The sequence below is a fragment of the Silurus meridionalis genome, chromosome 28, assembly GCF_014805685.1.
Source record: "Silurus meridionalis isolate SWU-2019-XX chromosome 28, ASM1480568v1, whole genome shotgun sequence".
NCBI classification, from domain to species: Eukaryota; Metazoa; Chordata; class Actinopteri; order Siluriformes; family Siluridae; genus Silurus; species Silurus meridionalis.
In genome coordinates this window covers 8,741,660-8,885,838 of record NC_060911.1, presented here as the reverse complement: position 1 = coordinate 8,885,838, position 144,179 = coordinate 8,741,660, and the positions used below count along the sequence as shown (strand labels likewise).

At 38.2% G+C, this 144,179-nt stretch overlaps 1 protein-coding gene, 2 long non-coding RNA genes and 1 other non-coding gene across 37 annotated transcripts in view; 2 read left to right on the top strand and 2 right to left on the bottom strand.

The window, feature by feature from the left end:
* The first annotated feature begins 30,475 nt into the window (after window positions 1-30,475).
* LOC124381093 lies at window positions 30,476-35,484 on the top strand. Its single transcript, XR_006924790.1, has 3 exons — window positions 30,476-30,635; window positions 31,280-31,344; window positions 35,257-35,484. It is a non-coding gene; the product is annotated as an uncharacterized LOC124381093 (long non-coding RNA).
* Window positions 35,485-36,121: 637 nt separating this feature from the next.
* On the bottom strand, window positions 36,122-106,371 carry LOC124381094. The gene is made up of 4 exons (XR_006924791.1): window positions 106,049-106,371; window positions 39,222-39,322; window positions 37,424-37,517; window positions 36,122-36,393 (listed from the first exon to the last, which is right to left on the bottom strand). It is a non-coding gene; the product is annotated as an uncharacterized LOC124381094 (long non-coding RNA).
* Window positions 45,374-45,445, top strand: trnae-cuc. Its single transcript has one exon. It is a non-coding gene; the product is annotated as a tRNA-Glu (tRNA).
* Window positions 106,372-111,689: 5,318 nt separating the features above from the next.
* LOC124381468 (receptor-type tyrosine-protein phosphatase delta-like) overlaps window positions 111,690-144,179 on the bottom strand; it is a 434,510-nt gene continuing 402,020 nt past the window's right edge. For all 34 annotated transcript variants that reach the window (XM_046843111.1, XM_046843117.1, XM_046843118.1 and 31 more), the window contains 11 exons: window positions 143,294-143,417; window positions 134,938-135,113; window positions 132,687-132,806; window positions 131,237-131,391; window positions 124,934-125,219; window positions 122,894-123,072; window positions 122,452-122,578; window positions 121,752-121,877; window positions 119,410-119,564; window positions 117,912-118,047; window positions 111,690-115,109 (listed from right to left, as the gene is read on the bottom strand). In XM_046843111.1, the coding sequence (XP_046699067.1) occupies window positions 115,041-115,109; window positions 117,912-118,047; window positions 119,410-119,564; window positions 121,752-121,877; window positions 122,452-122,578; window positions 122,894-123,072; window positions 124,934-125,219; window positions 131,237-131,391; window positions 132,687-132,806; window positions 134,938-135,113; window positions 143,294-143,417 (1,653 nt within the window). In that variant the 3' untranslated portion in view covers window positions 111,690-115,040. The remainder of the gene's footprint in view (window positions 115,110-117,911; window positions 118,048-119,409; window positions 119,565-121,751; window positions 121,878-122,451; window positions 122,579-122,893; window positions 123,073-124,933; window positions 125,220-131,236; window positions 131,392-132,686; window positions 132,807-134,937; window positions 135,114-143,293; window positions 143,418-144,179) is intronic.

Sequence of the window (144,179 nt, the reverse complement as noted above, 5' to 3'; positions counted from 1 at the left end):
TATGGCATTCCATTAAACTCAGCTTTATGATCAAGTGAGACAAAACTTTGTACTGGTTGTATTCTATTGTTGAATTACAGAGAGCATTTTAATAAATGGCATTCTCACATGATACATCAGCTATTCTCCATCTCCTAAGAAAGCTCTGGGGTGAGTCTTTCAGTGGCATGAAAAATTATTATGACCAGCCTTGGAGGACATTTATAAAACATGTTGCTTGCTACCAACATCACTTATGACCCTACTTGTCTCTGCCATCGCCCATTTGCCCTTCTGCTGTCCAGCAGGTGCCACATGGCTGTTTATGCACCGCACCTCCAGATTGAGAAACAGATTTTCCCCCAGGGCCACTGCTCAGCTGAATTAGGTCTCCAACAGCCCCACATAACTGCTAGCTATGCTACACACACACCTTATACTTATTGTCATTATGCACTAAGGAATACTGGCAATAATAGGCTGTGTCACAGTGGACAATGTACCATAATGATGCTCGTCCAATTATCACACATATTCTAATGTATATCAACATATAGGTGTCAGTATAGCAGTAAAACCCAACATACAAGCCTTTTACTCGTTAGCCATTATCTCTGTCTACGTGTCAGCCCCACTCTACCTCATCCATCAGTGGAAATTGCCTATCATTATCAGATATTAGTGGGACGGTGGATCATTCGGAGAACATCAATGACCATGATGTCCAAAAATAACTAAAAGAATGATTTGTTTTATATTGTATGCTGTATAGTGTTCTATGGTGTCAGACAGAACTTTATTTTTAGTAATTATTCACATTTTATCAGTTTACCTCCAGAGACACTGAAACAAAAACATGCCAACATATGTTTGCAAAAATTTTATACTACTCCAGAACTTTTACAATTACTTAACCTCAGCATCATCACTCGAACTTGGGGTCATCTCTGTGGAGCTTTCAGAAAAAAACATGCTTATTTTATACACTATTTAATATTACACTGTAGAGGTAAAGGTAAACAGTATGATGCATATCAGTAGTGCAAATGGCAATATTGAAATAAATAAGAATTGTGGTGTACTAGGTTAATGATCAGTAAGGCATTCAACTATCAATATACAAAAAATATTATAAATAAATAAATAAACTCACTCATTCACTCAACTAATGTCCATATTTGTACGATCGCACCTAGATTCATGGTTTCCAGTTGCTCATTCCATTTTTAGCCATTCCTGGCTGTAGAGAAGGCACATCCGAAAATCTGCTTTGAAATTCTTCTTATAAAATTGTATTTACAATATAATCCAAGATAAATTCTTAACTATTTGACCATGGGACAAACAGTGGATTTCTGACAGACTACTACCTCTTTATTGTTGCTGTATTTGAGTATTAATGCAATTACAGTCCATTTTGAAATACAAGAGCATGTGCAGTGCCAGGACCAGAGGTCAAACATTTTGACTAAAAACATGGTGGTGAATACAGATTCTGGACAAATTCAATCAGCTTTGTCAGGGAAAAAGAAGTTCCGCATCTAACATCATTTGCCAATTAATTTCTGGAGGGCAATGTGGCCAACGCAGTGGGATCTCCACCAAAAGCAAAAGACCACTGGGTGACTCCAAATGGACTTACCCAATGAGCCCACACTAACCTCAGGCGAAAGTCATTTACTCCCACCATTATTCTCCCATCTTATTTATTTGAAGTGATGCTTCCATTTCTTCCACTTTTGCATTCGTCTCTGAGAGAATTGCCGAGGCAATCGGTTTCCCCAACCGCTGGGCCCCATATTGTTCGAAATTACGCTTTCAATTTGCTGTGGTGCCTCGACACAGCAGGAGCCTCCTCACTCTTTCCTTTATGGCGGACAGACGAGACAATTGAAAACACAATAAATTCAGGCAAATGGTGCTCACCCACGGGCCGGCATCATCATTTCTAATGCAGAGAGAGTTGACGGTTTATTTGTGCGATGCAGCATTTTCAAAGAATCTAGTCAGAACACAATTACACTACCAGCTGTAAGAAAAATACCCCACCCAATCTCTAACCTTCTTATGTCTAATGTTCTTACTTAAAATATGAACTAGAATTGTCCATTGTCTAATCTATTTAGATGTGAGATAACATTGGAATGTCATGTGGCCACCAGCATGTTACCTACCTACAATGAGATAATATATAAAGGTCACATTAAGGTCTGACACAATACAGTTGCTTAAGCTTACTTGCCTATTTTTTCTGTCTGATCATTTACATATTCACTGATACTTCCATCTTTTAATCTATTTAAACTTTTGGCCATCTAACCAACTTTCAGTCCTTTTTATTGTCTATCTATTTTTCATCTATTCACCTTTCCATCTGATTGTCTGATCATCTATTCAAATTACTAGTTACCATTTGTCTGTCTAGCCTTCAATCAGCCAGTCTTTCAGTATATCCGATAATGTAAGTAAACATAAAAATCAATATTAGTCTATATGAGTGTCCGTCTATTCTGTTTGGGTTTTCTGCTTGACAGGGTTTCCAATGATCCAACGTTATTTTGTGCTAAGATTTATAATGAGCTTATTTTACAGTTTGTACAGAATCTGTCCTATACAGCATGACCACACCTTAGTAGATCGAGAGTACATTTGTGTTGTCCACTTCTATGGTCATGTTTACTGCTCCTCTTTCTGTCCATCTCTCTCTCCTCCTCTTTCGGTCCTGTTGTTGAAACCACTCAGTAGTTTATGTATTGCTCTATCTGATGCTGTTCGGCTTGCTTCACTGATCCCATCATCGCCCGGGTTCCTTTCCTTCAGCCCCCGCCCTAATGAGAAACTGATAAAATTAAATCGCAAGCTTCACTGCTCTCCACAACAGGTGTTGCATCTTTCCATGCTCACTCCCTCTATGTGTCACTCGCTCAAATCACTGGAGGTGAGGAGAGTGAGAAACGGCTTCTATGACATTAATGCTTTCTGTCTGCCAGCTACAGAGCAGAAGAAATGTGACACGCTCAGAGTACAGGACTCGTCTGAAAGCAAAATAAAAATGAATAACGGGTGACTGCCCTGAGAGTGTCTAACTGCTCAGCACCAATATCTGACTTAATTAACTGTTTGTTTAGTGGCACATGTACCCCAAAGGCATGTTATCATATTAAGATTATGGAGATAATATAAGTACAAGCAGAAATCTAAGATGTTCCACTTTAGAGCAATGCAGAAAGTCTAAATACAGAAGAGACAAATGCACTAATGGTGCATAAATGGTTGTATTAATAGAAATAAGTGCATTATATGAGGTACTAAAAGTGGCAGGCCGTACATGGTATTTGGTACATGGGCCTTCAGTGGGGACTTACCCGACTTAATTCAACTCTTATTACCACCACTATCACGTTACAGTTATAGAAACCATCAATACTATACAAAAACGCAATATAAAAGCGCATGGCATTACAGAGAGCGAGGCATTTCGCATATGGTGGCTGAATACCACTTTTTACTAAAGCAAGCTTCAAACCTCTACACTACAACCGCAACTGTGCACCTACATCATCTAGAGCAGTTCAGCATCAATATTTGTCTAATAACATGACAAAAACATAGTAAATAAAATACAACCTTCTCACCAGAGATGCAGACTCATAATTTGCACCACTCCTCAGAGGCTGTAAGTATGTCCGAGACCAAATTAATTTCTTTTCCTCCGTCAGCCATTGTGGGCGTAAAAAGGCTAACTCGGATGTATTAATGTGTGCAGCTCGCTACACACGTGTTTTGCCAATCAAACTTGGCTGTAACAGTTTCGCTCTGACCAACCAATCAGAGGACGGAAAAATGCTGATGCTATTCTCTGAGGCGAATTTGAAATCTGATTGGTTAAAGAAACAGACCCATTGCTAATATAGTCTAAGGTACAACGGCCAGCACTACTGATTATGAAGGCCCTGGACAGATTAGATTGACATGGCAGCACATAGAGGCTGATCTTCTACATACATGTAGTGGAAGCAGTGCAGCCAAGAGAAAAGCTATGAAATGAAGAGAATAAACTGTTGGGAATAAATTTGAATTTAGGTTGTAAATGTAGGTCAGTGCTTCTGACAGTGTTTAGGCCAGCAGAGAAGGCCTTGCTGGCCCTGACGGCCCACCACTGGTTACTAAACCACCAGGCTGAGCTAAACTCCTACTAGAACAGGACATTCACACAGAAAATGATCAAAAATGTGATAATTTTAAACCCCCCAACTATTATAAGCATGATTCATAACAAAATAATAATAAAAAAACAATTCTTAATTAAAGATTGTCTTTGGACTCTTTCAAGATAAAACACTTGGGGACAGTGCTGTTATTGGAAAATCATTAGCAGCAGGGTTGTGATATGGCCTTAAATAAAGCATTGTTACTGTTAAAGATCCATATTTGTCTTTACATATCAACATTCTTTATTACTCTTTCTTTATAAACTACAAACAAAATATATATATATATATATTCATAATGCCTCTACCACAAAAGAAAAAAAAAAAAAAAAAAACGGGACGAAGCACAAAAAATATTAAGATTAAGTTTTGGACTATCACTGGTCAGGAAATCAAACTAAGAATTAGACAGAAATGAAAAATGAAAAAAGAGATAGAACCCTCCAACCATCAATCCTGGTTCCATTTATGACTTTGTTATCAGACCTTTGATGGACTGCATCACATGCGGCAAATAATGACAAATCTTACTTTTAAATAAATAAGTAAATAAACATCCCAGAACACATTTTTGCTGACAGTTATTTTTACGTTAATTAATTCCTAATCATGATGTTACCTTTATGTACACTATAAAAGTAAATATCCCTGTATTTAGCTTTATCTAAATCAGTTCACTGCAGCAAAATCAAACAAGCAAATGGTGGCACAGGAGCTGTCTGGAGTGCATTTGTTTAAATCTTGTTAAAATCTTAAAAAAAAAACAATTTGCTGTTAAAACCAATAAAATCTTAATATTTGCAATCTTTTGGCTCAGGAGTGTTCAGGTGATGTAAGAAGATGTATAAGAACTAGTGCATTAATATAAATCAGTTGTCTTTCAGCTAAGAAAAACTGTGCAATCAAGAACAAGAAGGTGTAGGTCACTGGTGAAGTCAATTTCCTTCTTAACAAAAGATCCTAAGTTTAAATTCCACCACCAGCAATCTACCACTCCTGGGTCCTTCTGCATGGCCCTTAACCCTTAGCTGCCCAGTTGTATAAATAAGATATCTGTAAGTCACTTTCAATGAGGGCATGTGCAAAATGCCAAATTTTCAATCATATATAATACGCCTATGCATATTTGTAAGAAAGCATGAATAAATATTGAATTTTATTTCAACCATGAAAAAAAATCAGACATCAAAGATCTGCAACATTATCGTGAAAAAGACTCCACTGATGCATAACATGCATAATAAAGTAAAAATGTGAAAATCTAACAGACAGCGACTATTAAATGTTCACCGCTTTTCAGTGTTTTCTCAATTCCAGCAGAGAAACCACTAACTGTGTCTCCCGCTGTTCGTGAACTAGTTAGTTCCGTCTTCAGGACGTGGAAATGTTGGATAAATACACATAAATGTATATGACGAGGCACTCAAAGTACACAGCTTTCAGCTGTGTGGTTTGTCGGTTGGAAAAACTGAAAAGAGACGGTTCTATTTTTTTGTCTCCGTCATGAAGTGAAGTCTGTTTATTGTAGCAGGTCAGACAAACAGTGTGAATCAAAGCAAACTGGCAATTGAAAGTCAATGGCACACAGCGGGACTGTCTCAGACACCATACAAACTGTTCATACTGGCACAGCTTCACAGCTTCTAAATGTTAGGTTTTTTAGGTGACCTCATTACCTATATTAGTATTTTATAACAATAATATTATAACCCTGTGACTTGCCAATTGCAACTTTTGAAATAGGCACTTATCAAGTAGGTGATTAAATGTAACTTATGCCTCTCATCTTTCTGAATGCAAAATAATTTTCAAACGTAGTTTCCCCCTTTCTTGGAATTTATCAGATTTGTCTGAATAGCAAACAATATAAACACATTCTTTCTGTCCAGTATTTTTATTGCAAACTTGATTGATTTTTCAAAGTCCAAATGAATTACTGGACAGCAAATGTATGTAAAAAAGAAATGAAAAATCAAAGGTGTTGATTGCATACGCATTTACCTATATCTCTTAATAAATCTGTTTATTGTCTCTCTGACTATCTAGCTATCTATCTGTTCATGCATCTATCCATCTATGTTTCTGTCTTTATGTATAATCCTGTATCCATCTATCTATATATCCATCAATCCTTCCTTCTGCCTGTCTATCAGTCATATAATTGTATAACTATTCCTGTGAATGATTTCCAATCTATTGGGTGGTATAACCATTTAAGTATCCATCTATCTATTCATATACCCATCTATCTCTATTTAACCATCTTTCCATCTACCTGTCTGTCTGAACATCTAACACCTAACTGTAAATCTATGTCTCTATCTATCTCTCTGTCTAACCTTGCATTTGTCCATCTATCTATATGATGGACTAGATCAGGGGTGTCAAAATCTGGCCCCTGGTGTAATTATAATTTGCCTGTGAGATCATATCAAATGTGTATTAGAGCTGGCCTGCCAGTATATAGCGCATTCACCGCTAATACTACAAATCCCAGAATTTCTTGTTAGTGCGTTTGTGCGTCAGTCGTATTCTGCGTATTCAGCGCAGAGTTTACCCGGCGATTTGTCGACTTTGAAGCCCATAAATGCAGATTTGAAATGCTCAGTAATCCGTTTGTGGTTGATGTGGAAAGCGCACCAACCAACCTCCAAATGGGGATGATTGAACTCCAGTGTAGTGACACGCTCAAGTCAAAGTACGACTCTGTGTGCTGCACAGTTTCCATGTTTCCTTCCCGACACACTGCACAACTCCGTGCCCAAGTTGCTCAAATGTTCTCTAACGTTCGGCAGCACATATCTATGTGAGCAACTGTTCTCTTTGATAAAGCCAGACATTGACGCACTTGCATCTAAGAAGAGATGCCAGGTATCTGGCTTGAACCAATCAGAGTAAATCAGAGTGTAGAAACTGAGCTTGAATGAATGTTGTCTTTATGCACTTTTTCTACTCCAAGGCATGGACTGTTAATAGTTGAAAGATTGCATTTTTAATTGAAGGAACTTATTATTCTTTTTGGTTGTTTTGTTGTTGGCCTGTGAAAAAAATATTTCATTAAAAAGGAACTCGAAAGGCTAAAGATAGAGAGAGACATAATAAGAAACGAATACCGCTGATGTGTGTTTTATTTCAAATTTAATTTCTCATGTGTTTATAATATTAAGCTTTGGTTGTTCCACATTTAATGTTTACGCAAAACTTAAGTTTGTTTCCATATAAAAAGGTTTAACGTTACATATCTGGAGAAAAGGCAAAACATGCACAATTGCAGTAAATTTTTCAAAAAATATTGAGTTTGGCCCGCGACTTTGTCCCAGTTTTTAATTTTGGCTCACTGTGAATTTGACAAACTTGGACTAGACCATCCGTGTTGCAAACTGTATACTCTTCCATGTACTAGTCTGATCATGTATATTTATGAATGTTTAATTCAATTCAATTAATTTTTATTTGTTTAGCGCTTTTGACAATAGACATTGTTTCAAAACAGCTAATACACAGATAATGTGGAAAGAAAGAATTCATATTTTATAAGAATTGTTCTTTATAAGTGTAAGTTTGTGACAGGACGTTGTAAAGTTGGGGACTCCGGCAAGAGCAGAGAATCTTGTTTTACACAGTCTAAAAGTCCTTCTGGTGCCTGTTGGCAAACTTCAATTGGGCCTCCATGGGTTTTGCACTGAGGAGAGGCTTCCTTCATTTTATGCTAATAAGCATAAATAGCCCAGATCAGTGGAGGGCTGCAGTGATAATTGTCCTTCTGGAACTTTGTCCTATCTCCACACAGGTTCAACAAAGCTCAGTCAGAGTGCCCATCAGGTTATTGCTCACCGTTCTTTACTAATGCCCTCCTCCCCTGGTTGCTCAGTTTTGCTGGGAGAGCAGCCTTTGAAAGAGTCCTGGTTGTGCCACAGTGCAGCAGAAATTTGTTTGTAGCCTTTCCAATATCTGTTCCTTGCAACAATCCTGTCTCTGAACTCTGCAGGCAATTCCTTTGACCTTATGGCTTGGTGTTTGCTCTGATATGCAATGTCAACTGTAAGGCCTTGTTTAGAAACGTGTGTGTTTTTCCAAATCAAACTGTTCAACAGGTGGACTCCAGTCAAGGTGTAGAAACATCTCATCATTGATCAAGAGAAACGGGAGACACCTAAACTCATTTTCAAGTGTTGTAAAGGGTTAAGTCAAATAAAGTTTATTTCTATAGCACTTTTCACAACAGACATTGTCTCAAAGCAGCTTTACAGAATTTAAGAGTTAAGGTAAATGGTGTGCATTTATCCCTGATAAGCAACCATGGTGACTGTGGCAAGGAAAAACCTTAGATATTATGAGGAAGAAACCTTGAGAGGAACCAGAATCAAAAGGGGATATCAAGAGCGTGATTATAAATCTATAAAAACGAAACAGAACACTGGAGAGTGAGAACCAACATGAGCACTGGACTGTAAGATTATGAGTAATGATCTTTCTACAGTCTTTTACAGTCATTGTGACTTATAATTGTCATTGTGGTTATAAAACTAGGAGCTACTGAGCAACTCATAAAATAGCTCAACGTTTGAAATCATCACAGATCCAACACCAGCTTCTCCTTGCCAAAACCTTTCAACACTTAAAGAGGTCCAATGTCAAAACTCCAATTGGAACTGGTACGTCTCTAGATGGTTCAATATTTTTGCGGGGTCAGCATCTACTTCTTTAAAGGTCCACAATCTTCATAAGGTGGGACGTGACTGGGGCTGGTGCAACCTCAGGATGCCTCGGGATGGGTAGAGAGAGAGAAGCAGTAGAGAGGAATTAGTGTAGCTGCTGTTCATGATATTAGCAGCACAAGTTGATAATGTGATGTGATCAGATGTAATGGAGCACAAGGTTATGATGTGATGAGTGTTATGTGTAGGCTTTGCTAAAAAGATAAGATTTTAATCTGCTCTTGAAGAGTGTGTCTGAGCCACAAACACTGTCAGAAAGACTATTCCAAAGTTTAGTTGCTAAATGTGAAAATGCTTTACCACCTTTAGTGGTCTTTGCTATTCTAGGAACTACTAGAAGCCCAGAGTTTTGAGATCTCAGGGAGCGTGACAGATTGTAGCATGTTAGAAGACTGGAGAGATAATTGGGAGCTAAACCATTTAGTGTTTTGTAAGTAAGTAGCAGTAGTTTGTAGTCGAAATTTAACAGGTAGCCAGTGTAGGGACAATAAGATTGGGATTATATGAAGGGTCTGAATACTTATGTACAGGTGATATTTCATGTTTTTTTAATAAAAAAAAAATTACAGACATTTCTAGAATTCTGTTTTCACATTGTCATTATGGGGTACTAAGTGTAGATTAATGAAAAAGAAAATCCATCTGAATGATTGTAGTAAGGCTGCAACATAAATTCGAAAATGAAAGGGGGTCTGAATACATTACATTCATTTGAATGATGATTTTACTCAAAGTTAGGCAGAATCCTCAAGAACAAGTATAGTCTAGTGTCCAAAAATTGTAGAAGGAAAATTTAAGATTTAACTTGGAGTAAGAGAGAGAGAGAGAGAGAGAGAGAGAGAGAGTGAGAGAGAATTCAGTGTGATGCTCACTCTACCATTTAAACCTTAAATGCTGAGTTTCCCATTTCCCCCTGATATATCTTTCTTCTAGCAGAACAAAGCACTCCACTGCACAGCACTCGTGCTTCTTTCTCAATCTATTCGTTTTTTGCCTGTTGGAGTCATTCCACAAGCTCGTTTAAAGCCTAACATAAAAGTAAAGCTTTTTACGATACAACCCCCCATCTAGCCGGCATTCACTTCTCGTTTTGTTCATTTTGATCATATCATCAGTCCTCCTCTCACTTCTGTGGCATTATCGCTCGCCGTATTTATTATGATAACAGCAATTACGATAAATCATGTGCGTGTAGCAGGAAAGTCTGTAAACAAGAGTGCTTCCCCGCTCTGGATTTGATTTTCTGCAGAGACAGAAATGCCTTTTAATGGCCTCGCTCGTTGTTAATGATATGCCGGTGCGTCTTCAACACACCATTGCGCAGATATTGAAGCCATTCGTTTCAGAAATAGGGTGCAGGCATGAAGATTACTTTATCCAAACGGTGTTCTCGTCTGACGGGCTTTTCTGTCCTAATGCATCGGCCCGTAATGCTGCATTGTGTCAATGCAGTTTGTTTTGATGCCATTTTTTTGGTTGGTTGTTTCATGAATGCACTTGTGTTTATTCAAGTTTGATTTCATTAAATAGTCAAGGACATTATTTCCCTGTTCTCTGCCAGCTGCTATGGATCTCAGGAGTCGTGACATGGCATGCTAACCAGATTAGTTAGAAAAAAAAAACCTGGTGTATTAGCTGCTTCTTCTTTTTAAAAGGAGAAGACAGATGCACCAGAATTAGCCCATTTAATATTTTAACAGATGGCCACTTCTTGTTTATTTCCTGGTTTCTTGACCTTATTAAATTGTAGTTCTTGGTTCAAATGAATTAAAATGAGTTTTGTAAGAAAGGTTTTAAATATTAACCCCGTCTCCTTATTCTATTCTTTGTAACTTGTCGTAAGTTAAAGTCAAGTCAAGTCAAGAGGCTTTTATTGTCATTTCTACTATACACAGTGGTACACAGTACACAGTAAAAACGAGACAACGTTCCTTCGGAACCCTGGTGCTACACTAAACAACAACATAAAGCTACAACACAACACAAGCTACATAAAGTGCATCGAATGCAACCTGGTGCAAACAGTGCAGACAAAAAACAGTACAGACAGACAACACAAGACAAGACACAAAACCAAGATAGCGCCGACCAGTAAACCTACTGTATACTTGGTTATACAGTACTGTGAACCGTAAAAACTATACCTGGGAGTGAATATAAGAACACAATGTGGTGCAAAAATACAGCAGCAGTCAAGATGTGCAGAAGACAGCATGTAAACAGTGTAGTATAATATAACAAAGTCGAAGGTGCAAAAAAAGCATGTAAACAATATAGTAGACGAAGGTGCAAAAGACAGCAGTTAACCAGTGTAGTACAGTGGATTGAGATGAGTGTGTATTTTTTAGATAAAAATAATTGCTGATTCCAAATTCAGTTCTGATCTATTGTGTAACACTGCTTCTATGATTGCAATTGTGCCCAGGTGTATTCTATATATTCTGCATTAGTTTGTTGAAAATCTAAATGAGCAAATGCAGTCACTTGCACAGCCTCTGTCTAAGTGCTAAGTCCAAGTGCTTGGACAGTATATCAATTTTATCATAGTTACATTTTCTTCACAGGAGAGTGCATCAAATTAATATTATTTTAATTAGTGTTTGCATTACACACATTTGCCATTTCATGAAAATTATATAGTGCCTATTAGCCGCATTAAATTATGCACAGATTTAACTGTCGGTGCACAAAATAAGAATTAAATGTTCAGTCATCTATGACTCTAAATATCAGAAACATCCCCTAGTTGGTTAATCTACTGTACAATTAAATAATAGAATTTGCTGTATTTTCAGCAAACAATATGTTTGCTGAATAGCAGTATGTCCCTGAATTAAGAACATTTAAATTGAGAACTTTCACAGAAGTGAAGAAATCACTGAAGTAGGTCATGTGTTTGCTGGACATCGTCACATCTGTGCACCCTACGCTGAAAGCAGTTGTACAGTAGTACAGTGCTAAATCAACGCTCAGGACATCAGAAATCAAGCAGAAAAGCAGCAGTGATGTGAAGGGGACTGCTAAGAAGCCCAAAACAATAAAGCATGAAAACAAAAAAACTAATAATTGACAGATTGGACTGTGGTAGACTCTGCTTGTTCTAATATCATGGCACAATTTTAAAGAACAAGGACAAACCTGCTGGGCCAATTAGGTCAGCAATAATATTGAGTTATCGATAAAATCAAGAATAAATATATATTTACAGCATTTTTTTGTGTGTTTTTATTAAACATAAGAATGTATATTTATGCCATGTATCAACCTTACTTTCTTTGACTTATGAACAAAACATACTTACAATTGTGCTCCCAGAAATGAATATGTCCAATATCACTGTATTAGACATCTACTCTATGTTGATTTCATTCCTGATTGATTGCATTGAAGAAAGTTAATCGCATTTTCTATTTCATAATTTTTTAAAATTAAAGGCATGTTTAAAGCCGATGGTCTAGAACTTGATCTTGAGAACCTCTCTTCAGGAAAATCTGTCAACCCCAGAAATATAAACAATTCACCTATACAATATTAATAATATGAATGAAGGGTGCAGAGAATGTGCCTTGGGTAACCTGACTCTAAATACTAGTTTATTTCCACATGACGTGGAGACGTGGAGCAACATGACTGACAGGCAAAAAAACAACAACTGACCAACCAATCAGAGGACAGAAAAATGCTGACGCTATTCTGAGCCAGCTAGCTGGCCCTGTGAGGTGAATATGAAATCAGATTGGTTAAAGAAACAGACCCGTTGTTAATGTTCACAATGGTCAAAAAGCCAGCAGTACTGACTTTGCAGGCCCTGGGCAGATTAAATTGACATAGCAGCACATAGAGGCTAAAATCTTTAATACTTTATTTTATTTATTTTTACATTACATTACTCTTTTTATTCTTATCTTTATATTGTATTTCTTTTCATGTTTACAAGTCGGACAGTCAAAAAAGCATTTCACTATATGTTATACTCTTTTTAAATGTGTGTGACAAATAAAATTAGAATTAGAATTTTTCTTTTCAACCTACAGAACCAGGAGACTTTGGAAAGTCCAATTACACCATAAGCAGATACTTTAATGACACATGGTGATATTAGCAGTTTGAGTATAGATTTATACACTAAATTAGCTGTTATAGAACTAATTAACATATCCCAAACCGCTGAATTTCTTCAGCAACAAAACCCTTTGATGCCTTTAACGCTAAAGATAAAGATTTATGATGTTGATTCAGTCCTTTCATTCCTCTCACTTGCTTCTGTCTCCCACCTTGGCATTACTCCTCCTCTGTAGTCCTATTGATCTCCTTGAGTGAGACCAATAAAGGTTAATGTTGCGGATATTGATTTAAATGAACACTTACTTAAGATCGTGAAGGCTTGGCTTACCATCTCACACACGGACATGTACACACGCCTGGGGATAAAATCGTTCTGTACTAGCTGATAAAAGCAGTCACACTGAATACTAAAGTTTCTTTAAATTTGCCCCAGGTTTACCGTTTAATCCTTCCACTAGACTGCAGATGGGAAGATTTGCTTCTTATAGATGAAGACAGCTGGAGAATGATTTTCTCTCTAATACAACACGTTTAGGAAATCCTTCTCATTTTAACAGTGGCTATAAAATTTCATGAAATTTTACATTTAAGTCAAAAACCTTTACCTAATTTTGGTACGTATTACATTTTGACTAATTATTATACCATTAGCTCAACTGTTTATCGCTTTTTACAACATTAGAACACTTAAAGCAAACTTGAAACCGAAAGGCTTGAAACCGTTTAAATTATATTGCAATTCCACTTAAGCAATATAGCTGGCTATATCTATGAAACAGTTTACAAGTACAGTACCCGATACTAGTCACATGATTTCTATAATTAGTATTATTAGTAATAGTAAGTGCACAGAACAGACTTGAGAGCAAGACCAATACCAAACATGGCATCTTTCATGCTAATTCAGCTACTCGAAGCCGTGTTTGAGAGAAAAAAACAAGAAAAGGAGAAGAGGATGAGCTGGATGAGTGGCTATTTGGCAGCAGGATGCCTTAGTGTTTGCCAACCCTGCCAGCGGCCTGTGACAGAAGGAGTTCATTTCACTTTCCTTAGCCCCTCTTCCAGCAGCCAGTGGCATAGATGCGAGCAGCGAGAGATAATTACTGTGCCCTGCGGCAAAGACTGACAGAAAAAGAGATGCTGACATTTGCCTTTCGATACATTTGTAGCTAAATCTCAATAATCTCATGCCATAAAAGTCCTAAAAGGCCAATTGTTTGCTATCATTAACACAATGACATTGTTAAATATTAATGTTTCCTGGCCAAGATCTGTTACGTCTCACAATGCATCGTTGGTAAAGCAAGATGAAGCTAGGGACCACAGAGAAGATCCATCTGGAGGTGCTAGAGTTTAGACAGACTTGCATGGGCAGAACATTCAGGACAGATCATGCTAAAATGTTAATCTCAGCATCAAGAATACCTCATGAATTAAAGTAGAAAAAAATATCACTATAAATAAGCCTTTTATGCAGCATGCTTTAACACCAAACACTAAAAACAGCTAAACGGTCCACTGACTAGCTGTCAGGAGTACAGATACAAACTATGTTTCCATCAGCCACTGCACACCGCTGAACTTTGTCACGTGATAATTTACATACTAGTTTTTCATGCACTGATAATTTGCACTTGTTTCATAATGTTTGTCTTGTATGTTTGAACTTGCATCTATCCTGATTCCTTCCTCAATATTACATGAAACTAGCCATCTTGTAAATGTTAACCTGCTAGCTCTCTGGCTATGTGCTTTGGTAACTTTTGAAAACTCCTGACCATGATGTCAGGAATCACATACAGTACAAAGAGAGTGATGATTATTCAGAGCGAAAAGGATCTGTTCACCTTTAAGAAGACCTTGTGTTTTATCTAGCTAGCTAAGCCAAAGCTAGCTGTAGCAAAAGTTATGCATTACAAAGCAGGCATATGATTTCCTGGTTGTAAAGGTAGCCAAAATTAGCTTACAGTGAATATGATCATTATTCAATTCAATTCATTTTTTATTTGTATAGCACTTTTAACAATGAACATTATTACAGTCTAACTATACTTAAGCCAGTCAGAGCATTAGTGAAGATAAACAATGCCCATCCCATTACTCACATTATTAAGTGGGCTACTACCTAGCTACATAAAGAGACTCTGTTTTTTTAGCATTATATTTTTATTAAGATATACATATACAAGCCGGAAGCAAAGTAAAAACGTTTCTCTAATAAATATTAGCATCTTTGATACTTTCCTTAATGCTGCTGATGGTAATTGATGAACTGGGAAAACAACAAACAAAAACTTTGGTGGCACAGCCCATTAGGGTCATGGGTTTTGTCCCAAACCACACACTAATTAGCATTAATATTACTAATAATATTAAAAGCAATATACTGTCAAATACCAACAACCACCAATGCCTGCCGACATTGCCGCTGTGGACTACACCTCCTACAACATGCAGCAATGTTAGTCACTGGTTACTTGAAGACACCTATGCTCAGTTACACACATGATAAACAATTGAAATTGCTAATTTCTTCCCCTAGTGTGCTTGACATTCCCGAGCTTTAATTTACTGGAATGTTATATTGTTCTGAACTGTTTGTGTCCAGGTTTGTTGATCTCCTCAACATTGGCGGTTTCTTGACTTGTTTGGATTTGTCTACTTTCAATTTAATAAATGCTGTTTAGTTGCATTTGCATTTGAATGTACTGCAACAACCTGACAGAGAGGGTTCGGATGTGGGCATGCTGTATATTTGTCTAACTAAAGAAATTTAAATAAAAGATAAAAAATAAAAAATAAGACAAAAAACAAGGCAAACCAAGGTTTTGCACTAAACTGATGCTTTGTCTACACTTACCTGAATACATTTGAAAATGGCGTTTTGGTCTAAAAAAATGTATTTTCACACTTTTGTTTTCAATTGTTTCCCAAACGTTTAATGTCTGAAAATGCATAAGTCCCTGTACTGCGCATTAGCAAAACATAAAACACTTTCACCTGAGTTATTTCCGTCTGGAGTTTATTTACTTTCCAGCTCTATGAACGTAATGGCAATGACAAAAAAATGTGTTATTGTTTTTTCTAAAGCCTCCGTTTTCACAGTCCAATCTGCAACACAAAAACAGCATTTTCAAGTTTATCCAATTTGGAGAGCGTTTTCAAATAGCTTCATTTTCGTTGACTGAAAACACCATCTCAGTGTGGACAAAAGTCCAAAATGCAGAGAAAAATATGCGTTTTTCGAAAGAAAAGGTAGTAGTGTGAACATGGCCTTAAAGAGTAAAGAGGATGACCCTGCAGGAAGGCTACACATACACACAAACACAATGCAATTTTGGTTGCAGCTTTAAATATTTAAGCACCTCTGTTGTGCCCTTCTACGATCTGTGTGAGTGTGTGTGTTTGTGTGTGTGTGTACATGTGTGTGCGCATGTATTTGTCCAGCTGCTTAACAAAATCTTCTTGAATGGTTTAGAATAGGGCTCATAACATCACATAATTTCTTTTTTTTTTTTTTTACATTTTCCTCCAGTCTCACATCCTTCCCCATCTGTCTTCTCTCCCTTGCCACACACATACAAGTGCATTCACAGACGTAGACAATTTCATGTCTATACGATTCTCTACATACATCACATTTCATGTCTGTTTGTTTTGCACATGCTAGTAAGCGCACGTGCTACGTTTCATATCAGTTTGGAGTTTTTCTCGCCTCAGCTGTTTTCATGTCTCACTGCCCTTCATGTGTATGTGTGTGCTTTTGTGTGTGCTATGCAACATCACTCATCTGTTGCCTGCATTGTCATAGAGATTTATTAAAGGATGAATGTATTGATGGATTCTCAGAATCCGAGCTTATTGGTTAAAATGCTTTCTCTTTTTTTCTGTCTTTAATGCCAAGTTGCTTCTCCATCATACTGTCTGTATCCGAAGAAAGAAAAGAGACAGGGACCAAAAAAGAAGAATCTATGTGCTAAATAACCAATCCATATGGATGCACAAAACAGATTAAAATGTGAATCTGTATTCTAGTCTGGCTTTGCTGCATTTCAACAAACACTTCTAACTCAGTGCTAGTGAATTCTCCAGTTTGACCTATTAAAAAGACAAAAAAAAACACCAAATAAAGTAATATGAAAACTTGGTTATTAAACAAAAAAAATAATATGTTTGAGCAGATTATGGACATTTATGAAAGGAGTCTTCAGCATCATTCCTTTGTAACAGTCAGTCGGCTTTCTGCCACTGGAAAATCTTAAGGACTTTGTATTTTACTTTGTGACTATTTTGTAATATTAGGTCTTTTTCACATTGATATATCATGAGTTTGGTGAGGAAAATCCTATATAATATATAACTATATAATATCTATATCTATAGTTATATATTATATATCTATAGTTATATAATATATAACTATAGATATAGATATTATATATGTTATATAACTAAACGTAAGTGGGAAGTACTGTACTGCACTTTTTACTGTACTGTATTTTTTTGGTATCAGTACTTTACTTTACACTATTTATTTTTCAGACAACTTTTTATTTTTACATATTACATTTCTTACACAAATATTTGTACTTTCCTCTACTTACATTTTACTTTTTGCTCGTTACTTTAGTTTGAATTACTTTTTACTTAAGTATGTCAGAGCACAAACTTCTTTACTTTGACATGAGTGAAAAGTGTAGTCAGTATTTCAACTTTTACAAGAGTCTTTAAAAACCTAAGTATCTGTACTTCTACTTGAGTGGAGGATGTGTGTACTTTTGCCACCTCTGACTATAAATGAAGAAAAAGTTTGATTATGCCCTTTTCTTAGTAATATAATATAATATAATATAATATAATATAATATAATATAATATAATATAATATAACATAAATCGCAGATGCAAAATGTTGTATTAGAAGACCAAAAGAATCTCTGCAATGTGTGGTAATAGAAAATAATTGTTGTTATAATAACAATAACTCCATTTCATGTCAGACTACATCACACCATCCTGTTTTTTCATAATATTTCTACTTTGCAAACTAAGTGTTTTATTCCCAGAGGTGGTGTCAGGGTTTTTTTGGAGTCAGTGGTTAATGAGCATCAGGTGCCGGTACTTCGTATGATAGAGATAGACTATGAGTGTGTGTCGAGGGACATGGTAGGCTGTTCCCTGACAGGTGGAAAGTAACTTCAAATAAACAGTACATTTTATTAAACTTCAAATGAACTTTTACTTGAGTAGATTTTCAGACCAGTAACTTTACTTGTACTTGTGAAATTTCATTGAAGTAACAGTACTATAAGTATGAAGTAAAATATTTTATTACTCTTTCCATCTCTGTTTATTCCACACATATAACCTATGAACTTAACTTTTTAAACTTGAATTGCATATGTTATTAACTTCTATTTATTGTTAATTAAAAAAGAAACTGGATGATGAACATACATTTTTTCTTCAAAAATGCTTTTCTCCAAATCATACAAATTTTATCAAATGATGAATTCTTATATTCTGCAATGTTACATTCTTTATATTTCTGTAATTAGTTGGTCATTGTTTAGTCATATACAAAAAATAACTTAAAAATATATATTTTTTTAGGAGGCCAAAAATGTTGCAACCTTTTCTAAGAAATAATTATTTTATTTGCATTTCCTGTTTTTAATTCACATTTTCTAATAATACTTTTTAAAATACGCTTAAAATAAGATCGTTCTTCAGCAAGATCTGGGGATGCTATATTATTCATCATTACTTCCAGAATGAAGAGGTCAAAGTAATCAGATGGATGTGTTCACCATCAAACATGTTATTACTGCAGAAGCATGTGCTGTGACCGACTGTTTCGGGGTGGATGAGCAAAATGGCTGCCGGGAGGAGCAGACTTGCATGCAGCTGTCCTTATGGGTTCTTTAGCATGTTCAAAATGTAATATTCAATATTCCTAATCTTGTGAATCTTGCTCTGCCCAGAACTGAAGAACAGATGGAGCGAGATCAGATAAAGTGTCTAAACATGTTCTTAATTCACATCATTGAATCACCGAAAAGTAACTATCACTGTAACCATAATAGACAGTCAGAGGGACAAGTCTCCTCCCAATAATTAGATATGGCCAAATCCCCCCAAAAACCCCCCCAAAATTTATACTATTAAAGCTGCTCTGCTTTCTGTCTAACAGCACTCTATGCAATAGAGCTCACAGAGAAGCTGTGCAACTGCTAGCTAAATTGTACTATTTGTTAAACATTTTACAATAGAAACCTAAAAAAATAAATAAATTTAAAATAAATAAAAGCAACACTGACCATAATATATAAAGATGCAAACATTTACACACATTTAATGCAATGCAATGTGTTCATAATGCGATGTGATTAGACAAAAGGTAACTGGGCCATTTTCAGCTAATAAAGCATCAGATGAATTCACACAATCACACATGGATAGATGGATGGATGGACGGACGGAAGGACGGACGGATGGATGGACGGATGGATGAACGTGGTTACTTGCGTTCTTATTTTTGTCCTGCAAACATTTCATTAAAAAACACAGTGTTTTTCAGTTGGTGTTGTGAATGGCAGCCTTTATTTACATAATTTTCTTTTTATTAAAAGAATTAATCGCAACAAATTTCTCTTTGATTTTTTTTTACAATAAACCCTCAAGTGTCTACAACCATTTTATTTCAATATGAACTAATTAGGGCTGTGGTAACATAGCTAATTTACATCTCCATCAATGAATTTAAATTTAGGGTAGTGCTAGCATCTCCTTACACAAACCCTAAAGTTGTTTAGCTTGCTAGTGATAACCCACTTTAATTACTCTGCTTTATTGGTGAAGTAAACATCAGTAAATGTAACATTATTTGTAAAAGCAGTTAGCTACAGTAGCCACTAAAAACCCACTGTGGGTACATTGTTAGCTAAGTACACATCAGTGTAACTTATGGGTAATTTGTTATTACTAAAGCTGTACTCCTGCCATGTTAGCTAAAGGCAAGCATGGATCGTATCTCTGTAATATACTCCAGTCTTAGACAGAGACTTAAATATGGTAAAAGTATTGTTTACAAAATATTATATTAATTAATGGATTGTTTTAGATCTTATAGATGATAATATCCGTCTTTTTTTACAATTTTATTTCAACCATCTGTTGTTTTTTTTTGCAGTTCCTCATTGGGGTCTTACATTAGCTGGCTAGCATTGACTCATGTGTTAATAAAGCATCTTAAGACTAAGAGATACATTTACAGCAGGAAGCTGCTTGGACTTAAAGCAATGTACATCTCATATAGGGTAGAGGAGTGTTTCTGTTTTTACAAGGTCACAATATAGATGGTTTGGTTGTTTTCAGTGTAGCTACACAATCAGTTGTATGAGAAAAAGAGTTTGTTGGAAGCAGAGGAGGAGGAGTTTACAATGCTAATGGATTCAATTATGTCATTATTTGCCTCAGTATGATGCGACAAATCATGCCTTTTGAAAAAGAAGTAGATGTTGCTTCCCCCCCCCAGTACGTAAATAGCAACATTTCTCTCTTTTCAGTCGTACGAGGTAATGTTTTGCAGCAATCAAAGCCCATAATACAGATTTACCAAGTCTGTCACGTCTGTGTTAAAAATTCATGCTTGTATTGCTGCTGCGACAAACGTTTGTTGTGTAGCGCACTTTGTGAATGGTCCCTAAGGGCAGAGTGAGCCGCTGACTCGTGAATTTATGCCGCTGCGTAAATAGGCTGACATTTCATGCCAGCCGGCTTCAGAACACACCCCGACTTTGGCGTGGTGCTGAATTTAAGAGGTGCTTAGCCATCTGTAGAAGCCATTGTTTTGTAGCCTCTCTCTGTGTGTGCTTTGCTCTGTGTGTGTTCTCTCATTTCTCTTTTTTTTACAGCGAAATTAAAAGTAAAAGTGTTTAGTTTTTTCGATTACCAGATTACTGATCACATAAAACGTTAGACAGAATTAACAAATTATCATGATCAATGGCATTGTAGCATCTGAATAGTGTGTCACATTCATAGCATAGCATGTCATCAAATAACAATATAAATTTTTTTTGGTGCAGTTAGTTGCATTTGGCAATAGCAGATAAAGATACCTTTTGAAAGAATAAATAGACAGAAATTTTATAATACATGAGAGTAGGCGGCAAGTGCGGAAACCGGAGTGCAACACAACGAAGGTTTTAATAAAATGCAGAAAGCAAAGGGAAGAAACGGTAAACTAAACGGAACACCCGGGTTCAGCTAAACCTGGTAAATACTATGAACAGCGAGTTCGTAGAACTTAAAAAGTCCAGCAGTAGAACGGACGGTGAGCTAGTTGGAGAACTGAGGTTATATAGGGTGGAGGCTGATAAGTGCCAGGTGCAGATGGTTAGTAGGATGGAGAGCTACTTGGAGTGATATGCCATAGCCCTCCCAGTCCACCAGGTATTCCAGGCCCCTGCCCCGACGATGGAAATCCACCACCTCCCACACCGAGTAGACCGAGGGCTGGTCTAGCACCTCCGGCAGAGGGGGCCCTGCTGCCACATCGGGGTGTTGAGTGGTTAATGGGTGTATGGCTTGAGGAGAGACACGTGGAACGTGGGGTGAATTAGATACCGAAATCTATCGGGGGCTCAGCTTCCGGCAACAGAGCCACAGGCGGAGATCTCTGGTGGACAACCAGACCAAGTCCCCGGGCCTGTAAGATGGGGCCTCCAACCTCCATGCGTCCGCATCTCGCCGGGTCTCCCTCAAGGCCATGCGCAGGTGGGTGTGTGCGGCCTCCCATATACTGACACTACTGGAACCAGTGGTCGACCGCGGGCACGTGGGAAGGCTCATCGGACAAAGGAAACAGCGGGGGTTGAAACCCTAGCACACATTGGAAAGGCGTGAGTCCAGTGGTGTCCCAGCACAATGAGTTCTGCGCGTACTCTGCCCAGGGCAGAAACCGGCTCCACTCTACCTGGTAACCAGATGACAGATTGACTGAGACTACCAGTAGTTAGAAGAACGCCTTCCAGACAAGTGAGGTGAACTGGGAGCCATGGTCAGACACTATCTCTTCTGGGAGACCGAAGTTGCGGAAGACATGCTGGAGGAGGGCTTCTGCGGTTTCCAGGGCCGTGGGGAGGCCTCGAAGAGGGACAAAGCGGCAGGCCTTGGAGAACCGGTCCACGACCACCAGAACACAGGTATAGCCTTCTGACCGTGGTAAGTCCGTTACCAAGTTGCTTCCTATACCACGGTCGTTGGGGAGTAGACAGAGGCACGAGTTTGCCCACGGGTAAGTGCCGGAAGGCTCACTTACTGTTTTGCTCATCCCTGGCCACCAGTATCGTGTCCGAGCCAGGTGCAGGGTCTGCCTACTGCCCGGGTGTCCTGAGCCGGGGATTTTGTGTATTGCTCTTAGTAAGGTTTGTCGACATTCCAGGGGAATGAAGTACAGTCGTCCGGACAACCAGGGGGCATGGGCTCTCTCCGCGTGACCGGGCGGATCTCCTTGTCCAGCTCCCATACAACAGGGCTTTAAGGATGGGCACCGGCTCGGCGAGTTCCTCTGAACCATAGACATGCGAGAGAGTGCATCGGCCTTCCCATTTTTCGACCCTGGCTGGTAGGTGATACTGAAGCGGAAACAGGTAAAGAAAAGAGCCCATCGTACTTTCCGGGGGTTCAGCCCCTTGGCTTCACAGAGATACTGAAGGTTTTTGAGATCCGTGATGATGGTAAATGGATGCATGGCCCCCTCCAGCCAATGTCTCCACTCCAACGAAGCCAGCTTAATGGCCAGGAGCTCTCGGTTACCGATGTCGTAATTTTGTTCCTCTGAGGATAACTTTTTTGGAAAAATAGGTGCAGAAGTAGAGTCGAGATGGATTCCCCGACTGCTGGGAGAAAGTGACCCCTTAGCCTGTCCCACAAATGGGAGCTGGGGATCCGGATGGTGGAGGAGAGGAGCAACACAGAACCTTTTACGCAGCTCCTCGAATGCTTTCTGCGCCTCTGGGTTCCAGGCAAATACTTTGGCTTTCCCTCTGAGGAAGGATGTGAGTGGCGCGGTAACCTGGCTAAAACCCCCAATGATCCGGCGATAGAAGTTGGCAAATTCCAGAAACCTTTGGAGTTCCTTTATTGAGGTGGGAACCGGCCAGTTTCGTACTGCCGTCACCTTCCTCTCGTCCATCCTGATACCTGCTGCGCTGATGTTGTAGCCTAGGAATTGTACCTCCAAGCAGTGGAACTCGCACTTGGGGAGGTTGAGGTACAGCCGGTGGTCCCGCAGCAGGTTGAGGACCCGGATCACGTGGTCAATGTTCTTGCAGTGTCCGCGAATAGATCAGGATGTCATCTATGTAAACGATCATGAACTGGTGGAGGAAGGGACAGAAAACCTTGTTCATACAGCATGACCCGGTACTCATAGTGTCCGGAGGGGGCAATGAATGCCGTCTTCCACTCGTCCCCCTGGCGTATGCGCACTAGGTTGTACGCGCTCCTGAGATCCAGCTTTGTGAAGATGGGGGCCTCTCGTAAGTCCTCCAGGGCGGCCGGGACCAGTGGGAGAGGAAACGGAAGCGGTGAGATGCATGGCCGTAATCCTCCATCCCTCTTCTCCACAAAAAAGAAACTGGAAGCCGCCGGAGAAGAAGATGGGGGGAACCCACTCAATGATGTCACACGGGTCCCAGGAGCATTTGGGGGAGTGCTTGGCGAGCCAGGGACGACCCAGGATCACGTCCACTGTGGAGTCCTCCAGTACGAAAAGCTGTATTTCCTCACGGTGTAGCACCCCGACCTGGAGGATTATGGGTGGAGTGCAGTACTTGATCCTGCCTTTTCCCAATGGTTATCCCTGGATGGTCTGGACAGCCATTCAATTCAATTCAATTAATTTTTATTTGTATAGCTTTTAACAATGAACATTGTCTCAAAGCAGCTTTACACAGATAATGTGGTGATTAAACGTAAATATGTTCTTTGTAAGTATGTTTGTCCCTGATGAGCAACTGTGGCAAGGAAAAACTCCCCGAGATGGCATAAGGAAGAAACCTTGAGAGGAACCAGACTCAAGATGGAACCCATCCTCATCTGGGTTGCACCAAATGTCCATTTGAAGCAGATATACAATGTTGCGGGTTACAGTGATGACGATCAGAAACAAACTGCACTCCCGAGTCAGTGCAGCAGACCACCGACACCAACTACAGTCCAATCCATCCTCAAAGCACCCGTTCTACTCCGGAATTACATGGAACCACCCAAGGTGTTGATGAAATACCGTCCCAAGCTGCACAGAAGTGTGAAGATCCACGGAGGGGAGAGGGGCAGGAACAGTGGTCACTGGAACCTCAGGAGCATGTTTAACTCGACCGAGAGAGAGAGAGAGAGAGAGAGAGAGAGAGAGAGAGAGAGACGGGAAGAGAAGGATATGGATTATTAAGTGTCCCTATTGGTGTATGAAAGTTAATGTCACTGTGCAGTTTGGACTCCGGCAAGACTCGCTATGGCAGCATAACTAAAAGGGAGAACCAGAAGGTAACACAGACATGAGGGATCTCTGGGATAAGAGACGACCCACCACACCACCGTCAACAAACCCGAGTGAACGTGTGAATGTGAGGGGACGACAGCATACAAATATACCAGTTCACCAAACACTCTATATCCATGCTCCCACCAGATCTGAGCCTTTACCTAAGAAAAACCTAATGATAAAAGGCTTGACTAAATAAATAAGTTTTCAACCTCGACTTGAACACTGAGACTGTGTCCGAGTCCCGAACACTGGTTGGAAGCCATCTCCTGAGTCCCCCTCTCCCGGCATAGCTGGAGGCGGTCTAAGCATGTTGTAGCCAGAGTCGACTAGGGTGATGGCCGAAAAAGAGAGAACAGGGGTTATTAGGGAAATGGTGAGCGTGGACAGGTGTGAGATGTCGCAGAGGTGCTCACCGTCCGGCGAGGAGGTCGAGCAGGACATTGGGCCTCGCAATGTCCCATCTCTCTACAGTACAAGCATGCTCTGGCCACCCACCGGCGTTCTCTTTCTTCGCTGTGATCCAAGCTGCATCGGTTCGGGTTCTGGAGCTGACGACACCGCCAAGGCTTGGGCTGGTTTGTCCTCCGAAAACCTGCAAGCGGTGAGGTGCTGTGGCTTGGGTAGTCCGACTTGGTTTTCCAGCTTAAACTGTAGAACAGACGGTGAGCTAGTTGGAGAACTGAGGTTATAACGGGTGGAGGCTGATGAGTGCCAGGTGCAGATGGTCAGAAGGATGAAGAGGTACTTGGTCTGATAGGTGGGTTTGGTGAAGGTATGGTTGGTGGATCCCTGAAAATATGCTTAGTGCAGTGGAAAGGTCATAAAATTATTAGCTAGCTTAGAGAGCAACTAACGGTTGTAGTGCAGTGTAATGTTATGTAATATAATAACCTTTTTAAGAGTGCAAATATATAGGTTTTTATCCTGTTTTGTGGTAGCAATTTAGTGACAAAATGTTTAATCTAAGTTTTTCTGCTCTGTCAACAGCAAAGTCATCTACGGTCAACCCGATCAACATTTCAGCCACTGTTTGTAGTGCAGCAAGGGGTGGATTGGGGACAGACAGGCTGACACTAACATTTTCACTTATGTTTATGCTATTTGGCAGACACCGTTATCCAGAGTGACTTTCATTAATCTTATTTATACCCCAAAGCAGCTGACTGTTATTGGACTTGATCAAATGCTAAAGTGTTTTAAGTTGCTGGTTAAGTTGCTCATGACCTTCCAATCAAGAGTCCACTATCTTAAACATTAACCTACCCCCCACCACTGCCACTTATAGTTACAGCTTCAATGTTGATGGACTGTTTTGACCTGGTCCAATCACCATACAAACATATTCGCTTGCTTGATCTATAACACTGATACAGTTTGTACAGTGTTATAAACCAGTAAAAATACAGTCCAAATTTCAGTTAGCTGGCCAAACATGAAAGTGGAAGTTGAGTGAATAATGCTTTGGACTTTGAAACAGAATGTCATACATTCAAGTTCCAGCACCACCAAGCTACCACTCCTGGGCCCTTGAGCAAGAGGCTTTACCATTTACCCTCAACTGCTGTTGTAAGTTGCTCTGGATTAGGGGTGTCTGCCAGAATGCTGTAAATGTAAGGTTTCCATGTTTTATTTTCCTGGGCTGTGGCTCAAATTCACAAAGGATAAAATGACATAATTCTAACTCTACACTTACAATGCAAAGTGAATGCAGCAGAAGTACAAAGCTACAGGCCAAATGCAAAGCTTTATTTGGAAAAAGTCTGCCTGGAGTACGTTATTAACGTTTTCTTTTTCTTGTTGTTAAACATACCTGTCTTATTTCTACTAGACCCAAAAAAATAACTTTCTAGACACAAAATTAGACATATTTTGTCCAAGTTTTTTCAGACCTTGTTATCAGAAGCTACCTAACTTAAGTTAAAAAATGGTGCCGTAATCTAGGTAACATAGTCACTTTATTAAAAGTTAAGGTAAATTCTTGTAGCATTGGATAAAGAATTGCTGGCTGATGTTTTGTCCTTAGCAAAAACTAAGAAGTATTTCGCCATTTCATTGATTTGGAAAATTCACTTTCAATTCTGGATGGACTAGCTGAGGTAAGGTAAGGTATTTTTTTTAGTTTGAGGGCAATATAAGGACAACTGCTTCCAGCATTCTAGAGAAATATTTTGAAGAAATGTCATTCGCACATTTTCCTTTGATACAACAAACCAATATGTGGGGTTCACCAGACAAATTCTATAAAAGTGAAAAAAGCTGCTATAAATATGTTTTCATTTCCTTTTTAAATATGATACAATCTTAAACTATGACATAATGGGAGCATATATGTGTGCTATAAAAAATTTACCACTGCTAATCTGAGTTAATACAGATTTAATGCAGTTCTCCATTTCTCACATATAGAAAAGATGGATTACCTCATTACTGCTGCAGAGCATGGACACCCCTGCACACACACCACTTTCTGAAAAGAGGCTCCTCTAAACATTAGGGAAGAATATTCTTAAACTACCTCAGATCAATAAAATAAACATTTCACAGTGTTTATTTGCTTCAGGGTTACACCTCACAGCTATTTGTCCCCTTAAGCGTAGACAATACCGGTCAAAACAACTGTGGTCATATTTTTGTAATATGTTTTTTTAATATAATTAGTAATATAAAATGTCACATTACATTGATCTAATTTAGCAACTTTACATGCTTTAAGCTCTGCCCCACCTATGTCATGCTAAACAGCTGCTATGTGTCCATTTCTTTTATAAACCATATATGAATAAATAAATATTTTGAAATATGTTTAAATATATATATATATATATATATATATATATATATATATATATATATATATATATATATATATATATATATATCATTACCAAATTAGTTGTCATTAGTTTAAAGAAAACTTAATAAATGTATAAATTAAAATTATATTTATTGATTCATTTTTTAAATGAAATAGAGAACCATAGAATTTGTGATGATTATTGGATATGTTTGATTTTTATATATTTTTGAAACTCATAGTACAGTTTAATGGCATTTATTTTATTATGATCATCATTGTTATCATTATTAGTATTATTATTATTGTTGTTGTTTTTGTTGTTGATTTTGTAGTAAAAAAAAATCTCTTCTGAGAGTGTACCATTTTTTGGGAAGAAATACAAAAATATTTATTACCATTTTAGCAATCAACTAATTAAAAATGATATCCTTTTCATCTGTAGTCTTTATTTAAATGCAAAAAGATTAGCAGATTAATTCATTTTATTGTATTTGAGGTAAAAGAACAGTATATTTTTTTCTACTATATATTTCTAGTTTATAAAAAAATAAATTAAAAAAAGTGCTAATTATAGAGAAGTTAATGAAAACCGGACAAAAAAACTGCCACAGCAAATTAAAATTTCTTAACTGAATCTTACGAATAGTGTGCCTTTTTTCACGAGTTGATATGAATTGGTAAGTGTGAGTCTTTTCTTTTCTTTTTTCTGGAAATGTCATTACACAAAACATTTTATCACCAAATCTGGCAGGAAACCGGCTTCAGGCAGTCACGTCGGCAAACATTTTAAACACAATTTCATTCTGGCACTTGAATAATGCACATGAAGTCAATAAAAAAAGCTGGGGAGAGAGCAAGCAAGAGTAAGTGAGAGAATGAGAACGAGAAAGAGAGAGGATGCTGATGAGCTCCAAGTACAAACAAGCTATTCTTCTGCCCAAACTCTGAAACTCCACCTTTGGCAATAAAACTAATGAAGCATCGCATGCATTAATTATTCAGACTCTGTGTCTCTGCAGGACACACACTTTGGTGTTCGAAACGAAACACTTCAGGGTAAGTCAGAGGTCCACTTTGGGTTTGTTTGGGTCCACTTCATTTTCCTTTTATAACTTTTGCATTAAATCAAGTTTTGCTTCACAGTTTTCTGCATTTAATGATAATTGGTGCCACTTCCATAGCACTGAATGACAAATTACTGCTTAATTAACAGCATGAAATCTAACCATAAATCTAATTTGGGTATAATTTGTCGGAACTCAGAACCCACATCGACAAATTGCAATTAGATCGAAATCTGCAGGTGACTGATTGTAAGCTCTTTCCTGACCAGGAGATTGTGAGATCAAATCCCGGGGTTACTAGAAAGCCAGAATCCTTAACCTTATCTCAGTTTATGCTTTGTCAAAAGGTAAACGAATAAAATACACCAATTAATTACATTCTGGAGTGAGTTTATGAGTCTATAAAGTTTCTGTTCCATCAGGGAGGTGTTTATAGCCTTGGTGACCTGCTAAGTCATTAACTGCTGTCTCGAAGACCCAAGTTAAAATGGCTTTGATAGTTCAGACACCCAGCCTCAGTTTAGTTCCCAGGACATGGAATTAAATTGTAGAGTAATTCATTTACTGCATGAAAGCCAGAATTAGTCTAATCTTGTTGTGTGTTGTTTATCAAGTCCTAGAGGATATTTGCACTAAACTAGAGGTTTATAGCAACATCCTACTTTAACACACCCGGTTTGTCTCATAAATAGCTGTTTGATCGGGATGTTTCATTGAAAAACATGCATTCCATAAACTCTTAATTATCTTTCTTTATAAAGTATATTACTTAGGAACTTAGAAACTATAATAAATTATGTATAATGAAAGTACAGTCAGACCCCGACCTAGACCACCCGACTTACGATATTTTAGAGATTCGATGGTCGCCTCCGATGGGGAAAAATTATATATATATATATATATATATATATATATATATATATATATATATATATATATATATATATATGCCCGGTTCGATCCCTGGTCAGGGAACCAACCCCAGCCATTAGGGTTGCACAAGCCTTAGTGCCGGTCCCAAGCCCGGATAAATGAGGAGGGTTGCGTTAGGAAGGGCATCCAGCGTAAAAACGTGCCAAATCAGACATGTGGATGGTCCACTGTGGCGACCCCTAATGGGAGAAGCCAAAAGAAAGTTATATATATATATATATATATATATATATATATATATATATATATATATATATATATATATGCGATAAGCGGAAGCGGAAGGAAAACTCGTTTTTTGCTACTCTCTCTATCACTACTGTACACTACGTATCCCTAAACTTTTAATTTTTTACTTTTTCTTCTTTGCTTATTTAAATTTTCGTCACAATCTTCGCTTTCTGGCTTCGCTCAATTTTTTGCTCGCGTAACAAAGCATAACAAAGAAAAACTCGTAGGTTAAGGTACCACTGTATATATATAATTTTTTATTTACTTTATTTGTACTATGTAAATTTTTTTTTATGTATTTACAGTGCCTCTTTGTGTCGGAAATGCATCATAGAGTAGTCACTCTTCTCAACATACGGCCTAATGGACTTACGACCAGTTTTTCGGCCCTATCTATCTAATAGGGTGGTTTCCAAAGTTTGTTTTGGACACCTGACTATCACATGTACCACTCCAGATTCAGTTCCACTTTGCTGTTATAATAAGCCCCAATTGTCTTGGAAGGCTTTCGGTCAGGTTTTGGACCCTGCCTGTATGGCTAAGTGCTCATTCAAACAGAGGAGCATTAGTGAGATTAGGCACTGATGTTGAGTGAGGAGGTCTGGGGTGCAGTCAGGGTTTCAATAAAGCTGTGTGCTGGACACTCAGGCTCTTCTACTTTAACTTTCGCAAACCATATACTGTAGCGCTTGAGTTCACTCTGTGCATTGTGGTATTGTCATGCTGGAACCGTTTTGGACCTCATATTGTAGTAGTAGTAGTAGTAGTAATAATAATAATAATAATAATAATAATAATAATAATAATAATAATAAAAAATTAATGTTTAACAGTTAAATAATTAATTATTTTTTAATACATTAAAATTTGTTTTAACATTCCCGGGAGTGGGAAAAAAAACTGAACCCGCCATTTCCGGTCAGTGGCGGAAGCAGGAAGTTGTGCAAACAACATGGGGAATGGAGACAACAACAAGGCGGCGGTTTCTTTACCCAAACACTCCTACTGGTTCGACTTTTGGGCTTTTCTGTTGTTCGACATAGTCTTTTTTCTCTTCGTGTATTTTGGAATTCCTTAAAGGGTAAGAAATGGCTGGTGAATAAAACGTTACACGACTAACCAGGGGTCATTTTGATATGATAGCTAGCTGCGTGGGCTCTGTCACGTACACACGGACGCTGGCAAAAGTTCATTATTTATTTCGATGTCCACTTTACTGTAGGAAATAGAACCGAGTTTGGACCTGACTTTCTTTACAGTTTGGTTTAACGTAAATATTTTAGCGTAATTAACTATTTATTTAGTTTTGTAATTAACTTGAGAGCTTCACACATAGATGACGTACTTACATTCTGCTCAACTGCGGTATACGTACTTAGTATAGTATTTTAGTATTAGTATTAAATACGCACATTTTAATGTTTTTTGAATGGGAACGCAGATTTTTTAGACCAATCATTAGATTTGTGTTACATTGCACAACAAAGTCCTCGACTGTCATACAGAAATAATAACATTGTCAAACGAGCACAGTAATATAAAGCTGTGATCTATTGCTTTATATATATATATATATATATATATATATATATATATATATATATATATATATATAAGTTGTTTAATTGCCTATCCAATATCACAGCACACTGTCTACAAAGCCACTTGAATATCAAATAATGTCACTTTTATGTAATACTTACATGTATACCTCTGTTATTGCAGTTTGCAGAAATCTGAGTGTTATGGAAGGAGCGTAGATTATGTCTCACCTGCATAAATAACGACAGGTAAGCACTTACAGCATGCACTGCTCACGGGTGTGTTCACGAAAATACACTTTATGGACAAAAGGATTGTAGACACCTGACCGTAAGATTCATATGTACTTTTTAGACATACCGTTTCACATTTAGTTCCCATTTACTGCTGTTATACCTGTATTCTTCTGGACAGATGTTCCACTAGATTTTAAAGTGCGATTGTTGAAATTCATTCAGTCACAAGGACGTAAAATAAAGTCAGGTGTTGATGTACGGTCAGGAGACCTTGGTTTGCATTCAGAGTTTCAATTGATACCAAAGGTGTTCAATTACATTGAGGTCAGGTGTTACAATTTTGGCTCTCCTAGTTCAAGTCGAAGAAAAAATTGAATGCTACTGCATCCAAAGACATTCCATACACTTGTGTTTCTCCAACCTTGTGGTAACAGTTTGGGAAAGAACACATGGGTGGAAAATTCAGGTTTCCCGAATACTTTTGTCCATATACCGCATGCCATGCAGTTCGAAACAGGCGTTGATGAGACATGATATTTGCTGTACTGCTGAAAAGTTGTTACGGCATCACAGTCGGTTTTAAGTGTCTTTACATGTTCTTTTATTATTACTATTATATATATGTATATTTTTATACATATAAAAACATGGAAAATGTATTATCCTTCCACGAAAAAGAAAAACCCTCACTACTTCTACTTTACTAAAGTAACTTGAAATGGACAAAATTGATTGTTGTCCATCGATGTTCATTCCTTATTTAATTAATTCTGTTTTGCTTTTTGGTTCAAAAGAATGGTTTAAATAATAAAACATAAATGGCATGGACAAAAGTGATTTGGCCCGTAACCCGATGAACACCACATTAAATTAGTTTTAGACATATTAGTTTTTAGACAAATCAAGTCAAAATGCAGGAATCTGGGAAGGGTTATAAGGCCGTTTCCAAACAATTTAAAGTCCATCATTCTACAGTAAAGATGATTGTTCATAAATAGAAAACATTCAGGACAGTTGCTAATCTTCTTAGGCATGGATGTCTCAGCAAATTTAGCCCAAGACTGTGCAATGCTCAGAGAAATTGCAAAAAAAAAAAAAAAAAAAAAATCACAATAGTTACATTTCGCACTCTGAAGGCTTCAATTACTTGAGAAATGTTAAAGTTCATGACAGTACAATTATAAAATGAGTAAACAAGTATGGTTTGTTTGGGGAAAAAATTGCAAGTAGAAAGCAGCTTCTCTCTGAAATAATTTAGCATCATGGCTAAGGTTTGCAAAGATGCATCTAAAGAAAATGTCCTTTCTACAGATGAGACCATGTTTGGCCAATATGCACAGTGCCATGTTTGGCAAAAACACACAGCATTCGAGCTGTGCACAAAACCTCATACCAACTGTCAAGCATAGTGGTGGAAGGGTGATGGTTTGGACTTGTTTTGCAGCCATAGGACATTGGCAACTTGCAGTCATTGAGTCGATAATAAACTCCTCTGTATACGGAAGCGTTTTAGAGTCAGATGTGAGGCCACCTGTCCAACAGTTAAAGCTGGGCTGAAATTAAGAGCGCTGTACATTAACATATGCCTGCAAACCTCAATGAACTAAAGCAACGGTGTAAAGACGAGTGAACCAAAATCCCTCCACAGTGATGAGAGACTGATGGGCATAGAGAACACCATTACTTCACGTTCCTGCTAAAGGCGGTTATTGAGTGTATAGGCGGTCATAAGGTGTACGTGGTTTTTCACGCACATTTTCTTCATTTTGGCTTTATTATTTTAAAAAAAGATGACAGTTGAATATGTTGTGGTGTTAATCTAAAGCTGTTTTTACCTAATTCTAAAACCTGATAAGGACCAGATGATTTTTTTATGATGTTCAGATTTAATTTTGGTAATTTATCTCTTTTGTTGCACAACCCATAGAGGCAATTATTGGAAACAGGTGATATCTGTAGGTGTCAGTGAGACTTCTACACCTGTCAACCGCTAGTCTGCCCCAGTGTTCATGAGCACACTTCTCTAGCTGTCTCCAGGCTTCATCATTTTCTTTAGTCTAGTGTTTTGTTTTACATGTTCTTGGGTGCTTTTAGCTCTATGATTTGGGTCATTGTCCAATTGGAGGACTACAACTGAGATGGAGCTTTCTGACATTGGGTAGTCTTGAGATTTCATTGTGCCCTGTAGAGATCCAAGGCTCCCCATGAGAGAGAAAGCAAAGCAGCCACAAAACATAATCAAGCCAACTCCATGTTTCACAGTAGGTCTTGCCACTTATTCTTTGAAAGCTTCATTTCTGCATCTCTGAACATACAGTGGCTATACCTTGCCACAAAGCACCAGTTTTGTCTTATCTGCCTGAAGGACATTCTCCCAGAATCATTGATGATTGTCAGTGTTCAGTGACATTGATGTACCTTGGAATTCAGCTTGTGTCTGTTTGGATATATTTCTTGGCTCTTTGTCCACAATTCTCACCAGCCTTCTCTTCAGTTTGGTGTTGATTTTTCTTTTATGGCCCTATCCAAGAAGGTTGGCTACAGACCTTGAAAAACTGATATTGATATTGATATTGCAACTGTAGTCACAGGAACATCCTCCTTGGATGACACGTGTCTCTTATTTTCTTGCTGACTACTGAAATAGGCTGAATGACTGATAGGTTTGTGCGATATTAAAGATATTAGATCTAAAAAGGTTAGTTTTAGAACTAATAAAAGCATCACTATAATCCAATTATTCATAGGGGTACCAAGAAATAAATGTAAAATAGTTTAATCAAAAAGTGGAACCTTAGTTTTTATTAAATATGGAATGAACATGGGACTGCAGTTACTTTTGCCTATTTCAGAGAAAATCATGATCGATTTATTTTATTTATTTTATTTATTTATTTATTTTTTTTTTTTTTTTGGAGGAAAACAAACATATTTGTCCACATCTATATATACACTTTAGTGCAGAGAGACTGCTGTCTTAATTCCTAAAAAAAATATTTTTTTCTTTTTACACAGTCACACTTTAGTCATTTAGAAGTATATGCTTATAACTTTGACACTGTTTAGGTTCTGGGAAAATTTTAAACTGTAATATCAAGCTCAATATAAATTAAGTGCTTGAAATACAAGCACACTGAATACTGTTTGTTTTTATTACATTTTTAATAAGGCTGTCAATCAATTAAAATATTAATTTACGATCAATTGCATGATTGTCAATAATATATAAATATATATAATAATCGCACATTATCTGTTCTAAATGTACCTTTAATACTTTAAGTTTTTAATACTTTAATCAACATGGGCATGGACAAATATGGATGCTTTATGCTATGTAACAAATGTATGTTAATTATTAGTGAAACCAAACGCAACATAGAGCATTAAGATACAATGTTGTAAATCTTTTAAAGTAATTATGGTGTTTAAAATTATGTAACTCATCAGGATACCAAATGGATCTTTTGCTATGTTTCCACACGGACAGTTTTAATTACTGGCTATGTGCATCATGGTGGATTTTGGTGCATCAGTAAAATAATTGTTTATTGATAAACACAAAAAAAATGTTTTATTTTTTATTTATTATATCCAAGAAAAGAAAGAACATCTTGAATTAGTGTCACTTTGAAGGTTTTAATTTAGCTTCATTTTTTTTTTCTTATTAATAAAAATGTGCACTGCATTAAACATACTTTATTAAAATTACCGCAGTTAAAATGAATTTTTATCAACATGGTGTTTTTGACAGCCCAAATTTTTTCATGTATATGTTGTTGCCTATTTTGTGTGTGTTTTTTTTTTTTTCTCCATGTACAGGAAAGAAAATAACTCCCAGCTTTCCTTCTACAGGAACTTTATTTCAGAGACCTGTTTGATTTAAACTCATTCTGATCATTTCCCTCTCATGTTCTTCTGCAGATTCTGAAGGCTGTATCCTGCATTTGTGGCTTCAGCAGCTCTCCTCCCCACCTGAAAGTGCATCACCATGTCCAACACAGTACACAATAACACAACATTCCATCACAGGCCTCAATGCATTATTCAGGATCCTAATTAAAAGAAAATAAAATTAATTAGTTTTATATAAATAATTACGTGGGGAAAAATGTAAGTCTTTCAATAAACAACTTTTTGTTAACATTTTAAGTTTCACACCTTATGGATTCAGTGTTTTTTATAATATGCAAGTTCACCTTTTCTGGGGCGGTGCTTAACAATATGACTCTCATTGGCTGGTGAGATTTGAAATGACAGTTTTTTGACCATAAGTACACATTTCATTGGAAAGAATTTTGGAGAGCATTCCAGATGCAGTTTACAGCAGTAATGACTCATATGAAACCCAAGCCACAAAAACAGTTACAACCTAATACACTAAGTAAAGAAGTATTTAAGTAATTTTTACTATAAGTACAAACAATATAACTGAACATAGAACCACAACCAAAACTCTCTTCATGAACCGGTTTTGACACAAGCCCTTAAAGTAGACAAAGAGAAGCAAATGAGAAAAATATCCCTGGTCATTCATGTGGAAAAAAATCCAATTGAATATATCTGCAAAAGTATGAGCCTCTAGGATTAGCAATTAATTTGAAGGGCATTATGTCTGTTCAGACAAGAGGAGGACAATCAGGGGTGAGAGTTCTATCAAAGTCTGATCTTCACAACACATGAGCAAACAAGATTTCAGACAAGCTCAGAAAAAGTTGAGTTAGCTTATAAAGATTACAAACTATTTCACATCTCGTAGGCTACACAAGATGTATATAGGTCCTGCCTAAAAGTTTATACACCAACCAGGCATAATAAATTATGACAGGTAAAGTAAATAACCTCTTTATCATGGCACCTATTAGTGGGTGGATTTATTAGGCAGCAAATTAACATTTTGTCCTCAAAGTTGACGTGTCAAAAGCAGGGGAAATGGGTGAGCGTAAGGATTTGAGGGAGTTTGATGAGGGCCAAACTGTGACGACTGGGTCAGAGCATCTCCAACACTGCAGCTCTTGTGGGATGTTCCTGGTCTCCAGTGGTCAGTATCTATCAAAATTGCTCCAAGGAAGGAAAAGTGGTGAACTGACGACAGGGTCAATCAAATCAAATCAGGGTCATGTCATAATGTTATGGCTGAGTGGTATACATACATATACAGTGTCTCACAAAAGTAAATACACCCCTCAATTTTTCAGCAACCATTTTAGTATATTTTCTCATGGGCAATACTATAGAAATGAAACATTTTAGAGCAGTGGTCCCCGACCTTTTTTGCGCAGACCGGTTTAATGTCGGACAATATTTTGGATACAATACAATATTTTTATACATGGACCGGCCTTTAAGGTGTGGCGGATAACTACAACAAAATAAAATGATACGCCCGGCATAAAAACTGGTATTTTCTAAATATAATAATAAACATGAAACCACTGTTGTTTTTCGTTCATTTTGCTCGCTTGTGGGTTTCAATTTAGCGGTAATGTATTATGTGTTAGCGGCCGGAGCAGCCCCTTTAAGAAGGTTACGGATGGAGGTAAGACATGTGACCGAGGCATCATGACATGCATCAAGAGTGAGTCATAGACAGATGTGGCGGAAAGAATCTGGTAATTTTCCAAAATAAAACCGCTCAAAATCAGATAATAAATAAAATGGTAATAATGTAAGTTATGTATTCTTTCTGTGCGACTCATGGATGCTGGTGCTGGTCCGGGTGTTGAGGACCCCTGTTTTAGAGTACACTTTGGACAAACCTTTGACATGTTCAATTAGGCTCTACTCACATTTTTTGGCAGTTATTTAGACAATTATGTCTGTATTATTTTTTTTTAGAACAGTAAATGTGTACACGCTGCACATTGAGTAAAATATGTCCAAGTTTCAATTCTATAGTATTGTCCCTTGAGAAGATTATACTAAAATGGTTGCTGAAATGTGAGGGGTGTACTCACTTTTGAGATCATATATATATATATATATATATATATATATATATATATATATATATATATATATATATATATATATGTAGAGACTAAGAATCACTTATGCTAAAGTGGAGTGCAATGGAGTGATGCTCACTTACTGTAGTCACCTGCCAACAATGTAGTCCAGCTGTTTACAAGGCACTCACAAGGAACTCCAACATTTCAGCAAATCAGAATGGAGTATTCAGATAACTAATAATATAATGAATAATAATCAACCCTGTACATGTTTTAAAGCAAGAACAAAGTTGCAGTTTAAACTGGTGTATAAAAGCCCTCCCCCCTTTTTTTTATTACACACACAAAAAAAGAAAAACAAGACAGACATATATATTGCCTGCAATTACATCCTAGCCATTTACCTTTTACCCAAGATATCTACTGCACAGGTAAAAGTGAACTAAAGTGGCTGTTGTTGTGACCTATCTTCTCGTCTGGAGTCGATTTCCTTCTCAGTAGCCGCGAGTAGTCTGAACCTGAACGACTGCCAGACATTTGGTGGAGACAAATGGGTCATAGAGATCAGAATGTGGAAGTATAGAGCAAAGCTCTGTTCCATCATGGTGTGTGCCAACAAAAGAAAAAAGCCCTCTCTTTGCTAAAAGTAAGCACTTTAGATTCCCTTTCAGGACTTAAAGGTTCAACAGGTGCGTTTTTCTTTTCTTTTTTTTTTTTTTTTTTTTGAAGTAGCTGATCAACGTTTTTTCCTCAGGCATCCTGTGGGCGATGTGGAGAAAGAAACGAGAGAGTTTTCCATTTGCGTATATAAAACGCGTGCCGATGCTCAGTGGACACACAGGAAGGCCTTTTTTTGTGCCCTTCTCTTTGACGCTTATGCCAAGTAAGCAGCAACCATCATCGAAGCCATGTTTATTCATGGCTCCCTTCTGACACTCTGATCAGAGCCCAGGTTCCTACACACTGGCTCTTTGGAAGTCTGGGGATTTGAAAGTTCCAGCTTTTTTGTCACTACTTCAGAATCCTGCACTCTTACAGAGCGAGCACTTTTTTAAATTGTGGGAAGAACAGCACAATGTAATAGCTTCTAAAGTGCAAAAAAAATAGTAGTTCACAAAATAGTTCACAAACTAAAGCAGGAAATATGTACCAGAATGGTGCGAATGATGCAGTGGTAAACACAATTACTAACACACTTTGTACAATTTAAAGTTGTGTATCTCCAATGTGTGGCAACTGTTTGGGGAACATCATTGCTTCATGAAGCTGCTTCGCTTTCCCTTTCTCCTGTCTGCCCCCCATCTTTTATGATTTCTATCTGCACTTTTTTCTTTCTTGTTTTCTTTTTTTTTGTCCATCCACATCTTTTAGTTACATTACATTTCATTATTTAATTCTGATTCCTTTTGATGACTTTTCTTTAATTTGACCCTTTCATTTCTCTCTCACACATACAAAATGTAGATAGATAGATAGATAGATAGATAGATAGATAGATAGATAGATAGATAGATAGATAGATAGATAGATAGATAGATAGACAGAAAGACAGACAGACATATATGGTAAGAGAGAGAGAGATTTTGGTTCTTTTTTCATGCCACTTTAAAAGTCTGTCTTTCTTTTTTTTCCCCAATTTAAAAGCATATTATGGCTATTTATTACCATCTTTCCTTTTTTTCTTTTTTTTTTTCTTTCATTACATTTTACTTTCTCATTTTTCTCCTGTTTGTTTTCATTTCTTATGCTGTTTCTTATCTATATTTCCTGTTTCTTTTTTCAGTTTTCCCTCATCATCTTTTCTTATTCTTTCTTTCCTATCTTTGTTCTTGTTGTTTTGTTTCTTCCTCACTCCTGTTCTACTACCCCCCCCCCTTCTTATTCCACATCTGTTATCCTTTCTTTCATTCCATCTTTTTACTTAATATAAATACTTACAGTGGAGATGTGGAGTGAAACTGGGTGAATGTTTCACCGGCACTGGTTTTCTTCTCATGTTCAAGCATCAGGACTCTGATGGTCCATCATGCACTGTATTCCTGGAATTTTGAGAGCAGAAATGAAGGATAAACGTGTGCAAAAAAGTCAGCAGCAGGAATACTTCATTTATTCATTTGACTCATGTTTCTATTCAGAGCAGTGATGCAGAACCCAGTCCAAGCACAAAGTGACCCGACATTAACCCGCTTCGTTCTCGGCGCTAGCGCCGCTCTAATGAGATCCGACACGTTTCACCTCATGAGTGTGAGAAATCCCAGACTCTCAGTTGAAACCAGATTGACGTCAAACGGCCTGACTCATAGTCACCTGCGAGGATCAGCGCCACTCGCAAGGCTCTGGAGTTTACAGCGTGTTCCACTATAACCATTAAAACCAGCGCAGGTCGTTTTAGGAGATTTACGTCTGTTAGGATTCGGAGATGAAAGAGTTAGAGACCATGTTTTTGTGTTCGCTCCTGCCATGAGAAGTAGACGTTATGGAGCGCTCAGCCAGGCAATGAGCTGTTCACTGCTGTGTTTTCTTTCCACCCTGCGTGTGAGCGAGCGCTTTTCTAAAGCACTCGCATCTGGCACGAGAGGAAAAAAAAATCTAGTAGAATAAAGATGGAGTGTGAACTGTTATGACCTTAGATATGACCTCTGTCACATTCTTCCTTATTTTTTCTGGGTTTTGGTATTTTTTACCATTTTCTTTGTTTAGTTTTTTCTTTCAATACTTTCTTTCTGTCTCATTTTTTCCATATTTCTTTTTTCAAACATTTTGCTTTAATTGAAACCACCATTCCTTCTTTGCCATCAAGCACCCTTCCTTCCATCCGCAAATTCCTTCCACACGTTACACAACATTATTTCTTTAAAACTGAAATCAAAACCAGGTCCTGACCTTTAACGGTCACTTTTCATACTCTCTGCTGCACTCCTCATGAGCCAACACTTGATCTTGGGTGTTAGTCTGCAGTTGTAATCTCTCTGAGCTCAGCCTTCAAACACGGCCTGATAACAGGCCAGATAAATCTGTAAACTCCCCCGTGTGGCCTCGGGCCGTTGCTCCATTTGACTCCGTAAACCTCCTCTCCTCCTCTCCTCTCCCTCCGAAAGTCTCACCGCGGGACAACATTAGTGCGCAGCATGTCGATACTGTGTTTTAGTCCAGACAGTAATTAAGAAGAATTGGGAACGAGCATCCATGGGTCAAAAAGGAGCCCAGTCCCCCTCAGGTAGAGCTCTCATGTCGTTCTGTTTAAATCTATACGACCTTTAGGAAAAAATCTAATAAAACATGTGATCAAATTCTAGAAGTGATTTAGTCTTCTTTTTACTAAAAACACAAACCATTTAGCAATTAGTCAAAATTACTTATATCAATTCGCATTACATTCATAAACTCTTAGCTTGTTTACACTTACTATTAAATTTAATGTGTTTATTATTTAATACCTACTATAAGTTATGAAGCCGCTTTACTGACTGAATTACTGCAAGTGACTGGATTTTAAAAATTGACTGAAAATTAAAATGACAAATATTGCTAATACATTATTATTAACTCCTTAAGTTTTAACAATTACTCATTTTCTTTCTCTTCCTACACTCCCTTTTTTCCTTCCACACTCCCCAAACATGGTTTTATCCCTTTTTATTTTTCAAATTTAAATTTTTGTCCCTGTCCTTTTTTTTTTTTTTTTTTATCAATTATCTAATTACTATTTAGTTCTTCTGTTTTTTTCCCTGAGGCACCCACATATTATTCCTTCCTTATTTCCTTTCTTCCTTCCCTTCATGCATCCCTGTATTCCTTCCTCCCTCCCTTCATTCACCCTTTCCTTCCTTTCTTTCTCTCCTTCTTCTGTCTTTCATTCAACCCATCCTTCATTCCTCTCTTTCCTTCTTCAGTCCTCAATAAATTACTTGCTCCCTTCCTTTTTGCTCTCTTTCATTCCTTCCTTGATTCACCTAGTTATTCCTTCTTTCCTCCCTTTATTCATTCCTCAATTCATTTCTTCTCCCCTTCTACTCTTTCTTTGTTCCTTCTTTATTGCTCAATAAGCAGCAGCTACTTCTAAAACAATTAATTACATGAAATTCATTTTGATAAATGTTGTAACAAGTAACAAAAAAAAAAGATTAATCCAGGCTACGTAAATATGTGGGCTTTGTCAAATTAATCTAGATGGATCAAAAAAACTGTATTTATAAAAAAATAAAAAAATAAAAATCTATGTACACCACCATTTTATTATAAATTTTTTCCCCAAAAAAATTGCGTGTCCACTTTGAAACTTCTTAAAACACCTCCGTACTGTGCATGCCGGCAGACGTGAGAAGACTTACCCTGCGTCATTTCAAGTGCTATAAATATACGAATTAACACTAATCTTTAACAACAAACTGGAAAGCAGGATAGCAGTAGAACATTGTCCATCATCATGCTGCCACTGCTGCCTCTGGCTTGCGGCTTAGGGACAAACTAATAGTGAACGATGTATTCATTTAAAATGTATATTGTTAAAAGTACTATGCAAATAACACATTTCAAGTTGAATGAGTCACATGACTAAAATATTTATAGAACTGAACCTCATTGACTTTGAATATATGCATTTTTAAATGTATTCTCGTTAATGTGGATCTAGCCGGTGTAGCAAGATGAAGCACAAAAACATTACATTAGTATTTGATTGCACATTCCAACCGAAGCCATTCACACAAAAGCCCCAAAATCTCTACTGACTGGTGAAAATCATCCACATTAGTTCAGTAGCTAGCTTCACATTACCTTTAGATCATCTCATTATAGTCATAAAGCTTAGGAAGCTAATTATAAACACACAAAATACTGACAATGGAAAATAATCACGTCTATACGCTGAATACTGATGACACTATAGAAGATCGTGTCCATACTGTACAAAAGTGTCTTTCCACAAGCCATTTGACTCTTCAATATAAAAGTTACTGGACTGACATATACACACACACTGACATGAACACTTTGATTAAAACATTTTGCTCTCTAACCACCAATGTTTTTTACAGTATATGTTTTTATATGGACAATTTTTTTTGACTAACAGAACACTCAAATGGCTATTTAAAGGCAGAAGAAATGGATCAAATAGCAAAAAAAGGTAAAACCCATAAATGACACATAGACTAATGTCTTGTTAATGAGCCTGAAGTTGTATTTTCAGAACACCAGGTTTATAAATATCATATGGAAATGAGGGTGGGGGTGGGGGTGGGGGGTTATGTGCATATTTGTGCATCTTCTCATATATATTTCCCCTTCTGTTAAATCCAGGCTGTTTCGCACCAGGTGGGCGCATTCAGCGGCGTCTATGCAGTCATTTCCGTCGCTCTCTTTCCTCACGACTCCTAAGTGTCTCCTCCTAGACTCGCTTTTCTTTTATTGCTAATCAACACTTAACATATTGAAAGATCGGTGCGTCATATCCTGTTCTTGTGTATCTGAGGATATAAGGCAAGAGAAAAAAAAAAAGCAACGTCCCGCCACCGGCACAGCGTATCATTTAGTCTCATTCGAAGCCGAAACAAATCTATTGAGAGTTTGCTCGTTCTGCAATTCGAGAAAGCCCTACCTTTAGTCATGCAGCTGCGTAAATACAGTTTAAAAGCTGATCCGCAGAGCTTAAATTGAAAATAAATACTTCGAACAAGAACTCTGTTGAGGAGCATCAGTCATCAAGACGGAGTGCAGGATTTCAGGATTCAAAGAGACATTTATTTTAGTCAGATTGAATCGTGTTGCAGGGCTTTTGACTGCTTAGATATAACACGCAGTTAATATCTTGCTGTATTAGCATGAGGTAAAGCAGGCTAAAGTATGGTAGAAAAATGCCTGTGATATCAAGCAGGTTAAAGTGCAACGCTAACACGCTCCAAATCAGCATTTCGAAACCACCAACCTCAACATGTCCTCAACGCTCACTGCGCAAATCTATCTAATCGGTTATACTACAGTATGTGTGGGCCAATTTAGTTGATTCTTCCTGCTGATCATTGGCTCTGATTAATGAAAAATTCAGATAGAGCAATTTATTAAATTTTACATTGCCTGAGGTTGTGGTTTACCAGACAAAATGACCAAACCTCAGGCTTCTGTTTTTTTTTTTACAGGGCAAAAATGTTGGTATTTTGCAATGATATGACCTTAAACAATGCCTCTGAATCTGATACATCATACCACAACATTTTGGCATATGACTATCAGATACCACGGATTTTGCTTATAATACAATATGAATCCAAATTATAAGACAATTTCGAATATGAAACAAACTTCGAATATATAATTTCACTTCACACTTGGTTGCTGAAGTATACCACTGATTTTGGTTCGGTTTGGTTCAATTTTGTAATTGACAAATACCATTTAATTTAGCTGTAATTGTACAGTCACTAAGAAATACCACAGATTCTGCTATAATATGGTAAGATCTAAATATGCAATATATAAATGCAACATAAATGTAAAATCTTTAAAGTTGAATTGATAACTGTGTTGAAAACTTTTGAACTCTCAAGTCTCTCTCTCTCACTCCCCGTCTCTCTCTCTATGTAATTTAAACTTGTGGTTTCCTGATGATAGATTGAAGGCTTTTACGAATGCAGTCAACTGACAGCAGCATTCCACACTTCTCCTGTACCAGTTATTCCATTGTCATTAATATTTCATCTCTCATTTTCTGCATGTTGCATCACATATCATTGCATGGCTCCTCATCAGAACAGCAGTGTAGAACACATTTCGGGCTTTACAAATTCAAATCTGCCCCAGTATCAGGCTCTGGCAGACCTAAGAATACTATTACAGTAGTACAAAATGGGCTTCAAGCCGTTCTTTAACGTTAGGATGGCAAGATGGAATATAATAAATGGAAATGTTTGAATTTGTTTAATTAGTAAGTTCTCCCCCCGCTCCCCCTCACACTTCATCTTGCTCGGAGAAAGATGTGATCTTGCATGTTGACAGACTGTGAAGCCTCTATCTCATTTTTTCTTTTTTTTTGTGAGAACTTCATTTCATTTTGTGCTTGAGATAAGGCGTTTAATTTCAAAGATTACTTTTTATGATGGAAAGTGAGAGAGTGTGTGAGAGAGAGGGAGAGAGAGAGAGAGAGAGAGAGCGCATACAGAAGAGAAAGGATCATTTACTTTGCTGAGCTTTCCTTTTTTTTCTTTTTCTGCCCCCCAGCCAGAGTCTGCTCCAAAAGAAGTGCACAATTAATTGACAATGCTGAAAAAAAAGATCTTGCTGCTAACTTATCTGAAGCATAATGTGTACAGAGATTGCATAAACATACGAGTTTGTTATTATATGTTACCAGAGATGGCAAAAGTACACACATCCTTAACTTAAGTAGAAGTACAGATACTCATGTACTCAAACATGCTGGTAAAATGTGAAGTACTGACAATACTCTTTCACTCAAGCTAAAGAAGTATGGGCTCGGACATTTATTTAAGTAACAAGTACCCATTACTACTACCTGTTTTAGTGTCATGCTGGTAACTGGACCTAACATAAAACACAAGCAGAGAGATGATGATGATGATCAGGTGATCAGGAATGTCTCTGCTCTCAGTCATGTTTACATCACGGACTCCCTCTGTCACATCCACATTGTTGCCTTCTGCCTTGCTTGTTGTTAGCTTTATAAACTAGCCTAAATCTGTGGTGTGTGAGAGCCAGGAATTGATACACCAGTGGTAGGTTGAAAAAGCTGCACAATGACAAGAAAGTGTATGTTTCTTTTCTTAAATGAGAAGGAAAAAATATTGATCATGTCACCAAATACATTCAAACTAAAGTAATAATACTGGTTTGAACATGTAAGAAGTAGAAGTTACATATATTTGTGTTAACAAAAGTAATGAGTAAAAGTAAAAAAGTTGTCGAAAAAAGAAATAGTGAAGTAAAATACTGATAAAATCTATTTAAGTACAATAACAGAGTATTTGTACTTCATACTTCCCATCCCTGTATGTTGCTACAATTCATATAAACACTGATTCAATTATGAATCTTACTTTAAATTTTTACTATTATGCTAAAGCATAGCTTGGAGTTCCCTGGTGGTCTAGTGGTTAGGATGCGGCGCTCTCACCGCTGCGGCCCGGGTTCGATCCCCGGTCAGGGAACCAACCCCAGCCATTAGGGTTGCACAAGCCTTAGTGCCGGTCACACGCCCGGATAAATGGGGAGGGTTAGGAAGGGCATCCAGCTTAAAAACATGTGTCAAATCAAACATGCGGATGATCCGCTGTGGCGACCCCTAATGGGAGAAGCCGAAAGAATGCTAAAGCATAGCTTACTAGTCACTGGCAAACAGGTTAAAACACAATGTAGCATAATCATTAAACAAGACAAGCCATCTAGTAAACTACAGGCTACATTAGGATTAAACACTAATTAATTAGTAGTAGATGTAATAGTAAAGATAGTAGTGGTTGTACAAGTAGTAGTAGCTGTATTCAAATTAGTTGTTGTAATAGTAATAATAGCAGTGGTGAACAAAGTACACAAACCATCTACTTGAGTAAAAGTAGATACACTAGATAAAATATGACTGCAGAAAAAGTGCTCCCTTTAAACTTTTACTTGAGTAAAAGAACAAAAAGCATTTGCCTCCGAATGTACTTAAGTATCCAAGTACTTTGATTTATCATGGCTATAATGTTCCTATTATCATTTTTCTTACAAAATGCTTTGCATAATCAACTCAGTTTATTTGAAACTCTTACTTTTAGCACACCTATTAATAGAATGATGAGTCAAACACATTGATATCTATTAAAATTATCATAAGCCCAAAACTTTCTTTTCAACTACTTTGCGCAAATAATAATAAGTCCACGTGCATTGTGGCAAGTTAGAGTCAGAAGTTTCTTCCATCCATTATTTCTCTCGAAATGTTCTGCGTGCTTTTGAACCGACGCTGAAATGCATTCTGCGGGTAAATAGATACCACCGGGCAGCAATCAAAACAAATTGCTTTGCAAAATGTAGTTGATTAAAAGGTAATATACTTGAAATGTAGTGAAGGTAAAGTAAAAGTCTCCCCAAATGGAAATCTTTCACTCAAGTAAAGATACACAAAGAAGCTACTTAAGCTACTTAATGTACAGTAACCACTTACATTTACTTCATTACTGTCCAACACTGTATAACAGTAGTGGATTTACAGGTAGTAGTAGTTGTAACAAAATAAATAGTAGTAATAGTAGTCATGGTAAGGTAGGTTGCTGGTGGTCTAGTGGATAGGATACGGCGCTCTCACCGCTGCGGCCCGGGTTCGATCCCCGTTCAGGGAACAACCCCAGCCACTCTTAGTGCCGGTCCCAAGCCCGGATAAATGGGGAGGGTTGCGTTAGGAAGGGCATCCAGCGTAAAAACATGTGCCAAATCAAACATGCGGCTGATCCGCTGTGGCAACGCCTAATGGAAGAAGCCGAAAGAAAGTTTAATAGTAGTCATGGTAGTAGTGATATAAATAAAAGTAGTAGTAACAAATATAGCAGTAGTGAAAGTAGTATAAATAGTAGCAGTACATTTACTGTTACAATGTACAGTTACAAAAACTGTTGTAGTATTAATGGTAGTAGGAAGAGGAACAGGTATATAGTACTTTTTTTTTTTTCCAGTACATATTTATTGTTCAACTATTCCATTTTGTTCCCTAACAGCATTATTGAAAAAGTCCTAACATGTCTAGGCCAAATGATTAGCTAGTATAACTGGAAAGTTAGTAAATACGTTTTGGGATGTCCAGCCTTTTAATCAATCTTAAGTTTCTGATCAGATGGCAGTCTGATGTTTGCTCTGCAAAATGTATGGACATTTGGCTATAGGCAGACAGCTCATCACATTACATTATTGCTGCTATCGTAATAGTCTGGTGTCTACACTTTTCAAAATACAATAAATAATAAACTGATACTCCCATGATGCTTAAACACAACTGCTGGAGATCAAAGAATTTCAGATTACCACATAAAACTAACTGCGAGCTTGTAAACGTTTTCGGCTAATGCAAGAAATCACGAAACCGCAATCATGTACGCTGAACTTGAGACCGACTGAATGGCCTTCCTTTCTCTTGGAGGGTTACCATGGAAACCAAACAGCTTTTTTCCTCCACTGACTCGATGTCGAACCATAAGTCACATTTAACCATAATTGCAGTTTGTGGTAGTGTGTCGTTCAGCGGCCAGTGTGTGTGTGTGTGTGTGTGTGTGTGTGTGTGTGTGTGTGTGAGAATGTGCAGTGTGTTTCCGTTCAGAATCAAGCCATGCTGCGAGAGTCATCATGGAAAATCAGCAGTGGGGGCCTGAATCCTGTTGCTGAAAGGAGAAAGAAGAAAATTGTTGTGAAATTGAGCGTGATGCCTAATTGAGGCCTTTCGGGCTGTAATTGAAAGAGTTGTGTTTGTGCGTTTCGGCCGATTCATGGAGACTATAAACAAACAAGGGTCAGATGAAGTGTGTTGTTTCACAGGCAAAGACTAAAAATCTGTTATTATTAAGACATACAGTATCCTGAGGTATTTAGCATATGGAATTAAGGTATTCAGCATATTCAGTGTGGTGTATGTAGGAGTTTTCATTACAGCTGAATTCCTGATTCTGTTTAACGACAAGGGGGTTGCCAGATGTGTGAATTCCAACCCAAATGTATAATGTTTATTATTATTACAAAATTTGAGGCAAAACTAGTCATGCATACATTCATTAGTTTTTGGATTTCTTTTTTTTGTAATTACAAAGCTGATTTCACTGTAGCCAGGAGGGTTTGGGCGATATCAAATCTCCCTAATTAAGACTTTACTTGCTTTAGACAGTTAAAAACAAATGTTTCAAGGAGGTTCATGAATATTGCACATTCTCAGCGAGCATGCTTTAACTAGGGAAACACACTTGTACTTTGAAAAGCAATAATGGTGAAGAAGAATAATAATAATTGAAGCAGAAACAAAATTACGCTAGCTGATTGATTGTTTAATTAACACACAATGCCAGTTCTGTCATTTTCTTAACTGTAGTGTAGTGTGCTGAATATATGCTGTTCATCCATTATCTCTTAGCATGTTGCTAGTAAAACTTCTTGTCTAACTTCTGACTAGCCACTATGTTGTTTGCTAGCTAGCTCCAGTGTGGTCTAATTTGCACTTAAGTCCCTTTATATACCATCTCCCAGATCTTGTACTAGAATGATTGTATTTAATATGTAATCACTTAACCTTACTAATACCTACTTGGCTATAATTATGTAGTTGGAAAATAGCTCGGTCTGTCACTAAACATGACCAACATCATTTCAATCCCTTTCAGGTGATGTTTACTGACTATAACTTTCTCTAGGAGTTTCGCTGTGATCCTTAAAATGATTCAAAATCATTAGGATCAGAAATTAACACAGAGGATTAGAGAGAGCCAATCAGATTGCAGTCAGTTCAAGATTCTGAAGCTGGTGGCCAGAAATGTATGAAAGCTTTAAGGCAATCTGATACCGATTCATGCCGAATGAACAGGAATATTCGGTGTTCCAGCTTTCTGGTTAATTGTACTCAATGTCTTACTGCAGTAAACACTAAACACATACTGCAGTGAGCTTCATACCAGAAATCTTGCGCACACACAATTAAGCCAATGTGATTCTACACAATACTTACTTGACTTTACCGTCATTCTCTCACTCTGTGACTATTGATATGTGTGTGTGTGTGTGTGTGTGTGTGTGTGTGTGTGTGTGTGTGTGTATACAAGGACAGCCTGCGGTGTGATTGAGATATTCCAACGTAAGAGACAATTTTAGCCTGAAGAGTTCTCCCCGGGTGCCGTCACTGACGCTCATTCTGCCGATTATAAGAGAAAGACAGAAAATGGCATTCACGTACATGCTCGGAGGGACAGAATATTAAATCATACTGAGCATCAGAGAGTGAAATGTAGACACAGCAATGACTCTGTTGAATGAAATCTCTTATAAAATGACAAAAATGTATACTTTTCTAATATACTCTACCTGGACCTGCTCATTTTATTCTTCATATTCATTTATTTCATTATACATATCCATTACATTTCTGTAATATAGTCAAGGTTTCTTGGGCTTATCATGCAATAAAGGGAAAATTAGATCTGCCCCAACTGTTACAAAGCACGTGTCGTTAGGATTCTTCGTAGCGCATCTGGAATTTTTTATTTCTTATGATGAAAAAATGAAAGATGTACACAGATCTATCTGCAAGGGATGTATACAGATCTAACCTTTAAATGATTTTGGCAAAATGTTAGCTATGCTATTGTAATGCATTAGCTAGAGGCCACACTGTACCTGTACTGTATCAGCACCTCAGTATTTTTAGACTTGTCAGTTGTTTTGGGTCGTATGATTTTGACCAGGTTACTTCTTAATGCTTTATTTTGTTCATACAGTGCTATTTGCAGTGGCTGAAAAACATATGCATACTATACATCCAAGACAAACATTGTGTACCTTTTTTTCTAGTTGATTTACTTATAAAATTGAATGTAGAGTATGCAAAGGCTGTGCATTGTACAATGATTTGATCGAATGAAAATGGCGACTAAAAAATGCGGAAATGGATTGCCTATGAATCTTAGATCACAGAATTTGTAACTTTTTGCCATTTAAAACCCGATTCACACAGAAGCATATGCTTGAGTGTTAATCAGAGACAGTGACAGCAAAGCGAAGACATTGTGTGCTTCTTCTGCTGTACAGTATGGAAATATGTATAATATACAGGATGTAAAATGCCTTATTGTAAATGAAAATGTTTTAACTAACCATCTTCAATCTTCCAAACCTGCACTTTATTTTAGATTCACTCATGTTGTCCCGATAAGGTCAACAAATACCACTCTTAAGATTTCCACTCAAACATATACACTAACTTATGAGATGTCACCATGGCCGGAGAGCCTGCTGAATTACTGAGCTTATTCAGTAAAGTTTATGCTGTTTAAAATAGCATTGAAAAAAATATATATACATAATTACTTCACTGAATAGCTATTCACTAACAGTATATTCACATATTCAAATTCGGCAGGAGGCGTATCACTCACTCATATCTCGTCCATCAGATAGTTACACGAATAATTGTCTACTATTAGACTTCATATGCATTTTTCCTGCTCCCAGAATTCAGTGCCTGCTGATGGAATCTGTACAGAGTCAAATCTTTTGGTTTGTTATGTGTAGTACAGTAATGTGTTCACTGCAAATACAAGAGGATGCTGCATTGTTAGCCGATTTTTGTTATTTAAAAGTGGAATAGTACTTTTATTTTTTATTTTTTTAGACAAATCCACATTGTTAAAACACTATTATGTTTTATTTGTTTATATATATATATATATATATATATATATATATATATATATATATATATATATATATATATATGCCTGTCTTTACACATTTGCAATGTTTTATACTAAAAAACGTGTTCTTGCTAGATCATTCACAAAGATGTTTCTCAGTATGGTGGGATCCATGGCTGCTGGTTTAGCTGATGCTAAGTATAAAAGCAGTGTAATTTCAGTCATATAGTGTCTTTTCTTAGGAACCTACAAGCATATAAGGAATAATTAACTATGCGGAAATATATAAATTATTTATGTGGGTTTGTAAAAACAATATAAATGCCACACATTTACTTTTTAAACATATATAAAACTTTACAGCCATATGCTAGTTAATTCAGTTACAATGATGAAGTTAATCAGTATGGTGGAAACCACTGAGTCAGTACTTAATGCTAGTAACAGTTTATTATATATACAGTACAGACCAAAAGTTTGGACACACCTTCTCATTTAAAGAGTTTTCTTTATTTTCATGACTATGAAAATTGTAGATTTACACTGAAGGCATCAAAACTATGAATTAACACATGTGGAATTATATACATAACAAAAAAGTGTGAAACAACTGAAAAATGTCATATTCTAGGTTCTTCAAAGTAGCCACCTTTTGCTTTGATTACTGCTTTGCACACTCTTGGCATTCTCTTGATGAGCTTCAAGAGGTAGTCACCTGAAATGGTCTTCCAACAGTCTTGAAGGAGTTCCCCGAGAGATGCTTGGCACTTGTTGGCCCTTTTGCCTTCACTCTGCGGTCCAGCTCACCCCTAAACCATCTCGATTGGGTTCAGGTCCGGTGACTGTGGAGGCCAGGTCATCTGGCGCAGCACCCCATCACTCTCCTTCTTGGTCAAATAGCCCTTGATGCCTTCAGTGTGACTCTACAATTTTCATAGTCATGAAAATGAAGAAAACTCTTTGAATGAGAAGGTGTGTCCAAACTTTTGGTCTGTACTGTATATATATATATATAATATACAGGAAAAAAGATAACTCACTTTTTATCCAGGTGCTGGCCTAACCAGTCACAACAGCAATGTTGCACAATAGCAATATGGTGGAACCTACTGAAGTTAAATTAGCATTGAATGCTATGTGTAATTTTAAAATAATTTTAGTTCTAAACAGTATATAGTCTTTTTCTTAGTGTCAGTCAACATATTTATGAAAATAAAAAGGATATTCCTCCTAGGTTTACCTTGTTTTTTTTTTTACAATATAGACAATTTGATATTGTTTATATACAATAGCAACCAGATGCTAGCAACATTAGGCAAAATCATTAGTCCCTGTAATTACCTAGCTTTGATATTTAATGTTTTTCAGTCATGTTTTCACATCGAAGCGAATTTCAGCTTTTTTTAAATTTTCAGGGGTTTTTTTGTAAGATAAACAATTGTGGGTTTTTTTAATTATAGCTATTATCAGGGTCGTGCAAGTTGCGCAATTCGGTAATCCGAATTCTGTTTTTATAAAGGCATACATATTTTACCCTGTCTCTAATCAATTCAAGAACTATGAGGCAAAAAGTCTAAAATAGAGGGAGGGGGTGAGAAATAGAAGAGTGAGACACAGCATCTGCGGTGAAAGGATGCTAATTGCAGATTGATTTGAAGGAGCGTCAGCCCTATCTGCATTGCAGTGAAGTGTGTGGCTGACACTCTTCTCTCGCTCCCTGTCTCTGATTAAGCATTGTGTGTGCTGTTTATTTAGCTAAACCACAGGCTAAATTTCAGGTTAAGTAAGCAAGGAGGCTGGCTGTTGAGGAAAAGGGTCCCTCTCGTTTTCACCATCCGGAACGAGGGTGATTTAAAGGCACAGACAGATGTTCTTGACGTGCGCAATCTTGGAAACGAGAGCGAATTGATTGCTGCGAGGCACAAATTAGCTATATAACAATCATCGTTTCATAATCTTTAGAAAAAATATGGGGATTTGGATGTGGTGTAGGAATTGAATGCCTGCAAGTGTACTGAGACCAGGTCTGCACCAGTTCTGCTCCAGTTCTTCACAAGAAAATGCAACGCTAAAACCAAAGCTAATGTCTTAAAACCAAATGTTATACATAAAACACAATTTCTAGTATATTTCTTGAATTGTCTATTGTTAATGATAAACAAAAATAAATAAATCTTTCACAAATTTTAATTCAGCTTCAACAAACGTGTTTGGCGTCTAAAATTCTGAATTGAGTCAAATGTTAAGTATTGTGGTCAACCTCACCCGAAATATTGTCAGTAAATATCCATTTAGGCATCTTGGATATGTGATTATGGATACTGTGATTACTGTAATTTATGACCACTAGCTGACCACTAACATACATAGCGAAGCTAGAGCTGAGACTGCAATATATATATATATATATATATATATATATATATATATATATATATATATATATATATATATATATATATATACCCACATACACATACATACACATACATACACACACACACACACACACACACACACACACACACACAGGTGTGAATTCCTGATTTCTTATTTGTTTGCTTGTTGTCACACTTTAATATTTCAGATCAAACTAATTTAAATATTAGTAAAAGATAACACAAGATGCAGTTTTTAAATAGAGGTTTTTATCAAACTCCAACAAAAAAAGAAGGAAACAAACAAAAGAAAACAAACTCCAAAACTACATGGCCCTGTGTGAAAAAGTGTTTGCCCCTAAACCTAATAACTGGTTGGGCCGCCCTTAGCAGCAACAACTACAAAAAGCGTTCTGTGGCATGTCCTTAAAAAGGCTGTTCATGCTCGAAAACCCTCTGATGTGGCTGAATTACAACAATTCTGCATAGATGAGTGGACCAAAATTCCTCCATAGCGCTGTTACAGACTCATTGCAAGTTATCGCAAAAGCTTGATTGCAGTTGTTGCTGCTAAGGGTGGTCCGACCAGTTATTAGGTTTAGGGCACTTTTTCACCCTTTTTTTCCACACAATAATATATAATAAAATAAAATAATAAAAACCTTTATTTGAAAACTGCATGTTGTGTTTACTTGTGTTATCTTTTAATAATATTTAAATTAGTTTGATGATCTGAAACTTTAAAGTGTAATAAACATGCAGAAAAATAAGAAATCAGGACACTTTCATATATATATATATATATATATATATATATATATATATATATATATATATATATATATATATATGTGTGTGTGTGTGTGTGTGTGATTACTCTTTGTTTGAATAGTTTAAGTTTCCTGTAACACACTTTCGTATACTGAGATGAGTTAACTTTTTCAAGATATCTTTTGGCCATAAAGTAACTTGCTAATGAGCGCTATTTGTAATTTAGTTAAGAGTAAAGAGTAAAACTAATTACTACTCTGTTTTAAGGAGAGAAATTAATTAAATTAAATCATTGTAGCCACAGGAACTAATGCATGTAATGATTGATATTACATTTCATTTCTTTATTGGAATTACGCACAAAACATACTGGGGTCAATGGTATTGGATGTATTAGTAGCCGGCATCACGTTCCACAAATAAAGTGATTTAAATTGAGACCACGCACTGGCCAATAATGCAACATTTGCATTAGGTAAAACCCACCATGACACCCAAAGGTGTCAAACAGGTGATTTTTAACAGAGGTTTTTAGCCTGTGAGCCCCTCCTCCCAAAACAGGGAAACAAAATGTATGCAAATGATGGATGTTTACACTTCAAATTTATTTTTTTAATATGGACTGATATTCAAAAAAATTACATTTATCAAAATGAGTACATGGCTATGAAGATTTAAGCATAGGTGAGAGATTAATTGTTAGCTACATCAAGTTTTTTTTTTTTATTTAACTATGCCTTAAAATATTAACATGTAGCTAATTTCACTTTTGACATTTTATTTTAATGCAACTTTTCAGAAAGCTTATGAAGAAGCTAAAAGGGGGAAAAACTAGAAAATTGGACAATGTGAAAGGGTAAAAAAAAGCAAAGACAAAACAGATTTTTAGCATGAGCCTATATTGTAAATGATACTCCTTGGATGAGCACAGGACCGTCTTTATGATAGCAACAGGTCTTAGGTACACATTTTCAATATAGAGGTGAGAATAGGGCATGAGATGTTTTTTGAAGGAACAAATCATAAACAATCTTATTGTTGTGATCTTGAACCATAATGCATCAAAAAAATCTTGATGCAGTCAAGTTCTACCATTGAAGGCTTGGTTTCCTACCATCTCAAGTCAAGTCAAGTAGTTTTATTGTCATTTCTACTATACACAGTGGTACACCGTACACTGTAAAAAACGAGACAACGTTCCTCCAGAACCTTGGTGTTACACTAAACAACATAGAGCTACAAAACACAACATGAAGGTACATAAAGTGCATCGAGTGCAACCTAGTGCAAACAGTGCAGACGAAAAACAGTACAGACAGACAGACAGACAACACAAGACAGTGTGGGACAATTCACATAACACAAAATAGCACCGACCAGTAAACATACTGTATACTCTGAATATACAGCATTGTGCAAATAGAACTATAAAGACTATAACCAAGAGTATATGTAAATGTGTCAGCGGGGGCGTGGCCGAGCGCCCGTTTGTGAATGAAGGGTGAGGCCGGAAGCAGGTAGACACCTCACCTACAGCAAATGATGTCTAATGAGTGTTCTCTCTTTTTCAATGATCAGAGGGGGCATTTAAGGAGGAGAGTGAGGATGTGTGTGGGTGTGTGTGTGCCAGAAACGTGTGGTTGAGGCACTGAGCACTAGACAAAAAGAACATATGGCTTTATTGCCTTCAAAGTTGTCCTGTCGTGGCGTTCCTTTTTTACGAACTCATACGCTCTCCCACTGTAAACAAACACAATGCCACAATGCATCATTCAGATTAGTGGTTGCATGATTCCTGTACCGTAACAGCGTCTGGTGGTTGTACACAAACACAGCTGTCTCTGGTGTCCATGTATTGTGAAAAGTCGGGATAAATACAGTAAAAGCACCGTTTTTGGATCTGGTGAGGCCGCTGTGAGCTACTGCCGTGCAGCCATCTTGGATTCTCTACCACCATTCTGCTAAATATTCCATACAGTAGTGAGAAGATGGCATCAAAAATGCACCAGCCAAAAGACATAGTCATGGAGAGAGTGTAATACACACTATCCCTTTTTTAAAAAAAATAGAGGTCTTCTATTTATCCAGGCACCAAATTTGATACCTCAGACAAAAAATGGAATGATGTTGTTTCAATGATACTTCAGAAGATACGGTTCTGTTTTGTGACCATAAGAGACCATGTTATTTTCTGGATTAAGACATACAAATTCTAGGATACTTTGCTTGATGTGCTTCATGAACTGGATTACATCTGACTTGTATGTTACTTGTAGTCTTGATAATAATAATAAGTAGAATGCTCGCACAAAGTTATATTACGGATTCACATGAGAGAAGACCATGCAGATACAGACATGTTATTTGCTCTACTGCTGTAAGGTGGCAGTATGACTTTTCATCACGTTTGTAAAGCACAGAATCAACAGTAGACACCATGGGGCATTAGAAACAAATAGAGGAAGAGCAAAAAGCTCTCTGTAGGGGAATAAACCAGGCGTCTTGATGACTTTGTCAGAGACTGTTACTGAGAGAGTGAGCTCATCAGGGCCAGAAATGAGCTGCCATCTTAATCCAACGTGTCGCGTCACACCCGGCTGTGTGTCTTGAAATTTGCACCCGAAAATAAGAGCCTCCAAAAACCGCAAAGGTCATAATCCGTGGGTATATGAGTCGCGCTGACACACAAGAACAAATCTTCAGCTTTATCTTTCTCTCGTCTTCTGTTCAGAACGAGTTAATGCTTCAGGGCAGCTGCCATCAGGGACCATGAATTGCGTTCTACTAGAGGAAACCCAAAAGGAATTTGGTCAACTAATCAAGGGCCAAGCGGTGAAGAATACAATGAAAGACATAAAAATAAATAAATAAATAAATAAAAGAAGATGCCGTCTGTTTTTTGTGCCTTATGTGGGATTATGAGTCTCTCATACATGCTTTGAAATGAGCTGGTACAGGAAATTAAAATTTTAACTTCTTGTGTAGTCATTTTTAATGTTACGCAATCTTATTAGCTGTTCTGTGTTAGTATGTCGTAAATGTACACCTCTTCTTAACTTCTAAATGCCTATTAATCAGGTTAAACATGAAATTTTAAGTAGGTATCCAATTATTATACTAGAAAATTGGCAGATTTGGATGCTGATTCTAAACTTTAATAATTAAGTATTAATTTTTATTTAGTCAACTATCATCTAACATGAAAGTATTTTATCCAGTAATGCCAACACAACGAGAATACAAACATTTGCCTCGGACATGTTGATAAATTACTAAGAAAGACTCCGTACTCCTAAAAGTACACTCTGATTACATTTAGCATACATGGAAGGCTAAACCTTTACAGCTTCAGTCATGTTGAAGTACAGAAGCCTAAATTCATTTATATATTTTTTTTATATTTTATATTAAGCATTATTCTTTGTTATTGATACTAGCTTGCTAATTAGCTTGCATGTAAAGTAGCTACCTTACTAGCAATGAAGTCTGATTAGTTGTCCAGAACATATGGAAATTTAAAAATGTGAAATAATTATTGGTAATTTCCTGCTTTTCAATCTGCACAGCCTTTAACAAAATGATCCAAAAAAAACTTTCCCTAAAAGACACAGCAGAACAGGACAAACATATCAGGATTCTTCCTCAGATGTTTTTCTAAACTTAATCATCTAGCATTAGATTAAACATCTTGAATTAGACTGCAATTACACTTAGCACTGACCGCTAACTGAACCGCAAACGGTTCTGCCATATTAAAAAACGCCACATTGCGTTATAGCTCATAACTTCAGAGCCGTTTGAAACATTTGAGACCCACAAGAGCAGGCTGGTCATATGGAATCTTCTCAAAAACTCCACTGTGAATGTTGATCTTTTTTCTGGCAATGACTTGTAGATAATCCCTGCTCCTGATGTTGATACAGTTTCTCTAGCCACCCATGACTGGCTGAACCCCCATCACATCATAATCATCTCTAGTGAAGTAGAGAAAGGAAGTCAGCAAGGGCGTGTGAAAGCTTCATCATGGAATTACTTCCTTGTTTTCAGAAAATTTAAGGATGACCCAAACACCATTGTGTCATTTGTTTCTATTCTGCTTTATTCATGACTGAATTTAGCCTTTAATTCACACTGAAACCCATGACAGGCTCATAATAGACAACGCATGCCTTAACAGATGATCGCTCTGGACGACACAGAAGTTCGCCAACATAAAGCGAGTTTTATTAAAGAGTTTCATTGACTGTCGTTATGCCCTACAGCGAGCGCTTTACAGACCCCTGATGAGTTGATTGTCTTTTCTCAGCAGGATGTCGCGTTTCTCACCAAAGGGCAGTAATTGAAACCATTACCTCATACATTTGGTTATTCATGTTGGCTAATGGGATGAACAGAAAGTCTGGAATCTCATTTTTGCCCCTCTCTCTGCCTCTCTCTCTCTCTCGCTCTCCCTCTCCGTCTGGTGTCGTTTGTCAGCTGTAGATTACTTTAACATCCCTAATATAATGAAATGGATTTTAACTTTCTATGGCGTGTGACATCCTTCTGAGCTAGCAAATCTTTCTTAAAACTTCTTATAGCAAAATATTGAGTTTTCTCAGAAGCTATAACCACGCTGATGTGGGGAAAAAAAAACGACTCGTATCTTTACTCGATCTGTATTACCCCATCAGTGTCCATTAAGGCAGTGCCTAACGATAATGTGCTTGTATTAAAAGCTTTGAGAAAGACGAGTCTTTTTAGGAGTAGGAGTCTTTCAAAGTAGGAGGCCGACAGTCCCCACTGCGCTCGCAGGAGCCGCTAATGCTCTTACGCAATCGTTTATTTGGCCTCGCTATTCATTTCTGTAGGTCGTGATGGCGCTCTAAAAGCCCGTTCGGAAAGCCTGTGGGTGTGTGAGATTGAAGGAAAAATAACTCAATAACTAACTTCGCTGAATGGAGAAGGCTGAAAAGTTAATCCAACTCATGACCCAGTGAGTAATAATTTCTTTGCCTTTTAAACCAGCTATATTTAAACACCTAGGCCTTGTAGGCAGACTTGTGTAACCACAGTTGATCAGTGAAATGCCAGATGAAAAATATAGAAATCTTTAGCGATCTTTAGCAAATAAAACAACTCCAACTACAGTATTTGTGGCAACAGTAGTTTTGTCAAGTTCCATGGGTTTAAAGCAGGGGTGCCCAAACTTTTTCCTATGACTGGACAAAAATCGAACTTGACCGAGGGCCGTGGGCCAAAAGCAAATGCCAGATTACACCGCATTAAAACTGTTTTATATTTAAATTGCCATAGTTTAACACCCCTAATTTATGATATAAATATCATAAGACTATCTGCAAACTACAAAATTATTTTCTAAGAAATATTTCCAATGGGAATCCTAAGATTAAGCTTCAAGTTGATTAAATTTCCAATTGTAAAAATGTTTAGAAGAAATGCCTATATTTTAATTAGAAACCCATCCCCAGACTACAAGTACACAAGCTAAATCATCTTTTGTTCACAGTGTCAGAGGCCAGAACATCTACTGAGATAATATATAGTTTTCTTATATCGCTTACTCTGGACAAACTGCAACTCATAAAGCTATTTCCCAGACTATTATTTTTTTGTGTCCTTGCAAAGTAAATTTGCACATTTTAGTCCTTCTGTAACAAACCATGGCTGGATCCAAAACAATAATATTTGTGAAAACAGCTGGAATGAGTATGAATGTATTACCATGTAATTATAAGCCATTTTGAGTTTTTCAGCAGGATGGGGATATATCTCACACTCACACTGACTGACAAGCTGTGGGCAGGCTGCCTGTATTTACTGCAAAAATAATACAATTCATACCACACTGCCACACAATTATACATAATTATTGCAATTAGCACGGGTGACAGTGGAGTCGGTGAACAGAAAAGGCGAAGGCTAAAGAAAATTCATGATCAGGTAATGGGGAAAATGTTTATTGCTTTTTCAAATTGCATGTCTATCCATTTAGTTAAATAAAGTTTAAACCATTATCACTAGACTGTTACAGCACTCGATTATGTTACACCAAGCTATCTAGTAGTATACCTTCCCACGCTATTTTGTAAAAGTAATTCTAGCTTTAATATTCAGACAAATGAGAGCAGCCTGGTTTCGAACACATTCTTTATTATGTTATAGTTTTACAGTAAATCGGTTTAGTAAAATGTTTCCTGCTAATACAACTTACAGTATGGACACATTACAAGCTAACAATCATCCCAGCACTTTAATAGCTTTGGACAAATAGGGAGATGTTTAATTCATGCAATACAGTTTTTAGAGTGAGTAGCAAGTTACAGTTCCAGAAAGTGTTATGTCAATAGAAAGTGTTCAACCTGCTCCATTAGTACTTGAAGTCCTGTGTTTTTGCCTATAGCTAGTTAATTTATTAGCATGAACACCATAATACAATTTTAATTCATAACATATTGATTGGCAAATTATAAACATGTTTATTTTAACCACTAAAGCAAACCACAAGATGAAACACATGTTAACCCCTGGCTAAGATAAAAAAAAAAAACCTGTAACACTTAGGGAAATTTCTCTAAAACCCCAAATCAGCAAGACCTATAAAAGGCAATCTGTTTTCAAGTCCTACAACAATACAAGCTTTCCAACAGCAACAAAGTACTAAATAAAACTTGGGTACGCTTAAAACGCTCTTTATTACCAAGCCAAGAGATAGCTCTTATAGAGAGCTAGTGATGTGTGTGTGTAATATTTATATAATATATTATATTTTATATATATATATATATATATATATATATATATATATATATATATATATATATATATATATATATTAGTATATATATTAGTATTCACAGGGCTTCACTTTTTGTTATGTTACACCCTTATTACAAAATTGGATTACATTTATTATTGTACTCTAAATTCTACAAACAATACCCCATAATGACAATGTAAAAGAAGTTTGTTTAAAATCTTTTGAAAATTTTTAAATAAAAAACAAAAAATAAAATCGCATGTACACAAGTATTCACAGCGATTGGCCTGACTTTCAAAATTGAGCTCGGTGCATCCTGTTTCCACTGATCATCCTTGAGCTGTTTCTACAACTAGTTTGAAGTCCACTGGATTGGACATGATTTGGAAACGCACACACCTTTCTATATAAGTACTACAGTTAACAGTGCATGTCAGAGCACAAACCAAGCCATGAAGTCTAAGGAATTGTCTGTAGACCTCTGAGACAGTATTGTATTGAGGCATAGATCTGGGGAAGGTAAAGAAGCATTAAAGGTTTCAATGAGCACAGTGGCCTCCATCATCTGTAAATGGAAGAATTTTGGAACCACCAGGACTCTTACTAGAGTCCTTGTTTCTGAACTTTCAGACCAGAAATAAAATTTTCTGGTCTGATAAAACAAAGTTTGAACTCTTTGGCCTAAAAGCCAAGCTACATGCCTGAAGGAAACCAGGCACCACTCATCACCTGGCCAATACCATTCCTACAGTAAAGCATGGTGGTGCAGCATCATGCTCAGCGGAAGGGAGTGGCAGACTAGTCAGGACCGAGGGAAAGATGAATGTAGCAATGTGCAGAGACATCCTTGATGAAAACCCGTTCCAGAGCAATTTGGTCCTCTGGGGTGACTGTTCATCTTCCAACAGGACAACGACCATAACACACAGCCAAGATAACAAAGAAGTGGCTACAAAACAACAGTGTGAATGTCTTTGAATGGCAGAGCCAGAACTCAGAATTGAACCCAATTGAACATCTCTTTAGATATTTTAAATTTTTTATAAATTTGCATTATGAGGTATTGTTTGTAGAACTTTGATGGAAATAATGAATCTAATCCATTTTGGACTAAGGCTGTAACATAAAATATGGAAAAGTTTTATATATATATATATATATATATATATATATATATATATATATACATACACACACAAAGTATACAACAAAAGTGAGTACACCCCTCACATTTAGTATATATTTTAGTATATCTTCTCAAAGGACAATACTGAAACTTGGATATACTTTGGAGTAGTATAGCTTGTATAGCAGTACAGATTTACTGTCCTCTAAAAATAAGTCATTATTGTCTAAATAACTGGCAACAAAGTGAGTACACCCTAAGTGAACATTTTAAAACAGTGTCCAAAGTGTTAATATTTTGTGTGAGCACCATTGTTATGTAGCACTGTCTTAATCCTCCTGGGCATTTAATTCACCAGAGCTGCACAGATTTATACTTGGATCCATCCACTGATCCATAATGACATCATGAAGATACTGGATGTTACCACCACACTTGACTGTAGACAAGACAATTTTATTCTTACTCCTCACCAGGGCATCACCACACATGCTAGACACCACCTAAACCAAACAAGTTTATCTTAGTCTCATCAGACCACATGGTTCCAGTAATTCATGCACAGTAATTCATTAGACAGGTTGTTCTTCAGCAAACTGTTTGTGGGGTTTCTCATGAGCCAGCTTCAGAAGATGCTTTCTTCTGGGATGACAGCCATGCAAACCAACTTGTTGCAGTGTGTGGCGTGCGGTCTGAGCACTGAGAAGTAGACCTTCTGCTTCTGCAACCTCTAAAGCAATGCTGCAGCACTCATGGGTCTGTTTTTTGAAGCAGCTTCTGCACCTGATGCACAGCATGAAGACTCTTTTTTGATGGACCGTTGTAAAGCCTGTTCAGAGTGGAACCCGTCTTGGAAAACCTCTGTATGACCCTGGTCACTGTACTGTAACTCAGTTTCAGGGTGTTACTGATCTTCTTAAACCCCCCGTATATTTGTGGAGAGCAACAATTCTAATTCTCAAAACCTCAAAGAGTCTTTATCATGAGGTGCCATGATGAACATCCAGTGGTAAGTATGAGAGAATTGTACTCAAAGCACCAAATATGAACTGCTCTAATACAAGATACACAAATTTGTATGGTCCTGTAAAGCAGACAAAAGATGAACAGGACGTGTGGCTTTGTACGGTTGTAAAACGTACAGCTGTCATCACTTAAGGTGTACTCACTTTTGTTGCCAATTGTTTTGTCAATAATGGCTATATGATGTGTTATTTTCAGAGTATAGTAAATCTGTACTTCTACACAAGCTGCACATTGACTACTCTAAAATGTGACCAAGTTTATTTCTAAATTATTGTTACTTAAGGAGGAAAATATATATATATATATATATATATATATATATATATATATATATATACATACACACACAAAAGGTATAAGAACATTTTATATGTAATTCCATCATACCCTCAGTCCAAAAGGACCTAGTGAACTCTCTGGGCTAACGGTAATATGCTAATACCCACTCGTGGTTTTGGGAGTACCACCAAGTGTTACACGCTTGTTTCTCCCTCCTTTATTTGGACACTGGGTTCGGCCAAACCACCATGAGGTCAGACCAAACAATTTTGTTTTGCTTAGTTACCGTGTCAGCTAACACTGTTTGAGAACGTCACTCGTTCCGCTTTCGGTGGAAGCATACTGAGAAAATGACAGTCTGTGGGGAGGTCACGGTCCAAGGTGTCGAATAAATACAAACGCCTATGTACGTTTCCATTTCTAAAATATCCCTACCCCTAATTTTGCAGTCATTATGGAATGGAACAGCCTGACCACATGATGATGATCTAATCAAGGAAATATATTTAGCATTGCACTATTATTGTTATTCTCATATTAGTAGTATCATAATCATTATCCATATCATTTTTGTACTAATGACAATTTTACAGTCCCTCGCTCTATTTCTACTCAGAGTAGCATGTGGAAGTTTCATTTATTTTACATTTCTGTTGGACTAGCAAAACTTGCCAAGAGATACAGAATGCAACAGTAAGTTTTAATATATATATATATATATATATATATATATATATATATATATATATATATATATATATATATATATATATATATTCTACAATTACTGACTTCTATGCTATTCTGACCTGTATTATTAAGTATGACTTAATAAAATCTTTGCATATTCTGTCCCTTTATCACTATATTAGGTGAAACAAGGAATTTAAATGATGGTAATAATGATAAACAGGAACCCCCTTTTCTTCTAAAAATGTGCTTTACATAATGTTTCATATAGAATTTTCTGCTTTGTTTCTTATAGGTTCTGAACCAAATCAAACAGAGGGTTTACCTTTTAGAGTGTTTGACGTTGTTTAAAAAACCCGTCAGTAAACTCAAGAAACAGTGCAGAAGATAATTCAAAGGGAACACTCTTAAATCTTTGAGAGTTCTATGGTTGTACCTCGGCTGGAAACCATATAGGCTGATGTAAATGCATTTTACATTTAATTGTTTCATTATGAGTGTTGAAACTATAATCCATAATGATCCTGGAATTGGTTCAAAATCTCGGTTACTCATCACAGCTTCATGAGTTTAAATCCCAGCACTGCATATTTACAAAGCTGTTGGATCCTTGGGGAAAGCCCTTAACTTAACTGCTAAATGGGCTCCATTCATGGCTGAAACGACCACCAGAGAACCCAGGAGAAACATATGTAAAACTGGGAATATCCAAATATCTACAGAAACTCAAGCTCAGGGTCAAACTAGAGAGAAATACAACTTGCTAGACAGGATATAATCCTAAAAATAAAGATAAAAGAAATTACAGATCATTGCTCTCTTTTGTGCTAACATACAATCTGTTGCCACACATTCTCAGTAGAACATTTGGAGATATCTTAACCTGAATGAATCCTTTCCATTATTTTTTTTACAGATTATCATAATTGAATAATAACATTTGATAACTTTTTATTGACTTTTTTATTTTTTTTTTATGATTTTTCTTTTTTTCCATTACAGGTGCTAGCTGTGGTGAACCTCTAAAATGGAAAGATCCAGATGGCAGATAGTGTTTCTTTTCCAAAATGTTTTCCCCCTTAGGGAAAAAGAGAAAAAAAAAGCCAGAACTCCAACCCTGACTGTTATGGCATTTTCATTAGTTTAGTTTATTACTTTGTACAGTCTGACATGGGTAACTGTGCCACAACTCATGCACACACAGCACATTAAAAATGGATGAGGAAAACAGGAATGTTTAAGAGACCCACGAGAACAGCCGAGCTGTTGAACACCTGTTCAGTCTGCTACTGGGAAGATTTAAGAATATCTAGCATGTGTGTTTTCAGACAGCGTGGGGGCCGTTTGGAGAGTAGTGTTATTGTGGCGCTGTGTGACTGTGAGAAATGACTGAAGAAAGAGAAAAAATATATGGTCATTAGGCAGAGGGAAAGACACAAGATTTGCCCAAAGCATGCGTTTCAGATCCCTCTAGGAAAACAACACATGAATCCAATGCTAAGCTGATAATGGTTTGCCAGCACAATTTAAAAACATGCTAATGCAGCAGTTGTGTCCATTCTAGATTCAATATAATTTATCAAAATGTTATAGGACCCATTCAAATTGGTGGACACACACTGATTTAATATTAACATTTGGATTCAATATAAAACATATAGTAATATTTTCACAGTCTGGAGTTATTTCAAATCATTACCTTATCTCTTTTAAAATCTGCCTCAGTCATAGCATAAGCGCCTCACCACGTTACCGATAATATTTCGGAGTTATTGACATTAATTAGATCTCCGTCTCATCCCGGTCTAGAATCAACATTCCGTTCCACTCTAGATGATGTAGCTCCCCTTAAAAACCAAAATGATCAGGGAGAAAAAATTAGCGCAGTGGTATAATGATCATACGCGCACCTTAAAACAGACCATTAGTAAATGGCATCAAGCCAAATTGACAGTATTTCGAATAGCATGGAAGGAGAACCTCCTGAGTAAATCTGTTCGTGCTGCTAGATCAGCATATTTCTCTACCCTCATAGAAAATGAGCATAATCCTATATTTTTATTCAGCACGGTAGAAAAATGAACAGGAAATAAAAGCACTGCACTATCATGCATACCATCAATTGGTAGTAATAATTTGATTAACTTTTTCAGCAATCAAGTTAAAAACCATCAGGCAAAAATATAATACAATATAAAAATACAAACGATTTTATAAATAACCCTGTAGACGAGAGTGTAATTATAATAGATCAATGAAAGTTTTACCCCTATTTAAAAGAATGACAATTTCATATATTTCCTCATGAAAATCATCAACCTGCATTCTCGACCCCTTGCCTACAAGTTTCTTTAAACAGATAATTCCAGAAGTAATTGAACCTGTTCTAAAAATAATAAAATTATTTCATTAGCACTGGTTATGTACCTAAATCCTTCAAACTGGCAGTTATCAACCCCCTAATTAAGAAACCTGACCTTGACCCTTGTCAGCTGTCCAACTACAGGTCAATATCGAACCTCCTCTTTATCTCCAAGATTTTAGAAAAGGTTGTAGCACAGCAGTTATGCTCACATCTACTCAGGAATAACATTTTTGAAATTTATTTTGCTATCAGTTTGTAGATGTAAATGGTGAGTTCTCCGCACTCTCTAAAGTAAAGTTTGGTGTTCTGCAAGGATCTGTTTTAGGCCCATTGCTTCTTTTTTTTTCTTCATATAACCTGCCTCTGGGTGAAATATAGTATTCGCCTTCATTGCTATGCTAATAATTCACAGTTGTATATTTCAGCAAAGCCAGTTGAGAGAGATCAGCTTACAAAGAACATTAGACAGTGGATGCTTGATAACTTTCTTCTGCTCAATTTGAATAAGACAGAAGTACTTTTACTAGGACTACATGCAGCAAGAATTAAACTTTCTGATCATGTAGCATCTCTAGATGGTGTTTCTGTCTCAGTGTGTACAGCAGTCAAAGACCTTGGTGTTATTATTGACCCGTGTCTTTCCTTTGAGGCTCATGTGAATAATATCACCAGGATAGCCTTCTTTCACCTTAGAAATATTGCAAAAATTTTAAATATGATGTTACAGGATGCAGAAAAACTAGTTCATGTTCATAGTTCTTTTGTTACATTTAGATTAGACTACTGTAACGCTTTACTGTCTGGGTGTTAGTTCAGAATGCAGCAGCAAGAGTCCTCACTAGATTAAGGTACCAACAAAAAGCCTGCACCTTTTGATCTAAGTAGGCGTGGGAAATCATAATAGTACAGAAGTTCACTCAGATACTGCGGCGCGAGGCCGTTAAGTGCTTTATTCGTCAGTAGTATAATTTTATTATTAATGCAAGATTTCATTGGGAGCCAGTGTAGACTGATTAAAACAGGGGTGATGTGGTCATATATTTTTTTTTAATAATGAAGACTACAGCAGGGACAGATCTTTCTCTTATAAAGCCCTACAATTATGGAACAGCCTTCGAATTAGTGTTCAGGACTCGAACTAGTGTTCGAGTCGAGACTGAAAACATATTTATTTAGTCAAGCCTTTTTATCGGTAGATTTTTCTTAGGTAAAGAAGCAGATCTGGAGGGATTAATGGATATCGAGTGTTTGGTGAACTGGGATATTTGTATCTGATCACTATCACTGCACACCTCAACATTATTTAGCTGTAATAAATGGACATTCGGTGCCACCCAGTTAAGGATGGGTTTCCTCTTGCGTCTGGTTCCTTTCAAGATTTCTTCCTTATGCCATATCGGGGAGTTTTTCCTTGCCACAGTCACCACCGGCTCGCTCGTTAGAGACAACTTATACTTATTAATTCTTTATTACCACATTATCTGTGTAAAGCTGCTTTGAGACAATGTTAATTGATAAAAGCGCAATACAAATAAAAATGTATTGAATTGAATTAACTGAGTGTTAGTTATTTTTTAAAGTGGCGGTATGTATGAACTTGTAAAACAATAATTCAACACAGAAAAAAAAAAAAAAAAAACCTCCAGCTCAAGGCAAGGGCATTATTTTATTATACGATATCCACAATAAGAGTAGAACCCTAATGAGTACCACAATAGCTGTGAAAGGAGCACATTATAGAGGACACATTTGTTTATAGATTTTTTTTAAGCTGCATCCACAACTGCCTAGTCATTAAAATCAATAACGTGAGTGCATTTTTTGGAAAAATATATAAAAACTGAAGCTAAGGGATCAGCAAGAATTGCACAAGAAAGCAGGATTACCACAATGAGATACACATGCCTTAGAAAATCTTTCTAGTCTGTCAGCGATTCCTGTATTGTGCCTCGCTGTGACAGACTAATAAGAATCGTAATCATAACCACCATCAGAACAATACTGTGCTTAGTCACTGGGATGTTATTACAGACTCTTTGTTGTGGAGCATCAAATAATATCAGTCAAGCTCCATAATGAGGGTCAGCACACTGCCAGACATCAATCCAACCAACTGGGTCGGTGGTGAACTTTAAACTCCACCGAAATGATTTCGAACTGCTTATTTATTGGCTACCAGACACTCTAATCAGAATCATGCATGAATTAATAATCATGTTTTTATTTTTTTATTATTAATATTAAATCTTATTTGGGTTCATGTATTACTAGCCTGCTACCATATTTAAATCCTCTTCAATCATTAAATAAATTTTGTATTTCCTACAGCTATTGAAATTTCATATAAGTAATTTAGAGATTCTATTCAGCATTTCATAGTCCTTCTAAATTTACTTCTCAATCAGAGAAATATTAAAACCAAGAAGAGCACGAGAGCATGACTAGAAAATTAGGAGTTATGTGTATCACTTTCAAGAAATGTGCACTACAAAATAATTACGCATAAAAACTTGTAGTGTCTGAATGCTTGTTTTGGTCATAAATATGCTTTAATAAGTTAAATCACTGTAGCCTAATAAGAAAAAAAGTTTACCATTGTGCTTCATGAAAATAAACAAAAGGTAAACCACACTCCTCACTGAAAACTTTAGTAGAAACACCTGTACACCTGCTCATTAATGTAATTATCCAATCTGCCAATCAATTTGCAGGACTACAAAAAAACATACAGATACAAGTCAAGAGCTAAGTTAATGTCCACTTTGATTAGATCAGTATGAGGAAAATGTGTGGGTTTGGATTATGGATGTAGGTGCTCGACAGATTGGATTTAATATTTCAGAACCTGCTGATCTCCTGCGGTTATAACACACAACCCATTAATGGTGCATAAGACAACAAACATCCAATGAGCAGTAAACATTATTGCACATGTGCACTTTATGTTGTTAGTGTTGAGTTTTATGTAGTTATGTGTTTTCACTGTTTTCATTAATTTGGTGGTCTGGTGGTTAGGATGCGGGGCTCTCACCGCTGCGGCCCGGGTTCGATCCAACCCCAGCCACTCTTAGTGCCGTTCCCAAGCCCGGATAAATGGGGAGGGTTGCGTTAGGAAGGGCATCCAGCGTAAAACATGTGCCAAATCAAACATGCGGATGGTCCGCTGTGGCGACCCCTAACTGGAGAAGCCCGTGACACCTTGGGCCCGGGGGAACATTGTTTCGTTTCACTGTGTACTACACTGTATATGGTTGGAAAGACAGTAAAAGCTCACTTGACTAATGACAGTAGAAAATATCCTGAGTGATTTGAGCTGACAGGAAGCCTACAGTAACTCATGTAACCACTCTTTATTTAAATAAATAAATAAATAAATAAGTCACCTGGCCAAATTATTTTATTGAAATAAAATTTGACTGCATAAATGTTATCAAAACAAGAATAATCAAATTATAATTTATTATAATTTGTATATTTTTCTGTATGTATTAATAAAAAACAATACATTACAAGCCAATGTTCTGTGGTAAAGAGCAAAGCAAAATGTAATTTCCTTCCTGCAGCCTCACGCTTTAATAGCTAACTGAACTAGACCTCAAAGATTCTTATACAAAATATTGCGAATTGACAAATTTACAGCACAGTAAACACTGTTTTTATAGTGAAAAAGTAATGTCCCAAGACTGTTACACATCTGTTTATTAAAAGCAGAAAATATTAAACAACCACATGTGATATTTCATCCGTTATTGGGGGGCAGAGACTTTGATAATTTTGCCAATTTTATGGATGACTTATTTACCATGGGTTTTGATTTCCTGCAGTGACCTTGGAGCAATCGTATTCTGCTGTGGTCAATGACTGCACCAAACTGCTTATTTTTCAATCTTATGTTGATGAAGCCTCGTCATAGATGGCACACAATCGTAATTTTTTTCTGATGCCAAGTTTAAGGTCATGTCACGGTCAGTCTTTCCCAGCTTTCCAAAAGCAGGACCATTTCTGGAAGTTCTGCTGGAATGTACACAAACATTTTATTTCTCCTCAAAGCTAATCCGTTTAAGGTTTAATTCAGGTTAAACATTCTAATGAGTGTAAACATAAACAGGTTGCTTAATTCATGTTCCTACTGCCATAAATGGTTAAAAAATAGTTGTAGCTAATATGGTACAAACTTACATAAAAAATAAAGCATGTTGGGGTGGTGTGTTCCAGCTCAACTCGAGGTTACTTTTACTACCGTCAAGTTGATTTTTCAATAACAAAGTCCTAAGGTTTTTTTTATTATTCTATATACCAATTTGCCGAATGCATATGCATTTATAGGTACAAATTGCAATTTATTATTTCCAAAGTATAGAAAGTATTAGTAACTATTTCTAGTACTATTTTGAAATGTTCTATTTGTTATATTTTGGATGGTGAAAAAAAAAAATGCATTCTGTTTACCTCCTATAGAATTACAAGGGGCAATTACAAGGGGCAGGGGGGTTTCTAGTGCATATAAGCTAGTGCATTTACATTTTTTCTAATTCCGTTTTTCTGAAGACGTTTGGGTTTGAGATTAAAAGCTAAATATCAGGACCAGAATTTTTGCATGTAGACACTTGCCCTTGTTTGGAACGTGCGATTGTTCGAATTGTGTTTACGGTTGCCCAGATATGTCTGTTAATATTATTGTTTAGAAAAAAAAAGAAAAAAAGAAAATCAAGAGAAAGAGAAAAAAATGGAAATCAATCCGTCAATTGCATAAGCACTAGGCATAGCCTTTGCAAAAGTTTGGGATGTCCTGAAAAAGACATTGGTTGTTTAGTTCACCACTGGTTTCTTTTCAAGCACTGAACAGTTTGACCAAAGAAAATCAGGAAGTTATATCAGCCTATCAAGGTGATGGAAAGGTGGAAGTGTAGAGAAAGAAAGGATCAACTCATGATCCAAAACATACAAAATCAAACAAGTGTCAAAATTTCACACGTTCTTTTGGAATAATCATCCAGTCATCTTGAGCTACATGACCAAACATTAAAATACCAGAAAGGGAAACTGCTGCATGTCATATAAATATGAAAAATTGGATGCAATTATAGTTCACACTGACATAATTCATGTGACATCATTTCATAGTTTCCCTCCTATGAAACCAATACCAAAACAGTATCGTTTAACAGAAACTGAGGTTTCCCACACGTGTCCTTTCCGCCAGCTGTGCCGGATTCACTGTGCATTTCCCTGAATGTTTCTCACAATTATTTCTGAAAAAAACAGGAGCTCTCAATATAAGCATTTATCATGTGCTTGATATCATAAGGAAAAATGACCTTTTTCAGTATTATTTTTTATCGAATTTAGGATCCCTGCTTCAAAGTGTTTTTTTTATTTTATTTTGAGGGTTTCGGCTTCACATAGCCTAGAGTATTTTCTTTAGGAATTATTGCTTTTTCCCATATGCTTTTGTGTTTTTTTTTTCTTCAAAATTCAACTGCCCGGCACCGAATGCGACCACAGCGGCTGCTCACTCAGCATTTTTATAACTCCTCTATAATTTTCATATTTATTGTGCAGAGATCAGTCTATAGTTTTCTTAGAAATAAATAATAAAAAAAACAAATCTCATGTGAATGCTGGAACTGCGACCACCCAAACAAAGCATCTATGGTGGATGTCAAAATAGTCAGAAAGCATGCAGATGATGTTCAAGACTTTTACAAGAGATTGTGGTATTGTTAGCATTCCGGTAGGGCACTCAACAATGTGTCTATAGCACATTTTCTGAAAACTATTGGAAAATGAAGTAGGAAGTTAAAGTAAAGTTAAGACAGGTCAGAGCTTTACAGTTTCTTATCAGCTTTAAACATCTGGTTTCAAGTCTCGTTTTCAGGCACAAAAAGACCTGCACATAATGGTGTTTTCCTGCTTAGTCAGTGGCACTCGTAAAGCAATTACAAAGTTCTCTAATAAATGTCATTCATGCTGGTTCAGGGAAAATACCATTTCAAATACAAAGGCCCCTGAATCGGCCGCAGAAATTCACTCATTTTATGGCTAACCATACTTCTAGAAATGTGCTACGTTTGCAAGCCAGACTGAACACAATAGATGAACTTCCTTGAAAGATGTTTAATAATTTTATAAAACTAATTACAAAATGAATTACTCACATAGACCCCTTAAGAGTTCCACTCTTCTTAAGGTTCCATTGGAAAGAGCCTTAGCAAGTTCTGTGTGGGGCTCAAAGTAGAACCTCTTATGAAGGTAATTTTAAAGAAGGTTTCCAATTGAAATATAACGCTCATGGATAGTTGGATTTAAGGTGTGACTGTGGCCACCAATGGCATAATCTCAGACTGTGTTCTAAGAAATTTTACTGCAGGAGCATTTAACAAATTACATTTCAGAGATGAATAATAATAAGAGGCCAGTTAGGAAGCAAAGGCCCATTTAGATCAGAGATGGAGTTATGGGGTGGCAGTAGGTGACCTGCCTTGAAATATCAGTTTTCCATTTACAAATGATTCCTTGTTGAACCACTTTAAACAGCTTACATGATAGGGGTAGCACCTAGGGTTGACTGGTGTTTTTGTGTATTTATTGTTTTTGTTTAGATAAAATTATTCTATTTTGTATGCAATTAGTTTAGGTTTGTTTATTCCACCATTTTTTAAAATACATGCTCAAAGCTAAAACCTTGACGAAGGACACATCTAAACACAACTTTAATTAAGGGGGATGGATGAGGGTGCCATCAGTACTGTAAAAAAAAAATGATTGTCTATTCTAATTCGATCTTTATTTAATCCTTATTTAAGGATTGAAATTGTGCAACACAATGGTGTGGGTGTATCAGGAGTTTGTCATGTCAAAGCAATTAGGACTGGTATAAAGCCTTATTTCTGCATGGCAATCTTTAGCACAAGCGCCAACAAGAGTTTCCAGATTAAATGTATCTGATTAGATATGGCTGATTTATTACAAACCATCTCAAACTGTACCTGAATACATTTACATTTACATTTGCGGCATTTGGCAGTAGCCCTTATCCAGAGCGACTTACAACTGAGCAGGGGAGGGTTTTAGGGCTTTGCTCAAGGGCAGCTTGGTGGTGGTGGGATTTGAACCTGTGATCTTCTGATCCAAAGCCCAATGCCTTAACCACTGAGCTACCACCTCCCTCTGAATACAAACCGGGTGATGCATTTGAAAGATTCGCCTACCTTTTTTGTTTATAGTAATGCAGTGTAGCATCACAGGATCCTTATAATATAGTTACAAGAAGATAAGTGATAAGTTATGATAAGCAGTGCTAAGATTTATATAAAATAAGAAGCTTAGAGATCCATAACAACTGAGCGACCCATACTGTGTTCAAACTTTTTGGCATCTAGTTTGGAGCTACATACTGCAGCGGGGAGGTAGTAGATCAGTGGGTAAGGCATTGGACTTTGAATCGGAAGGTCACAGGATCAAATCCCACCACCACTAAGTTGCCATTGCTGGGCCCTTGAGCAAGGCCCTTAACCCTCCGTGCTCAGTCGCTCTGGATAAGGGCGTCTGCCAAATGCCATAACTGTAAATGTAGCATGTTATAATCTTAGCCATTAAGCATCTTTACCACAGAAGATGTCCACACAGAGAACACATCATCAGGGCCTCTTTTCCATCCCAGTTGCAAATTGTTTAACACAAACGACCACACCAGGTTCAGGGCCAAAAACATTTTTCCCCAACAACCATTAACCATCAACTCTAACCCTAACCTCCACATTAATACAGTTAGGATACTGATCTCTTCTTAATGCCTTACTACATATAATCATTCTGTACATCATGTAGATTCTGTATCATGTCTATATAATTATAAATGTATATAATTGTAACATTATTTTCATATTCAGCTTTATCTTGTATATCTGTATACTATCTGTACATCTGTACATTATCTTGAGTATTGTGGAAGATACATGTCAATCTCTCACATATTGCACACATTTTTACATATATTGTGCCTTACTGCATATATTCAAATCATATTTTTATTATGGATCCTAATGTTCTTACCATTACTTCCTCAAAAGCATCTGGATGTTTTAATTTCTCATAGCCTTGATATGTGCGCACATAATTTGCACTATGTATTGTAAAATCGTATCTGTATCGATCTAATAAGAATCCATCTACTGTATTTGTAGGATACTCCAGTATCAGAATGGCGCACCTGTGCCTTAAATGATTGAACCGAAGGTTGCATTGGATGCTAAAACACGTAAGCATCATTCTTTTTCCATGCAACTTAGAACATATTTAGTGGACAAGAAATGCAAATTGTATAAGTGCTGCTTTGGAGTTCAAACTATGCCAAATAGTCCTTAACTTTGGAATGACTGGCATTAAGATTGGCACATTGGTAGCATTTAAGAAGGAAAGCTACGATCTAATGGATTTGCTGATTGTTGCTAGTGGTAGTTCAATAGTTTAAGGATAAGAAATAACCATAAGAAATAAACCAAAGGCAACCCAAGGATCTTTAGCATGACGCTTGACTGCCAGCTTCTCAGCTCTAGTTGTGATTAGACTGTTCTCATAGTATTCTTATGTTTCAAATTTTTTGTCATTTGCTATATGCTTTGTATGGCACCCCTATGAAAATAAAAGAATTAGGCTTGGCTAGTAAACCCTTTACTAACATAGAAATGCCTCTAATTATAAACCTCAAAATTTCTTGGTCATGTGTTTTTTGAGAAGCATAATTAAAAACTTCAATATTATGTTACACCTATAAATGAGGTTGTCCAAGCAATTAAATTAAGAATAAAGGAGGTCTGAAATGAATCTATACTTCAGGACAGATTCCTCACCACACTGAATTTAGCCTCCCCTTTGCTGCATTCCATGGCTTTCAGACTTGCAGGATTTCCTGCAGCTCCTGTGTTTTTCTTGGCATTCAAATTTCTCTTATTCTTGAATTGAAATGGCCACCCAGACCTGCCACCTCCTTCTTTGTTTGATGGTCCTTTGCCGTAGCTTAGGAGACCAACCCCTTCCAGCCGAGAGCCACAGAAATGCCATAATTACCACGTTAATTTTGGAAACGCACACAAAAGGATGCTCTCGCCAATCTATCAGACTATCAATCTACCTATCAGCTCAGGCCACTCGTTATTAAACGAGAAGCATAATTGGGTGTAATTAAAAGCAGCTCTAAGTGCTGTAATTAACGTCAGTTTTTGAGCGCTAAAAGGGACCTCTGGAAGAATAATGGTTCCCTGCAGCTTGGAGATGAAGACCCGGAGAATGTTGAAGAGCAATTAGTAGACCATCTGAAACAAACAACACTAGTGGACAGAGAAAGAGAGAGAGAGTCAGAGACAAAATGAGATCAGGTGAATGAGCATGAATCATTGCACCAGTATAAAATGTCTTATAAGGCGAAATAAAGTCAGGTGTATTCATTCAGATTCATAATGCTCTTGAGATCCACCTTTAGATTACTGCAGTCAAGAGTGTCTGTGACCGGTACAGTTCACCCAAACAGACTGTAAATAAATCAAGTTACGAGAAACAGCATTCAAATTAGCACTTGCAATTTTTCAACATTCATATAACCATTCACACTTTCCGCATTTCACACACAACATGGAACAATAAAGTGCTAGCTGGAATCCTGAAGATGACTACAATTTCACACTTGCTGAGTGTTATTTCACTGCGCTGTAATATCAGCCTTTTACCTTATTTAACTTCCCGGATTTTAGAGCAAAATGATTTGTTCTAATTTTCCTGCTGTGCTTTCTCACAAAACTCTGGAATCGCTAGCCTTCTTTTGCACTTCCTTTCACCTCACCTGTATGAACGGATGGATTTTTGTGATATTGAAAGAGAGCTGAAACAAATCTATCTTCAAACTCACTATCAATAACTCACAGTTACTATTATAAAACAATTAGCGTTTGGCCTTATATTACCAAGTTTCATTGTGTAGGCATAAAACTATTGCACAAACACAGGCACATACCACCATTCACAACATTCAGATGTTCTATTAAAATTCATATAGAGATGACGGCCTAACAGTGGTGGTGTTTTTTTTTTATCCTGAGCTCAGGTTACAATGTGTTTCAAATGTTCATCCTGTGTCGAAATTTTCTGTTGTGTTTTCAGTATTAACCAACCTTCAAAATTTTTTCCAGTAAGTATACTGGCTAAACTTGCCCACAAGTGTGCATGAGCCACAGGTAGCCACAGGTCCTGGGATTGGCTCATGCCTACCATTGCCTGCCATGACCCTGATCAGGATAAAGAACTTAGCAAAGGTGAACGAATTTATGAATGAACAAACCAACCAACCAACAGCCAGCCAACAAACTTTCTTTCGGCTTCTCCCATTAGGGGTCGCCACAGCGGATCCTCCGCATGTTTGATTTGACACGTTTTTACGCAGGATGCCCTTCCTAACGCAACCCTCCCCATTTATCTGGGCTTGGGACCGGCACTAAGAGTGGCTGGGGTTGGTTCCCTGACCGGGGATCGAACCCGGGCCGCAGCGGTGAGAGCGCCGCATCCTAACCACTAGACCACCCAGCCAACAAATTAATGAGTTGATTAAATTATAAAAGTTAAAATCAATACTTCCACCATCATCTTATTTCCACTACTGTATGCTCATAGCAGGAAAGGCTGAGTTTGATCAGGAGAAACTTGAAAACTCAAAACTGTTACACTGTGGGCTCAACATTTTTTTTTTAAGAAAATCCAAAAAAAAAAAAAGAAAAAAAAAAGATTTTAAAAGGTAAATAGTTAGAACGGCTGAGTGTAATGGTATTTTTTTTCCAAATAAAATAAAAGGTGACAAAAAGCTCTTCTTCCAAAAAAACTTCTCAACAAAACAAGAATGACTTCAATATTTAATCTACTTATTAGATTATGAGGAACCTCCTCCACATGTCTCTGTGCATGAACTGCTGCTATAAAAGACAACATAATAAAATATTCGTACTATAAAATATTTAAAATAAACTGATTAATCTTAATATAAAATAACATTTGCACTACTTCTGGAACTTCTGGTGCTGTTTATACAAAATTAATGCACATCTGCTGCCCAATCAGATACAAGCATTTAATCGCACTACATTATAACTCCAGATAATGAATTAGCATTCAATCCAATAATCTAGTATCTTTACTGTGACTCAAAATCAGACTCAGGTTTTTGTCATTCATTTAATTTATTATTGATACACACTGTTTTCATATTTATTTGAATCCTAAAGTAATCCATTTAATTTCAAATCTACCAAATAGTAAAGTGTTGTAGGTCTGTCTCATCCTCGTAAAGCACATTAAAATATCTCAGGCTTGGATCAGAGTTTGGGATATGCATAGTAGAAACCTCTGTTACGGCTTTAAATATAAAGCCAGCTTTCTGATGTTTATAACCTACCAATTGGTAAGCATCAGCAAAGTGAACTTGAGAAGTCTGAAATTCATATATAGCTGACTGTTGGACGGATTCCAGACCACACTGACTTTAGCCCTCTCTTCATTCCATTCAATGCCACTTAAACATACTGTACATGTGATTTTTGCTGAGAATTTTTTCCAGTTCATATGTTTCCTTTGGCTTTGAGTTTCCCACAATTCCTAATTTAAAATGACCACCCAGATTGGGCTATAGTTCCCCCTATACACCCTGAATTGGATACTAGTCTATCACCGGGCTCCATGCACACACATTTACATTTAGGGCCAATTTCGCCTACACGTTTTACCTACCTGGCATATTTGTGGAAGAAACTGATAGGCGAACTCTTAACACACCGTAACCTGAGCTTGGGATCAAACTGGAAAATCTGAAGCGGGGAGACTGCATGGCTACCCACTGCCCCACATTTCTGCCCAATACACATAGTAAAGATATATAGTTTCCAGCAAACATCTGATGAATTAACAGGAAAACCAAGATATCAAGAAACACAAGACAAAGAAGAAATGTTTGTTTTCTAGTGGTGTATTCTATATAACCAAAAAAATATTACTGTGCTTTTGTAAAGTAATAATGGCTGTAGTTTAGGATATGCTTAAGCAATAAAAATATTATTAAAGAACAGTAAATTAATTCTTTCAATCCCCTTCAACTGAAAGAACATTAAAGCTGGTTGTTTTCACAATTGGGTACACGACTTAAACGTTGCTCTTGGAATACTTTAACAACTGAGGTTTTAATATTTGTTTAAATGATTAATATATTTGGATAAAATATATTTATATGTCCCTACAATTGAACTAATGTTCTTTTGGTAAAATATTTGAACTGGTTTATGCTTTAAATCCAATTTCACAGGCAGCCCATTTATATCAATATTGCATACAATAGTGCATGTAAGAGAAATCAAAACTTGAAACCACCTAAACCTTAACAGTTTCTACAAATAGTAGCGTAGAACTCTACAAATAACAACCACTATGTGGGTCAGCATTTAATAAAAGACAGCTGTCAAAATAATCTCTAAACTTACATGAATAACTGTAGGATATAATGCATGAGAAATAAAGCAATACTATCTAATCCAAAAGTTGTCTCTGTAATTCCAAGGAGTGCAGTTGTGAGGCTTTGTGAGTTTTTAGTCCATAACGACCAGCAATGCATTTTACTTGATGGTTAGATAATTACTCTTTAAAAAATGTTCAGGTGCCTCTTTGAATAAAATAAAGCTGTATGCATAAGTCGAAAAATAATCAATAATTGGAAAGACTGAGAAAATAGTTCGAGCTAATGTTTGGTTTTAAGGATTTAGAAAATTGGTGTAACCCTGCATTCTGTTTACTCATTTCATGCCTATATGACAATCACCTCTTAAAGTGTTTATCGTTGCCTACACAGTATGATGCTAAGAAACCTCTGGAACATCATTAGTCTTATCCAAGCTCCAAGAGAATTAAATGTCATGGACAAGAGTTTGTAGTCATTGAGGATCTTAACAGGTGAGCAGTGTAGTCCTGTCCAAGTCCTGTCCATGACATTTCATTCTCTGAATGATATCTTGATCTCCTGAAGCAACATAGCCAATTCCAACATTTCAATCATTTGAGGTAGGATTAGAATAACAAACAAAGGAAAGGCTAGTTAAAAAAAAAAATATTAGGATTTTAAAAGGACTTTTTCCTAGTCCACACTTTTCCATGCTTTGACTCCTTATTAGACCAGACTTGGGCAATTAAAATGCACTTGAACGTAAGATTAATGATAATAAAAAACTGACAGATTACTATTACAAATACACAAACAGATCAAAAAATGGTCATGTAAAAAAAGCCTACAGCTTTTCCTCCCCAAGGTGTAAAGCTAAGACCTTTCCCTGTTGGCTTGGGGCTGATAAATGCATCTGGAACCAAGAAAGTATGTATTCGCAGGTGCAGTGCTGCGAATCAATCATGTGATGAGGTAATGCTGTATTAAATGGAAAGAAATACAAATTCTCGCCTTTTTTTACACACACACACGTGCACTTACACACTCTGATTCTGTTTCACCACATGGGGTTCACTTCCTTTGGATGCCCTAAATAAACTAGTGCGTGTTCATTCCTTCCAGATGCCGTCTTCTCTCCTGCCGGCTCTGCTCTCCCCAAGGCTACAGCATGATTCAGCTCGATGAGCTTTTACTGCCCGACTTTAAAAGGGAAAAAATAAAAATAAAAATAAACATGCACATGATACTATTTTGGCCCAGCAGTCACAATGAAAACACTGTATCTAGTTAAGCACTGACACAAGCATGTGCAGTTCTAAATAAACTCTGAGTCCTGATCAGCCATTGAGTATTTGAAAAGAAAAAGGAACAATGAAAAGGAAATGAATGAAAGGAAAATAAATCTTACATCAGCAAGTAGGAAAAGCGTACATACTGAATAACATTAGCAGATCTCTATGCTATGACACTTTAGTGTGCAGCATCAGTTTTAGGAAATCTGAGTTTAGGACCATTTTACATTTGGAAACAAAAATAACATGCACACATTATTATCTAATAATAAAAACAGTTTAACCTGCTCTTCCCTGGTGTTACATGCATCAGTTTCAGATCAGCTCTGAATGTTACCTGATCTAAAATTATTCAGTTAAAATCAGATTATATAAAAAAGAAGAAAAATACAGTTCTGGTTAAGTGAATCTCAATTTCAATGTGAATTTTAGGTGAAGTTTAGGTGAATCTAAAATCTCAGATAAGCGCAAAAGTGCGTGTGCTGTCAAAATCTAGAGACTTCAGAGCAGGGAACAAGACGGCCTTAAGAACAGCAAGGGGGAAACTGTCCCGTGCCATCGCGCACGGCCACTTCCAGAACAGCGGAGCCACCCGGCGCATTTAACAGTGTATCCAGGCGATCACAAACTACACTACAACTTCACCTTCCTGTGACCATGACATCCTCCTCCCAGATGGCCTGAATGACTTCTATGCCCAGTTTGAGATGCAGAACAACATGGAGACAAGGAAGACCACCCCCTCCTCCCAATGCCCAGGTGCTCTGTCTATCCACGGCTGAAGTGAAAATTCTGTGTAGAGTTAACCCAGAGAAGTCTGCTGGACCAGAAGAACAGCTAGCGAATGTCTTCACCGACATCTTCAACATGTCCGTGAGCAAAGCAGGTGTTCCTACAAGCCACAAGACAAAGACCATTATCCACATGCCAAATAAGTCTTTAGTCTCCTGCTTAAATGACTATCGTCCCGTCGCACTCACATCCATCGCGATGAAGCGTTTCGAGAGGCTCGTCACAAGACCCTGCTTCCACCCTCAATGGAACTGGATCCTTAATTTCCTGACTGGGAGACCTCAGTCAGTCTGGTTCGGAAACAGCATCCCCAGCACCACCACACTGAGCACAGGGGCCACTCAAGGCTGTGTGCTCAGCTCACTGCTGTTCACTCTGCTGACTCACCACTGCATAGCAATGCACAGCTTGAACCACATCATCAAGTTCGCCAAAGACACGACCGTTGTGGGTCTCATCAGCCAGAGGATAGTGAGGACATTTTGCACCACACGCCATCACCATTATGGACGATCACACACACCCCTCACACACACTCTTCACCCTCCTACAATCAGAAAAGAGGTTCCAAAGCATTCGGACCCTCACATACAGACAGTGCAACAGTTTTTTCCCTCAAGCCATCAGGCTCCTCAACATACAAAACTGAACTGTACACACACACACACACACACACACACACACACACACACACACACACACACACACACACACACACACACGCATCTCAAGCCATTCCACCACCCATATTATAATTATATTTAATCATATTATAATGTTTACATGCTGATTCGCACCTTTCGACTGCTGCTATTTTTACACAACATTGTGTTTATTTTACAAATACACTTGTTTATAATCCTCTTTTGCACAATACTGTATAACAGAGTTTTTTTGTCCTGTGTTCTGTATGTAGCTTTATGTTGTGTGATGTAGCTTTATGTTGTTTAATGTAGCACCAAGGTTCTGGAGAAACATTGTCTTATTTCACGGTGTATTGCGTCAGCTATATATAGTAGAAAAATTACAATAAAAGCTTCTTGACTTGAAATAAGTAAAATACTGTAACTAGGCTTTCCCTGATGTCACCATGCACAGTGAACACTGACAGCACAACTGTAGAACATGTACAACATGAGTATTTAAAATGAACACTATTTCAGACTTCAACTGTTTTAAATGCAAATTAATTCTAAAATGCAAAAATAATATATCTTAAAAGTAAACATTTCAGCAACTATTTTACTGTAATCTAATCAAGGGACAACACTATAGAAATGAAATTTGGATACATTTTAGAGTAGTCTATGTGCAGCTAGTCATGTAACCATGCGAAGCCACATGTTCTGTATAATCCACAGGATCTTGTACCTTGTATTAGAACAGTTAAACATTCGGTGATTTATGTACAATTCTCTCATACTGAACGCTAGAAATTTAACATGGCACCTCATGGCAAAGAACCCTGAGAATTTTGGGAATATAAGTATAAGCTATAGGTAGTCTTAATGATAACATGCAGTGTGTTAGTTCTGGGAAAACAGTTCAACTGTACCAAATTGTATCTCAAAAAATATACCATTTAAAGAAAATTAAAATACACACTTTCTGTAACACAGGCATGAAAAATGGATAGCTTAGTTTACTAGTTCAGTTCTCCTGCTAGCATGTAAATCTGAAGGATTGGCTGGACCAATAAAGAAACTCATATCCGGATTTTAACTTTTGTCTATTCTTGGGGGAACTTGGCATGCTTAATGATTTAGCATGTACACAGCACTGCTTGTTGGCCAAATCTGCGAATGTCTGTCAAGAACAGTGTGTCTATCTCGGTCTCTGTCTTCCTCCCTCAAACACACAGACATACATAAAGACACACAGACACAGAGAGACACACACACACACACACACACACAGGCAGAGACAGACACACACAGTCCATTCCTGAAGTGGACGGACCCACTACCCTGTCGCTAATCTCTGATTGGGAAGAAAGCCACACTTCAGGAAGCATTGGAAATACAAAACCAGAAATTGTTTCAGCCTGTTGCTCAGCTCATCCATCAAAATAAAACACTGCTACATGGGAACAGCTGCCACTTTCTCTTCTTATTTAGTACATGTTTGGTTGAATACACTGTATTGCACTCATGACTTCTGGAGATGACTACTGACCTGAATTTCATTTTAGCTCAAACACAATATAGTACAAAACTGGCTTTGCTGCTCTGAGGATCCAGCCTATATGGCCAGAAGTGCTAGATTTTGATTAATACTGACAACCTAGGTAACAAGTAGTCTATATATATTGTACCTTAATGGTTATGAAATAATCTCTCTTCCCTCTTTTCACCAGGGATTCAGGAAATATAAGAAAACATTAACTAACAACTGCTTAGCTTGCAAGATAGTTGAGTGCTATTGGATAACTTGTCACAACATACATACATTGCTGTAGTAAACAGAAAACTGCACATAATTGTTTGAGCACACAGTATTAGGTTTCATTCTTGCTGTCACATCTGTTAAAATTGAAATGTCTGAAGCTGGAAAAAAAAAGCATGACAAAATATGATTATGGAGAAATATAGTGCTGTTTCAAATTATGAAATTTGGGATATTATAAAAATTGTGGAAAGTGGAGTTGCATTGTGTGTTTGTGGATTTAGAGAAAGAATACGACAGGGTGCCGAGAGAGGAGTTGTGGTATTGTAGGAGGAAGTCAAGTGTGTCAGAGAAGTATGTGAGGGTGGTGCAGGACATGTATGAGGACAGTGTGACAGCAGTGAAGTGTGCAGTGGGAACGACAGACTGGTTCAAGGTGGAGGTTGGACTGCATCAAGGATCTGCTCTAAACCCTTTCCTGTTCGCAGTGGTGATGGACAGGTTGACTGACGAGGTCAGACGGGCATCTCTATGGACTATAATGTTTGCGGATGATATTGTGATTTGTGGCGAGAGTAGGGAGCAGGTTAAGAAGAGCTTGGAGAGGTGGAGGTATGCGCTGAAAAGAAGGGGAATGAAATTCAGTAAGAGTAAGACAAAGTACTGGTGTGTGAATAAAAAAGGACATTGGAGTGTTGCAGCTGCAGGGAGAAGAGGTGGTGAAGGTAGAGGAGTTCAGGTACCTCTGGTCAACAGTGCAAAGTAATTGCGAGTGTAATGTAAAGGAAAGTAATGGAAAGTTTATAGGACTGTGGTGAGACCTGCGATGTTGTATGGTTAAGAGACAGTGGCATTGAGTGTAAGACAGGACGTGGAGCTGGAGGTAGCAGAGCTAAAGATGTTGAGGTTTTCATTGGGTGTGAAAGATGGACAGGGTGAGAAACAAGTTTATTAGAGGGACAGTGTATGTAGGACGTTTTGGAGACAAGGTGAGGGAGGCGAGATTGAGATGGTTTGGACATGTGCAGAGGAGGGACATGGGGTATATCAGTAGGAGAATGCTGAGGATGGAGCCACCAGGAAGGAGCCAACCCTAATGGGAACAGCCAAAAGAAGAAGAATATAAAAATTGTGGGAAGTACAAATGCAGCTCTATATATTAGTAAGCTTTATTGTAATGTTTATTAGTAGCTAATGTAGCTAAATAACTAAATACTAAATAAGCTGCCATGTTGAACATAGTGTCATTCTGGATGGTTTTATCTATTAAAAAAAAATAACTCTATAATCTCTTAGGACCGATTGACTGTCTTAACCTGGAATTACTATTAGCTGATGTGTATGTGTCTCTAAAAAGATGGATGCTAATTTCTACATTGCTTGAGCTAAAGCTAATGCTGGCCTTGAGCCCTTTTCTGATTGCACCCCTAGGGATAGGAGCGTCAATTGGAGCTGAACAGATGGAGAAAGCCATGTGGCTTCTTAAACGGCTGAGAGAAATGGGAAGAGACACAACCACATCGCTCGGCCATCGATCGAAGCAATTCCTGCGAGGCATTAGTTGCTAATCATCCAAAGGACCGGTCTCTGAAGGCATTTATCCAGAGAGAGAGACACACTTGTGATAAAAACATGAGTCTAAGAGCTTTTCTCTCATGGACAATATATACACACACAGATCATAGTTTAAAAAGAATTCCCTGATCATAAACAAGAAACAGTTTATTATTAATGGTGATATCTTGTATAAGAATTGGTGGGAGGTATTTGAATTGTACATTCACAATCCTTTAGCCAACCATCTAGCAGCAGTGTAATGCAAAAATAATGCAGAACTAGGTTCAAAAGTTTTAACGTTCATATTAAATATCGGAATGAAAAAGGGTGGTGGTGGGGGTGTTTCCCAGGTTTATTTAAATATTTCAGAATTAGCCAGTCTCATTCACAAAATTCACAAACTAGATTGTGCTAAACTAAAAAAAAAAACATTTAACAAAAGGCACAACAATCTGCTAAACCACTACGATTATTAAAATTTTTGCACCATTGTTTAGAGACTAGTTTATATAAATATCAGTCATGTGGAAAAGAAAATTCATATTTTATCAGGAATGAGTCAGAGTTCTGACCTCACCCAAATCCAGATGCTATTCGGATTGTTCATGCAAGAATCCTGGAAATATAGAATTGGACTATAATTCCAGTTCAACTGATTAATTGTTGGACTTGAATGGACTTGTTTGTATGTAAAAATTCCTTTTACTGAGTTAGTTTTATTAGCAGCTACAGGAAGTGTTTGGTGAAGGTTATTGCTGGTGAACCAGTTATTAAATCCAATGGAGGGGTCCAATCGAAAACCTCCAAAAATCTAAAGTACAGCGGTGTGTTAGTTTAGGCAGAATAGGTTTATAACATTGATTAGGTCTTGAATAACTGAAGATCAAATGCCAAGGGGTTAAAAAAATATTATTATTGCAACTGTTATTGACAATTATTGTTGAGGAATTCCTTGTTACATTTTTTGACCTCATCATTTAAATATCAGAAACAAATTTGACAACTGTATTTGATTTAACACTGTGACCTCCAAAAGCAGTGTTTTTGTCTTTAGATAAAACGTAAAATGACAGAATATTTACAAAAAAGCAATCTATTTGATACTTTAGCAGTGATTGCATGCTCCAAAAATCTGGTCGAAGTGGCTAAAAAACAAATAAAAATATGTTCGGTATAAACATCAATCAGGCATGACATTATGACATTATAACATTAAGCGTGGTGAAGTGAATAACACTGATTATCTCTTCATCATGGCACCTGTTAGTAGATAGGATTTATTAGGCAGCAAGTAAACATTTTGTACTCAAAGTTGACGTGTTAGAAGCAGGAAAAATGGGCAAGCGTAAGGATGGGACAGTGGTGAACCGGTGTCAGGGTCATGGGCGGCCGAGACTCATTGATGCACGTGAGGAGCGAAGTGGTCCGATCCAACAGACGAGCTCCTGTAGCTCAAAATACTGAAGTTAATGCTGTTGATGCTGTTGAAGAACAGATTCGGTAGAAAAAGAAGAACCAAGACAATATTGGCCATAATGTAATGCCTGTTTGGTGTGTATGTGAAAACTACATAGTAGTAGTATCCAGCAGTAAAATTTAGATTAATAGTATTATTCCTATAGAGAAAGTGTTTTAGTACTATTTTGTGCTAATGTTTTGGGACTCAATAATGCACTGAAAAAGTTATTTTTATTCACATCTTTATGCAAAAATCTATGCTGAAATTGGTGCAATTTAACCCATGTGTCCAGTGCATGGCTTTTTTGAAACTATTCGAAAAATCTAGAAATGTGGATCAATAAAATGATTTCCAAAAAAAAAAAAAAATCTTCCCCAAAATTGCATGTAAACATTTAGTATCATAAGGTCATATCTGGGTTGAGGAAGTCTGTAAAGTTTATAATACCAAGTTCATGCAAAGTTTTCTTAACCTTATTTAGAAACAGTTGCTGCTAGCACACGTGTGCACATTCCTTGCTGTTTTCCTTTACTTTGAATCAACATCCATTCAGTCAGCAGTTTTCAATTTTTTCATTCTCATAACCCTATAATGCATTTCGCTTCCAGACCTGAATCAGCCTGTTTTATACCCAATTTTTGTGTTGATTGCATGCTGCTCCCAAGCTCATTCCACAACCTTTCAGTCACAACGTTTTAAAAGCACACGTCTGGGCTAATTTGCGTTGAGACGTGGCAGACTTTTCATGACCTCCTCAAGCCCTTTGTGCATTTACCCAACAGTCAATGAAAAACATGACATCACATTTCCTCCCTCCTCAGGAAAAAAACAAGCATTTTTTTTAACTCATACTCTTTCTCAACAGCCACCTTTGCCTGCTGCTTCGTCTCACAGCCGGCCTCTACCTTTTCTCAATGAACCTCACTGTTTTTCTTTTCTCCTTTTCTCCCCTAGCTGGCCAGATGTTTTGGCATTATGAATGGAGCAGTCGACGAGTTGGATTTTTTTTTTTTTTGTCAACGCCTCGTATGTCAAGCTTTCCCAGCCGGCCACTCAGGTGCAGATTGAGTGTTGTGAAATGTGTAAAGCATCTGTAAACAGGGGATCATCATTAACAGAGTATTAAAGTCTAGAACGCGCGCACACACACACACACACACACACACACAATAAACATCACTGATAGAAAACAGGTGTATATTTGGTGTTTTTACATTCTTAGGAATGCATACAGGAAAATTCTTACATTCAAACCCTCGTACACTGCATAGTTTAAAGCTAGGATATATATATGCATGCTTTTTCTAATTAATAACAGCACAATAGCTTTAGAGTTTTTGGTCCTAAGATTCACGTTCCCATTTTTCCACGAGCGTTTGTGTGAGTTTCCTCTGGGCTCCCTGGTGTCCTCCCACCTTACAAAAAACAAACCCTTAAAAAGAAAGGGTTTGCTGCTGATGCCAAGATGCTGCTCTATGTGAAATCAGTATATGCATAGTATCTTATGATTGATCCAGCATGTATTCATATTCCCAGCTCACACCCAGTGTTTCCAGGAGAGGATCTGGATCCACTGTGACCCTGAGCAGAGGGCCTTCCTCAAACTTTTGGAAACACACTGTTTAAATGTCTTTGTATTCCGTGACACTGCAATTTTCCTTCAATGGAACTAAGAGGCCTCAAACATCAGCATGACAATGATGCCTAATGTGATAGACAATACGTATTAGTAACTATTGACATCACCTTTGGGGTTGGTTTTAACATTTCTCAAATTCTCTCAATCCACAGTGATCCAGGTGTTGTATTCCGATGAATCCAAAATTAAACTTTTGAATCATGACCACCAGGTAAGGCCACTAAACCGCCTGTACATGATGGAGAAGGACCACGAATGTCTTGGGTTTGTTTTATGGCCCAAAACTACAGCAAACACTTAGTATAAGGAAATTTCAACCCCAAAATTGGTCACCTCAGTCAGGAGGTTATTACCTGCCCATAGATCAAGCTTTGAAAAAGATAATACCATATGCTTTAAGGACACAATTAGACCTCTATTGAAAACATGTGGTCTGAAGAGACGAGTTCGTACAGTGTGCTCAAAGTTTACACAACGTGAGAAATGCCTAAGATTCTCTTACACGTGTCTCCAACCAAGCCGTTCCCTACGGTAAGGAGTGGGGTGTGGTTATATCCTGCACAGGCGCATCAGGCCAACCAACAGTATGCAAAAATGAAAAAATATGTCTGGAAACAGGTTTGTGTTGAAGTACAACAACTGTGATTATACGGTTATTCTCCAAATATTTGAGTGGCAATACATACATCTGGACTCAAGTATATTTCGAAAGGATGCTACAATTACACCAATGTGCACATAATGATGAGTGTCAGACATTTTAGATGTGATTTGGAAAAGCCATGGCATGGGTGCGTAATAATAAAGATGCGCTAAGATATGCAGTTCTCTCTCTCTCTCTCTCTCTCTCTCTCTCTCTTTCTTTCTTTCTCTCTTGCCACAAAGTTATTACAATAACCCATGCCACCAAGTGTGCTATGAATGTTTTAATGGAATCCATGCGTCATTAAAGATAATCACAGTCTATTCATCGTGAGCCGAATAGCATAGCCATCCAAACGTCCAGTTCATCGACAGGCCATATTATAATCCTGAATTCAGAGTCGCTGAAGCGCTGGCCTTCATCTGCGCAGAGGGGAGGGAGGGAGGGAGGGAGAGAGAGAGCAAGAGAGAGAAAAAAGAAAAAGATAAGGGAAAAGGGGGAAAAAGGAAAAAAGAAAAGGCTAATTAAATGGAAATCGGCTGGGGGAAAAAAAGACAAAGATAAAAAGATGAATATACAGTAAACATTAAGAGAAGACTGGAAGCTTTGAATTTCAGGCCCTACATCGATTTCTTTTTTCCTTTCCTTCTCTCACAGCAGTCTAATGGCAGAGGAGACGTTTAGCCCCATTTCACAGATGTCTTTAATTTTACAGACCTTTTTTTTTGCCATGAAATTGATATCGTGTTAAAGCCAGGTGGAGTAGAAATAAACATTTCGCATGCATTTAGAAGTGAAACAGCACTGCATGCATGTCTGAGGTCGATTTCTACCTTCACGTTTCATTTTTCACATTGTAAATGTGGAAATTTAAAGCAACAGAAAGAGACTTAAAAACAACCATTCATCGATTAAAGGAAAGTCCCAGAACACCGATTATCCAAAAAGACAGGCTCTTGAGGCTGGTGCACACCATGCTATAAACCGATTTGGGAATAACATCAATATGAAATAAACTGCATGATCTGTATATGTCTAGACGTATTTCTTTTGATGTCTCACACATGCCAGTATCAGCAGGTTTCCATTTGGACCTGTAATGTATTTACTTTCACGTCTGCGTGAGAGCGAGCTGTGAGTTGACATCGCACGCTCATGACTTCCATTTTCGACATGACGGGCATTTCACAACGAGCAAACATTTTTTTTTGAAGATCATATGTTCTAATTTTACTCTCATGCGCTACAAAAAAATTGGCAAAGAATTCCTATTCTTTGCTCAAAGGATAAAATCAGTGGTGTTAGAAATTAGTGTTTTGCAACCAATCAACAAAAAAATACAAGAAATTCCAGCCAGTCTTTGAATATTTTGGACCAGAAAGTGAGAACTGGGCGTGTAAAAAGCCACTATAAACTTTGCACAACTAACACAACAAATCCAAACAGATGGCCAAAATAAAAATGACTCAGAAGATCAACTTTAGGGAATTATGGGAGAAAATGGAGTTTTTCTGCATGACTACTGACTTTGAGTAACATAAACAGGGCACAATGAACATCACGAATACCACTTCTGATTTTTTTATTTATTTATTTTTTTTAAAGAGGATATATACCAATATACCGAAAGCTTTTGTTTTACATAATTCAAACAGGAGGTTTTAAACAAAACACAAACATGTTCTCGCATTGTAGGTTTGCAATATTTCAATGCTCTCATCACTGATGAATTGCTACAATTCAATACATATTAAATCAGTGTTTTATTAAGAAAAAAAAAGGTTGATAAAAGTAATGGTGAGCCTGCTTTCGACTACCAGTCTCACAGTCATATTGTCACAGAGGTGCTATGAAACGAGGATCATGCCATTTTGTTTATATGTTGGCGCTCAATGTTTAATTTCACATAGATCGACCTGTTTTCTTCCTATAAGTTATATGGTTATTTTATGGTTATCAGCCAATCATGTGACGGCAGCAGTTCAGGTAACGTAGCTCAGAATTGGGGGAGTTTAACCATGACATACATACATACATATATACACACATATATACAGTACATATACATACATATACATATATACACACACATATATACGTATACATAAATACATACATACAGGGAGTGCAGAATTATTAGGCAAGTTGTATTTTTGAGGATTAATTTTATTTGAGGATTTAATTTGAACAACAACCATGTTCTCAATGAACACAAAAAACTCATTAATATCAAAGCTGAATATTTTTGGAAGTAGTTTTTAGTTTTAGCTATTTTAGGGGGATATCTGTGTGTGCAGGTGACTATTACTGTGCATAATTATTAGGCAACTTAACAAAAAACAAATTCATACCCATTTCAATTATTTATTTTTACCAGTGAAACCAATATAACATCTCAACATTCACAAATATACATTTCTGACATTCAAAACCAAACAAAAACAAATCAGTGACCAATATAGCCACCTTTCTTTGCAAGGACACTCAAAAGCCTGCCATCCATGGATTCTGTCAGTGTTTTGATCTGTTCACCATCAACATTGCAGCAGCAACCACAGCCTCCCAGACACTGTTCAGAGAGGTGTACTGTTTTCCTCCTTGTAAATCGCACATTTGATGATGGACCACAGGTTCTCAATGGGGTTCAGATCAGGTGAACAAGGAGGCCATATCATTAGATTTTCTTCTTTTATACCCTTTCTTGCCAGCCACGCTGTGGAGTACTTGGACGTGTGTGATGGAGCATTGTCCTGCATGAAAATCATGTTTTTCTTGAAGGATGCAGACTTCTTCCTGTACCACTGCTTGAAGAAGGTGTCTTCCAGAAACTGGCAGTAGGACTGGGAGTTCAGCTTGACTCCATCCTCAACCCGAAAAGGCCCCACAAGCTCATCTTTGATGATACCAGCCCAAACCAGTACTCCACCTCCACCTTGCTGGCGCCTGAGTCGGACTGGAGCTCTCTGCCCTTTACCAATCCAGCCACGGGCCCATCCATCTGGCCCATCAAGACTCACTCATTTCATCAGTCCATAAAACCTTAGAAAAATCAGTCTTGAGATATTTCTTGGCCCAGTCTTGACGCTTTCAGCTTGTGTGTCTTGTTCAGTGGTGGTCGACTTTCTGCCTTTCTTACCTTGGCCATGTCTCTGAGTATTGCACACCTTGTGCTTTTGGGCACTCCAGTGATGTTGCAGCTCTGAAATATGGCCAAACTGGTGGCAAGTGGCATCTTGGCAGCTGCACGCTTGACTTTTCTCAGTTCACGGGCAGTTATTTTGCGCCTTGGTTTTTCCACACGCTTCTTGCGACCCTGTCGACTATTTTGAATGAAACGCTTGATTGTTCGATGATCACGCTCAGAAGCTTGGCTATTTTAAGACTGCTGCATCCCTCTGCAATATATCTCACTATTTTTGACTTTTCTGAGCCTGTCAAGTCCTTCTTTTGACCCATTTTGCCAAAGGAAAGGAAGTTGCCTAATAATTATGCACACCTGATATAGGGTGTTGATGTCATTAGACCACACCCTTCTCATTACAGAGATGCACATCACCTAATATGCTTAATTGGTAGTAGGCTTTCCAGCCTATACAGCTTGGAGTAAGACAACATGCATAACGAGGATGATGTGGTCAAAATACTCATTTGCCTAATAATTCTGCACTCCTGTACATATATATATATATATATATATATATATATATATATATATATATATATATATATATATATATATATATATATATGTATGTATGTATGTATGTATATATATATATAGTACAGACCAAAAGTTTGGACACACCTTCTCATTCAAAGAGTTTTCTTTATTTTCATGACTATGAAAATTGTAGAGTCACACTGAAGGCATCAAGGGCTATTTGACCAAGAAGGTGAGTGATGGGGTGCTGCGCCAGATGACCTGGCCTCCACAGTCACCGGACCTGAACCCAATTGAGATGGTTTAGGGGTGAGCTGGACCGCAGAGTGAAGGCAAAAGGGCCAACAAGTGCCAAGCATCTCTTGGGGAACTCCTTCAAGACTGTTGGAAGACCATTTCAGGTGACTACCTCTTGAAGCTCATAAAGAGAATGCCAAGAGTGTGCAAAGCAGTAATCAAAGCAAAAGGTGGCTACTTTGAAGAACCTAGAATATGACATCTTTCAGTTGTTTCACACTTTTTTGTTATGTATATAATTCCATATATAATTCCACGTGTTCATTCATAGTTTTGATGCCTTCGGTGTGAATCTACAATTTTCATAGTCATAAAAATAAAGAAAAAACTCTTTGAATGAGAAGGTGTGTCCAAACTTTTGGTCTGTACTGTATATATATAATATTTTCATATTTTTCACACCAGCACCCCGATATACCGATATAGCTTGGTTTAAACTGATTTGTCAGGAATTAGCGAAAAAGTCCTTGAGATGATTCTGAAATACTCTTGATGAGCTGCAGAAAACAATTCTATAGCAAACAATCAGTTGAGGTTTAATACTATAGGCGCTGGAGTAGCGAAAAGCATTTCTATCGAGTTTAATATCTGTCTGAAAGGTGAAAACGGCAACCTTCACAATGTCCTTATTTGCACCACAATTCCCATAGTAATAAACACATACTGTATTTATGTAGTATTATTGTCTTGTTAATTGTTCATGGTCTCATTGAGTTTACCTGTGTTTATTTTAGATTTTAGATTCTTTTGCTTACATACCCCCCAGGTTTGTCAACGTATAGTAGTATTAACATTAACTAATTGAAGCCATTGCTTTCTGTGTTTTCATTCAATCTGTGTCTGGACAATAATTCTGGACTACTCTACTTTACTTTCACAAATGAGCTGTATTATGGTGCTTGGATATTTCCTGATAACGCATATACCTACTTGGAATTAAAGCCTCACACCACAGAAACCATTTCTCCTTTTTAGCTTGAAGTCGCTTGATTCTTAAAATACTGTATAATTAATTCACTTTGCATTAATTATAATGCATGCGTTTTCCAGAACAGTACAAAAATAAAATGCATAAGCACTACTTAGTCTGCTCTCCTCCTGTCTGTGAGAGAATGAGACATGAGCTTCCTCTGAATAGCACTTCATGTAGGAGTTACCAGAGCTCTGAATTCAGAGGCAGACAGATGGGGGGGAAGTTTAATGAAAGTCAGAAAGTCTGACAGTAAAGCTTATCAGCCCACAGACAGGAGAGAGAGGGAGAAAGGGAAAGAGAGAGGGAGAAAGAGAAAGAGAGGGAGAGAGACATCATCCCCAAAATGTCTCATCTCCGCTGAACCAGAAGACACTGCAGGCAATGAAGTGAAAAGGGCCAATCCATTCTGTTCCTCTCTCTTTCGTGCTCACTCTCTCATGCATCATCTTTCGCTGCCAGTCTACTCTTCTCTCCTCCTTTCCCTGCATCTCCTGGTTCTCAATCGACACGAGCAAATATGACTGAGCAGAACTAAGACCACAGAGAGGGGGTGTTCAGAGACTTGAGTCCCACATAAGGAGAAAAGGGAAAGACAGACATTTTTTTTTTCTCTCTCTCTCTTTTTTTTTTGCTACTGAGGATCCCTGCAAGCTGTGACAGGGTTTCACAATGGTGCAAATTTATCTGTGGGCTGTCAGAGGAATTAGCAGAGACAAGGGGAGGGGGGAGGAATGTGACAAAATGTGGAAAAAAAACATGAAAAAGTCAAGCAGAGAGAGAGAGAGAGAGAGAGAAAGATAGAGAGAGAGAGATGGGGGTTGGATGGGGATGGGGTGAATGCTTGAAGTGGTTTAAATACGTCACCTTCCATTTTAGATTTGGAGCCCAAGGCCATCTGTATCTTTCTGCTGTCCCAAATTAATCTCTGCCACTGGTTCCTTTGAATTTCCCATTTAAGGGAAGACAGATAGAGCAAGAGTGTGAATGAAAGAGAGAGAGAGAGAGAGAGAGAGAGAGAGAGAGAGAGAGAGAGAGAGAGAGAGAGAGAGAGAGAGAGAGAGAGAGAGAGAGAGAGAGAGAGAGAGAGAGAGAGTGTCTACAGTCTGTATGTACTCTGTGCATATACCAAAAGGTCATTCTGCCTGGTCTATCAGAGTCTCAGCAGTGTTAACAGTCTCAACCATTTCAGAGTTTAACACTGGCTGTAAAGTAGCTTGGCACTCTGATGTGTAAAACCTCAGAGGCTAAAGGGCTTTATTGAGACGGATTAATAATGGCGACAGGACAATTGTTGTGCCAATTCCCGCTCTTTCAGCACTGCTTAAGTCTGAGCAAACCGAAGAAACTAATAGACACCGCTGTGTTTTTGCACAGCATTAGCAAGTTACAAAAGGCAATCGGAAACTGATCAATAATCAAAGGTAAACTATACAGGAATCTGTGATGGTAAAAAAATCTGAAAGGTCATGGAGCTAATTTGTCAGTTGTTGCTGTACTTTAGAACGCTAGCCCTCAAGTGCAATTTCATTATTATTATTTCAGTCTCCTTAAATACAAAAGACGACAAGGGCTTCCTTTCCAACTCCTTTTTTTCATAGCTATATTAATCTTATATTAGAATAAAAATCCATCATTGTCTCAGATTTCACCAAGCATTTGAACTTATTGGCACTCACTGTGCATTGAGAGGAGGGCATGAATGAGGCCAATGAGAGGAAGCATGCTAAGTACCAAGAGCTAGTTGAAGAGAGTAGAAGGGAGGGCTGGGAAACGTGTTGTGATCCTTTGAAGGTGGGCTACAGAGAGTCTGCAGGGCGTTCACTCTGCAAAATACTTACACTACTAGGCATCTCTTGGGAGGCAAAGAGGAAGGCAATTAGAACCGAAGCCGCAGAGAAAGACACTGGGTGGCTTTGGATAAATAGGGCAGAACCGTGGGCGATTGCTATTGGGGCACAGGCTGCACCTGTGGGTGCTGTCGCCTGCACAAGGGTGTCTGATGTTAAAAGACCCAAAACACAATGACCCCAGGATAAGTCACTAATGATGTGTCCCAGTGCATCTGCATGATGTACCTTTCACTTTCATAATAGAAAACGAATCAAACACAAAAGAAACAGAGACGTTGGTAAAAACGAGTCTCAAAGTAACGATGCATTGCAAACTACACAGCAGCTCAGCTAGTTAGAGATCCACAAAGTAGCAAGTTGTGATGAGTAGTGATGATGGTGATGATGGTATTAGATGTAATTTTGTAGGCTGGTGTGTGTAGAAATTAAGGGGACAAAACTGGACAGAGAAAACGACTGCTGCATCACCAACCCATGACCATTCTCTATATAGCTTGTACACATTAGAACAATTGTTCTTTCTCCAGGACTGTGATGCAATGCAAAATACTCAAGACTACAATCAATACAAATGCACAGGAAACATCTATATATAAAAAAAAATAAAAAAAAAATAAATAAAAAATAAAAATCTACAGGTTTTGGGACAAGAATAAAGAAGCAGACAGACACTACGCACCAAAGATAATCACCACTGGCCGTCATTAGATGTAAGTAATTGGTAAAGCTGTGTCAATAATTTTTTTTTATTTCTGTCAACCATATAAAACAAAAATATTCTTCGTATCAAATGATCACAAAGAACAAGCTCCATAAGGACCTGCACAGTGTTTCAGGTGATGTAACACTTTAGTAATCTGGATTTTTATGATCTGGTTAAATTTTAATCTCCCAACAAGTATACTGCTCTCTCCCTCAACGTGATGGTCTATCCCTCTGAGCATATACTCTGATCATTCCCCAAAACTCAGCCATCTGGGCCTGAGCTCAGCTAATCAAAATAAATCACAGGCTTGTGTCTACAGAACAGCTTCTGAATGCTGTGACACCTAAGCCGACATGGCAGCGCATATGTCAAGGAGAACACCTCGGTGTCCCACTGCTACGTCTAATCCCAATAGGTTCTAAGATTAAAAGGATTTAGAAAAGAGACAGAGCATGCATTGCAGAGTTCATTTAAAATGGATACCCCCTCCACAAACTACATACAAAACAGGAATTCATATGATGCCAATGTCATGGCACTTTATAAAATTAGTAATGATTAAGAATGTTCAGTAATGCCTTAGCATCTTTAATAATGTACTTTGGGTTTTCCCTGTGTCCTATTGTTTCCTCTATCTTAATAAATAGTTCACTTTGTTAAACTGTTTAAAATTATATATATATATATATATATATATATATATATATATATATATATATATATATATATATATATATATATATATATATATATATTTATAATGTTTCTCTTGGCTGCACTGCTTCCAGTAGTGTATGTAGATGTTAGATTTTTTTGTCCAATCAGATTGCAGCCTCTATGTGCTGCAATGTCAGTCTAATCTGCCCAGGGCCTTCAAAGTCTGTACTGATGGCCGTTTTTACATAGAGAATATTATGAATGGGTCTGTTTCTTTAACCAGTCAGATTTCATATTGGCCACACGGCAAAAGCGTCAGCATTTTTCCGTCCTCTGATTGGTTGGTCAGAGTGTGTAGCGCTCTGTACACATGAATACATCAGAGTTAGACGTTTTTAAGCCTACGGAGGAAGAGAAATTGTTTTGGACATACTTAAAAAAAAACATCGTGAGGAGGTCGGCCAACCCCGAAGCTAGCTAGCATGTCTCAGCCCTGGAAATGGTTTGTTCAACACTTCCAGACCAGTGAATAAGAGCGGTACCGGAGCTGTGTGATCAGATTTTAAACCCATTATATATATATATATATATATATATATATATATATATATATATATATATATATATATATATATATATAGTTCTGGGCTTTCGGTTCGGCACACGTGTACCGGATGCAAGCCTTCTTATGTGTGGCAGACCACGAGTTTGTTTAGTCTCCACCTCGCACTTTCTGCGCAATTTTTATGATGATTAAACTTAAAAACATAAACAATGCCAGGGGCACAAAAAATAGCGCAGTGTCACTGTGACTTCTCACTCTGGAGGAGAAGGAGAGGAGGAAGACGTCTACAGAGACAGCAGGGAAAGGAGAAGTGGAGAAGAGTGGAGGTTAGAGTTGGTATTTTAAATGTTGGCACTATGACTGGTAAAGGGAGAGAGATAGCTGATATGATGGAGAGGAGAAAGGTATGATATGTTGTGTGTTCAGGAGACCAAGTGGAAAGGGAGTAATGCCAGAAGCATTGGAGGTGGGTTTAAACTATTCTATCATGGTGTGGATGGAAAGAAAAATGGTGTAGGGGTGATTCTGAAAGAAGAGTAAAGTAAGAGTTCAGTGGAGGTGAAGAGAGTTTCTGATAGAGTGATGATCGTGAAGCTGGAAGTTGAAGGGATGATGATAAATGTCATCAGTGCTTATGCTCCACAAGTAGGTTGTGAGATGGAGGAGTAGGAAAAATTCTGGAGTGAGTTAGATGAAGTGGTAGATGGTGTACCTAGGAATGAGTGATTGGTGATTGGGGCAGACTTTAATGGCCATGTTGGTGAAGGGAACAGAAGTGATGAGAAGGTAATGGTTAGGTTTGGCCTTAGGGAGAGGAATGTGGAAGGGCAGATGGTGGTAGATTTTGCTAAAAGGATTGAAATGGCAGCGGGGGAACACATTTTAAGAAGAAGGAGGATCATAGGGTGACGTATAAGAGTGGAGGAAGGTGCACCCAGGTGGACTATTTTCTATGTAGGAGATGCAACCTGAAGGAGATTGGAGACTGTAAGGTGTTGGCGGGGGACAGTGTAGCTAGACAGCATCGGATGGTGGTCAGTAGGATGGTTTTGGGGGTGAAGAAGAAGAGGAGGCTGAAAGAAGAATAAGATGGTGGAAACTGAAGGAGGAAGAGTGTAGTGTGAGGTTCAGGGAAGAGGTCAGACAGGGGCTCGGTGGTGGTGAAGAGGTGCTGGATGATTGGGGAACTACTGCAGGAGTGATGAGGGAGGCAGCTAGAAAGGTACTTGGTGTGACATCTGGAAATAGAAAGGAAGACAGAGAGACATGGTGGTGGAATAAGGAAGTGCAGGAGAGCATAAGGAGAAAGAGGTTGGCAAAACAGAAATGGGATCGACAGAGAGGTGAGAAAAGTAAGCAGTAGTATAAGGAGATGCGGCAGCAGGTGAAGAGGGATGTGGCGAAAGCCAAGGAAAAGACATACGAGGAGCTGTATGAGAAGTTGGACACTAAGGGAGGAGAAAAGTATTTATACAGATTGGCCAGGCAGAGTTTTAATTGCTGGATGTGTGCATCATGGAGGATGTTGGTGCTTTATTTGAGACAAATGTTTATATTAATTACAAATAATTTTCTGATGAAGTTTTTTAAAAATGTATGAGTAAAGACAGGTCATTGTGAATAAATGTGTTACGTTGAAGGTTTTAATTTCACCTCTAATATTTATTTATTTATATTTTAAATGCAAAAACGCCTTCAAAATTAACGGTAACGTCTTAACGCAAATTCATTTTCACGGCACTAATTTTAACGCATGATTAATGAAACACATTTTTCTTTGACCGTTTTTATTAAAAGATATAAATAAAAAAAGATTAAAGTGGTGAAAGTTAAACCAGATATTTTTAATCACTAAACATTGCCTCTCCAAACTGAGGGAAAGCAACCAGAACTGGAACATATCTCTTAAAGGAGCCACGTACCATATTTTAGAATTACAAGAACCACAAAAAAATAAAAAAATAAAAACCACATCTATAGATACATTACATCAATAGAAATTTATATTAAAAGAATAATTTTCAGAGTGTAAAATAATTAAATAAATATAAAATTAATAACAATGGGAAAGATTTTGAGTTAAATTAATATATTTATAACATCTGTTCCAATGAGTGTAAAACTTAAATATTTTTTAAGGTACATTTAAAACAGCAAAAAGTTTGATTAATCAGATATTGAGAGCACTTATATAAACACCTCAAAAAAAAACTGTAAATCTTTGTTTAATATCCCTAATTACAGACAAGTACAAGTAGGTTAATCACACTTAATATACTTTTTGATAGTGTGGTAGAAAATCTATTAGCTATATGATGAGATCACACATTGTAAGATTAGAGAACCAGGATGTTTTTTGTAAGTCACATGCCCATATCATCTGTTAAAAAAAAGTTTGTAATGTGCCTAAATTATCAATATTTACAATATCAATTGTGCCAGGATTGAATTTCCTCCCCAGTCAGGAATGTCATATTTTTTGCCAAAAAAACATCTACAAACTGGTGTCAGTTTGGACAAAAATAAAGAAGCATGCAGACACTACACACCATAGATAATCATCTCTGTCCATTTCCTCGACAGTCAGGAATATCACATTTTTCCCCCAAACAGCTTTCCTGCACACTGGGAAAAAGCTCTTTGGGGCTTTTTACATGCATAAATTCTACTGAAGTTAGTGCTATAACAAGATGACCTCTAACTCCTGTTATTTTCTCTGCTGAGTTTCTGCCTCTGCTACATGAAGTATAGTTAATTTAACCACAGAGAACCTGAGCAACAAATCATCAGCAGGAAACGTGTCCCCGACAACATTCTGACTTCACACCTTTAACCCTCTCACTCCATCCAACCACTTTTTATCCTTTCATTAGCTCAATGTTTTTATCTTTCCTCGTGTCCTAAATACTTCACATTCATGCTTTAATTCACATCCTTTTCCATCTTTCTTTCTTTTTTTTTTTATCAACACCATTTTATTTTCAACCTCCTTCCACTTTTCTTTGACCAATCCACCCATCCATCCTTTCATCTACCCACCCATTTACTCCATTAATCTATCCACTTATTCATCCATCCATCCATCCATCCATCCATCCATCCACTTACCCATCAACCCTATCATCCATCTACCCCTCAGCCATTTATCACCCACTCACCCATCCATCCATCTACCCACTCAACCATCCTTCCATCCACCCACTCTCCCATCCCATTATCCATCCACCCGACCATCCATTCACCTCTGCTTGCATCCATCCATCCACTCACCCATCCACCCTTTTATCAATCTACCCACTCACCCATTCATCTCCCCATTCATCCATCTATTATTCACCCACTTACCCATTTATCCATCCATCCATTTAGCCATTCATCCATCTACCCACTCACTAATCAATCTATTCATCTATCCCCATCCATTCCCCCACCATCACTCACCCATCCAGCCATCTACCCCCTTACTCATCCGTACATCTATCTATATATCCATTCATTCATCTCCCATCCACCCACTCGCCTATCCATCTATCCATCAATCCATTTATCCCGTTCTAATAACTGATGTTCTTCAGTGTGTTTTGGGCAGGTTTTTGAAGTAATAATATCTGATGATTGTTAGCTATTCAAACCATTATCCCCACCGAGTTGGAAACTAACAAGTAGTCTCCGATTTGCCCTCAGTCTCCTTCCTGCTTTATTCACTCCTGTCCTGTCAATGCAGATGAGGGTTCATTTGTGTATTCACACTGCTCTGTGTTTACCCTTCTTACCCCAGGGAAGAGGTCACTCATCCCTGCAGCATTCATTCTTTATTTTGTTCTTTATAACTAGATTTATGCTACAGCTTGCATTGTCAAACCCATCCCGAAGACACGCTCTTTCTTAGCTGATTTTCTGTTATGCCAGCTTTGGCTGAAATGCCACCTTGTTCTCAGACATGGGGAAAGATAGGAAGCCATTTTCCGCAGAGATGTTTATGAGCAACTGAGACAATGCAATCTCCTGTGTGTCTGCTTCACAGGTCCTACGTCTCTTTCTATTTATTTCTGACTCTATCACCTTGTCTCTCCCTGTTTTTCTGGGCATTTGTCATATCTTCAGGTATTTTTACATTTGCGGCTTCTAATTCATTTGAATTGAAGCCTGGTTTGCAATCCCACACAGGTGCAGAACAAAACAAAGGGTCGGAGGCTTCACCAGTCTCGGTTCACTTCCAAGTAAACTCCAGCACAGGTCAAAAACAATTCAACTCCGCATTTACCAGACTGTACTTTGCAGCTTTTTGTGCTAAAATGAAGTAAGCTGTATAAGCTAAGTTAGCCTGTTTCTCATTCTAAAACCATCCCTTCTCACTGTTTGACATTAACGTGGCAGCAGTCTGTCCCCGATGATTGATACCCTCATCAGTGTGTATGTGCGTGCCAAGCTGTGCCACGCTGCTCCCTGTGCCAGCTCTCATTAGAGCGATCTCGTTAAAGACCCAGTCCAACGCTTCAGCCAAGCTTCAGGACATAGGAACAAGCCGAGCAGAACGCCAGCTCCACACCTGGCCCTCTGCGGTCACACCAAACTGTGACTGCTTCAAATAATATAAGGAAATGTCTTTAGTTCTGCATTAAGGCTACAAAGAAAGAAAACACTGTATTAAAAAAACAGTTTACAACACTTTTCCACACTCAACATAAACGATAAAAAAGTCTTCAGGTAGCTAAAAGCTGGAACAATCTAGCCACGCCTTGAAGTTTGCCAAAAGATAATTCATTCAGAAGAAAAATTCTAGCTTTTGTACAAAAGTAAGTATAAAACTAGACTGAATATGTTGGGGTGGGATGAGTCTAGTGTCTTTACCTGGTAGGTACATTTGCAGCTGAAATTCTAAAACTCTTAAAAACATTTAAACAGCTTATGTGCTACAATATCTGGTCCGATTTTGGTGACGCTGGCACAACTGTACAATGCAAAGCATAATATTTAGCTGTTAGCATAGATCTGTGGTCTAAGAATGTAGAACCTAAAGTGTTCACTGGTAGCTGATTTAGTAATGTTGCAAACGAAGACAGCAAAGGACAAAGTTCTTCCAGTGTCAAAATTGGTTTGCTTAGACTATCATGTGCTTTTATCAATGAATGCTGCTCAGTCAGTCATCAAAAACCCACCAATAAAAGAACACTGTCATTATAAAATGTAAAGAAAAGATTTACAAATGGACAATATTCTCACACACATCCTGACAGGACAGAATAGGATGCAACAAAGAAAGATTAGAGAATGAATTTCAGCTTCCAGGTACTTAATATTAAACTTGTATTTAATATAATTAGCCGTCTGCCTACAGACTGACTATACTGTTATGTCGACATAAAACAAGCTTTATTAACACTCACGCTCCCTTTCTTCGCTCTATGGATAATACGTTGAATATGGTAACTGAAACACCACTAACCTGAAACATTCCACTTGTACAATCTGTTAAAACCATCCTTCTACACCCACAAGATGCTTGTACAGAAAAATCCAAACAGTCAAACCTGTTCACATACAGGTAGACCCCAACTTCAAAGTAGATAGGGACCGGAAAAACGGTCGTAAGTCGAGAGAGTGACTACTGCATGATAAAATGGGCATTGTAAACACATTTACATTTTATTTTTTTACATAGTCAAGAGGCTTTTTTTAATTGTCATTTCTGCTATACACAGTGGTACACAGTAAAAATGAGACAACGTTCCTCCAGAACCTGGTGCTACACTAAACAAAATAGAGCTACAACACACAACATAAAGCTACATAAAGTGCATCGAGCGCAACCAGCGCAGACAAAAAAAAAAAAACCACAGTACGGACACACACACACACACACACACACACACACACACACATAACAGAAGATAGCGCTGATCCTTAAACCTACTGTATACTCTAAATATACAGTATTGTGCAAAGAGAACTATTAAGACTATAACCAAGAGTATATGTAAACAAACACAATGCAGTGCAAAAACAGCAGCAGTAGCAGTCGAGAGGTCCAAAAAAATAGCATGTAAACAGTATAATAAATAAAAAAAAATTACAAATTAAGTGAATAAAAAAATCTATATATACACATACATATATATATATATATATATATATTCTTTTTTTTTAAATTATTATTTATTTATTTATTTATTTATTTTTTAATTATTATTTTTTTTTTTTTGGAGGTGACCATCTTATTTCCGAAATGTCGCAAGTCGAGTGGTCATAGGTCAGGGTCTGCATTCACAAGCTCATCTTACTCAGGAATAGAAGCTCTAAATGAGCTCAGTAACCACTTGAGAAAAGCTACAGTAGGTCTTGCTCCCATTCCCAAGGTTAATTAATATTCCTGCTCACACCTGGAGCCCAGGTTTACACACCACATTAAAGTTTTATGATCAATGCACACTCAACTGATCAGCTTGGACCTCAACTCTTACTTTCTAATTGTTTTGTCTAGCGAAAGCATGTTTTTGAAAGATTTAAACAACGAACTTAAATGCTAATACACTAGCTGAGACAGAATCTTACTAGAAAATACACAAATCCAGCTCTTAAATGCTAGGTACTATTTATAGCCAAATAAGTCAAAATTTACTACCCACAAATGTTTTTATCTTGGACACAGAGCTGCCCCTAACATGGGGCAAAAACCTAAAAGCTCATTTAAACAACATTTCCTCTGACATGTTAGGAAGGGATTTTTGAAATAGGCTTTCAGCATGCAAAGTCTCGTCTCGGCGAAGAGAGACGCTCTATTCTTTTTACATCTCTCATTAAAAAGCTCTTACGTTGTAAAAAACTTGTTATACAGCATTAGCAGAAATATAGAAACCTTATTTTTATTACTATTGTCTCATGTCAATTACATTCCTCCTATTCATATTCCCTTTGTGAGCCAGCATTAGGCATAATAACGTTCCCTTCTTTAATAGATGTGAATCTATAAAGGAAAGTTTATACTGGCCATATCAGCCTGATGATTCCTTCTCCGTATGCACCAGTGGAGCGGACTGCAAGAAATTTTAATGACATCTTGGGAAATTGTGTGTACTTATTGAAAAGAAGAGAGAGTGATGCCCAATAAGCATAATAAGTGTGCAGGGAATTAGGACCTCAAACTTCAAGTCGAGAGAGAGAGAGAGAGAGAGAGGACACTTCTCACAGAGGAAAAATGATTGTAATACTGTAGTGAAATGTTAACATACCACTCATGAATTAACAACAAAGTGCATATAACCTCCTGGTTTCTCCATTCAGGTTAGAAGTTAGTACTCATCTCATGCTAATTTCTTTGTTGATTATTAAACACAGTATCATTCACAAATTTACTGGTTTAAGCACTAAAGTAAATGAATCAACATTACTTCATATACCTGTACTGTACTTATACTTATTGGTTTGTTGTACTCATGACCCCTACTTCTTTTTATAAACGCTGTTCTGGAAGGAGTTTTGGAACAATAAAATGGGCTTTCCTAAGATCCATATCTATTTCTATTCATTTTATCAATCTCTCATTCCTTCTCAGTCTTCTCCCATGTCTTTTATTTGTGTTATCTTGTATCTGTGGTATTTCTCCACACTTATGTGAAGTGACTTTTAAAAAAGTTAGATAAGTAATGATGATTTGGCTTGTTTCCAGATTCGGTTGCAACACTAACATTCACTTAATGGGCATCAAATGTTTTTACAGGATTTTACATTATATGTTAATCTATCTACATTTCACAACCATCAATGGTATGTGCTTCAGCTTTAAACTGATTTAATCTGTGACGGGTTAAAAAAAATCTCTAACTTTCTCATTCAAGACTCTCATTAAAAGACTCTTGTCACCCAAATGAGGATGGGTTCCCCTTTTAAATCTGGTTCCTCTCAAGGTTTCTTCCTCATAACATCTAAGGGAGTTTTTCCTTGCCACAGTCGCCATGGCTGCTCATCAGGGATAAATGCACACCCTTCACCTTGACTGTTGATTTCTGTAAAGCTGCTTTGAGACAATGTCTGTTGTGAAAAGCGCTATAGAAATAAACCTGACTTGACTTGACTCACACATTTCTGTGTAAAAAAAAAACATTGGGAAGAAAACTGGACTCCCTTAGAGCTCCTGTGCTACTATTTGCTCATTTACATTTGCTGCAGTAAAATGTTTTAGGGAAGGCTGAAGAAATTGACAACCATTTCTATAGTCTACCTGCACAGAAAGGTAAAAATCATTCAAATGTTTGACGCAAAAATAATTTCACATTTTCATCTCAACTGTTCGAAGCTCATTAAAAGACTCTTCTTTGTGTAAAAAGCTCTTTGGAAGCTTACGGACAAGATTTCAGCATTTACTTTATCCATTTGTTTCATTCTGTTCATTTCCTGACCACAAAAAAAAAAAATTATAAAGACCATTAAAAGCTCAATAATTTGTTCGTTTGGGCTTGGCCTCTTTTTTTTGCCCAGGAGTGTATACTTCTAAATCATCTAGAACACTGCACACATATATGATGCAATCAATTTTGTTAGTAATTCGTGAGCCGTGGATTTGATACATGGCTTGCTTGTTGGCTTGCCCTAAAGGAGAACTAAACCAGTATGGATAATGTTGCAGTATATTTTTAAGTACTGAAACCTTCTCTATAAAATATATCTATATAAAACAGCCACCCACACACAGACACACTCAGTGTTCCCAGAGTTACTGCAGCATAGTTCCATAACAAATTTAGAGACTGGAAAAATTGGGACAGTGCACAAAGTTTTGCACTTGCACAGCTGATGGAAGATTTCTCACTGCAACATCCAATTTCTCAAGTAGCGCTTGAGAGTTCTCCCCCACATTTTCCATCTTAACCAAATCTGAGACAAACCCATATTATTCAAAGCGTATGTAAATTCACACAGAACATTAATTACAAATTGGAATCAACCTTGTATTGATAATAATGACAAACATCAAGAATTTCCATGCAGTATGTTTTCACAGTTCCTTCATTCCTTACACTAGTGTTATTATATCATAAAACTCAGCCATCTGCCTCACCTGTCTAATCCGTCAGGCTTTCGCAGGTGAAGGGTGTGACGTTCTTGCTGCCTGTCGCTTTACGTCAATCATCTTCCACCATGTTTCACCCAGCACATCCACTCCTCCACTCTGCAGGCTTGGCTTCTCCTGTTATTTCTCCTCTAACAATCCGGCTCAATCCTGCTGTTTCTCTGTTCATGCTATATCTCTGCCTCCAGACCTTCCACTGTCTCACATCAGGTCATGTTTTTTATCCACAGAGACTAAATGGTTGAATGTATGTTTATAAAAAGGTGACTAGAGAAGTGATGTCAGGCTCCAGAGCTGAAGGGTTGCTGAGATTCATTGCTCTGATGGAACACAGCTGACTCCTCTCAGCTAATTAGCAAACTATCACTTCTGTATGTTTTAGAGTTGGCAAGACGACTGTTTTTTGATTCTTTCACAGTTCTTTTGTACAAATTCTGTACAATATATGTTATTTTATCTTGCCTTGTTTTTCAGCTAGCATGATTTTACCAAATCAGCTAATGACAACAAATATGTCACTTACTATTACACTTCATTTACAATTGTAAATAGGATTTTGCTAGGAATATTTGTGCAGTAAAGGATTGCTAAAATCATAACAATGCTACTGCTTATATCAGCTAGCTGCTGGCTAGTTGCTTGGCCAGCTACAATGTTTAAGATCATTGCAATAATTGTGTCCATTTGAGAGCAATCAATGAAGCCCTTGTGCAGTAGCAAAAACACTATTCAGGCTTTAAGACAAGTGACATAGCTTGTGTGCACTCATTTTAATCAGTTAGACAATAATTATTTTCTATATTTTCTATATATACTAATATAAGCACTGGACTGGTAAGCCAGCTTCCCACTAAGGAGTATGCTGTTTTTGTATTCTCACCTTTAAAATGTCCTTGTCGTTGACCGTGAGCGGTTTCGTATTCAGTTGATGTGGTCTACAGTAAATAAAGCATATGATTTGTCCACAATGTACTGATGTGTTTTGCGATGTTTAAGGGACAGATATTACGAATGTGTGTTTTGGATGCTTCTACAGAGGACTGATGATGGTAAAGTGTTTGCATTGGTGTTTATTCACGTTATAGTGAATAGGGTTTGCGCTACAGGACACGTCCACAGTTGATTGATGATAGAACGACGTTTATATTGGGTGCCTTAATGACACCCTCAGTCAACCAATGACTTGAAGATGTTTGTTTTGGTGCTATAATGGTCTCTAGTTGATATGATGCATGGACCGGGACACGCCCAGAGCCTGCTGTTGATAGAGAAGCATTAGTGACAGATAAATTGAATAAGGTAAGCAGTTTGGGACATGTCCATTGATAGTAGTCAGGCAGTAGAGGATGTGTGGTTCTTCTCAACTTGCCATCCATTAGACAAAAAATTACTACATCCTTTAATGGCGCCACCCTTTTTGGTATAGTGTTACTGGGTATTTCAATTTGCAAGTACTACCTGTAAAAGTCTGCCCGAATACACTGTTTGAGTTCATATTATTCACTGCTGTCCTCCGCTTTCATTGTGCCATCAGCTATCTGCAAGTCGTCCCCAGAGTCCTGTGCAGTCGTGTGTAATAGGAATCTTCCAGCGTGACACAGCGACCCTTCTCAGAACATTCAGGAAGCTGGAGGTGCAAAAAATGGTTTCTAAATGACTCGACTCTCTGCTGCGTTTTTAACGCTCCGGTGCCTCAGGTAGGAGACCACGTTGCGAGAGGAAAATGGAATTTGCTGCTGTCTGCAAGGGGTGAATGGACGAAAGTGTGGGTAAGGATGAATGATTTACTACAGCTGGCCCGTTACTCATTTCACACACTCGCGCAACATGTTTCTGTCCTGTGGTTCAGCAACTTAGACTGAGCATCGATAAACTGGGCAATCTACACACTCGGAAACACAAAATAAAGTTTATTTTAAATAATAGCTATATTTCTAAAATATAAAATAATGAACGCAACAGGTTTCTTTACTGAACCTACGTAAATAGTGTGTATTTATAGAGAGAAAGACTATAGTGAAGTCCCAGCTTTTTTCTGGATTACCTGGTAACAACAAAGCAAAAGCCACCCAGAGCCCCAGCCAGAAGCCGGAGTTCTTTTTCCCTCTATTGACTAATAACTCTTTATTCCATGCAAGGGTGTGGCCCTGGAGGCTGTCCTGGGAATATCAGGCACATCAGGAAATCAAAATGATTGACACAATAGTCCAGCCCACAGGACACAATACACCTACATGCTTACCTTGCAAATTACAGTGCAAAAACACACATTGGTTTAATATAGACTGCAAATTTAACAGTACACTACATTAAGATGTAAAAGGTCCCCCTAAAGTTGACCAGTCCAATGTGAAGGAAAAGTATGGTACAAATTCACCAACTGGCTTGGTGAGAGGGGGGACCTGAGAACTAAAAGGGATCTCGCATAAAGAGAATATTTGAAACATCATCCATAATAACTTCCAAACTCAAGTTTAAACCAGGAACCCTGTGAGGCAGCAAATGTATTTGGCAACGTTTAACAAAAAAATCTGATTTGTTGTAAAAAGCCATTAGCCTGCATTTCTTGAGGTCCAACTTGGGTAAAAGGTAAAGCGACACAATGTCTAAAATTACCCCATGGACAAAACCCACCGTTGCAAACACTGTACAAGTCGATGACAGTTTACCCTCTGGTTCTGTGAGTTCCACATTTCCCATTAACCATGTGTGAAATAGAGTTCCTCATTGCAGGGGTCCCTTTACTGATCTACTCTTTTTAGAGCCAAACTGCTGATTCCCTTTGTTCACTTTGCTATAATGGGTTTGTTTTTAGCCAGGTCTCTCTGGGAAGCGGCGAGAGCGTAGAGGCGTTCACTTTCTGCTGCTCTGGCTGTTTATTTTGATTAGCTGATGGATTTGTCCACATGCTTGTCGCCAGAAATTTGACACAGCAGGTTCGGAGGTCAAATGCACACTATAAAATGAGCTCGCACAGCACCTCGGTTTGGGGTGGAGGGGGTCTTAGAGTAAATAACAACAAAAAGTACAGCTATGCTACAAAACAGTGCAAATTCTACCTAACTGGATTTAGCTTTAGTCATAGTATTATGACAAAAATCATTTTTGGGAATTTAGTTATTTTTGGTTTTAGAAAAACTTGCAGGAATTTATATAAAAAACTTCAGTCGATTCGATTTTAATTTGTTTTGATAGAAATCGATCTAAACTTGCCAGTTGGTGTGGCCGCTTTCCATTCAGAGTTTCCACAACATGAAGAATTTTGAGCGTCATCCATCATTTAGTCCCTTTAATAAGATGTTTAGTAGTGCCCTTCAAAGTCAGTACATTTCAGCATTTCAGGTTGAATTAACTCTAAATATCAGTGCCATTTGTGACCTTAAGATAATTGGATGCCTCTGTACTTCTGTACCTTACTATTAAAACAGATCATTTTTGCTTGTGTATGTGTGACTGTTTTCCCCAAGTTTTGAGAGGAAGAGTGTGAGAGAGAAAGAGAGTAAGATAAAACCACTGCTTTTATTTACATATTTGCTGAATCCTCCGTTCACTCATCCCTCCATCCCTCCATTCATTAATTAATTCATTCATTCATTCATCTACAGCACAACAATGATTTGAGAAAATCCATTCATATCTAGGAGCAATTTATCATAGTCAAATCAGATACTAGATGTTTTTTGGGGACTGGATGGAAACTGGAGAATCCAGAGAAAACCCATACACATGTTGAGAGCAAACATGAGAGAGAGAGAGAGAGAGAGAGAGAGAGAGAGAGAGAGAGAGAGAGCAGATGGTCAGTTAGTTGAAAAGGTGATAACAGGTCACTGGCTAGCAGCACACAAAGTGATATTAACCTTCGGGCTAATGCTACACTCACTTTTTCTCTCACACACACTACATCGGACTGTTCCTCCTCCGCTCACTTGCTCGTTCCCTCCATCTTCCTCTAGTGTGCGTTTTTCTTTGAGCCCACATTTTTATCGCCCACTGTCTGCACCCCTTTCTCTCTTTTTCTGTGTGTGTGTGTGTGTGTGTGTGTTTGCATGTAGGATGTGCACAACATTCTATCCACTATCCAAACTGAGAAAATATGGTCCATCGCTTCTGTACGAGACGCTCATATATCAAACACGGAGCAAACGTGAATAACTCAGTGTGTAGACATAAATGTATAATGAGCTAGGAATAAATTCGCCTGCAGCTGTTGAGATAACTTTAGATATTTCAGTTGCTGAACTTATAGAGAAAGTGTAAAAAAAAAACCTCTGCAATTCCTCACCTCTGAAGATCTTAGAGCTGTTGTAAGGTCTCTGGCGAAGAAGCATGTTGTGTATATATACAGCATAAAGTATATACGGTTATCAAGACCTTACACCACCTGCAGCTCTTTCAGAGACGAGGAACAGCAGAAATAGAGAAATTGTGCTCAGGTTTTAATTTTAGGGAAATGGGATGTTGTAAGTTCAAATCCCAGAAATGCCACTGTTAGTCCTTTGAGTCATAACCCTCAAACCTAAACCCTAAATTATTCAGTTTTAGGCATGGATTCTGTCTCACATGCCTAAAAAAATCGTCTGGCAAATAAGTAAAGCTCAGCGGATGTGGATTTCATCATTCCGAATGAATTCATTTATTCTAATCCGAATCAAATTTATGCGAAAGCCAAGAGGGACATTTAGGATCAACATCACACTAATAACAGGAGACATGTGGCTCCTGTCATAGTATAGTGAGTAGCTAATGTTTGTTTAGGTGTTTCCGAGGGTTAAATAATGGCCATTATTGTCCTTATTGATAAAAAGAGAAGGTGAGGAGAAGAAAAATTTCTCGCAGTTTGTTTTTGCTTTGAATTTTAGTTGCTATCTCTTAAACTTACACTTTTTTTTTTTTTTACAAATTGCAAGAGCAATTAGATTCAACAAATTACACTGCGCAGGTTGAGTTTATACAGGGATATGAACATTATTGGGAAGGAAATCTTAGCAAAAAAAACCAACAATCGAACCACCAAATGTTTCTATGTAAATAACACTAATTGTTTTGCTTTCAAATGTTCACCAAGCAACATTGAGGGACACTGAGGTAAAATTCCAGTGTTGGAGAAATCCTCAAATTTCTATTTGCCCACAATACCAAGGCTCATAAATCTAATAAAGAGGCTAATAAATATACCTTTCACGCCACACATCCTTTCTCTTTCAGTGACTTGTCTTTTCCGCCAGGTGAGTTTTATTCAAGTTTTTTTGGTCAGACTGCTGAAGAAGCAGAAAAGTATCATCTCGCCTGTAGTGCAGTAGCACAGCGTCAAAGACTGTAAAAGTCGCAGCAAACCGTAGACATTAACACCTTTAGATATTCAAGTCTTTTTCATTCTAATATACATTTTTGAGTTGAGCAAGATTGTTTCTAAGGTATCAGACTTGGATCTGCACATCACTGCTGAAGAAGCAGAACCTGGAGAATTGTATCCAAAGATACTTACCTACAAGTGTGTCAGAATCCAAATCATAAACCAGTTCAGGGTTAGCAGCATCTCACAACCTTCAGGTCTCTAGAACAGAACCAGAACCTGTGATCTGCCACTGTGCCATGATGCCGAGACTACAGAAGGAGAGCGAGACTCTAATTCATAACACTTACATTTTTTTTAATAGAATTCATTTATAACAAATGGACCTTGAGTCAGCAAAGACCTGCTCGTCATACAGACGTCTTCCGCCACCAATAGAACCTATGTAAGAAAATAAAAAGCACTCCATTCATTCAGAGAGGGAAAAAAAAACAAAAACAACAAAAAAAACAACAAAAGAAACAAAAATTACACTTACAACTAATCAGAGGTAAGTTTTTATGATTCTTTTTAACAAGCCATTTTTTTCTTTTTTTTCTTTTTTACACAATTGAATTCATTAATTTCAATCTATGCATCCAGACATGAGATAGATAGAGAGAGAGAGAGAGAGAGAGAGAGAGAGAGAGAGAGAGAGAGAGAAAGAAAGAGCAGAGAACACAACGTTGATTTCCAATATGACACTCTGGTCTTGAATGAACTTATGAAAGGGACAAAAAACAAAACATCTCCTGCTGAAGATTCCATGGCACCAGAAAGGATGTGGGTTTTTTTTTTTTTTTTTTTTGCCACAAACTTTTTTTTGTTTTTAGTATTTTTTTTAATTTGACACCTCATATCCCCCATCCCTCCCCACTAGTTTGTGTTATTTACATACACACAACATGAACGCTGAAGGAGAATTCTTACAGATGCTTTCAAGTAATACATTATTGGGTATAGAATCAATAGGGCAGTGCATAGTACAAAGATAGAGAAAGTGCAATTCTTCCTACCAGGCCTCCATTGGCCCTCTGCAAAGCTTCCCATGCATATTGAAATAAGGTTAAGTATGGAAAAGAAAAGAAAAACAAAAACAAAAAAACACCCTGCTGAACACAAGACATCAGTGAAATTCTGGTACAATACATAATGATGACATTAGGTGGCATTGACATGTACAGTATGTGAAGCTAAATAATAGCACTTTGCAGTTTGGCGGTTGTCACAACAATGTGAAAAGAAAAAAAACAACAACAAAGAGATCTGTCTGAAATGAGACTAGGGAAAGAAAGCACCTGGAATGCACATCCACAAGCCCAGCAATACACTAACAACAAAAATCAGCAAAAAGTCCCAATATCACTTCTGTTCTTCTTTTTTTTTTTTTTTTTTATAATTTTTTATTTTATTTTTTGTGATGATACACAATAAATGATCGTCGCAGGTCCATCGCTTAGTACGTTAGAAGATTGTCGATATTAACGAAGCTAGCTCATTCAATGACCATGCCATCTCACAGGAAAAAAAACTCACGTAAGGCTAAAATCTCTTACCGTTTACAACAATTTTTGTTTGTTTGTTTTTCTATTTATCAAGCGCCCAATCATTTCACAATGTCCTGTATTTACCAACAACAAAAAAACAAACAAACAAAAAAATGAAAAGGCTCAGTGAGTACCCTTTTGGTTTTGAGTGTACACTGTGCGCTGCACCCATGTCTCCAGAGTCTCCAAACAGCGGAGTTTGTTGCATCGTTCCACCGAGACGGTTTGGTCTTTAGAGAAGCAACTTAGCGAGAGAACAGCTCAGAACAGCTCATCGTTAAAAAAAAAAAGTCTGGATTTCCTGCTGTAAAAGCGAAGTATACAATAGTTACTTGTAGCACACCCCGATTCACCTTTATCGCCCGTTCACTGAGCCGGAGTAAGGCCTCAGAAAAGAAAACAGGACCGATGGACATTATTTGCATATATAATCTCATATAATGGAAATTAAAATGAGTGATACATAGATAAATACTGGACTACTCAAAACAGTACATGGTAAAATGAAGATTATAAAAAAAAAGAAAACAGGCATAAATATAAGGCACTCTAAATGCAAAAAACCCAAAAAATACGATGTCTTTGTACCTTGCCCTATATAGATTTGAGATGATGACGGCAATGCCGCTTCGAGATCTGTTCTCCATTTAATCTTTACGGGAGCTGAACACTTGACTCGCATCCAGCCATCATAACATACACTGGGCCCTGTTCCCATCCAACTCGAAAGAATCTATAATACACCTATTTATTGCACGAGAAACGATGCACTGAATTGAAATACGATTTATTTTATACCAAAAGATGTGCATTCCAGTGAATGATCTCTTCATTTCCCCTTTTAAAATAAAAGGACAAAATCTCATTGTGGAAACTTTCATGTAGCAGTTATCTCTCTGGTATTTTATTTATTTATATATATATATATCATATGTATATTTTTTACATAATTCTCTAATAAATATTTTAATACATTTTATATATATAAGCTGTTTAATTTCTATTTGTCTCTTTATATATTTATATATATGTAAATTTTACTCTCTTTCTAATTTCGGAGGCTCGTCTGTTAAACATGGAAGAACTAAGATATTCTGTAGCAGCAACTTCATACTGTGCCTCCCCTTTTGATTCCACGGGTTCCCCGAAAAATACGAAAGTTAGACGGTTGTGTATGTGACCATGGACAATTAGGACCCTGCATCAAAGTCAAGCGTTGGGTCAGAGTTAATACAGGACCACAGCAAGTGCCATATGTGACAAAAAAAAAGTAATAGAAAGGGAAGAGTGTAAAAAAAAAAGGTGTACAGGTATATGTGTATACATTTAAACAGCTTTAAAAAATTAACATGAATGGAAAGAGAGTGAGATAAAACTCGGGTCGGACTAACGTTGAGTGATTACCTGTTTAAAAAAGAAAAGAAAAAGAAAAGAAAATTCACATAGTTTCAAAATGAATTACCGCTCAGTCGAGTAATAAAGTACTAAAAAACTAAATCAATAACTTCTTTATTCGTCTGGTGTTTGTACACTCCCCCTAACTGAAGGACGAACATTGGGACAAGATTGGGGTTTTATTATTACTATTACATACGTCCGTTTGTGTGTTTCTTTTTTTTTTTTTCTTCACCGATCGATTCTCTTCGCCGATGAGATGAGATGTCCCTCTTCGTAATTGTATCTTTACAACACGACCCATGATGACGCGTTCGTTTATAATGCAGTACCTTGTTGTTGTCTGTTTTTTTGTTGTTTTTTTTGTGTGTGTGTTTATGTTTATGAATCCGAGACGAATCCTTGAAGCGAAGTGAAGCTTCAGCAGTTCGGATACACGTCTGCTAGTCAGGAGCGGGAAGTTATTGGACTTTGAAGGGAAAAGGGGTTCTTGGTCCACCTGGTATTTCGTATGTTTGTGTTTTGCTTTTTTTTTATTTGGAATATTTTTTTTTTTTTAATGATGATTTTTTTTTTCCACACCCAACAAACGAATCATGTCTTGGACTAGGAGTTTTAAGAAGTACTTTTCACAAGCAGGAATTTTATGGCTCAGAAGAAGTGACCTCTGGACGGCCTTCGGCGCTCCTCGGGGTGAAGCAGACTCTTACGTTGCATAGTGATCGAAGCTTCCCAGATACTCCAGACCCGCACGGTAGCAGAACTGGTATTGATCCTGGAAAGGAAAACGGAGAGAAAAATCGTTGAACTTGTCCGACTCCTGGGTGGCTGCATGTATGCACGTTGCGATACAGGAACACGTGTGTCTGTACAGTCGAGATCATGAGCACGTAATGTGTGAAGGAAAGGGCCAATTGTGTCAGCTATTAAATACTGCTAGTAGGATATAACAAAAAAAATTCCTAAAGAGTCCCTATATATCACATGATTCTGAAATGACATCTACTTATTCACGATATTTTGTTTCGCGATACTGTATCGATTCGAACCCCTAGACAGATATCGGTTTTCTTATCTATGAACTTAAACAGTGACAGGTAGTACTAGCATAAGGGAACAATAAAGTTAGCGCTAATATCCACCTGTTTCCTGGGGGCGCTGCTGTAACGACAATTACGGGTAGCAGCGTTGACTGACTTGCTTTGTTTTTGGTTTTCGGGTCGGAAACATGTTAAAACTGCTTTAGAAAGCTCAGCAACAACACGTGCTTGTTCGAGGTTGCACTTATAACCAGATCAAGCTTAATTTGCAGTTTGAAGAACAGTGCTAAATACACAAATACACAGAAAAAGACTTTATCTTGCCTCCCAAAGATTGTAGCTTTGGGATGTAAAACACTAGTTAGCGCTCAGATCATGCTACTACTACTAGCCTCATTCTAATGGTAATACTAATAATATAATACAATCCTCATCATCATCATCAACAATCCCACTTCATATTAGGTGTCTTTAACGACTATGTGCATATGTTTAAATAAATAATAATAAAAAAATTCCATGTTAGGTAATGAGAAGAGGTTGATACAGGTACAGCTGGCACAGGTTTCATGGTGTGGGTAGGTTTAACGGGTTTGGGTTAGCGGTGTTTTTTTTAGATGTAATTAATGGAAATGCAGATCTCACTGTGTTGTGATACGTATCGTATCGCCAGATTCATGCTCATACACAGTCCTCCTTAAAACAAATAGCATTTTCGCTGTTAGAATCTCGAAATCACATTGTGTAAATTACCTGAATGGTGGGCTAACAATGTCATCGTAAGGCTAAATAAATAAATGAGCAAGGTCTATTTGTCTATAGTCAAAAGTGAATGTATGCATCCATGAAGGTTTGTCAATAGAAAAGGAAATGGGGAGCATTGGCGATCTTACAGACCTCTATGATTATCAAAATAAAACAAATAGAAGTAACGTTGAATTAAAAAAGAAATTATTTTCAGGAAAGTCGACCCCCGATCATTTGCGGGTCGCAAAATTTCGCAGGTTCTCATTTGGAACCTAACAGAAAGTTGCGAAATATCTTAAAATTTGAAATTTGTTTTTACTAACAAATTTCAAAACATTTTTTAAAACACATTATTGTATTATTCATTTTAAGTGATAAATAAAGCATTGATGTCAATTACTTCACATTTTCTGCTGAGTCTGCATCAGAAATGAACCCACTTACTGGCTTTATATCTACAACTCACTAGCTAATTACTTGAATTCACTAAGGTACCATAGGGGCTGCGGGGGTGCGTCCAAATTTTAGATTTTTTTCGGAACTCGCGTCCTAGAAGGTCTTAGAACGTAACCCCCATTAATTCCGGGGGACCACCGTATTCCTTGGGATGGGATTGGATGTAAGCCTGGCTGAATAATATAACCCGGATACTAGTGTTGCTCTAATTAACAGCACTTGTGATCTCAGGACTTCTGCAGTTGTGTATCAGACATTGGTTTTAAATCATTTTCAACAATTTATACCATGATGCTGCTGAATTCTCAATTCTGATTCATCAGATGCCGTCATATTAATGGTAATAAGCAACAAATGCTCGGATGTAATTATGCTAATGTAATTTTATTTTTTATTTTTTTAGAAGCAGGTCACTTTATAGCTGGATAAATAGTGATTGTAGGCCACAATGTGTAACGATGTGCCTCTACTCCTCAAGGGTGCACTGAAGCAGTACTGAAACACAGCCCCTGTCTGTATGCATTCTGCTCAGGCACGGTTTTTGCTCTGGGCCTCTCATATCTACAGAAAGCCATCATTTCAGCTCTCTGCAAAGTACATGAGGGTCAAGAGCTCAGCTTTATCTGCTGCACAGTCAGAAAAAAAAAAGAAAAGTAACATAAGGCACTATTTTGCTCAGCGGGCCATATAGTATCACGTCTGTCACTCTGTCCTCATTGATCTCCCCAAACTATCCCCCCCCTCCACCTGCACTGTAGAGAGGCAATTTTTTTTTTCAAGTGTGAAGTTGCTTATCTGAAATCATTTACATTGCTAACCTCAGGGATTTGCTGAAATTGACATAAATGAACATCAAGAGCCGAGCAGCTAAATATTGATACACACAAACCTACACTCATTATTAATCTACACTCAGCTCTACACCCCAAATCTTTTTAATACACTATTAATCAAATACAAATTCAAACATTTACCTGATCAGAACCTTATTATTCAAGTCATTGAATTGTAATACACTAAATTTCCTGCTCTCACACAATATTTCAATGCTGCACCACTACATATATCCCTCAGTCACTGTACACTCTGAGCACAGTTCTGCGTTATTGTTCTTCTCTGTTTCTGTCAATGAGAACAGAACATTTTAATTACGTTAATGATCAAATAAGTACATTTGGCAAGACTCAATTATTTTATTCATCTTCATAGGATAGTAATTAGCGTGCACCTTTGAAACAACTGATGTGTGTGTGTGTGTGTGTGTGTGTGTGTGTGTGTGTGTGTGTGTGTGTGTGTGTGTGTGTGTGTGTGTGTGCGTGTGCGTGTGTCCGTACCTCTGTCTGTACCATGGCTGGTCTCTGTGTCCTCAGCATCTTGACTGTCTGGAAGATGTCCACTACTCCCTCATACCTCATTCTCTCCAGAACAATACTAAGAGTGATGAAGACTCCTGTCCTTCCGACACCCGCACTAGTAAGAGAGAAAGAGAGAATATAAGAGAGAGAATGAGAGAGAGAGAGAGAGAGAGAGAGAGAGAGACTGGTAAAACTCTTCTGTGCTTAAAAGAAATTGCTGATCATAAAATACAGCAATCAGGCATAACATTATGACCAGCAGATTAATATTGTGTTGGTCCCCTTTTGCTGCCAAAACGGTTCTGACCCGTCGAACATCAACAGCATGAACTTCTTCAGTAATTTGAGCTACAGGAGCTCGTCTGTCGGATCGGACCACACGGTCCAGCCTTCACTCTCCACGTGCATCAATGAGCCTCGCCCGCCCATGATCCTGTCGCCCGTTCACCACTGTTCCTTCCTTGGAGCACTTTTAATAGATACTGACTACTGCAGACCGGGAACATCCCACAAGAGCTGCAGTTTTGGAGATGCTCTGACCCAGTCATCTAGACATCACAATTTGGCCCTCGTCAAACTCCCTCAAATCCTTACGCTCGCCCATTTTTCCTGCTTCTAACACTTTGAGGATAAAATGTTCAGCTGCTGCCTAATTAATAAATTCACCCACTAACAGGTGCCATGATGAAGAGATAATTAGTGTTATTTACCTGTCATTGTGTTATAATTACCGTAATTTCCGGACTATTAAGCGCACCCAAATATAAGCCACACCCACTGAATTTGACAAAGATTTTTATTTTGAACATAAATACGCCGCACCTGTCTATAAGCCTCGGTGTCTACACTGAAACTAATTAACTTTACACAGGCTTTAACGAAAGACAGTGTCTGTTACACGGCTTGTATCTAAACAGTAGCCTACCAAGAAAGTCATTGTTCACTGTCTTCCTCCTTCCTTTCACAACTATTTCTCTCGAAAGTATTTCTTTTAGCATCGTCGTGCGTTTAAAAATCACCATCGGTGAAGTTTTTCTCCCGATGCCGTGCAGCTCAGAACACAGGTGAAGTGCGTTTTTTCATGCTCGGTTATTTTCAGCGTGATGAATGATTCGCATTTCCTGTTGACAGTCTGAGTGAGCGGCAGGTCAAACGTCAGAGGAAACTCATCCATATTTATGATGTGGTGCGGCCCGATTCAGTGGGAGCGCATCTGATTTCATATAAAGAGTTTCATTGGTTCACCTGAACCCGTTCTGCAATTTCATTGGTTTAATGTTATGGGGCTCAGTTTTTTTGGCATGAAGTTTGTGAAACCGGGAAAAATCCAGGAAAAATCCATAAATTAGCCGCTTCATTGTTTAAGCAGCGGGGTTCAAAGAGTGGGAAAAAATTAGCGGCTTATAGTCCGGAAAATACGGTATGTCATGAAGTAATCCACGGTCAGTGTAAACATGCATGTATATACGGTGTATACCTGCAGTGCACTGTGATTGGTCCGTCCTGGCCAAACTGCTCCTTTGTTTTGTGCACTTGGCCGATGAAGTCGATGAAACCCTCTCCTGATTTGGGCACGCCCTGCTCAGGCCAGTCGGTGAACTGGAACTGCCGCACCGTCCGGGACTGTCCGTCCTGCAATACAACATAACAACACAAATGGCACAAATTACAGATTTTCTTTATTACTGTTGGATGCACACAATTTAGCACATGATCTACTACACTGGTTATATAAACATGTCAACAAACCCCTTATGCCCCATTCTGCATACGTACACACCATGTCACCAGAGGACTCAAATTTCTCAGAGCGGTTCTCATGTTTATTGGTCTGCTGAACAGGAAAAGTGAAGTAGGACCTGTGAATTGCATTATTTCGATGGGTGCATTCGCTGGTCGTCTGAGGACTGTACATGTTTTTAGAGTCAGTGTGCATTTATGGTCAGTCAGTGTAGATGTGTCTTCAGCGCCACACACGCCTCACAGGCTCTTCTGATTCACTGCTCTTATACAAGTTTTATAAACACAGCAAAACGAGTAAAAAACGGTATACTTTAAAGCACTCGATAATGAACACTTCGAGGCATCAAACTAATGGCGAACACTCCAAAAAAAAAGACGTTGTGTCATGAATGAGTTTCTCCTCAAAGCAATGATCACACTGGATGTTTTTTTTTTTCTGTCAGCCTTAACACATGTCTATCTCAGTTTCTCAGTAATGGCACCCTGACGCTCGTGCTAAACATATCAGAGAGTTACGCAAATGCGGAGGAGTCCAAATCCCTGAGAGACTCGAAGCCAACAAAAGATATGCGACACTGTTCACCTGATCGTATTAACAAGCGACTGCGTGTAAAAAAAAAAAAAAAAAGACTGACTCCTTTGATGTGCCGTGTTATTGAGCAAAGCTCTGGAGGTGTGAGTTGTTTCAGAGATACGCTGAAGCCTAAATATGGAAAGCTACACCGTTTTTAGTCCTGCCACCGGGCTGAACTACAAACCCGAGGAGCATAGAAGCCTTAGATGGAATAAGTCGCTACTTTTGTTTCTGGACTGACATGTTACAATGCCTATAATTATTTACTCCAGTGCACTCTATACCAACCTGACAGGAAAGTTCACCTCTTCACCAAACACATGGAAATCCCCTGAGACACTGACAGTATATCGCTACAAGTAAAGACCCAGAACAAGTTTAGAGCAAATCTCTATATTACATTTTTATCAGCTTTCAACTGCCGCTTTTGAAGGGCGTCCAAAGCATTACACGGGCTTGTACAGCATGTAATCATGGACTGAGAGACCGCTCAGCACCAGACCACACAAAAAACTTCTAGACTATTCCATCTTCCATTTTACAGTTCAATAACTTTATTTCCTCTGTTGTACGAGGTGGTATCAAAACGTTTAGAGATTTGCACAGCAATACAGCACCCCCAGTGTTCATCCACTTCTGAAATATGTCCGAGGAGTCTTCTTCTGTCAAGCACCTTCTGCAATTCGTCCTGGATTGCCACACTAGTGGACCTTCATCTCCGGGAAGAGGCCAAAGTCCGCAGGAGGATCGCGTGGATCATTCCCTGACGATCATCATGAACAAGTTGCTGAAGGGTTTTGACTTTTGCGGGGTTTTAGCTCGTTGGAGGTCTTTCTGATCTCTTGCCGTCTTCTTGCGATGTTCTTCCGCATTTGAAGCTCGCGTGCCGCTTAAAACACTTAGGGCGACTCGTCTCGGCATCGCCGTAGGTCAAAAATACGTCCAGTCAAACGTCTCTGTGGCAGATTTGCCCAGTTTCACTCAGAATTTCACGTTTGCTCCTTCTTCTAACTTGTTGATGAAATCGCAGTGTTCAGAAAAGCACCAGTCAGCACCATTAGTCTCGAAACTTTCATTCCACCTCGTATAGTCTACATACGGTGATTATTTAGGTTCAATCTATTCAAACTGCTTTTCTGCTGCTTTTATCAAACCGATTTTTTTAGAGTCCTTTCACTGACTAGTGTCTCTTTGATATTTTATTTAAAATGTGATTAGAACAGACTTTATTTTAAGGAAGATTTTATCTAATATTTCAGAGCAGCTGAAGACACTCGGGGGAGAGCGTTAGCTGCCGAACACTGTTTATTCAAACGCTCATGACTGAACAGCTTCGACACTAAGCTTTTTACCCTGCAGCTATTATCTCCAAACCACAAAAAAAACGTCACATCCTCAGGATTTCAGCTCTCAAAACATGTTCCAGTTATGTACAGTGTATCAAAACGAGAATAAAACACTACAAAACTGATGACACCTACAGTCTGGGATGAAAATCTTACCCTGGCATCGGTGACTTTAAACTCTCGTAGGATGTACTGAGGCATGTTGTACTCGGCCATGGGGTCCACCACAAAGTACTGATACCGAGCAGAGCGTTCTGCTGGCCAATACTGATGGCATTTTTCCTAACACACACACACACACAGAGTCAGAAAATGATAATTGGACCAAACTTTCTAAAATATCTGCACTTATATGTTTCTGACATCATCGAAATCAAGCGAAGATTACACTATTGTTGGTGTGAACATGTGATTTGGAACCAAAACCTGATTTTATTCGTTATTCTTTACAGAATAACCATTAAAACAATTTTATGTGCACAATCGAATTAATACATGAACAATCTGTATCCTGTAAAAAAAGTATGATAAATATTACAAGCATATTACAAGCTGTTGATTACGGTCATAAAGTGTGGGTGTAAAGTCTTGCAGTTTCTCACTTATTACAAGCTATTGGTTATAGACCTGCCTTACTGTGTAAAAAAAAAAAAAAAGAAAAAGAAACTGGAAGAGCGGGGCATAAAAAAAAATGAGTGTGTGGGATTCTGGTTCTATCTATTTATTAAAGCATGCTGTAATTTGCCCTGCACACACTTTTTTTCAAGTGGGCGGAATTTTCTAACTGAATAACTGAGCAGATGTCAGACGCCTTGCTCTCTCTCTCTCTCTCTCTCTCTCTCTCTCTCACTCTCACCCTGCCCATCTCTCGGAGTTTCGTGAGCATCACCACGATGGTGGAGTTGTGCTCCCATAGCATCCTCCAGAAGTCTTCTGTGGTTTCAGCCAGAGGGCCCTGCGTGGCGATGTACGCCTTCTGCTGCCTGGATGGTAAAAAAAAAAAAACAGAGGATAGGAGTAAATAATAGCCACACTTATACACAATTATAAGCACTTATAGCAATTACACATGACATGATGTTTAAATAACAAAGGGCAGCAGGTCTTTGCATGTTGTACATGCTCTTTTTTCCTCAGTCCTCTATTAAGATTTGGTCCTTCGTCTAACCCAAAGCATTAAAAATCATACCTTTGTGTTTGTAATATTATTTTCAGATTAATACTAGTGGTTCTAGAGCGTTCCAGTTCCATTCAATACAACTAATAAAGAACCTTCAATGCAGCCGATGTTTACTCACCGGTACCCGTCGATAAAGCTGGCATTGATGTAATCAGATCCTTCCACCCCTCTGATGGGCTGCAGACATACTCGTGTTGACTCGTATGGCATGATGTTGACCAGCCGGTTTTTGAACTTGTTGCAGGGCAGATTGGCACTGATGAAGCGTGACGTGTGAGCCTTCGTGTTGGCCAAGCGCTACAGAGTCACGAAATAAAAAAATCGCAGTTAATGGTGGCTACAGCATACTTTTATTTTTAAACATTCAAGTTTTTAAAGTATATACACACTAATCGGTGGCATCACATTTACTCTTAAGAAATCTGAATAAAGTTTATGCATAAACTCACTTATAAATCTAGCTATCCATTTATTTATACAACCCTCTATTCTTCAGTCCTTTCATTCATTCTTCTGCCAAATATTCCACCCAGCCCACTATACCCATCTATTTACAAATTCACCTCTCCACCTATCATTTCATTCAATAATTTACTCATAGACAAAAGCGTTTGCCTTAACCAGTAAGATACTATCCACTCACCAATTCAATATTTATTGATAATTTATTCATCTGTCTATTCATATACGAGTCTGTTCATTCCGAGCTTCCAAACTAACGCCCATCCATCCATCCATTTATCCATCCATCCTTTTATCCATCCATCCTTTTATCCATCCATCCATAGATCCAATTATCCATCCATCCATTTATCCATCCATCCTTTTATCCATCCATCCATCCATCCATCCATCCATCTACACATCGGATTTTTTTCCAAAAAAAGTAATCTCTTTTCTTCTCTATTTTTTCATTTTGAAGCAAACACTGATACTATTCTAATAGTAATAGAAAATTTGTACACACACACAGACACACACACACACACACACACACACACACAGAGAGAGAGAGAGAGAGAGAGAGAGAGAGAGAGAGAGAGAGAGAGATGACTTATGGTGGTGTTTTTAGCAATGCCCAAGGACTGCAGCTGTTCCATTTATGATTGTCTCCAAGAAGTGAATAATACAATGAAATGGCTCTCAGTGGACAAAACAGCAGTTTTACTTATCAGCAAAATGCATTAAAAAAAAGAGAGAGCGAGAGAGAGACCCATGAAGCTAATCAGACAGCTGACAGCTGAAGCTCTCTCTGACGCTGCATGGATCAGGTAAGATGTCGCTAAATAACCCGCTGGGTTAAATTGATGGCTGACAAATTGAACTGTGTACTGTGTAGATTTGAATTTATTCATTCGATTTCGGGTTTGATGTTTCCTGTTAGTAATGTTAGTAAGAGGAAAGAGAGAGGAAGAAAGGGTAAAACTGTGAGAAAGACAGAGAAAGAAAGATCTGGAAGAGGTGGAGTATGTGAGGATGTATGGAAAACACATTGAAATGATGAAAGTAATAGAGAGTGAGTCCATTCCCAGCTTATGTCAGAGGGTCTTGGGGTCTTTGGGTCTTTGCATTGTAGCCGGCTAAGTGGCACAGAAGAAACCACAGGCCCCACAGTGTCTGTGCAGCAGCAGTAAAGTGAAGTGGAAAAGAACCCAACGTGGCTTAGTGAGGGGGTAAAATCATTGCAGCCAAGTCTGAGAAACGCCTCGCACTCCAGGATCGGGCGATGTGCTCAGCCTTGGATACTCCATCACCTTCTGACTCTCAGTAAATACTTTTTTTTTTCGCTCTTGTTGTTTGAGGAACTGCAGTGTAAAATGCCACCAAGCCACTGACAAAAGGCAAAAGAACATTTTCTGTGAGCAAGAAGCTACAAGCTTTTATGGTGTATATATATATATATATATATATATATATATATATATATATATATATATGGCATATTTAATCAAAAATATGTGTTTATGCCACTGAAATCCAATTTCATTCAAAATTACACTGAACCCTTGTGCTATAGATCTGTTGGATATCAGAAGATTGCTGAGACTGGAGCAAGCGTTACAAAAATGATACAAAATGTGCCTAAGAACATGTAGATTAAACAAATTTTCATTTCACAATTAATATGTATATACAAAGTGGTTGTACTCGAACATACTTTGAACTCCAGCTCCATGCCCGTGACGTTCTCTCCCGTCTCGATGTGGGTGAGTTTCTGAATGTAGGCGTACAGGTTGCGAGCGGGGACCTCCGTGTTGCCGCAGGTCACGGCCTCCAGCAGAGCGTCGTGAATGAACACGTATTGGTCCTCCGTCTGCACCATGTAGTTCCTCTGGGCTCGCATCAGCGTCACGTGGCCGTAAATGTCCACCGTCTTCTCGTGCTTGATCCGCTCCAACATGGCGTCGATCACGATGAAGCAGCCGGTTCGACCCACGCCGGCGCTGTTCAGGGGAGAACAGATTCACAAAGTTCATATTTTAAACTAATATGTCATTAGCTTAGCTTACTCATCTTTAATTAGCTTTAATTATCTTGCCTATTACGATGCAGTGCGATCTGATTTCGATTTGATGCAACAAAAAGGTGATTCAATGCAATGCAATCCAATAGAAAACATATAATGCTGTGCAATTCAATAGGGAACTAATAGTTCGCTTTTATTTCAATTCAATTCAATTCAATTCAATTAATTTTTATTTGTATAGCGCTTTTAACAATGAACATTGTCTCAAAGCAGCTTTACACAGATAATGTGGCGATTAAAAGTAAATATGTTCTTTGTAAGTTCGTTTGTCCCTGATGAGCAACTTCTTATTTCTTCGGTTCAGACGGATAGCAAATCATCAATTTACTTAGGTGCCTTCTGACTTCTACCGCATTTCACAAACACGCCTTTGTAGAGCAAAAAACAAACAAACAAAAAAAAACCATGTAGAACACGTTTCTCGTTCCGTCTCTAGGATGACGCAGCTCTACCTCTGCCATGTTAATCTGTATTCTGTATTCTATGTCTCTCAGGACACGCCTCGGTCTCCGTAGTCTCGTGATGCGTCATATTCACATAGGACTATTAAGCGCACCCAAATATAAGCCGCACCTACTGAATTTGACAAGATTTTTATTTTGAACATAAATAAGCCACACCTGTCTATAAGCCGCAGGTGTCGAAACTGAAACTAATGAACTTTACACAGGCTTTAATGAAAGTCAGTGTCTGTTACACGGCTTGTATCTAAACAGTAGCCTACCAAGAAAGTCATTGTTCACTGTCTTCCTCCTTCCTTTCACAACTATTTCTCTCGAGAGTTTTTCTTTTGGCATCGTCGTGCGTTTAAAAATCACCATCGGTGAATCTTTTCTTCCGATGCCGTGCAGCTCAGAACACAGGTGAAGTGTTTTTTCATGCCCGGTTGTTTTCAGCGTGACGAATGATTCACATTTTCTGTTGACAGTCCGAGTGAGCGGCAGGTCAAATGTCAGAAGAACATCATCCCTATTTATGATGTGGTGCGGCCCAATTCAGTTGGAGCGCATCTGATTTAATATAAAGAGTTTCATTGGTTCACCTGAACCCGTTCCGCAATTTCATTGGTCTAATGTTATGGGGTTCAGTTTTTTGGCTTGAAGTTTGTGAAACCGGGAAAAAACCCAGGAAAAATCCATACATTAGCCGCTTCGTTGTTTAAGCCGCCGGGTTGAAAGCGTGGGAAAAAGTAGCGGCTTATAGTCCGGAAAATACGGTATGTATGTATTCTGCCAATTTTCATATAACCACTTGGAATTTCTGAGATCATCCGCATACAAATCTCTGTTTACTGAGTGTTTAACTACCTGCTGCTGAATTGTAAATGTGAGGATCACATCGTTGTGTGTTTGTGGGAACACAACCAGTTGCGTCTCCTGCATGCACATATCTTGGAGAGCACACACTGTGTAGTAGGGTGCTGCTGAGAGGGGCTTTTTTCCAGGTGCACACTTCGGGGGGGGGGGGAATCATCATGTGTCTAAACGGTGCCAGCATACGCATTATAATCAGAGTGTGATTGCTAGCCAGGAGATGAGCAAATTCATTCGTCTGTGTGCTGGAAGACACGGATGAGAGTTCGCTGTGCCAGAGAGTGGTGAAATCCTTACCTCAGCTCAGAGCGAGGGTGCGTGAGAGAGAGAGGGAGGTGTAGTAAGCTAGGTTTTGCCCAGTGCACACAGTAATCAGAGATGGTAAGAGATACTGCAGTGCAGCAAACGCAAACTCCACAGTTGCTTTTCCACCTCCACCTGTCTATTTGCCACTCACTCACTTCCTCTCTTTTATAGCAACCCTCTATTTCAGAATCACATCCACCTCTAGTGCTGGAAGAAAAAAAAAATCTCTGACTTCTCTGTGACTTTCAACAGCAACCTCTTGCAATGCAGCTGAGTTCGATTAGCTGCAGTTCGATTAGCATTAGCGCTCCGCGTTAACGAGGCATAATGGTGGGGAAATAGCAGCCGAGCCATAGCTCTTCATTAAACGCCGCATATTTCCGCATTACCGCTCCGACCCGCTGTGCACCCGGGCCTGGATGGGAATGTTTGAACGCTAACATACTTCAGAGATTGATTGCTGAATCAGTGAGCTTTTTAGTTTCGTCCGATCTCATTTCCTTGATGAGATCATCGCTGCAGGTCTGAGCCAAAGCTTCACCTTGAGTGTTGAAAAAGCGCCACGTCATGGATCCAGGTCCTGGGAAGCGTGTTACTCAATATCTTTATTCAAGAGGCATATGGTTATAATTATGATCTAGTCTAATGATACATTCGTTGTCCTCAGCGGATCGCACGGGAAGAGAGATGGATAGAGAGATTTGTTAATAAGCAGCTGGTCCTGTCCTTCTTGCTGAATGAGAAATCTTGAGAAACAGTGAGGGAATTTGTTTCAGATATTTCTACAATGAATCACACATTAGTTTTCTGAGTTTCCTGGGATAGTAGGCGATAAAAAAATCCTTGCATATGGATTCAATCCAGGTTCAAAAGTACCTCACACACACACACTGCTGTTCAGAGTTTTTTTTTTTCAAAGACGTGCGACAAGTCTTTTTCAGCTCTGCATTCTTATGCAGAGTTTATCTCTCGATATTTCTGTCCTTTTGTCCCTGGCCCTCCTGAAACCCGAGACGAGAAAATAGACAGCCTGCATTCCTTCACCCCTGGAGTCAGACGTCCACATCTTTGTCTTCTCTACAGAGGCTTCGGGTTCACTTCATTAACCTGAGCCGGACTCATTTAGACAGCACAGCATGAATACACAACAAAACCGCGCGTGGTGCGCGACGGTACACTGTGTACACAAACCAAGTAATGTGCACCTCGGGGGACTCCATCTTTTTTTTCCCCTCCTTCTTTCTCGTTCTCCTTCTCTTGCTCGCTCTCTTTTGTTCTTTCAGAAACCACTGACCCCTGTAACATCCAATCATGCCACGGGATGGGCTTTCCCATTTGCTGCCATAACGCCTGGCTACACACGTCTCCGAGTGGCCCCGTCGCCACAACAACCTGCAAGTCTTGGGCAACGGCGGGAAACGTGCCTGCCGTGACTTCCCCTATTTTTACGGCCGAATGGGGAAACACGTTCCTGGATTTACTGCTCCCCCGTATGAGCTTTACTTCAGCTCAGAGAGAGAGACAGGCTGGGTGATTGATGCGTTTTTAAAGCATGTCTGATTTCACATACTGGAGTCATAAGCAAGCATTGGCTTTACTCCACGCCTGGGATCGTGCAGCCGTACGCACCGTGTTCGAACCTCCTTTTTTTTTAAATGACACCGTGGTTTAATATCAAGTACACAGAGTGCAGAAAAATATGATGTCTTCTCAGGTTAAGAGCAATCGGAGAGGCACTGAGAAGCAGCACTTTGCATTTCTACTACCTGTGTGGATTTGCTCGCATCATGAATCTTGTTTGTTATGGGTAAGACACATATTTACAGACATTTACGTTTATATCATTCATACAACTTAGCAGCTAAGGGCCTTGTTTAGGGGCCCAGGAATTACAGCGTAGTGTAGCTTGGATTTGAACTCACAACCTTCAGATTCACTAATTGACCACCATACGTGGTGTTTTTGGAGTTTGAAGTCCAAGTCTGAGGTGAGGTCAGCTGTCAAATGGGTTGATGAAGTCAAAAAGCCACATGGACTGTGACCAAAAGATACACTATATTGCCAAAAGTTTGCGGACACCTCGTCATACGTATTGCTTTTTTGAGCATCGCATTCCAAATTTAGTGCCAATTTGCTCTTATAACTCCCTTCAAACTTCTGGGAAGATGTTCCACTAGGTTTTGGAGTGCGCTTGTGGAGACTTGACACAAGGGTGTTAGTAAAGGCAGGTACTGATGTAGGTTAATTGAGGAGGTCTGGGGTGCAGTCAGTGTTCAAATTCCTCCCAGAGATGTTCAATTGGGTTGAGAGTTAGAGTTTTGTAGCAGGAGATGTTCCACTCCAACCCATGTAAAGCAGATCTTCATGGAGTTTGCTTTGTGCACAGGGGTATTGTCATGCTGGAACACGTTTAGGTCTCGTAGTTCAAGTGAAGGGGATGTCACGCTACTGCATCCGAAGACACCATATACAATAACAATTTTGGAAAGAACCACATACGGCTGGGAAAGTCCAATACTTTTGTCCATATAATGTATCTGACATGCCTGAACTGTAGATGCCCCGATAGTATATTTAAACTGAATTGCTTTTTCGATTAAACAGCAAGCTTTCTGACTCAAGAATAGTACAGAATATGTCAGCAAAAAAAAAATAAATCATAGTTGACGATCTATAAAAAAAAAAAATCTTCCAATGTATTTTTTACAGAAATTCCGATGTATGCTTGTCTCTGGGACAAGGAACAAGATCTCTAAACCACTCAGGTTTCATTTTAGTGCTACCTTAACCCTCGTACACTCGCTGTGCATGATGATACTCCTGGGGGTTAGTCAGCGTATATAGATTATATATGAACACTAAAAAGTTAGAACCTCTGGTATTTAGGAGAAACGTGGACACTTTAAAAAAAAAAAAAAAAAAGCTCTGGTTTAGTTTGCAAGTGCAAGGAAAATATAGAGACTCTGAAAGAATGAGAGTTTAGAAAGAAAAGTGCTTTATACTTTTCACAAGTACTTTTACAGCACAGTGAAATTCTTCCTTTGCCGATCCCAGCGATTTTAGTAAGGTTGGGTCAGAGCACAGGGTCTGCCATGATGGAGCACCCCTGGAGCATGGGGTTTAAGGGCCTTACTCAGGGGCCCCGAAAGTGGCAGCTTGGCAATAGCGCGGTTTGAACCCCCGACCTTCCGATCAGTAACCCAGAGCCTTAACCACATACCACTCAGGCATTTTAAATATACTTTGTGGCATTTTGTCATCAGTGCATTAGAAAGGAATGAATGTAAACATGTAAACACACACACACACACACACACACACACACACACACACACACACACACTAAATATGTCATCAGTATTGGAGTAAATCTTTTTTACGGGCAAGTTCTCTTCCATGGGCACTGGCATTTTTTTTTACTTGTGTGTAAACACACACACACACACACACACACACACACACACACACACACACCACACACCCACACACACACAGTCTCTCTTTCTGTCCAGCTAATTACACCAGGAGCTGCGGGGGAGGTCTGCTGGTTAATTACCACCAAGCCTAACAATCTCTTCTTCTTTTGTTTAGGCTCGCAAATGTGCTCGCATAAACGGCTTCATAATCTCCGGAGCGCACACGACCCGCTGCGCCGCCTCGACACCTTCCAAAACCCTTCTGATGGAATGGAGGAAAGGAAATAAATAGAGCGACCGTTTTATCCGCTGCCACCCATGAAATGGTCAGCTGAAAGGAGCTGGAGATATGCTCCCATGTTCTCTAAGGGGCTTAAGACTTGTGGATTGAGCACGCTTTATCTGATGCAGGCGGAGGAATTAAAAGTTGCTGTCTAAGCATTGACATTAATTCCTGCATAAAGGGGAGTGTACAAGAGACAGAGAGAGAGAGAGAGAGAAAAGGGTTTTCAATTGAAAGAGAGTCTGCTGGGAGTGCTAATTAACTTTTGCTTTTAATTCCTGCCTAATCCAGTCTTCTTTCTGTCACTTTTCAAATGTAAGTTTGTTCCTTTTCCAATCTCTCTCTCTCTCTCTCTCTCTCGCTCTCCTTCAGAATACACCACAGTCTGTATGATAAATTGTGAAGTGTATCAAGCTTTCCGATCTATATCTCAGCACATCTCAGACCTCCATTAAAAGTCCTAAGAATGAAGGACGATCAGGATGGACGGAAAGAGTGGACACGGGGACACAGACAGAAAGGTGCATGTGAAAAAGAATTCTGGAGAAAAGTGTTATGACACTGTGATTGTTGAGGGTTGTATACGGCTGAGTGTGTTGTGAGTTGGGGGTCGTACCTGCAGTGCACCACCATAGGCCCGGCGTCTGGAGGGTTGCAGGCTTTAACCCGGCGCAGGAAGGCCAGGAACGGTGTGGGGTGTTCGGGAACGCCGTGATCAGGCCACGCCGTAAACTGGAACTGCCTCACCTCCCGCTTCTCACTACAGCCACTCTGTAATAAACACACAACGTGTTGTGTTCCACAGAATGTTTTTCTGTTGGTTCATACTGGTGTGTGTGTGTGTGTGAGTGTGTTACTTTGCCTATGTGTGATGGAGAATGCTGGTTGGGCAATACTCAAGTTTCATGGTGAAATAACGTTTCCATTGATTAAATCTAGTTGATTTAGTTGGTTTTATAGGTTTTCAGTTTCAAATGTTTTTGTTAAGATTTTTGTGGATTTGTGTTTATGTAGTGTAGGAAGTGTGGCCTTGTGGAATGTTTCTTTTGGTTAACGTTGGTGTGTCTGTGTGTTTTGGGAGAAGACAAGATGTTTTTGTGCTGATACTGTATTGATGTGTGTGTGTGTGTGTGTGTGTGTGTGTGTGTGTGTGTGTGTGTGTGTGTGTGTGCGTGCACGTGTGTTGGAGGATGAAAGCATGTAGCTTATATTGATGTTTAAGTTATTGGTTGATATTTTAGTGTATGCACGTGTGTTTGTACAGTATGTGTGCGTGTGTGTTTGTGTGTTGGAGGATGAAAGTGTGTTGGTTGTATTGATATTTAATATAAAGTGATATTGAATGAAATTTTTGCATGTGCACATGTGGGGGTGTGGGTGTGTGTGTGTGTGTGTGTGTGTGTGTGTGTTGGAGGATGACAGCATGTTGGTTGTATTGATGTTTGATATATATATTGATATTGATTGATATTTTGGCGTGTGCACGTATGTGTTTGTGTGTGTTAGAGAATGACAGCATGTTGAAGGTGTGTGTGTGTGTGTGTGTGTGTGTGTGTGTGTATGATGTAAACACTGGTGTGTTGAGAAATATCAGTTGTAAATTGTAAGATATTTCTGTTTAATAATTGTAAAACATTTACGGTGTTGGGGAATTTTAGTGTTTGTTGATGAATGTAGATTTTGTTGGTTATATAGGTGTGTGCGTGTGTGTGTGTATTTGTGTGTGATATAGTAAAGGCTTACATGTCAAGGAATGCTGGTGTTTTATATTTGACGTTGATTTTGTTGATAAATGTACATGTGGGTTATGGAGAATGTTGCCGTTTGATCGTTAATGATCATTTTTGTTAGCTAAAATAGGTGTGTGTTTGTGTGAATGTGTGTTATGGAAAATACTGGTGTATTTGAGAGTACTGCTGTTGCAAAGTTAATGTAGGATTTTTGTATCGAGAATGATAGTGTTTGAGGGGCTGTGGGTGCATGTGTTGGTGAGCGCTAGTGTGCTATTAGTATAGTTAGATGTTTCATACTTGAACATAATTCCTTTTTTGTTGATGTTGACTTACTTTATAAAGTGCGAACGTCCTGACACAGTAGGTGGCCAGCTCAACTGTGTCCAGCAGCGTCACCTGTATCAGGCCGTATGTTTCTGATCCCCTGTTGGGCCAGTACTGGTCACACTTGACCTGCACACACACATATACGCAATTAGCTTTTAGTACAAACACAGATCAGCTAAGGCTATGCTACAATCAGACATGGAGTTCAGCCAAAGTGATGAAACAAATACACACAAATACCCCAACCTATTCAACAGGCATGTATTGTAGCCTATTTATATATCTAAGCGTTTAATTGATCGATTTTATAAACACAGTTTGGCGAAATCCACTCTACAAATGCACACTTTTCCCTTAGAGTCTGGTTAAACACGTAATAGAAACAACATTCGGGCCTCAAAAACACTTAGGTTACCTCAGAGTTTAGTTCTTCAGTACAGCTCCGGGTCAGCTAATGCTATGTCACTAGCCAAATCCACATTACGAAAAAACAGGATTAGCTCAGAGTTTGAAAAGAGTTCAGCCCAAATTATGCTACAATCAGGCAGGATTACCTCAGAATTCAGTTAAAACAATGTTTGAGTTACAGATCTGGTGTAAAAGCAATTGTGTATTAAGGATAAATCTTTTGGACGTTGCTATTTGGCGGGGAAAGATGATTTGAAAGGAAACCGTGAACAAAAGGACACTACTGACATCAGGCCATTTGTTCCCACTTTTTCTTTTTCTGCTGACTCCTTATTTTGCAATGGAGCCGAAACTGGCAGCGGCACTAACGCAGACGGCGTTTTTTTTTTTTTTCTCTCTTAGCCTGACAGACGCTATAATTTATTTTTTTTCCAATCACATTATGGCCTAGGCTTTATTATGATTACACACTGTTGTATCCCAGCAAGTGCCCAATAAAACATTGTTCCATTACAGTATGGTTGCTGCCTCACCAAAATGAGAGACACAGACGCTAGGAGTCTTGAAGTAACTGTACTGTGCTTGTAAAAGAAAAGGTGCCTGTTGATTATAGAGGAGACTAATTGCACATTTGAAAGTGTTAGTAAATTGTTCCATATTGTAAAGAAAAGCGGTTTAGAACACCTTTCAATACAAAAAAAAAAAAAAAAGTACTACACTGAAACTAATGAACTTTACACAGACTTTAATGAAAGACAGTGTCTGTTACACGGTGTAACGGGTGAAATATGTTGTGGCTCCTTTAAGAGCAGAGCGGCATTTTGGGAATAGCCTGTCGCCGCATTTCTTTTGCTATTACTGCATGTGTGCAAGACCGAGGAATATGTCCTTATTCTTTTCTGATGCTCATTTCTAAGTTTCTTTGACTAACCCGTAACGCTGTTGCCAAGAAAAATAAAAAAGCACGAGTTTTGAAAACCTGTCTGTGCTTATATGATTTCTGTTGCAACTGGAGTTAGCGAGCGCTCCCTTCACCCAGACTCAACGCGTTACAATGGCTTGTATCTAAACAGTAGCCTACCAAGAAAGTCATTGTTCACTGTCTTCCTCCTTCCTTTCACAACTATTTCTCTCGCGAGTTTTTCTTTTGGCATCGTCGTGTGTTTAAAAATCACCCGATGGAAGTTTTTTCTCCCAATGCCGTGCAGCTCAGAACACAGGTGAAGTGCGTTTTTTCGTTTCCGTTCGAAAATTTTATTGGTCTAACGTTATGTCGCTCAGTTTTTTGGCTTGAAGTTTGTGAAACCGGGAAAAACCCAGGAAAAATCCATATATTTAAGCCGCGGGGTTCAAAACGTGGGAAAAAAGTAGCGGCTTATAGTCCGAAAAATACGGTACACTGTTGTGTAATGAGTTCATTAATTTTAAAAGACATCAAAATTTATCTCGTGGAACTTGTGGCTTTTACACAGCAACTTGTCAAACAGGTCCAAAGTACAGAACTAAAAAAAAAAGACTCTATATGTATAGAATTAGTGTGATTACACTTAACTATAGAAAGCTAACCAAAGTTCCATAAATTATCGATAAACCTCAAGAACGTGCCAACTTTGAGGTCCATTAACATAATGTTTAGTCCATTTCTAACAGAGAAACGTTTCACGGAAGCACAGGGTCTAGATATCATGAGCTCAGAACCGAAACATGTCAGTAATAAAGCCATGAAACTGGCATTTTGTGAAACGTAATGCGGCATATCTTGGAGAAAACACGTGAAGGCATCTGAACATTACTGACACCCATTGATTTTATTTCTTAGAAATAATTTACCCAAGTTATCTTGACTTACCCTTGAACGTTCCTCCAGCTTGGTCATCATGACGATGTTAGCACTGCGCTGCTCCCAGATCATCCTCCAGAAATCGCCGAAGGTCTCGGGCAAAGAGCCCTGTGTGGCGATGTAAGCATTCTGCTTTCTGTAACCGTCGATGTAGTTGGCGTTGATGTAGTCACTCCCTGGAATGGCTGCAGGGGAAAGATCGAGTTAGCAGGCCAGCTAGGTTTAGCAGGATTAGCGCTGGAATTGAATTCTGATTCAGGTTTACATTTCTATGCAGATTGTTCAAGTCGCACAATAAGTGCTTTCGGGATTCTGTTAATCTCCTGATTGTTTGGCTTTCAAATAACAAAGCTGAGGCGACTGAATGAGTGAGTGCTAATTGAATGAGGACTGTCATAATTGAAATGAATACAGCATGTATGTGTGTGTTTGCAATTTGTAACATGTATCTATCTTTTCACAGAGAAATCGCAATCTTTATCTGTGACGTTATACGGTGCTGTCTTTTAAAAGACACTGCGTGACGTCGACTTCACAGAAAACTTCACACGTTTGAAAAACGGCGTGTCCGTCAGTGAGTTAGACGAGAATAGGTTTGAGGGTGTGCGTGTGAACGAGTGAGCTTGTTTGACCGTGAGTGCGTGAGTAATCGGAGAAATGAGCGAGTGAGTGATTAAACGTGTGAGTGATTGCGACATTAAACACTTTGGTTTGGGTTCCTGGCGGCCGTCAGAGTGAATCTGTGTGTGGATGGACGGCTTCCTGCTGCAATGCCTGGACTGCTTCTACACTAATGCATAGTGAGCATTTAATGCCGAGCACGCTTTTTTTTTTGGTTGAGCCTCAAGCTGCAGGTTTTATAAAGCCACCCGGAGTGGCAGGGCAGCTAAAAACCGTGCCAAACGCACATAATCCGTCTTCCTCCCTTTTTCAATATTTCCACTAACTGCACTTTAGACCGGGTTCCTGTGACACGCCACCGCCAGTCAAACTTATCCGTGTGAACATCCGGATACTCGCTATTTAATTATTCAGAGTAAAATAATATTTTGTAAAGGTGCCAAACTACTTTTCACACACTTCTCCCTCAAATATTTACTAAGCAAATGGAAATAAGTAGCGATTCGAGCAAAATGAGAGAGGAGAGAGAAGGTTTTTTTTTTTTTCTTCCCTCCACCTTTTGCTTGATCTCTCTAAATGAAAGCTGTGTGGTCTTTTCCACAAGGTTGACAGCTAGTCGATGCTGGAGGACTGGAGGCCCAGAGCTTCATGAAACACATGCTGCAGTGAGATAAAGCTCATCTGTCTGCAGCTTTCACTTCCAGGACTCCCCCACTCTCCCTCTCTTTTTTACGCTGTCTCTCTCTCTCTCTCTCTCTCTCTCTCTCTCTCTCTCACACTCTCAGGTAAATTATTCAGCTGAATTAAAAAAAAAAAAAGGATATAAGCTCTTTCTGGGCTTTCTCTATATGCAGGCTCCTCATTTTGGTTTAATCCTCCTCTCTTGGTTGGAGCTGTCTGCTCAGGATTATGGACAATGGATAAAGACAATTAAGCTCGTTTTTCTCTTGCTTTCTCTTTTCAAACTGTAATGAAACATTGGCAAAAAAGAAGAAAAAAAAAACAATAGGATGTCTTGCATAAATTAGCACTGGGAAGGTATGAGGGGCAAAAGTGAACTGTCTGGCATGTCAGTCAGGATTTGCTTAAAAAATAATAATAATACAAAAATATGATAAATCATATAATGAGGGTACTACAAAGTCTGAGTCAAACGTAAAATATTATATTCATGCAGTAGTTAAATGCATATATCACCTTTTGGAATATATTAAACTCTGTGTTCATTTGAACTTGATGACACATAAGATTCAAAATCATGGATGACTGTGATCTGCTGTTGAAGAACATGTTTTTTTTCCAAGTGTAGGTGGATAATAAATTATTTACTGAACAAAAAATGGATTCGTTTGCATTTTCCTTGTGTGTCTTGTTTGGCTGATTATCACTTGCTAATTCAGTTATTTCAATATGTTGGAACTCTCAGGATAATTTAATGACTCAATTATAGCAAAAACCTCTAAGGTATTAGTTGTTCTTATTTCCTGCAGTTAGAGCCATAAGAAAGCCTACAGTGACCAAAAAAAAAAAATGTGTGTAGATTCAGGCCTCAGATTTATATTTTTCATTTTAAATAATAGAAATGCACTAAAAAAGATACAAACAACAGCCTTTCACAGCTCGAGATTTACAATCCTGAGTTCATTTATTACGGGCGTCTCTGGTATTTCTCACAGGGACAAGCATTCACAAGCTCGAAACACTGTTAACACTCAAGCTGCCTTGAGAGACTTTAACATTTGTTTTTACCAGGTTAAATTAATCTTTTTAAAGCCACAAGGTACAGTATGTGGAGCTAAAAGCTTGATCTGCTTTAATAAAAAGATAACGACTCACTATTGCAAATCCTTATTAATCCTGATGTCAGTAGAACTCTCTATTAACACTGACTTCATTATGATAAAAGGATATCACCATAGTGCTTTCTTCTTGTGAAGGTCACTATATATATATATATATATATATATATATATACAGTGAGGAAAATAAGTATTTGAACACCCTGCTATTTTGCAAGTTCTCCCACTTAGAAATCATGAAGGGGTCTAAAATTGTCATCGTAGGTGCATGTCCACTGTGAGAGACATAATCTAAAAAAAAAAAATCCAGAAATCACAATATATGATTTTTAAACTATTTATTTGTATGATACAGCTGCAAATAAGTATTTGAACACCTGTCTATCAGCTACAATTCTGACCCTCAAAGACCTGTTAGTCTGCCTTTAAAATGTCCACCTCCACTACATTTATTATCCTAAATTAGATGCACCTGTTTGAGGTCGTTAGCTGCATAAAGACACCTGTCCACCCCATACAATCAGTAAGAATCCAACTACTAACATGGCTAAGACCAAAGAGCTGTCCAAAGACACTAGAGACAAAATTGTACACCTCCACAAGGCTGGAAAGGGCTACGGGAAATTGCCAAGCAGCTTGGTGAAAAAAGGTCCACTGTTGGAGCAATCATTAGAAAATGGGAGAAGCTAAACATGACTGTCAATCTCTCTCGGACTGGGGCTCCATGCAAGATCTCACCTCGTGGGGTCTCAATGATCCTAAGGAAGGTGAGAAATCAGCCCAGAACTACACTGGAGGAGCTGGTCAATGACCTGAAAAGAGCTGGGACCACCATTTCCAAGGTTACTGTTGGTAATACACTAAGACGTCATGGTTTGAAATCATGCATGGCACGGAAGGTTCCCCTGCTTAAACCAGCACATGTCCAGGCACGTCTTAAGTTTGCCAATGACCATTTGGATGATCCAGAGGAGTCATGGGAGAAAGTCATGTGGTCAGATGAGACCAAAATAGAACTTTTGGGTCATAATTCCACTAAACGTGTTTGGGGGAAGAAGAATGATGAGTACCATCCCGAGAACACCATCCCTACTGTGAAGCATGGGGGGTGGTAGCATCATGCTTTGGGGGTGTTTTTCTGCACATGGGACAGGGCGACTGCACTGTATTAAGGAGAGAATGACCGGGGCCATGTATTGCGAGATTTTGGGCAACAACCTCCTTCCCTCAGTTAGAGCATTAAAGATGGGTCGAGGCTGGGTCTTCCAACATGACAATGACCCGAAGCACACAGCCAGGATAACCAAGGAGTGGCTCTCTAAGAAGCATATCGAGGTTCTGGCATGGCCTAGCCAGTCTCCAGACCTAAACCCAATAGAGAATCTTTGGAGGGAGCTCAAACTCCGTGTTTCTCAGCGACAGGCCAGAAACCTGACTGATCTAGAGAAGATCTGTGTGGAGGAGTGGGCCAAAATCCCTCCTGCAGTGTGTGCAAACCTGGTGAAAAACTACAGGAAACGTTTGACCTCTGTAATTGCAAACAAAGGCTACTGTACCAAATATTAACATTGACTTTCTCAGGTGTTCAAATACTTATTTGCAGCTGAATCAAACAAATAAATAGTTAAAAAATCATACATTGTGATTTCTGGATTTTTATTTTTTAGATTATGTCTCTCACAGTGGACATGCACCTACGATGACAATTTCAGACCCCTCCATGATTTCTAAGTGGGAGAACTTGCAAAATAGCAGGGTGTTCAAATACTTATTTTCCTCTCTGTATATGTATATGTATATATGTATATATAGATAGATAGAGAGAGAGAGAGAGAGAGAGAGAGAGAGAGAGAGAGAGAGCACGCAAAAGAGAGTGAGAGAGATGTGATACCTGCACAATTCATACACTTGTACATTGCGATTTTGTAGGATAATCATGTGTGTGATTAACCAATTATACCAAGCAGGTGCTAATGCTAATCAATTTCACATGTAGGTTCAAACACGGTCATTAACTGAATCAGAAACAGCTGTGTAGAAATCTTAAACCTGGGTGAGGAACAGCTTCTGAGGTGAGGTTGTGGAAGACAGTTTCATGACACAGATCATACATCAAGACAAAGGTAGTGTATCAGCAAGGTCTCTCCCAGCCAAAGCAGACTGTGGTTTCAAGATATGGTGTTCAAGCTATTTTGAAAAAGCACAAATAAACAGAAAATGTTGAGGATCATAGATGCACTGGTCGCCCCAAGGGATCTTCAATGAAAGACACATCATGCTTACTTCCTTTCAACATTGAAAGATGTCCAGCAGTGATATCAGCAAAGAACTGGCAGATGCCAGTAAGACCTATGTACACCCATCTAGTTTGTCTAGAAGTGGTCTTAATGGGAGAACTGAAGCCAAAAAGCCTATGATGTGCAAACAAGGCTAAGCGACTTAATTATGCATGAAAACATAGGAACTGAGTGTGAATAGGAACTATGGCAAAAAATGGCAGCAGGTGCTCTGGAGTGAGGAGTCAAAATGTTAAATATTTGGAGGTAGCAGGAGGCAAGTTGTTTGCCAAAGGGCTGGAGAGTGGTACAATAATGAGTGTCTGCAAGCAACAGTAAAGCAGACTGGTGGAGGTTCTTTTCAAAGTCTGGGACTGCATTTATGCAAATGAAGTTGGAGATCCGGTCAAATGGTCCTCAATGCTGAGAAATACAGATAGATATCTATCCATTATGCCATACCATCAGGGAGGCATCTGATTGGCTCGGAATTAATTCTGCAGCAGGACAACGACCCCAAATATGAAGCAATTAAAAACATCAGCATAGAAAAGAACAAGGAGTCCAGGAAGTGATGGTTTGGTCCCCACAGACCACGTCTGTCTGGTATTATATGAAAAGACAGAAGGAGTTAAAGCAGCCTACATCCAGAGAATATCTGTGGTTAGTTCTCCAAGATGTTTAGAACAACCCACAGTACCTGCAGAGTCCCATCAAGAAAAACGGTGCAGATGCACCTTGTTTTGCAGGCTGTTAATTTACTTTCCATTTTGTTAATTGATAAAAATAAACTACTAACACTTATTTTTATTATTTTGTATTTTTTTTTTCAGTATAGGAATAATTGTCTACGTGTTGATTATACACTATATGTCAACTGGAATCAAATTAGATATACGTTTATGCGTTAAAACGAGCTGAAAACTTTTATGCACGTCAGATTTTTATTTATTTACTTTTATTTTCGACTTTTTAAGATATTAGATGTCTGAGGGAAGCTAATATGTTTTTATGCTTTGGTGCTGAGGAATTTTGCTTGATCCAATCTTCCTACGTTTTTAATTAAACCAGCAGCTTCAAAGCGCTTGATAAAGTTCTCTCACTTATCGAATAGTAAAAGTGTTCTTCAGAAACGCTTTATATTTTACTCACTGTAATTTAAGAAATGCATCGACATATGGCTCATGATAGCACAGTTAAGCGTGGCTGTGGTAAAGTTTCTTACCGTGTAACTGACAAAGTTGAATGTTTTCCAGTAATATATAGTTCCTTTAATATATTATCTCTTTTACACTGCGAGATCTTCACAATGATCCCTTTTATTTCACTGATAGAAGGCACAATCACCCTCACTAGCTGTTTTTTCCTCTTTTTTTTAACAATTCAGAAAAGTAAATAAAGGCTAAAAAGTTAAAGACAAATTATCCAGTAGGTCAAGTTATATAAAATGTTACCACAAAAAAAACCAACACATCCATAGCCTTCTACTGTGTCACTTACAGATTGTTACACACTGTTGAACCTCCTTCCAGAACATATAAAATATATTAAAGATAACTCTAAACTGATAACAAATGGCAAAGACATGAGCTATTTATGTGTTAGAATTATAGGATTTCTACTTTTATATTTATAATATATTTATAATAATCTCTAATTTACTGCTCCTCAGAAGGAAAAAAAAAAATCTATAACTCTTAATCCAGTTGTGTGAAGCCCCAGACAAATTGATTGGCAACATGGTTTAAAGATATATAATGCCTATAAAAGTGTAAAAACTCATCTCAGGTCATGGGAGTCCTGTTCTACACTATAACCAGTAACAGTGTGTTATTTTTCTCTGTTAGATTTATGTGTGTATGAAAAATCTGCAAGATCAGTAATAAAATTCTTGAGCAGTGAAAAGCTGTAGCCGGCTGGCCTATAAATATGAGACATTACATCCTCTGACCTTTACAGAGTCCAGCAGTTAAGAGATTTAAGGATTCTCTCTCTCTCTCTCTCTCTCTCTCTCTCTCTCTCTCTCTCTCTCTCTCATTTATATAAACTTGGATATGGATTTCTGGCAGGTATACACTCGAGCTATGTTTTATTGGAACGCCATTAGTTTGAGTGTATTGGTAGAAAAAACCCTCTTGGGATAAGCTACAGTCCCACATCTACAGTATCCAGGCAAGATTACCCCCAAAATGTTTGGAAGTCATCATTGCAACAAAAAAAAACAAATAAGCTGAACAAATAGATAAATCTCATATCGCCTGCATTTTTGTCAGTTTGATTATTGCATGAGTGAAATAATATCCACGCAGAAGAACTGGAGTATAAGCATAAAGAATGAGAATGTTCTGATATACAGGTACAGATTGCATGTAAGTGTAAAAGTCTGAAGTCGAAAGTGCATGTAGGGCCCAAAAGGAAGTGTGTTTCTTGATGCAAAAGCAAATGAGGGGGGGTTGCTCAGTGGTTAAGGCGCTGGGCTGATCGGCAGGTCGGGGGTTCAAACCCCTAAATCGCCCAGCTGCCACTCTTGGGCCCTTGAGCAAGGCCCTTAACCCTCTGTGCTCCAGGGTTGCCGTATCATGGCTGACCCTGCGCTCTGACCCCAACTTCTGAGCAAGCTGGGATGTGCGAAGAAAAAATACACTATAATGTATATGTGACAAATAAAGGCTATTCGAAACAAGTGTTGGTGTCACGTCTGATCAGTTTAACTATACACCATTAAGAAAGAGAGATGGAGCATAAGAAAAGCAAAAAACACATAAGTAATCTGTTCCTCAACATCCCTAAACCACTGTTTTGTTGTACTCTGTCTCCTGCCACACCTGGCCCGGGTAATCAGAACTCCATACTCTGTGATTACAGCCGCAGACGGTGCTGAACGCTGAAATAGAACAAAGATGAAGCCTGGCAGGGGTCCTCGAGGGCGAGCTGAAAAAACTTCAGAACGGTTCCTACTGCGCTGCCATTTGAAAATTTCCTGATTGCAACACAGATTTCTTTCCTACTGTGTTTATTTTGTTCTGCCCTCTGCGTACTAAATCACAGGCAGCTCGAAGCCAGTCGACATCAGCCAGAAGCTCTGGCTAACTCTCGCGTGTACAAGTTTTTCGAATCAAAGCAAACACGAAGAGGCGAGGGCTCTCAACTCCAGATGTTAGCGTGCAACGCATCAGTTTCCCAAATATGTGTGTCCCATCAGAGGGAAATCAGTTCGGAGAGCTTAGTGAGGACAAACACAGGGCTGTGCTGACTTGGGGGATGAAATGCGATGGAAGCCTCCAATGCAAGATGAGTGATCAGATTTCCATAGAGATCTTATACAGTCAGTGTCATGCTACATTAAGGAGGAATAGATGCCACTTTAGACCTTAGGTCTGTTTCAGTGTAAGATTTCATTGGTAATGTACTGTTGCTTCAACGTGCTGCTTTAATCTCTCATCCATATGTATAGATAGGAATGGAAATGTGAAAAAAATGTGTGTACTTATATTTTACAGTGACCACCTGAGGGTCACACACCATTATTTGAAAAATGATTTTCTCATTAAGACATTTGTGTAAGCTGACAGCTAACATGGCAGTGTAATTGCAAAACCTATTATTAGTATGTCAAATAATGCATGCTAAAAGCTAAAAAAAAAAAAAGAAGCCTGAGGCCAGACGTACCATCTATAGAGGACAGCAGCACCCTGGAATGGTCGTAGGCGATGACATTGGCATAGCGGTTCTTGGCTTTGTTTACCTCCAGGTTCGAGTGTTCCCATGTAAACTGCTGGCCTGGATCTATAGACTGTAATAGAAATACAAACAATAATCAACTCTACTGTTATGCTCTTGAGTGGTGTAACTGTGTACGATTTCTTCCCCCCTGTACTTGAAAGATTGCAGGGTTAGTGTGTGTGTGTGTGTGTGTGTGTGTGTGTGTGTGTGTGTGTGTGTGTGTGTATACAGTGAGGAAAATAAGTATTTGAACACTCTGCTATTTTGCAAGTTCTCCCACTTAGAAATCATGGAGGGGTCTGAAATTGTCATCGAGGTGCATGTCCACTGTGAGAGACATAATCTAAAAAAAATCCAGAAATCACAATGTATGATTTTTAACTATTTATTTGTATGATACAGCTGCAAATAAGTATTTGAACACCTGAGAAAGTCAATGTTAATATTTGGTACAGTAGCCTTTGTTTGCAATTACAGAGGTCAAACATTTCCTGTAGTTTTTCACCAGGTTTGCACACACTGCAGGAGGGATTTTGGCCCACCTCCACACAGATCTTCTAGATCAGTCAGGTTTCTGGCCTGTCGCTGAGAAACACGGAGTTTGAGCTCCTCCAAAGATTCTCTATTGGGTTTAGGTCTGAGACTGGCTAGGCCACGCCAGAACCTTGATATGCTTCTTACAGAGCCACCCTTGGTTATCCTGGCTGTGTGCTTCGGGTCATTGTCATGTTGGAAGACCCAGCCTCGACCCATCTTCAATGCTCTAACTGAGGGAAGGAGGTTGTTCCCAAAATCTCGCAATACATGGCCCCGGTCATCCTCTCCTTAATAC